Source organism: Cinclus cinclus, chromosome 10 (genome assembly GCF_963662255.1).
Source record: "Cinclus cinclus chromosome 10, bCinCin1.1, whole genome shotgun sequence".
NCBI lineage: Eukaryota > Metazoa > Chordata > Aves > Passeriformes > Cinclidae > Cinclus > Cinclus cinclus.
Window position 1 is genome coordinate 8502421 of NC_085055.1, and position 142873 is coordinate 8645293.

At 47.1% G+C, this 142873-nt stretch overlaps 1 protein-coding gene and 1 long non-coding RNA gene across 3 annotated transcripts; both read left to right on the plus strand.

Annotated features, from left to right (window-relative positions):
• The first annotated feature begins 27779 nt into the window (after positions 1-27779).
• Positions 27780-33766, plus strand: LOC134047725 (uncharacterized). Its single transcript, XR_009933468.1, has 3 exons — positions 27780-27871; positions 31278-31378; positions 33360-33766. It is a non-coding gene; the product is annotated as an uncharacterized LOC134047725 (long non-coding RNA).
• A 110-nt stretch (positions 33767-33876) lies between these two features.
• On the plus strand, positions 33877-88268 carry SENP5 (SUMO specific peptidase 5). 2 transcript variants are annotated; one of them, XM_062499090.1, is made up of 9 exons: positions 33877-34930; positions 38039-38144; positions 38292-38439; positions 39057-39104; positions 41053-41130; positions 44459-44596; positions 46232-46315; positions 47706-47756; positions 87445-88268. In XM_062499090.1, the coding sequence occupies exons 1-9, from the start codon at positions 33973-33975 to the stop codon at positions 87532-87534; spliced, it is 1701 nt and encodes a 566-aa protein (XP_062355074.1). In that variant the 5' UTR covers positions 33877-33972; the 3' UTR covers positions 87535-88268. The 2 variants fall into 2 exon arrangements, with proteins under 2 accessions (XP_062355074.1, XP_062355073.1); XM_062499089.1 differs by lacking the exon at positions 87445-88268 and adding an exon at positions 47847-51624.
• The last annotated feature ends 54605 nt before the right edge of the window (positions 88269-142873 follow it).

Consider the following 142873-nt stretch of genomic DNA (forward strand, 5'->3'; position numbering starts at 1 on the left):
CACTTTCAATGAGCTCTTGTCTCCCTGCCTTTGCTCCCATGGGATATGCCCCCATGAAAGAGGTTGGAGACACTAGGGACTCCAAGAGCATCATTACACAAGTACGATTGGAATAGGTCAGACAGAAGCCTTTTAAACTATGATCAGTGATAGAACACTTGGACAGCATCTCCCCCTCTGCTCCCCTTCCTCCAAGTGGTTGCAGAGATCCAGCCTGATATACTGGTTCAGAAAATAACAAAACCGGTGAAGAAAACAACCATTTAGGCAAACAAAGGCAGGGAGCCATCCCTGGGAGGGAGGGACTCTTTAAAAAGTTTCTTAACTGCCACAATTCTAACAATGAATCAAAGTAGATAATGAGACCTTATGGAGAGATGGCTCTTGGTGGAGCCCATAGGAGTGGCACACTCAGTATGATCTTGCCTCAGAAGTGGGGAGTTGGGAACAATCACAGGCTGTTAAGCCAAAGGGAACATTCTTCTAGTAAGGAGAAACTTCTAAACCAGCCCTCTCAAATCTTAAAAACAATAATTTTACCACCACAAAGGTAATGTGAGGTGAGCATTGTCTTTTTTTTCAGGTTGCAATGAATCTGCAGTAAGTGTTGAAACGCCTTCGCTGTTCTCCCTGCAAAGAAGAAATTTTAAGACCAGAATTATTAGAAGTGTCAGAAAACGTGAAGAGCAGCAGGGAGCTGCTATGGCTTGTAAAGTGGCATAAGGAGAATCTGAGGGATGCCAGGAGGGTGGGAAAACAGTGCAATATTTCTTCTCTGGCTTTTGAATTTCTGCATGACAGCTGAAGTTTGGGAGCATGATGGTCAGTTTTGTGACCCCTCACTGAAGCTCTGTGGTTTTGACTTTCAAGTCCTGGGCAGCTTCTGATTGAGTAGAGTCAGTTATGATGAACTACAGTCAGTAATGATAAAACTGTTATTTTCTGCAGATAGACAGTATCACTGGATAACAGCCTTGGTGAATTTCTGTTTATGACCAATCGGAGATCCTTTTATGATTTTTGTTTTTCATTTCACAATTTCTCCCCTCTTAGAAATCCTAATTTTTCAAAATTGAAATGATTCATGAACCTCCTGCCCTGCAAAAACCACATAAAATTGTGACATAGCAAAGTCATCCCTGAGCAAGAGGACTTTGGTAGCACCAACTGTGTATTCTGACATTTCCAACAATTTTGTGAAGTAGCAAGTTTTCCCTCTATTCTCTCTATTCCTACCTTTTGGAAGGAATGCCATTGAAAACAATTTATTTGCTTGAAATTAGCAAAAGGTTTTTCATAGGTGTATGAATGGATTCAGGTAGCAGCATATGTAGCATATATAATGCATATGAGAATATGAGAGAATAAGACATCAGAAAATTAGCCATTCAATCAGGTTAGTTGTTCCTTTCCAGAAACCAGCTGCTCCCAGTCCCCTCTGCCTTGCCTTTCCATAATGCTGTGTTGAGCCAGCCCCATCCTTGACCAGCCAGAATTTTCTGAGTTTCCATCTCAGCTGCAAACAAGGGCACTGCTCTTCATGGACAGAGCAGGAGGTTTTGCTCCTTTGCTTGGGTACAGCCCTGCAAGGCGAGTGCAATGCTCTAGTGCTGCTCAAACCAGCATGGGTGTACTTGCCAGCCCCAGAAAACCTGTACACAGGTAAAGTAATGCAGTTATCCACTGCTCTGGGTTATGCTGTCATTCTGTATCAAGACAAATTAGTGTACTCGGAAGCAATCAGAAGTAATTACTCTTTAAGAAACAATAGGCATCACTCTGTGGCTTCTACCTGACAGCTAAAGGACTTGGCTTCCTGTGAAAAACCTATACAGCTTAATCTTCTTGTGTCAGATCATATTTCCTTGTCCTCTCTTGGTAAATGTTTACATTGCTGCGGTAAAAGGGGCACTGCATGATCTCGGCTAACAGGGGACTGTGTGTTTAGAGATAGTAATGGGAGCCTGCATCTCTCTGCTATCACGAGATGAGTGCAGAGAAGGTTTGCAGGTACAAAATAGCACCTCTGCGGGAGCTTGAGTGGTCCCATTCTCAGGAGTAAATCCTTGTTCCACTAAGTCAGTTCCTACTGCTAGATAAGCTGACTCTGTGGTACAACAATGATGGGGAATAAAATGATAGGAAGTGAGCACAGAGACCTGGCTGTTCTTTTGCTCTTTGGGAAGGACACTAAATGACATTCCAACCAATCCATTTTAGGAGTGTAGATACACACACTGAACTCTGCTTTTTGCCACCCCTACTGCTGCATTCCGATCACCACTTACCATTTTTAAGTGTTTCTTTAAAGACTAAACCCTTCTCAAAGGTTCCGGTGGCATCTTTGAAATCTGATAGATATCTAAAGCCAACGTGTGTGCCAGTCAATGACTTCAATTTACATTCTCCAGGAGGAACTTCAGGATTCATCTCAGTGAAGATGAAGTGAAAGCATGGCAGACTGAGATCTGAGTGAGCTCCATACCTACAGGGATAAGGAAGAACGACTTTTTCTTATTTAGTAAAAAAAAAAACAATTCTAAATTTCAGATCCTGACACAGGCTGTCATCATTCCTGCTGCCCTTAGACACTTATTTCAACTTTTTGCAACTTAGCTTTGCAGTAGCTGGTGGGAACAGGAAGCTAAGTAACCCTAAAGTGATTCTGTGGTTAACTCAGTTATGCAGTGTGTAGGAAATCTGGATTCAGCTCCCAGCTTTGTTTTGGTTGTGCTGTGTAATTGAATACACAGTGTCTGTTCACCTCAGTTCTCCTTCCATCAGATAGAACTGAGGACATTTCCATACCATCAGAAAGTGATTTGAAGAATATATTCACTGGTGAGAGATTAAAATAGACATTGGCCAGTAAATACTGTTCTTTAATTGGGTTTTACTCTTTCTGTGAGAATTAGCAGTGAGATAGGACTTTTAGGGACAGTGTCTTTCTTAAGAAAAAAAATTAGTTGACCTTCATTAATCTTTTACAAGGTACTACAACACTCAGCAGACTTTCTTATACTTGATTTCTTCATCAAGCGGGTGGTGTAGCGCTGGAAGAGGTCACCAAAAGTGGTTGTGAAATTTCTGACTTTATATATTTTTAAGAGGCTGTGGGGCCAAGTCATGGTTGACCTGATCTTGTGTTGGCAGCATTCCTGCTTTGAGTGGGAGGCTGGACTGCAGATCTCCAGAGGTCTCCTCCAACCAGAATTTCTGTGACTCTGTGAATCTAATTAGCTTCATCCTACATGGAAATATCAAAGTTATTTTAGGAAATATCTGTATCTTTGAGCAGTGGAAGCAAAGAAGATACGTGTTTATTATGCTTTATTACTAGAATTGAGTGAGTATTCTACCAAAGGCAAACTCTTGAATAACCCTGCTTTCTAGCTCTCTCAAAGAAAAACTAAAGACAGATATTGGATAAAATTCGATTAGATTAGATTAGATTAGATTAGATTAGATTAGATTAGATTAGATTAGATATGTTATCCATTTTTCAAATTAATTTTTCTATTATATCCACTGGTTATGCATCTTACATAATAATTTATTTGACAACACTATCCTGGTATCATTTCTGTATCATAATACTAAACCAAAAAATTGTCAAGCATTAACTCTACAAACATATTGCAAACTGCAGTTTAAGTATGTCAGTGTCTTATGAGGATACTTGAGGCTGAAATATCTTCCCTACCTACAGACTTTTCAAACTAATACATATATGCTCTACAGAGTTAACAGCTGCTGCTATTCCACTAATGGGAAGTATTTCCTCTCTCTTATATTCTAAATAAATCATTATTCATGTCTTTCAAGGTCCAAATAGTCCCATCTCTGTAATAGAAACCAGTAGAACTTAATGAGTTCTCTCAAAACTCAGAGTGACTAGTGTGTACTCTCCTCTAGCTATTAATGCTAAAAGCTCTCACATAAAGAAGAACTGTAGTGTAGTAACAACATGAGGTTCTCATTTTATATTTTTATGTTTACTACTTATTACTACTTCACATATATGAACAGATATAAAAAAAGTGTGCATGCATATTTACAAGGATGCACAATACAATGAATTCTGCTTCATTCTATTAATGGGCTTTTGAATCCTGTTTTTTTGGTGGAGAAGAATTCTTGCATTTGAGTGTCATTTGGTCTTACACATATATGAAAAATTATGAATAACACATGCCAGGAATTAGGGAAATTAAAGATACAGAAAGTCAAGACACTGAGTGGATGTTGGCCTTGATTTCCTCCTGTCATCTTACTGGTATCTTACATCCATATTGAACACCTAAATTCTCCATCCCTGCAGAGTTTGTCCTGAGAAAAAGTGTAGTAATTTACTAAAGAATAATTATTTTCCTTCGACACACATTAATAATTTAAGTGTTCCTTTTAAGCACAAAGGTCTGGCTTGTTATTCTGTGTGTGTGTGTGTGTATGCTGGGAGAAAAGGGTAGGAAGAGAAGCAATGACAGCCCTATTTTGGCTCAGGCTTTGGGAGCTCCAGAGATGGGCTGTGCAAGCTGCCCCATCAGGAGCTGCAGCCTCATGGCTCCCAAGGTGAACTGGAGATGATCCGTTTCATTCATACTTTGGGCTGGTAATGCACTGCCCTTGGGATCGCAACATTCCACCAGCAGAACACATGGGATACAGGGAAAATACAGTGCATGCTCTGCTGTCCTGTGTAGCATCTGAAGGGAAGTGTTTTTCTGAGACTGTAGATTCCCTAGGAGGGAGAGTCACCCATGAGAAAGGTCTGTTGTGTGCTCCCTGAGGTGCAGCCAGGGGCAGTGAGTGCCACAAGTCAGGAAGGGAACACACTGTGACTGGACTGGGGGTCTCCATCTCCTACAGCCGCTGTCATTGTGGGACTGGGGAGAACACTGTTTTGCCTAAATGGCAGAAGACCAAGCAGAAGTACCAAATCAGAGTGGGGTCTGTTCTTTTGGCTTAGATTTTTTTTTTTTAGGTGTATTCAATAGACTGATCCTAGTTCCAAGAGCTAAACAGCAGTGCCTGCCAGAGATGCCTGGCCTGGCTCTGGAATGATATCTGAACACAGATACTTATGTTACTCTCTCCCTTCCTTAGGGGTCCCTGCACTGTGCTTTTTGCCATTATATCCAAAGACTGTGGATGCAGGAATGTAGCAAACAGCTGCCTTGTGTCACTCGCTGTCTTGTTCTCTGCCAGGGAGAGAATAGTGAGGGAACAGTGCAGTGTTGGAGCGGGGGATGCCTGTCTAAATCTGTACTCTGCTCTGTGTTTATGTTAGAAAAGGAAAGATCAAAGCATGTGCTTGGAGTTTAAAGTGGAGACTGTGTAATTAAGGACCTCCTCCCGTTCCAAGTCACATGTTCATGTACATGTCCTCACATACATGAGATACTCCTGCCCTCGTCACTGCCGCATCCTGGGGCAGGAGACAGCTCTGAAACAAGCTGTTCCTTGCCATGGCCATCAGAGGTCAGGGCTGCCTTTGAAGGGAAGTGGCTTAACCTTATCTGTGACTAATACGTTATCTGCAGCAAGGAGAGACCCAAAACCAGGTCCCTGTTGAATCAGAACAAGGCTCTGCCCAGCCTGGTGTCCTGTCTCAGACTGCTGTGCTGGAAATGTAAGAAAAGAGCATAAAATGGTAGTGGAGAGGACTCCTTTTTCTGATATCTTTCCAGCTTCTGGTGATCAATGTGGAGGCACTTCCTGGGCTCTAGGCTGTATCTGAATTGCAGTATGTAGTGGCTATTAGACTCCCATTAATTTATCTAATTTTTTTGAATGCACTTATTCCTTTGGACTCTACATCAATGAACATCCACTTTCAACTACCAACTGTGTAAAAATTGTTTCCTTTTTATTATAAGAAAAAGCAATTACTCCATTTGCTTTCTCCATGCCCCTCCATGCTAAATACTTCAATCACATACGAGTTCAGCTATTGTTTGTCAAGCAAAGGAATCCTTGTGCATGGAGTCTCTTCTACTACAGAAGCCATTTGGTACCTCTGGTGTTCTTGTTGCTTCTCCTCATTCTAATGTACTTTTTTGAGATTGCACAAACAGAATTTCAGGCAGTGCTCAAGACATGGGCACACTGGGGAATGACGAACTTGCAGAATAATGTTTTCCATTTTGTTGCCTCTTCCTTTCCCATTTGTCCTTAGCAGTGTGTGAGTTATCAGGTCACTCTGTTGTTAGAAGGGCCTACAGGGAGAGCCTCACAGGCTCCTTCTGGAGGAAGGATGTGGATAACAGGACATGATTTATCTGTTTAATTTATGTTGGACTGTTTGATTTTGCAAAATTAACTTCCTCCCTGAAGAAAGATGTCAGATGAAATTTTCAGTTGAAAGGTGCAAGGGGAGAGTGAGAGATTAGTGTTCAGAGCAGTGCAAAGTTGTGTGCTTTGATCCTTCTGCACATTTACTGTTCTTCTCCACTGTGTCTTGCCTATAGGACACAGTTTGGGGGCAGTACTGGGGGACTTATCCAAAAACTGCCAACCAGATTGTTTCCCTTGGATCAGACCCTATCGAGGCAGTTATATCCTTGGCTTTTCACATGCAAAAGAAGAACTTTATTAAAAGGAACAAGATACTTCCCAGAGTCTGACAGCTTGCATTTTAACTATCACCCCTAACAAGGGACCTTAAAACTGACCCCAAGACTTAATTTAACCATTACAATTCCATTAGTCTAATTTGTCATGAACCGTCTTTAACTAATTACCTGCATTTGTAAGTTAGTCCACATGTCATGAGATAAGAAGTCAAGCATAGTCATAGGTCACTGCTCTGGGCTGCCATCACATAACACAGACCCTAGATGAAAGGGAATTCAGGGTTGATAGGAGGAATCCAAATGACAGCTACTCAGCCAGTACAAGGCAGACATGGCTGCAATGTAAAAATTGGACCATTGTCTTAGAAGTGGTGTTTTGGAAAAGATGGGGCATGCCCTCATTAGCAGAGTAAGGTCCAGGAAGACTGAGCATTCCTCGTAAGCATTTGTCTTGAAGGTGGTAATTTGATAAATACAGGTCCCCACTAAAACCATTTGCTAAATTTGCCAGACAACAGTATTAAATATTTATGACTGAATTTAGAGCTGTCCCTTTTCAAAGAGACCTGATTATATCCTGAATGGCACTTTAAAAAGCTCATTTGGGAACTTTTGTTGGTTTCCTCAAACAACAAATGTTGAAACAGAGGAAAAGACCAATTAGGAGTCTGATTAAAGGTTGCTCAAGCCTTTCACTGAATAGTTTGGATTTGGCTCCCTATTACTTGTTGGAAATCTGCCCATGAATTTATAGTGGGAGCTACAGCATGCTGTGTGCCACAGACACTTCTCTCTTAGATTTAGGCAACTGTAAACTTCCCCTCATTTCTCTTGTTCCAGGGTCTGTGACATTCCCCCTGAGACTAGATGAGGAGAAGGATATGGTACGTGATTAATGCAGGATGAAGCATTCAAAAAATTTTCTCATTCTTGTTTCTGTTTCCTTCCTTACTGAGCGGAGGTGCAGAGGAAGGTCGCTGAGAGTGGCTCCCCCATCAATACAGAGTGTCACCATCACACTTTTGGCTGCTGGTGCTGGGTGTGAGGGGTAATTAAATCCCTGCCTCCACTCCAATCCCTGTCCCTTTGCTGTTCCTTACAGACAGAAAACGCCATTGAATTCTTCATCCCCATCACTCATTGGATCAATACAAAGGGCCGGCAATGACACAGTTATACTGGTCAGGCCAGCCCTACCTTTGTACTCCCTAAGTACAGGCTCTCTCCAAGCCATAAATCACAGCTACTCTAAATTATAGTGGCTGCCAACACATCAGAGGCCTGGAGTGGCAGCTCCCTGTGATCACAGCAGGGAGGGGAGGATAAGGAAGGCCCTGACCAAGCTGTCTATTCTGTACTCAGGAGCTTTATTGAAACAGCAAGGAAGAGTGCCTGGGAGCCTCTGTGCTCCTCTTGCCTGCCGCAGTGGCTCAGCAGTGTTCTGGGGCTACCTGCTGTCCTCAGGAAAAATCGAAATTCTCCTTCTAAAGGCCACAAGGCAGGCACTGGGATTAGGAAGAAACTTCCTTTGCTGGCATATTACTGCAGACTTTATACCTGCATGTACACTTTTTTGCATCCCTGTGGGGAGAGAGGACTGACCTATTGATTTACATCTTCCTCTTACCATCAGCCAGCACTGGGAGTGCTCAGTCCTCTGTGAGGGGAAGGAAGGGCAGCAGCCGCTGTCCCCAGCTCCTGCCACACAGCCCTGCATGGTCACACTGCTCACTGGTGTACACACCATGGCACTTCTTCCTTCCTATGTCCAAGTTCACCTGTTATGTTCTACCAATATTCCTCCAAATCATTCAAGATAAATGAATCTTCAGATCTCCAAATCTTTAGTCTGTCTGAAACCAGCATAAAATATCTACCAGTCTGCAGTGAAAAATCACAGACAATCCATCCTTTCGATCTCTTGCTTTTATCCTAAGCTGATAAGGGAGGCCCTCCTGTGCTTGTCAGCTTTGCATTCTTGGTGTGTGCAGCATAGCTGAGGATTGCAGATTAAAGGTGAAGAGTTGAACAGGGAAAAAATGCAGGAGCAAAGCAGCTGTTTAATGAGATAGAGGGGCTTTCCTCTTGAAAACTGCTTATCCATATCCTGTCTCTTGGTAATTGCATAGTATTTTCTTTATGAGGAATGATAGCACTGTTTTCCTGGTTTAATATATTTTACCCACTTGCATGATCATCTTTTCACTTTGGTAGGTGAAACCATTCTTTATGAAATTGTGAATGTCAAATGCATTTTTTTAAGCTGCTTAGTTCTGTCCTGTGCATCTTTTGTCTTATAGTTAGAACAAAGTTCAAGTGCACTCAGGAGTTAAAGCTCAATCCCTAACTAAGTTTGAGCCCTTGCAGTTCCAGGTTTGGAAACTCCTTTCCACCCAAGTCTCTCTCAATCTGTAACAGAACATCTGATGTTACTAATCCAGATATAGTTGATTTGACTTTCAGTGACTTTCAGTGGTAGGATGTGCTCTGCTGATAGTTACAACCAAACATTTGAAAGACAAACTCTGGCAGCTATTTTAGCCTGCACATGTCACCGTCTGTCTTTCTGCTAGAAATATTTTAATTTTTGAAAATTCCTCCCTGTGCCTTGCTCTGTTTTTCAGGTAGACCCTTCACCTCCTGGTGTCCCTAAGGATCTCAGGTGGGACAGCTTCATCAGTGCTCCTGGTGCCTTCATCATGAGTGCTGTAATTTGCTGGAATTCACCTCCTAAAAGGATCTAAGAATCCATCATTACAAAATCTGCATCAGAGCAGCTAATAAAGATCATTGGGAAATGACTAATGCATTTGTGCTGCCACTGTACCTACCACTGTCTTTGCTGGTCTCTGGAGAGGTGCTGGGACAGCACATCAGCCACTGGTAGAGAAAAACAAGAGAAGAGAAAGGATTCATCTGCCAGGAAGAAATGCAGTCATGACTCTGGCTTGGTGTGATAAGCAGCATGTGCTGTTCAGAGATCTGGCTGTGTACAGGCCATATTCCCCTGATCTCTCTCCAATTTAGAGATCCTTCTGCTGTGGTTGATGAGAACAAGTCTCCTTCTTTGTATCACCTCCATTGCAAATGAGGTTAGGAAATAGGAACATTTCAGGGTTGGAAGGAGTGATCTGGGGTTCTTCAGATACCAGAAGTTCCCGATCTTTTTTGTATAGAAAATGTCAGTGTTTATATATGCATAAATGATAACAGGGAGGTTGGAGAAATGGTGGTATTTAGAGTTGGGACTGGGGGGGGTTGCTGTGAGATGGGGGCTTCTGAAATGGCAGAGTCTTGGGATCATAGTCTGGAGAAGATGGATGCCTTGGCTTGAAGTGTATTGCCACAGTCTGGAGCAGGGATCATAGTGGGTTTGAGATATGGAACAGAAAAGAGAGAAAATCTGCCTCACAAGGGATTGAAGGAATTTATTTTAGGGACTTGAAGGATTGAAGTAACTCATTTCACATGACTTTTCCTCCTCTATCCCATGCTCATGACTACATGCAACAGTCATTTTTGCTGATGGAAATGTGGTGGCTGTATTTTCTGTCCCACTGTCATCTCCTTGTCTCTTTACTTGTCCATACAGTATCATATACCCTATGGCATCATATAATTAAAATAGATGATTATGCAGATGTAAGTGGATCCCAAAGGAAACTTAGCACATGGACAAAACACCACAGGCAACTTTTAACTGATTATGCAGAGATAAAGAAGTTTCTTCTTTTAAAATTAAAAACACTTAACTTTTTTTCCTTCTTTTTTAATGCTAACGGCTTAACATTTTCATCTTCAGATAAGCTCTGAAATGGAAGAGAGAGAGAGCAAGCAGAATACCTTATGGAAGTTAAGTTTGTAGGTTTATGGATTTAGAAATCCCTGAAAAGCACAAAAATATTTCCTCCCATTTGCAACACCCCTCCCCCTGAATGCATTTGGTTTCCAGATCTGTGATTCCCACCCTCCTTTTTATAAACTGTGATTTTTTTTCCCTTTCAAAGCACAGATTTTACCCCACTCCCATGCCCCCAGGGAAGCTTTTGTCCTGTGAGTGCCCTAGGTTTTCAAAGAATGAGGAAAGTCCTTGGTTTATTCTGTTTCTGTACTGCTACCTCCAGTTCCTGATTCCTGTTCCTCTGTGGCCTCTGCTAAACACAGTCTGTCCCGAATGGGGGATTTTCTCTGCAGTTCAGTGAAATGTGGCTGTGTGCACAGGGACTGCAGCCTTTTAGTCAGCATTCTTTTCTTTTTATTTAGTAGAGAAGAGGTATCACTTTTTCCCCCTCTCCATCATCAGCATGATTTTATTACAATCACATAATGCCAACACTGTTCATGTTTCCTCATCCCAAGACGTGGTGGATCCACTCAAACACCGTGTTAATCCCTCTCTATTCTCAGCAGCACCTTTATGATGGTATTGCCTTTCCAAACTACAGTTGATTTTGCAAGCCTTCACACTAGCTAATCCAGCCTCTTTTGGCTTCTCTCCCAAAGGTGTAGAGTTCTAAGGGGAACATTCAGCAAGGATATTTTCACTCAGTGGATCCAGAATTTCTTATTTTCTTACCTACAGGGCTGCTCACTCCTCTCCATTACCAGCAGCAATGAGGGATACATACTGCTTACAGAATGTAATCATTTTAAACTGAAATAAGACAGAAAAATAAGGAATCTAAAAGCTGTCTTAATTTTCTATCTGTAGGTGCAAGTCAGGTAGAGCTGCCCTAACATTTGTGCTGCTGAATAAGGGATAGCCTGTTACATAATAAGCAGTAAAGACCCTTATCTAGGAGCAATCTTGCAGTGAAGCAGGAGAAACCACCTGGGTGGAAGGACCAAGGATTAGCTGGTGCCTGGAGCAGAGATTGTATAGACAGCATCTCCAACAGTGTTCCTCAGAGCAGCTTGAAGAACTCTGGCAGGTCATAGCAGAACTCTTCTACTTTATTATGTGCTGAAAAGTAACTGGCTTTTACACATTAGACACTAATCAAGGTTACCCTTTCATTGCTGAATGCTCTGCATTCACTGTCCTGTTGGCAGGAGGGCTTGCTCTGCTCCTGTGTGTTCAGGAAAAAAAAAAACAAAAACAAAATAAAATAAAAGTAGAAGAAATCCTTTGGCCAACCATCTGTTGGAACAGAGGCCATGGACACAATGCAGATACAAACGCCTGGATGCATTTTGCAGGTGTGCCCTGTGACCCATCTTTCCGTGGAGAAATTCACTGGGAAAACAGATTGCACTAGACTATTCCTGCAACTGCAGTGAATCGTGCCTTTTCTGTATTACTGCTATAGGATTAACACAAACATTGCTTCTATTTTCAGGCTTATCAAAGGCAGCAGCACATCTCTCTAATCTCCTATTTCTCTTTAAAGTCTTTAAATGAATGGAGCAGTGATGAGCAGGGATGTGGTGCCAGCAGGGATGGTGTCATTTAATGCCTCGCTATTTATGCTATTTAATGCCTGTGTGGCTTTATGTGCCCTGGGTGACTTGCAAACCATCTGGCACCCTCCACCCTTTTGCAGGACAGACGGAGGTGGAGACAGCACCTTCACTTGTCTCCGGTTCAGAGAGTGACCAGCAGCAGTAAAACAGCACAGTTCTGATGTGCCTGCTCCTCCTACACTGCCTGCACCTGCTGTCACTGAAGGATGAAGCTTGGAGGCCATGGATTGGTGACCCTTGATACCAGGCAGTCTGGATCTCAGTGAGCTGTGGGCACTTACCTACATTCCTGTTGGAGTGCTTGGCATACACAACCTGGATTTTTCTTACAGCTGTAAAGAGCACAATGATATCTGATCTACCCCAGCACCTGTTTGTGCACTGTTAACTTGTCAAAAGGTTTCAGACAAGCTGGAATCAGCAGAATTGTGTGTGTCATATCAGCTCCTTGTCCTAAGAGTCCTACAGCTGGATTTGCAGTATCATTGAATCACAGCCTGAATTTTTAGCCGTATTACTTACACAAACCACAAATACTTGGGTTGTGTCCTCCAATCTGCTAGGAAGTGGGCTGAGATCCACCCTGCAGCTTTCACACCACTGTCAGCTGGCATTAACTTCCAGTCATTTTTTCCTTTGAGGCCAGATTGAAATCAGTGACCTAGAAGTAAAATACTCTGTATTTTTTTAGCAAGCAGTCCCTGGATTTGTGCAGTCTAAATTGGGATGTTTTCTCAGTGAGCTCTTTTGTATATCTTCTATGGCAATTGTGCTGTAATTACCACAATCCTCTTTGTGGTAGCAGAATTTATTAATTGCTTGCCACTTTCTCTGATGCATTTCTGCTCAGATCACAGTGAAATAAAGATTTTCTTTAGTGTGTGGAAGGGTTACGATGTCCTACTGTAACACATTAGTTTTCTATGGTGACATAATCAGAGATTATATTATGGATTCACTGATATTCTTGCAAGGAGAGCAAACTGGAAACTGTGTTGCACACTTATTGCACTGCCTGTTAGCAGTACAGCTGTGGGATCTGACCCTGAAAATGCTCATGTCTGGGAGAATATTTGATGAAGTAAGGACTAGTCATGTGTAGAAAAATTTTCACGATCAGCCTTCATGTTTATGGGATGGATCATTTGTGGACAGTGCTTGGAGTCTGCTGGGAAGTGCTGGCTGCCTTTGGCAGTGCCATTGCTGGAGATTCATTTTATTCAGCATTTTAAGGAAGTGCCTAGCTCACATTGTAACTTTACTGCAGTCTGTTCATATGAATAAATTATGTCTCCACTTTTTCTGGAGTTCAGATTCTGTGTTCAGATTCAAGGTCAGATCCAGTTGGTCACTCTGTGGTAGTATATAATGAATTGCCAGCATCCCAGAACATACAAAATTGGAGATTAGAAGCAGCTCCACCTTATTATCATGATAGTCAATTGCAAGTGGTAGTGCAGTGGATAAAGGGCAAGATAATGTAACATGTGAGTGGAATAGCTCTCAATCTGTGTATTATGAAATTGTCATTCTGTGCCACTGTTCGGCATAAATGGACTAATCTTCAGTTTGAAAATGAGGAGAGCTTGACTGTTAAAGAATAGGTCATTTGGCTTCTGGCAGCAGCAGAAGATGCTGTAATATTAGCTGTAAGAGCTTGTGCATTCTTGGTAAGGAGATAAAAATTATTAAATTGCACTGCTTGCTTCTCTATCTTTTAAAGTAATTCATATTTGGACCCGGATTCAGCTAAGCATTTGCATAATTCCTCAGGCCATTCCTATTCAGCCATGCATTTCAGTTTATGCTTAAGCTCAAGCAAGTGCTGAAGTTCTTTTCAGTTCCTGGGACTTCAGCCTTGCAGAACAAAGTCTGGGCCATTACTTTATGTTTCAGTAGCTTCTGAGGTTGCTGTGCTGTAGCAGATGGAAGCTTGCTTTGAATGTAGCAAATGGAAGTTTGTATTTGTTGTATTATGGGCTGAATACTCTTTAATGACTCAGAAAGGTTAAGGGTGAAGATGTTGGGGCCCTAGAGAGGATAATTTTTAATAGAGTCCTCTGTTGGAAATCCAAGAGCCAGAACAGGGGTCATGTCTCTGAAGAGTTTCACGGACTCTGCAAAACTGGCGGTCACACTGACTGCCTCCCTTCCGCTGGGCTTTTCCTGAAAAGGAATGAGCAGTGCCAAGGGGAAGGTTTTGTTGGGGTCTTTGGGACATGGAGCTCTTCAGGCAGAATTCTGTTCCAAATTATGCTCTGTTTTCCAGAGTAACTTCTCAACTTTGGCAGGGTTGTGCCAGGTGGTAGCCATTTGTGATGTGAATTATAGTTTAAACATATCTTTCAAAAATTGTAGTATTACCATATGTATTTGTACTGTGCAAACTGGGGAGGGAGGGTCAGAGAGGAACCTTGATATGCTGGGTTTTTTTGGTTTTTTATCTTTTGTGGGGCTGGAAAGTTCAAAACATTTTGCCTGGCATTATCAAGCTCTTGTGTGTCAGTTCAGTTTAGCAAGAGAACATGTCAGCCAACAGAGTTACACTGCTTTGTGAAGATGTGTGTGAGAACTGGAAATTTTTTAATTGGGATTGACCCCAATGTAAAATGAAATATTTGGTTATGGCTTTTTATAGAAAATACAATGAAACAATTAGCTTTATTTTTTTCCTTTGGAAAAAATAATTTCCAAACATTTGGTAGGAAACCCTTTACAGAACAGATTTATGGCCTGAAGTCTTGTTCACAGTGAAACTGGTGGGAATTTTGCTGTTGACTTTCATGTAGCCATTTTACTGAGGTTTCTCTGCAGCAGGAGGGATTGTGTGACTCTCTATCTGGAGGTATTAATGTAACTTCAAAGCTTCTTGGCCCACTTCAGAAATAAAAAAATATTTTTATATATCACATCAACTTGTTGGAGGTCTTGCTTCATTGAAGGTAACATGATTTTTGTCTCTGTCCCAGAGAACCACAAGGAACTCAATCTATATTTGTTAAAATGGAGACCAGCATGTACTTCTAATACAACAGTAGCAGAGGAAAGGGCAAATGTCCAGGTTAGTGCTCTGCTTTGCTGGGCTGTTTTCATGTCATTGCTTTAAAGCGTTTGTTATGTGGAGGAGAATCACTGCAGGTTCCAGATGTAGGTGTTTACAGGGTGATTCTGTTTCAGTGCAGTGCTGTGCATGATTCTGTCTCTGTTTGCCTGCTCCCAGTGTATGAAATGATTCACCTGTTCCTGGATTTTCCTTTCTGTATAGCAGATTTTATTAACCCCCAGAAAGCTCTATCTGAAAGCTGTTTTTCCACCCCAAACTGAGGTCTTACTATTAACAATCTTTTATGAGCATGGAGCAGTTCATTCCATTGCTGAGTCCTTTGTTACCTCTCCTTCATATGGAAGTGTCAACAACAGTGAGAGAAGGAAGAGAATGGACTGGAAGAATCAGAGGAGGGGGAATAGGAGAACTCTGTGTTCACTTTTCATGAGATACATACATATGGAAATTTGCTAAAATATGTTTGTAATGTTTTTCTTAAGAAGTATTAAATGAAAGTATAGCTAGTCCTGGACTTAACCTACCCTTTTTTCCTTGGATTTAGGGCTAGCTCAGGGCAACCTTCCAGTTTTGCACTTCAAGCTCATCTCTACCTGCTTTACTGGCAGGTTGCACCACACTGAGGACAGCTCTGTCTAGCTCTGTGTGGTAGATACAAAAAGAGAAGGACCTTCCATGAAAGAAGTGATTCCTAGGAGGGGCCTGAGAGCCGGAGTTTCAAAAGCATCGTGTTCCCAAAGAAAGGCCAAATTTTTCAGAAGGGCTGAACAACAAGCACTCCTGCTGTGACAGATGGCTGAGTATTTCAAAAGATCTTGCTATTAAAGCTGGCTGGAGATTCTCTATTCTCTTGTTTTTGACAGGAACTTGGGTATTCTGTTAAACACTATAATGGACAGATTTTCCTTCCAGCATTCTATTTTTATGTGAGAGTTTTAGTTGATTTGGTCAAGAAAACTCTCACTCCTATAATGCATTGATTTACACTCACTGAGCTGGAGAGCCATGTGACAGACACTTCCCAAAGTCTGATCCTGTGTTGTGACCCCCCAGTGGCAACGAAGCTGTTCCAAAGCTCTGGCCAAACACAAGGGTGCTCTGTGGGATGTGGTGGGCAGAGCACTGGAGTGAGCTGCTTCCAGACAGGTTTTCTTGGGTTTTCTTTTAGGTTTCCTAGAGAGGGTTGAGTTTTGAGATACTTGATTTGGGTCCTGAACACAAGATCTCCAGTGGGTGAATGTCTTCACTTGCGGCTGCTCACAGGGAGGATTTTGGGAGTGAAAGGCAAGCTGTGTTTGTATGTAACTGAACATGCAGGAAGTAGGATCTTGGAACTTAAGGCTGTTTCTCAAAACGTGTGCTTTAACATTTCCATGATTTAACTTCCCCATCCATAAATAGGAAGTAAATCTTCATCATCAGTAAAGGACTTAGAAAGTTCAGTGTTTAAACATGTAACTTTGGAGAAACAGAAATACAAAAAAAAAATCCTTTTCTTTCATCTAAATGTCTCAAAGCTCTTTTAAACTGTTAATTAATTGAGCAGTCATAATGATGTGCCAATGGGGATGATGAAGGGGGAGGAATAATTTACAGGTGGGAGAAATGAGGCGTGAATGACTTCCTAGCCTTACCTGTGCCATGCTGTTAGTCTGTGTCAGATCCAGACAGATACCTTCTGTCCTGTCTCCTTTTGCATCTGTGATGTGTGGCTGGGAGCATCAGTTCCCTCCCCCGCTTCCTCCTCTCCTTCTGTAGGGAAGCCAACTCCTTATCCCCAGGCTGTTGTTTCATGGAAGTACAAGGAGTCCATGTGGCTCACTGTTCTGAGGGAGCAGGCCTGGAAGCTGGGACCTTTGTTTCAACTCCCAAGTTCCACCTACTGCACAGGACACAGCCAGTGAGTCAACTCCACTGCAAGGGAGAAAGGAGTAAGGAACTGAAACTTCTGGGTGCTCTTAGAGCAATGCACACTCTGTCCTGCCTTCTTCCTCCTGACCTTATGCACAGCTGGATTATGTTGTGCTGTCCTCTGCACACCTTCCACAACAATTCAGTTCATACACTTCCTCAGGAATATCTGACCTGGCTCTGAAATACCAGCTCACCTCTGAGAAACAACAGAGACCCCTTTATCACCATCTCTTTCTTGTCTGAACTTCCATATCTGGGGTTAGTACACTTTTGAACAGAAAACATTGAATCTTCTGGCATATATAGAATAAATGAGCACAAAGCAAATTCAAATTGTTTAAAACTTATGGAATGGGCAGGATAAAACTACTGCTTAGGAAAATACCCTGTGCACAATTTCATCTAGAGTTTAGCTGAGAATCCCAGCTAAACTTACTTCTTAAACAAAGCTGTGAAACTCATGAAGATGTCACATCAGTAGCTCACCCAACAACCTTGAGAGCCTCCTGGGAAGGTAATCACAGAACCAATAGTGAGCAGTAATTCTAACAGGCTGCTTTGCTTCATTCCTCTGGCTACTCCTTGTTGAGCTCCAGAAACTCTAGACATGAAGTTTTTTTCTACCCAACACGGTTCTAACTGCTTCTCCCTATCAGTTATTCATATCTGAAAGGGAAAGGAAAAATACTGGCACAAATTACTGGACCTGGAATGCAAGTTTTCTTTTTTTTTTTTTTAATTTAACTGACAGGGCTTATGGTTACCTTCAGGCATAGCTTTTAAAGTAGTTTTTAGCTGGATGACAGAGATAAACCCTCCAGGAAAAAAAGAGTGATAAAGTGGTGGGTCATTATAAATATTTTGTTCTCTCTGTAGCCGTGTTTTCCATTCTTTTTCAGTTTATGTATATTGTAAAAATTTTCCAGTAAATCTGCTACCTTCTATGTGATGAATTTAAGCCTATTGATTTGTAGCTGCCCTAATTGCATTTTACAGAATCCCTGCTGCCTCTGGGACCAGAGCTTGAAAAGTCCTGTTTAGTGAAATGGATTGTCTTCCACAGGTCTTTGACACCCTATATTCTGCCTTATCTAAATTAGGCAGTCTCCAGTATTCTCTGATCTAATCCCAAAAGTAGTGGGTGTGTGTTATGTGCAGATATAATGCTTACACATAAATTTCTATTGAGCAGTCATTGGAAAAAGAGCTGAAAGAAGGTAGAGCTTGCCCTCCCAGCTCAGTGCACAGGGAGGGGGGATGCAGTGCCTGCTAACAGCTGGCTTTTCTGCAGCTCGGCAGGTGATGGAGTTCCCACCACTTCAGGAGCCCACTGCCAATGGTTAGCACATGTTGTTGTGAGAAATCTCATCAGTCAAAAACGTCTCCTAAATAATTTAGAGAAAAGCAATTAGCACACACAGCTGCGGCTGTTTGCAAAGTCACAGTTATACCTGCCAGGGCAATCTGGAAATGGAAATTTCAAAACCATTTCTTGAAGTGGCCAGAATGGTCTCGCTTGGAGCTAGGGCTGATGGGTAGTTGTTGATGATTAAGGAGCAAATTGCACTTTCATGTCTTTTTATGTGTAATGAAATCCAGGAGAGAATTTTAGTATTTTGTGCATATTGGGAAAGGGATCAAAGGGATGCATAGTTTTAAAAACTCCAGTAGTCAAGGCCTTATCCTGTCAGAGGCTCTGCAACTCATTCAGCTTCAGAGCAAGGGGGACAGATTTTAACAGAGGCTTGGACATGTATTTTGAAGGCATCAGCCAGTTAGTTTGTCTATATGTACAGGCTGCTCAGAGAAGAGAGGCAGGAGGAAAAGGAAGAAGATACTGTTTGAAGTATCTATCTGAGTATGCTTGCCTTGACAGATCGATGAGAGCAAATTGTTTGAGGACTTCTGAGTAATGATAAAAGGGAAGGGAACCTGCTCAAGCAACTACAGGGAAAGTGTGAAAACAGATTTGTTTGTGCAGGTGAGCCCTGAGAAGGGGTATCAAACATTAAATCTAGGCATGAAACAAGGCTGTGTAAATAGGGCACATGTAAATATAGTCTAGGAGAGGGTTAGAAGTCACCTACCATGACACTATATTGGGACAAGGGGACACACAACATAACATTGCAAGATCCTCTCAGCATTTCTGATAGCTCATTCAGTTATGGTATCTCTGCTAACTGAATGCCTAAAATATGTTCATCTTCACAGGATCCCCTCTTGGCTAGGGAATTATTATTCCTATGGTGCCAACTGGAAACTAAATCAGTTACCACATGAGGCAATCCCAGTCCTAAACTCTGAGATTCCTTCCTCTTTCTAAGAGGGAACACTGTATTGTGAAAAAAGCATTCAAATGTGAGTTGCTGATAGCATGAAGGCTACAAAGCATTTCAACTATGCTTAAAGACCATCTGACCTAGAAAGAACTGGAGTTAGAATTTGTAGCAGTGGCATTATTTTGTTCTGCAACTCTCCTTTGGAAAAACATGTCCCAGTTCCCACTGTTGTCTGCACCATTTGACCTGTTCTTCTAAATCCAGCTGCCATCACCTGGCCAGGAAAGCAGCAGAGAAGCCCAAGAACCTGCTTGCCACTTTCGTGTGATCAGGGCCTCCATCCAAGGAAAATTCCATGGGTGCGCCCTAGAGAGTAACCAAAAGCAGCAGCTGCTCATTGACTGTGAGCTGGATGAAAAGCCCTGCAGTCAGTCAACAGGCTGCCCCAGCTGGTCTGGCCTCCTAGAGACAAGTAAGACCTCCTGTAAGTGATATTAATTGGAGTCTATCTAGAAATCTCTTACAATAGATTTTGTTTGACTGCAATGGGAACTTTAACACATTGTTGAATACATTATGGCAGTGCACCTTCCTTGACTGCATTATGATTAGCTGTTAGTGTGTTTTGGTAAGAGGCTCAAATATTTCATTTGCTTATTCCTTTCATTTTTTATACTTACTAGCTCATAGTAGAAGTGGGGAATGTGAAGAATGTCCTTCAGAACTGCAGATGAGTAATTGCTCAACAGCCAGAATTTCAGTAACTTGGAAAATCTTCCTTGAACAGAAATTCAGCCCGGGGTGAATCACTGGTCACTGGGGTGAATCTGGAGTATTTGGTGGTTTTTTTTCTTGTGAGTTAATCCAACTTTATTCCAATTTAACATGTTAGTTAGATGGAATCATTATGTGGCTCTTCTTAAGCCAACTTAATGCATCTTATAAGATTCTAAATCACATGGTCTTCTGGACCACAAATAAGTGTTCAAGAAATGTAAGATAAAATAATTACCTAACAGGCTTTAACTGAAAATCTTTCCCCGCTATCCAGAGAAAAGTGAATGCAGAATTTGGATCACCATCCATAAAAGCATGTAGGAATATTTACAGGTATCCTTTTTGAAACAAGTTGAGCCCTTGATCTTTATAACATTATTGTAGATATATAGTAACAGCACTGCAATGCAGAAATGTGAGAAACTACTAAAAATGTCAACTAGGTCAACTAAGGATGAGTCAGGATTTTGTTCAAAACAACAGGCATAATGTTTTCATAATTCAAGAAAATATTCATTGCATAGGAGAAATTACTTCTATTTTTTTGGCTACAGGGTTTGGCTGGGATTTGCTAGTGACTGCACTGAACATGAGGGTAAACATCTGCATTAGATGGTATCTTCTGTGTCCAGAGGTTAACACCTGAAAGTGTCCTATCACATCCCCATTCTGGGAGCTCTGGAATCTGGATTGGGATGTCTCTCCATTGTCTTTGATGGTAAATTAGGGAAGAAAGGAAGAAACTATTTTTCACTAAAGGTAGATTCATCTCCCTGATCTTTAATTTGTAGGAGCTGTCTGGGTGTGTCCTTAATGAATGGAGAAGGAATGGTTTCTTCACCTGAAGATTTATCATCTAATCTAGATTTGATGACTTGACACTGGAGGAGGATATACTTTGCTGTTCATTTCAGAAGTCTTGGCAGCAAGGTCAGACTGGATGTCTCCTTTTACATAGTCAATTTTGGTTAATAACACTGTATTTCAGCACAGGAGGATCCCTGATAGTTCTTGTCCAAGAACAACTCTGGTAACATTATACAGATTTTGCTTGGGGGTTGTTTTTGTGTTGTTGGTTTTGTTTGTTTGTTCTGGAGGAGTTGTTTGGTTGTTTTATTTTTTTTTTTTGTATACTCAAAGATCACAATGAATCCTTTAATGAAACCTGTTTGCCCTTTTTAGACTCAGCCACTAACTAAAATCCATAATCTTAAACCATCAACATTTATCCGTGTGAAGTTCAAGTGCTTACAGTCACCACCCATTGGCCAGCCACACTGGATATCTTTCAAATGTAAACAGCTGATACTTCAAACTACCAAGGTTCCTTATTCACCTGGGGCTCAGCCCAGCACAGGAATCTTTCATTGGACTCTAATGTGAGAGTTTACATTAGTTGTAAAGAGACATACAGAAGAGATAAAAGAGATTCAGCTCTTTTGGCAGTGGCACCCTGGCTTTTTCTACAGCTCTTCCAAGGACTGCATGGAAACAGAAGTTGTGTGTGAATACTTTCAGATCCTTCTGTGTGGTCAGGGTAGTAGCTGCTTGGTTTTTAAAAAGTCCAAGGACACAGGATGAACTGATGTCTCTGAGGCAGAGGCTGACACTAACTGCTGTCTTCTGCTGCATCTCTTGAAATACCTAAGTCAGGCCATGCCTTTGTTTATAAGATGATAGTTCCTGTATTGGAGTGGCCCCTAGCTTGGGTTGTGGCATTCTCTTTTCACTTCTAACTTCAACTCAGAAAAAGGGCACAGGTCTGAATAACAAACTTGTAATTACAAACATTTTCTCTAAGTGCCAGGGCGCCAAATATACTGCCTAGATTTTATTTTGTTTATTTACTTTTCCCCCCCCCTTTTTTTCAGTAGAGATGAACAATCTATTTTATTTGTCAGTTCTAAATTGAAAAGCACAGTTCATTCTGTGTTAACAGCCTTAGGTATGGCAGCCCAGCTACAGATGATATTGCATAAATGTCTTCATAGGACACTGGGAAAGGCTGACATCCTTGCCTACGTCATTTTGAATGCCCCATTTGACCTTACTCTCTCCTAGTGGATTCTCCCAGGCTAAGAAAAATCCATAAACACAGCTGCCTTTTAATTGTCTGAGAACATGTAGGAAGCCCCCTCCAGCACTCTCATTTCTCTCTGAAGATGGTCTCAGCTTCTCCAGCCTCTCCTGAGACCAAAGATTTTCACCAACTGAAACATCCTGGTTTCTGTCCTACAGTGCATGTTCTGTATCCTTCTCCATCTATAGTTCTTGTGCTGCAATAATTGTAGCTATATCCTGCTTTAGAAAGAGTTTGGTAATTACAATATTAGTATCCTTTGGGGAAGCTGATAATCAAATCTCTGCTGGTTTTTACATCTTTTTCTTTCAAGTTGCAGGAATTGCAACAACAGCTTGGTCCTTCTTATAATGTATTCTTTATTGCATTTCACTTTTTTGTTTCTGATTAAACAACCCCTCACAATCTGATATTAGTGAAAGCCAGCACAGTGTCAAAAGCAAGTCCCACGTCTGGCTGCCAAGCAAAAGACAAAATGTACCAGTAGGACGCTGTGCAGCAGCAGTACTTCCAGGAGGCAGCCTTCTTCCAGATTTTGTCCCTGGTGTGTCACTGCTAGAGAGAACAAAACCAAAATGTTTTAATGAAGAGTATTGGCAGCTGACTGAAAAAGAAAAAACTGTGTTTATTCTTTCGGGGACATCATTTGGACTAGCGCCACTTATACATGTTCAGGGGAGATTTCCACCTATGCTTCCAGCCTTGACCATTTCAGATTTCAGCCCCTGCCTCTTGTGGGCCCTATGCAACTGTTCTAGGTTACAATGTAAAGATGTGTCCAAAAGTATGTATTCTATCACCATCTGTTGAAACCAGGTGGGGCAGTGATCCTTATCTCTGCAGGAGATATAATTTGTTAATGGCCCATCTGTTAAAAAACAGGTGGGGCAGTGTTCTTTGTTTCCCACATTCATCCTTCCTCCAGGAAAATATCTTCTGTTAATGGGCCACTGAGTCCCACTGAACTACTGATAAAATTATATCATCCCATTGTGAAAAGCTCCGCCCAGGGGGAGGAGCCAAATATTTCCTACCTAGAACAAATCTGAGGTTTGGAGCACCAAGGCAGCCCTTAACTACTGGTTTCCAGAGGACAAGAGCTACCAGACTTACCTAGAGGATCACTATTCCACAAGACCACTTCATCTGGACTGCAACCACCACCCTAACTAGCAGGGTGTCAGGTTGTATTCTGACTCTGTCAGTGGTTTTCTTTTGTACTATTGCATGTATTTTATTTTTTCCTCTTTTTTTTTTTCCTGTTAAATTGTATTTCTGCCTTGGAGTCTCTCACTGGTTTTGCTTGCAAACCATTACAGCAACTCTAGAGAAAAATTATTTGGTATTGCTTGCTTTTCTCTCCTCTTTTTTATTTTTTTTTCCATGTTTGTTTGAGGTTTTTTGTTTGTTTTCTTCATATGGATAAAGTCAATCATTCCATTTCCCATGATCCTCATGGATAGCTATAGTGGCATAACAGGAGACAGTGGAAGGTAACAGAGATGCAGGAGCAAAAAAAAAGAATGACAGGAAGCAAGAAATTCCTCTGCTGGCTTCACTGCTTAAATAAACACATGGGATTGTACCTAGAACTAGCTTTATATTACCTGCTCAGCAGCTGGTGAGCTACAGAGCACAGCAGTGGTTACCTGCATATTTTTTGGGTTTCAGAAGTGGGCTCTGCTGCCTGTGCTGGTACCATGACGACACTGCCTGTGGTACCTGGAATTGCTCATTTAAACATAGCCTGTAAATGGTCTCCATGAGCTTTGGTCTGTGCAGACATACAGCAAGATATAATTATGGATTTTGCAAGTCCAAAGCAAAACATTATGTTAGGGATGCCTTTCTTTCGCTTCCACAGTCCGTTTTGCAGTTATATCTCAGGCCTGTTGACTTTAATCTGTTTGTTTTCAAAACATACCTGCAGGGCAGGCAATCGGCCCTGTCCATGTCATGTCAAGTGAGATCTCAGAACACACCCAAAAGCAGCAAGGATCACTTGGAACTTTACTGTTCCACTTGTGTTAGGACAGCCATCAGTGCCACAGAAGAGCTGATGGGCCATGTGGCTCCTCATTCCTCAGCACAACACTGGGGATCTGCACTCCGCTGCTTGAGGGTGGTCCAAGCTATTCTGATTTGCACACAAAGCGGACAGGAAGCATTTGGTGCCCGAAGCCTGGGCTAGGAGGTGACTGCTGTGGGGGAAGCACTGTCCTGAAATGCCACATAGATAGGGCTTCAGTCTAGGAGTCTGTAGTGGAGCAGAATACTGGTGTCAGTGCACCACATTCTCCATCACCTAGCATCCTCTCATGAAAATTTGCCTTCCCTCTGAAATCCTTGTCAATGTTGTAATTATGAAAGTACAGATATTTTAAATGCAGCTGAGTAAATGTGCAAGTCGTGATGGTTTTGTGCTTTAAAAGCTCTGCCTGTATTTATATAATTGGGTTATAATCATAGAGAAGGAACTGAAAGCCTCAGCCTGCAGTGGTAAAAATGTCAGAGTTGCCCTCACCCCCACCTCTGCCACAAGTTGCTGTGGGTGAATTGTGCAGGCCATGGAGTAGCCCTAAACAAGCAATCAGAAGTCTACCTTTAAAATGTGGGGTGTGGGCTTTTTAACCAGGTCACTTTGTAAATCTGGTTTGGAGTTTGCTGCATACATTATATGGACAGTCCTTGCTTTGGGGTAACCCAAATATACTAAGATGTGCAGCTGGAAAATTGGCAACCCCTTAAATGAAGTTTGTGTGGATCTGCACGGCTGTAGTGATATAAGACTTTATTTAGTCCATTGAATTTGGAGGAAGAAGAAATGCCACTTTTACTTTATTGTGATATAGAAATCAGTGTTTAAATTCTAGAAGATTCACTTCTGGGATACACTGAAGTGATCTTTTTTTTCAGAAGCTGCTGTGCACTTGTCCTGGGAGGAATAAGTGAACAAGTAGGGGTGGAGGCAGCAGAATCCAGGGCAGGGTGTAAGCACATGGGGTGGCCATGGGGAGGGTCAGCAGGGGCAGAGCTTCTCCAACTGACTGAGATTCTCTTCATTAACTAGGCAGGGGCTGGAAGTACTAGACAAGATTATGTAGTGGGGCTGTTTCTTCTCTGGAGAGCTTGGGCTACCTCTGCTGTATTATTGCTTCCTTCCCACCTCTTGTACCCGTGTGCCATAGAAGGATTAACTTCATGAAATTTCTTTTGGCCTGAAAAAACTTCAGACTTCCAAAGCATGGACCAAAGAGTAGCCGCATTTCATCATTATGTACATAGTTATGTTCAGCTTAGAGTTTGCCTGCTGTGAATGTACCTTTTTCCAAGCTTTTTTACTTTGTTGTAATTTAACAACAATCCTTTCCATGTATTTAATGAAAGTATGTGCTGAGACCTAGAGATATTTCTGCCAGCATAGTCTTTACATCACAACTTGAAACTATGTGAAGGAATGTGCAAATTCTCTGGAGTGGTCCTTCATTTTATTCTGATTCAGAAGTGGAAAAACAGACAGGGACAACAAAGAGCAAATTTAATTTTCCTTCTTAAACCCTGCCAGTTCGAATAATCGCTTGCTGAGTTTCCTGATGTGGCTATTCACATTCCTTCATGAACTCAGACTGGCTGTTAGAAGCCTCCAAATAAAACATGGTTATATGGAGATTTACCTTGGCCCTATTTCTTGTTTGGCGACATGAGACACAGCGAACAGCCAACTGGTTCAGCTCATGCTACATGTCCTCTCCAGCAACTGCTTCCTGTACAAGCCCACTGCTCTCCAAATTAATGGGATTGTTGCTTTAGCTCAAGATGTAGGAGATTTAATTCTGGTGTTTGTGTCAGTGATCAATGAAGTCAGGAAACTGACTTTACAGAGCATTCAAAAGCCCTTTTTATTCTGAAAGAATCAAATCCAGGCTTCTGTTAAATGCAGTAAAGGCTGCCATCATTAAAACATTGAGGCTGCAAGTTTGGCCACAAAAATGTTACCGTAATGCAGTTGGTATTCAGTCCTTTCTGTCAGTGTTGCCAAGTCTGGCTTTTATTTATTTATTCATTTTCACAAGTCTCATGTTTTTCAGGCATTCCATAAAGCCTTGGTGTTTACAGGCAGCTTACTCATCTGAGAATCTCAGCTTCCAGTTTTTAAAGATCCGCTATTAGCCCTCACGGACAGGGAGGAAGCAGGAACGTGTGATAAGGCTGATCCTCATAGGCAAAACCAGAAGGCTCATAAAACCCCACATTTAAAAAGTCAAATACAATTTTTTAAGAGGATCCCATGAACTTGGTCTCCCATTTATGTGTCTCAAGTGCCTGGTGTAGACGCTACTAATGATCTCCTGGGTCAGGCTGTGATTTGAGTGCAGAGGTGCTGTTAGATGCAGAGAGCCCTGCAGCACTCAGATGGATTGGGGGAGGAATCCTCTTTCCATTTATTATATTCCTGTTTTAACTTCATGGCCTGAGCCTTGCCCTGTGCACCCTGTTTACTGTGTGTTTCATAAAGGCCAGAAGACTTATCCTGTTGCTCTGAAACTGTTTAGCCCTTCTTTGGCCGGATTTACTGTTCAGGAAGAACAAGCGGTTGCTTAGGAAAGCGCTGTATTTAACAAGAGAGCCAGGCTGGATGTTTTTCAAACAGATAAAAGCCAACAACTCTCATCTTGGCATGGACTTTGCTGTTTTGTTTGTTATATCACCCCATTGTCTTCTCTATCCCTTCTTTTTTAAAATTTGTTACAGCATTTCACAACCCACAGCATGAATACTCTAATTCCTGAAGGAATGCACAGCATAATGAATACTGCATGATCACAAAATAGTTCACCTCGTGCAAAGCCATAGCAGAAAACGATGCAACATGGCTGTTTCCCAATTGTCCCTGCTTCACTGGTTTCTTTTATTTGGAGAAATTCTTTCAGCTTCTTCTTACAGGGGATAGCAAGTGAGAGGAAGTGTAACCTTTCTCCACCCAGCAACAAAAATGCAATGGTTTTGGAATGCTTCCCTTTTCCATGATGTCTCTGTACAAGGCAGCACAGAAGTTAAACTGTGCCGTACCTTCCTTCTTCCCTGGCTGGAGGCACGGGAGCTGGGGTACAGAGATGCTGGATGACCCACACATGGCAGCCCATGGAGAAACAAACTTTGCCTCGTAGAAGCAGCAGCTTTGCCAGACTGCTGGGGCCAGAGTTAACAGCAGAACTTTTTAATTTGGGGATTTTTAGCAGCACTTACATATATCGAGATATTAATTAATGGCTTATTTTAAAAGGTCAGGTTGTTGAGCTTATTTTGTAAATTGGGTTTTTGAGAAGCACTTCCACAGACCGAGATATTAATTAACGGTTTATTTTAAAAGTCAGGTTGGCATTTTTAAGCGTCTCATTTCCGCGGCCGTTCCCGGGCGCAGCGGCGGCTCCGAGGTCCCGGCAGGAGCGGGGCACCGAGAAGGGCCCGGGTCACCTTCGGCACCGCAGTTCACTCAGTGCACGGCAGCCCCGCGAGGGCTTCGCCGCCAACGGGAGGGCGGACGGCTGGGCCGGGTGGGGCCGAGCCCCGGCCCTGCCCGCGGAGCCGCCCGGCCGCTCCCCGCCCGTCGCAGGGCTGACGCGGCGGCGCCGGCGCAGCTCCGGCCCGAGAGCGGCGGGGGCGGAGCGCGGCCCAGGCGGCGGCCGGGCTGAGCCGGGCGGCGCCGCGGGGAGAGGTGAGCGGGGGGCGGCGGGCGGCGGCGGCCTCGGCCCGCCCGGAGCTCGGCCCCGCGGCCGCGGAGCGCCGGGGCCCGGGCGCTGTCAGCGCGGGGCGGCGGGCGGGAGGAGGCCGCGGGGCGCCGCGTGTGGCTGCGCTGCCTTCCGGCCCTCCCTGCGCTCCGGCCTCCTGCCCTGCCCGCCCCGCGCCGTCCGGGGGCTGCCGCGGGGCGGTGACCGGGCCAGCGGGAATCGGGGGGAATCGAGGCACGCTGCGCTCTACCTACTGAGAGAGCTGGGGCGTTGATGGGCTTGGGAAGCTGTAGAAGGGAATTTTCTGGTGTTCAAAGAGCTTTGTTTCTCCAGCGTTGGGCTCTCGACCCCCCTCCTCTGCCCCCAAGTTGCCTTTTCCCTGGGACTGCCAGTCTCTGCAGTGTAAGCACAGCACTTATCTGCTCCAGTGCTGTTCGCTCTCCCTTTCCTCAGCCCTTCCAAGCTGCGCTGGCCAGGAGGGACTGGGACAGCAGCAGCTGTGGGTGCTGAGCCACGGGACAGGCGCAGCAGACATGTATTCCTCAGCTAAAGGCTGTGCTTAATTAATGTGCCTTACCATTTCCAAACTCCACTTGTAGCCCAGACTTATAGCTCTGAAGAGGGTTGGATTGCCTTTGGTAATACCTTCATCTTATCTTTTCATGTTGCTAACACAAGAAGAGAAGTAATTTTTAAAAGCTGCAGGAAAATGTGTTTAATACTTGTATAAATACACTCTCTCTTAAGGAAAGCCTTCAGAAAGCATCAAGACTATGAAACCTTTGACCTCAGATGAAATACCAGTTTGTGTTCCCTTCACAGAGCTTGTACAGCAAAGTTTGATGGACTTTGTTTCAGCTACTTCTGTGCTTCTGCCTTGCAGAGGTATTCTGGAAGGAAGGGACAAAGCTTGAATCACATTTAATTAAAATCAAACTAAAGCCTGAAGATTAAAAAGTATTTCTATCCTTATGCTCTGCTTATACAAAAGGATTGTTGGGTTCTTTAATCTAGAAAATTTCCATCTCTGATTTGTGACAGTATTTCTCTTAAAAGTTCTGTTATCTAATACATATCTCTCCATTAATCTAGTTTAGCCTAAAGGAGGATGTTTTTTTAAGTAAATTCTATCATCTTGCCAGAAATAAATCTGGTAGTTGTGTACCAGCTAGGTGAGACTGTGATTTCCCAGTAGTGCTGGTTGAGAGAAGAGTCCATGGTAACTGTAGGAGTTGAAGCCTTGCAGTGTGACCATGAGGTCACCAGCTACATGTCCCGCTGTGTTCCTCTGAGTCAGTAACTTCGGACTTTGGCTATTTCTGTATGGTCTTGTGCTAATGAGTTATGTTGTGTCAAAGTGCCTTTCCCTAGGGCTTGCTTCACCCTGGGACAAAATGTTTGCTTAACAGTCCACAGAACTGTGCTGGTCAGAAAAGGAAGAGAAGAGGGGATAGTTGCCAGTGTTGTGAGGCTGCTTTTACATGTGCTGATTGAGTTATTTCAGACTTCCTAACATTATCAGCTTAGCTCTGGCCACGTGGTGGTTTGAAGAGACACCCTTCTCCAGCTTCCTCTCTCTCTTTCCAATTTTGGATCCTGCCTGGGGGAGGGAGGGCATCTTCTTGTACAGCATATCTCAGCTGCACACGATAGTCTCAGGCCGGCTTTCCCTTTCCTCCTTACCTCCTGTCCTTGGGAGCTGCCCAGGCCTCCACTGGGAAAGGTGGAACTGTGGATCTTGTAAAAACTGCCTCCCATGGGGGCAGGTGATGCATGAATTACTCCTGCCTGCACAAGGCCATGCTCTCAAAGCTGTTCACTTTATTTACATTACTGATGTTCTTAAAAACAAGCTTCTTTAACAGAAGAATTTCCGCGTGTCTCTTGATCCACTGGGCACCCTGACATAGCCCTAGATGGTTTGTGTGATCTAAGCATGAAGGAGCAGCTCTTCTGCACTGCAGTGGGTTTGTTCTGCACTTGTGTGGACAAAAGGTTCTGTGGTCTGCCATTCTGGTAGCAGCATTTGCTGGGACCGCTTTCCGCATTATGGGCTTTTCAGTTAAAACCTGGGGTCTCTAAAACTGTCAAAAATAAATAGGACTGCCAAGGACTAATGGATGGGTAAACTAAGAGGCTTATAATGGGTGAAAGATACGAATGTAAAGTTTCTTTTTCAGTATTCAACTTCACTGAAGTAAGTTGCAAATGGAGCGGTCTGCTGATCTAAGGAAAATACCGTGTGTATGTGTGTGTACTGAATTTGTTGCTCATAAAGGATCAAGGGCTTCATGTTCCTCCATTCCTGTTCAAGTGTGCAGTGCTTCATGTCAAGTTGCTACAGTCATGTTTGCTTGTAGCTTACCAGAGCTCTTGGTATAAGCATTCTGAAAACTGAGTGGTTCCCAAACATATATATTTTTTTTAAATTAGAGTATAAAGCAAATTTATAATCAGAATCTGCCATTAATATAGACATATAACAGTCTGGGGTTGTCTTTGTCCAGTGCAAAAGAGATTGGGCCTTTTAATATGTAACCATTTGCAGATGGTATGTCAAACACAGCTAAATGAGTGAGTTGTGGTAAATTCCTTTCAGTTTTGGTCTTCAGGATGTGTACATCCTGGGGTGTTTGAGTTTGAGGTTTGCTGGTGTAGAACTGGCAGCATCCCTGTGCAGTCGCACAGCACAGAAATCTGGCTACCTCTGCTGACTAGCCAAGCAACTCTGTTAGTGGTGAAGTTCTTCAGTTCAGAGGTTTTTCATCTTTGTTAATGAATGGGGCAAGTATTTCACTTTAGATTCTTAAACTTTGGGTAGTGATTCCTTTATTTTTGATTTTTACATTGCTCACTTCAGTTCCTTTTCTAGCAGAGCACTTCTAAGCTGTCCTTTTGTCTTGCTGGTTTATGGTGCCAAGTAAACCCAGTGATACTCGTGTAGCACTGGTGGAAAGTAAGTTCTTCAAGCAGCCTCCTGAATTAAATATTTGCAAATGGATTATCTTTTGTCACTCTAAGTAACACCGCTGTTGGAAAAGGAACTGTTTCAGCTCCTAGGATTGGGATTAACTGCTCTTTGGAGGCCTTCCCTTTAAGGGGATCCAGACTCAAAACAGATCATGTTTGAAAGGGGAGAGGGGAGGGTAAGAAAACTTTGCTTGGATTAAATGTCTTACTCAAACTTTATTTACACTTTAAGGATAAACTTTTTTTTTTGTACAGAAAACTTGTATAGTATGGAGAAATTGGTGTGGGCATCACAAGCAAACATGAAATATTTTTTAATTCTGTAAGTTATAATTAAAGCTTTTTTTAAAATTATCTGAGTTAAAAATGAAACAGAAGAAAAGGTAGGGAGAGTAGCTTTTCTAACATCTTCCTTTGTTGCAGTTTTAAGAAGCTGGATTTCATGACACCAATGAGCAAATGATCTACTGCCATTGCTCTTCCAATTGTGTTGAAACTGTGACATCACCCTTGTCTCCATTCAGGTTTGCTTTGGGTCCTTTTTGTTACCAGGACTTACTTTTGCTAGAATCTGATTCAGTGCTTTTCCCGGTATGATCATGAGTTCAGTCTCCTATGGGTAGAACAGTAGCAGCTGTAGGAATTTCAGCTCCTGTGTAAATCCATGGCCATTCAGAAAGCCTTTTTCTGTGTCTGAGGCAGTGTCTGTGGAGGCTGCTGGGCTTGGCTATGGGAGAGCAAGGAGAAAGGTGATGACTCCAAACTGTTCAGAAGTGTTCTTAAAAACTGCCAGGTATGTAGTACCTATTGCAAAGCCTGAGAAGATTAAACCCTTGCCTTCATCTGCTGTGCTCTCCTTAGAGTGCTCAACACTTGCTGTGTTGGCAGAAGCCCCTTGTGTATGGGACTCTGCTGAGAATGTTGAGATTTGCCTGGGTTTGTTTGTTCTACCTGGATGAAATGTGTCTGTAATAAGCTGTCCTAGCAAGCCTGTGGTTTGGCTGGTGTTAACTGAGGCCACTCAAGGAATGTTTTGTAGGTGCTGCACACAATAGACAGACACATAGAGTTTGTAGTGGAAAAAAGCAGGCATCTGCAGTAAACTGCATCTAGGGTAGAGAAATAGGGAAGTGCTAGACAAGCAAGTACAAGAAAATTGGTGTGATGAGATGTTATGTCCTGATTTTTCTGATAACTGAGTTGTGTGGTGAGTAATAGAGGGTTACAAAAGAGCCAGGCCCTGTTGCAGTGTTTTTATACTGTTAAGCTGTGCTCTCTGAACTGTTGTGTCTAAGATGAGTAGAATGAAAAATGCAGAGGAGCTTCATAAGTCAGATTTGGAATACCTGGTTTTGCAGGTGTCATTCATACCTGCCTTGAAACTCCAGTTGTTAATGTTTTATTTTCATTTGTAGACTCTATAGACTCCTTTATTTTGAGCTACACATGCCTATGTGTAATGATTAGGACAGACATGGCTAAGGCAAAACTTGCTATAATAGTCTGTAAATCAGAAGAAATCTGATAAAGGGGCAGGACAAAGTCCTTTTCTGAGCTTGAGAAATAGGCAAACTTGTACAGGATGGGATGTACATAGTGAGTCTGGGGCAACTTCATGAAGCATCCCATGTTGTGTGTGCTGCTTTTGCCTTCTTGTGTTTCTGGATTCTTCTAACTTTTTAATTTAATATTTTAACTATGTAGTGAAGATAAGTGGATATTACTATGCATGCTTTACATGCTTGTGTAGTCTCAGATATATGTTTATTGAACACTGAGGTTTTCTAGTGGGGAAAGGAATTTTTAAGATGATTAGCTGCTGTGCTGCATTGGTACTGCTTTGTTAATGTAAAGATAAACACTGATTATAGAAGCTGATAGTGATGATGTCATACAGACCGAGGTGTTGCTGTAAATGTAGAGCAATTACTTTGGGAGTAAACTGTGTCATTCTTTATCTAGTCAGAGAATCAAAATTTCTGTGGGTGTTTGTGTTTTGCTGTTCCTTTAAAGGAAAACTGTGTGAGCTGGTGTAGTGTTTTCAGAGGCTGATCACGTTTATTGCACAAGAGTAAGGGCTCCTTTGTACAGGGTTGATGGGGTGGGGTACCTGCACATACTTGTTGATAACTTGGACTTCAAAGTTTTGTCTTTGAAAAGCCTTTGGAGGCAAGCTGGTTAACTGTGCTTGCCCTAGGCATAGGCAGTGAGAGAGGTTTAACCTCAGGCTAGAGAGTCATGAATTACATCTGGGGAGCATGGGATGGGTGGGAATTACCTGTTTATTGCTCTACCTCTAGGGAAGGTAAATGAGCAAAGCCTGTTTAAACACTGAGCCATTGCAACTATGACTTGTTTTTCCTTTTAGTGGAAGTGAAAATATCTTAAGGAATGTGGGGTTGTGATTGGAGGAGGGGTGAAAATTTAGATAGGCATGTGGCCTGAGGGATGTGCCTTAGTGTTTTGTTACAGTCCAGTCTGAATTAATTTCCCTTATTCTTTCAGCTGATTTTGAAGATCATAATGCAGCAGAAAAATGAAAAGCCATAGAAGACATTTACTTTGGCAAAGAAGTCAGCTGCTGGCCCAGTCTGGAAGATGGACCGCTGGTTTTGGGAAACTTGGGAAATACTGCTTCCAAAAGAAAGTTTTCCTAACTTAGAAGAGAAGACAGAGTGCTCAGCTATTTGTGAGCTTAAATCACAACAAACTGTGCAGAAGACTGTGGTGCAGAAGGAAGACACTTGAATTCCAAAGCAGGTGGGCTCGTGATGTTCTTCTAAATGCAGAAACCTATCCAACACCTACTGTTGAAGTAGTTACAAAAACTACTGAGAGCAAAAAGATACTGTCCCTATCACAAAGCTGAAAGCTCACCTGGAGAAGCAGTAAGGAAACTCAACAATGAATCCTTTCAGAGTGAAGATCCCTTGAATGAAGAATTTGAAACTGTTGCTGTTTTCAATAGTATCCCTGGCCATATTCATTATGTCTCATGTGGCTGGCTGGAGGGTGCTGCCTTACCTGTAAAGAAAGGTGGTTTTGTATATAGTGGGGAAGAGAGCAATAATGATGAGGGCGACACAGTCCTGGTAGTTTTAAACAACTATAAAAGGAAATGCTGTTGCAAAGGGAGTGGAATGGAACTTGTGGCCCCTTGACAGCTCTAAAGAGGTCCAAATTTAACCATCATACTGTAAAAAAGAGATTTTTATTTATGATGCATAAGAAACTTTCTATGGTTAGGTTTCGGTATAGAATCATAAAATTCCCGAAACTTCGAGCAAGAGGCAAGACTTGCAAATTAAGAAAAATCAAGCGAAGGTGGGTGCAGAAAGTTGCAAGGGACCATCAAGAAACGCTTCAGCGGGATTTTGAAAGTGGATTTTGTAATTTGTTTTCCTTCTGGAAATCGAAAAGTAAGCGTCTTTGGAAGCGGTGCAGCTTATCAGATATGAACAATAATACACCCAAGTCTCTAGGAGCGGAGAGTGAAATATGTGCACCTGAGATCTGCCACACACAGGATGTGTCTGCTGAGCCATGTTCTGAGGATCCAGCATCCAGAGGACAGGATGGCAGTGTGGATGCTGTCCCACCAGAACTGCATGTCAGATATTCTCCAGAGGCAGAAGCCTTGCATCAGGTGGAGACTAACGGGGCCGTGGCAGAGGATCATTGCTCTGACATTGTCCTCTCTGCTACAGGAAAAGAAATTGCTGTTTCAGATCAAGATGGTGCAGAATCCCAGGAGGTTGTGGGTGTGGATGGAATGACACTGTTGCAATCCTCCTTGCAGGATTCTGATGTCAGTGATAATTTTGCAAATGGACCTTTCTCTATGGAGCTGACACAGAATGAGGACAGCTCTAGCCAGATGGAAGTAGAAGGCTCCTTAAACTTGGACATTTTTAGTTCAAAATTACTAGATCACCCTTACTGTAAAAGTCCTCTTGAGGAACCTTCACCAGAAAGCACAGGAAAAAATCTGAAATCGGGAACTCGGAAGGGAGCAAAAAGGAACAGTCAGAAAACTTCCCGAGTGACTGATGAGCAGTTGGCAACGTGGCTTTGTGGTATACCTTTTAAATATCTTAGGGCATCCAGGAAAGCTGCTGCATGTATTGTGGAGTTTACATATTGTGTTAGTTCCTTTATAAAAATGGCTTCTTACTCTGAATTGTAAGGGTCACTTACCATAATATTTGATTAAATGAGGCTGTAAAGAGGAGAGCTGTGTGGAGGAGAGCTGCATGAAGGAGGGTCAAATTAATGTTTATGGGACAAGTCATCCTAAGATTTTTTTTTTTTTTTAGAGAATACAATGTAGTTTAGTTGGAATCTGCAGAAAATTGTTGGTAGAAATTTTAAATGTCTTATCATGTGGAGTCAAAAGGTTCAGGTTTTTAACCTGTTGGCAATTGTTAATCTTAATTTGGTTTTTGAAAATCCTAGGTATTCTAATGCTTCCTTCTAACCTTATACTCTCTTCCTCTTAGTCTTAAACTAAATAATTTAAACTGAGGTTTTAATAGCCAAATACTCTTCATTGTCCCTTAATTTTCTCTCCAGTTGTTCATAGAGTAAGCTTAATGAACCCTATGAGACAATATCTTTTTAGAAGACTAGTCTTAGCAAAGCAAAAGGCAGAAAGGCTTTGAGGTCTTTTTGTGCTATGCTGAGCATGCAGTATTTGATAGGCTCTAAAGAGAAGCATGATAAAAATAGGTGTCTTATTTATGTGTAGCAGCTTTCTACACACAGAGTAAGGAGCAGTAAGCTAACACGTGCCATCTTGTGCCATCAGTGTAACTTCAGAGATGTTCTGATAACTTCCTTTGTAGAAATTGGCTTTTTAGAGTCCCATAAAGTTTTAGCTGGTGTCGATGAGTGTTAAAAGACTTGTTTGAGGTTTGACTTGCTCTGACTTTTCTGCCTACCTCTTTGTCCTTCAATTTTGCAATTGATTTCTCTAAAACAAAATGTGAAGGAGACAGTGAACCTCAAGAGATGAGTTAGCTCTCCACATACCTATCTGTAAGTTAGTGTGGGATGTGTATCTCTGTGACTGGCATTATGTGATCCAACAAGGACCAGATACTGTAACCTGTGGTAACCCACTGAAGACATCACTTCTGCAATGGGGTTTTAAAGTTTGTCCATCAGAGAGATGCGGTCCTTTTATAACAGGCAAGATCCAAGGTTGTTGTATCAGGGTGGCGAAGGTTAAAATTTTGTGGTCTGATAGTACAGTACTTCTGAGTTTTCTCAGCTGAAAAGCTGTAAAGAAGAATTTAAATTGTGGTAGAACTGTGTACAGGAACTCTTGTGTGTTTAGAAGTGTTGTTACTAATTAACTGCACCCTCAAAGATAGTGCTAACCTGGCAAGAACTTCCTGGGGTAGAAACATGAAGGAGGTGCAAGTGTTAGGGCTGCTGTTAGGTTTTGAATTTTTCTGCAGCAGCTGAACTGGGATGTTAATGGCCTGCAGTGCTTGGTACATTCAGAAGTGCTATTAGGTATCAAACATCCCCATGGTATAAGTCCTGTTCCTAATGGGTGTCTGATTTTGCTCCAGGGTTGAACTTTGTATTCTCTTCCTTGAGTTACACCAGCCCAAGTGAGGTCAGTATTGCTGGAAGTCTGAAGCTCTGCTGCTCTTAGTTGCAATGACAAGAACAGTCCTTCCTCTCTGTATTAATAAGAAATCTTTAAAAGTTTTCTGTATTAAAACAGAATAATGTACACTCATAAGCCCCATGTATTGTCTAGCTAGACTTGTAGGCAGAGTGAGAAACATCTTCCCTGTCACAGTGTACTGAGATATAAGGGATAAAAGTTGTTAGGCAAACATGTGGCAGAGTTGCAAGGAAGGTTCTTTTCCCATGAAGAGTACTTCATTGTGGTTTGATCTTGCTCTTCAGTTCTTCCTCACTTCCTTCTGTCACACTTCTTGTTATATTTTCGCTGCTATTCTCAACTCATTGTGTTTGAGGTTTTTTCTTGGTCTGTCTCCTTTGGTTTTTATTCTTACTGCTGTTCTTCTGGCACTTTTTCTGTACAATGTTTCTCTCATCTTGCTTTTTCCTACCCTGATCTTGAAAGTTTCCAGGAAATGTTCTTAAAGCCTTAGTAAGCACACTCTGTCCTATCCAGTGATGCTGTGCCATCACACCCCAGCCTCAGAAGAGTCCTGGACTTTGGATTAATGCAATTTTCCTGGACTCTGATCTCAGATCCAGCTTTCTGTACACCAGCTTTCTGTACACAGAACACATGTTTTCTGCTGCATCTGAAAATTCATTTTCAGAGAGCTGGACAACTTGGTCTTTTTTTCTCTTGTTTACTAGCAAGTGTTGAAATCCTGTTCTCCATTCTCTTTCATTCTCAGACTGGTTTTGGATGCTTGTATGGAATTTATATCTCCAGTGTTCCAATCTTGTGTTTGAGAAAGAAAAAAAGTCGGTTTCCTAGGTTTTTCAATTCCTCCAGCATTCATCTCTTAATTATTTCCAAGTTAATATCTTTTTCTGGCGTGGTTGCTCAGTGTTTTCCTGGGCAATGACAGGCTGACATGGCTGTCTGTGTCACCTTAAATGCAATCCCTAGGATACAAGGGTAAAAGAGTTAAACTTGCTGGGAGCCTGTCTGGTGTCTGTTCTGTTCACTGTGGTGCGGCAGCGGAACTGAGCAGACTGCAAACACTGCCAGCTCCAGCTGCCTGCATTTGAGGAGAGTCATTCTGCCTGCCATAAGGACAGGATACTGGCTTTTCAGTGAAACCTGTTGTGGGAACTGATGGCTTTTCGCGTTGCAGTAAAATGATTTAAAATGCTAATTGAAGTAGGGAAGGGGATGGATTCTTCTCTAGCACTGGTATAATTAGTTTGCTGAAGATATGTATGTGTATTGCAAGAACAGGGGCTGATCTTTTCCTGTGAAGCTGAGTGATCAGATTAATGCATTTTTATTTTTGTCCTTCCCCTACCCCCGCATTTATTTAATGTTGCCAATTTGAGATTAGTTTTCTTAAATACATACTTGCCATGTGTGGTGCTGCATGTTGGTTGGGTTCAGGATGACTGCTGCTTGTACCTGTAAGAACTGAGAGCTTTATTGGATTGGTGAACTCTGAAGATTTTTTTAATATGTCTGCACTTTCATTTTTCTGGTATATTTAAAGGATTCCTAGATGAAGTTATGAAGAAATATGGCAGTTTAGTACCACTCTGTGAAAAAGATGTCATGGGAAGATTAAAAGAAGTCTTTAATGAAGATTTCTCCCATAGGTGTGTAGCAGTGTCACATTGTACACGTGGTAAACAACAAATCAGTTGCGTTGCTACTGCATGCTCTACATCTAACAACTAGCAGAACAGAATCCATTTGACATGACTTTGACTTGATTTTTCTCTACCTTTTCAATCCTGTTTTAGAAAACCTTTTATCACCAGGGAAATCATGAAGTATCGGGAAAAACATCCAAAAACCTCCACTTGCAATTTCCGGGTCTTCTATAATAAGCACATGCTAGATATGGATGATTTGGCTACACTGGAGGGCCAGAACTGGCTGAATGACCAGGTCAGAGATGCTTGGTATTTATGTGTTTCCCTAACCCTTTTTAGCCCATTTACATTAGAATACCAGTTGTGCACCTTCTGCTGACATTACAGGTGGACTATCCTTACTTTACACTTCACAGGTAAAAGGAGTGGTGGTCAGCTTTTACAGTGACAGATGCAGTAAATGTGGAGGCTGGGAGGTGTCACAATTAGACTGTTTCCTTTTGAAGAAATAATGTTGTACTATTTTGATAAAATAGTGGCTACCTCTATAGGCTTTAGTAACTTTCTCCATCCCCAGCTTGAGCAGATTACAAGAATGACAGAATGAAATAGCAAACTGTGGCCCACAGCCAAAAAAACAGGAAGGCTGCAGAGCCCAGGGCATGCACCAGTAGATTTAAATTGAATTAAACTACATTTAAGATTGAGGCAGACTTCAAACAGCCAGTTACAGTCTCTCTCCAGGATGACCACTATTAGTTGCAAAGTGCTTGTCCTTCAGACAACGTGGCTCTAAAGGCTCCTCTCCATACTGCTGGTGTAAGTGGTAGGAGCCTATGTTTTATGGGCACTTGTGAATTTGGGTCTTAAAATTTGTGATGTATGTATTTAACTATTTGCAAACTCTTCCAGATAATTAACATGTATGGTGAACTCGTAATGGATGCCGTCCCTGAAAAGGTGAGGGAGTTTTATTATTATTTATTATTATGCAAATGTACCTTAGGAGTGGTGGAGAGGGGAGGGTGAAACTTCGCACACTTCAGATAGAGAATCAGGATTCAACTCAACCATAGTCTGAGTAGTTCAATTATAATTTGTTACTATGTGCTGCTCAGATTTTCTACCTTTCCTTTTCCCTTTTCAGTGCTGTTGCTGTTTTTTCAGGAGCTGAGTGTATTAGCTCTGCAGGTGGTCTCTGTGGTAGCCCATTGTTACTGCTGTACCTGTAGAAGACAGGTGCTCTGTTTTTGCCCATCTGACTCTTACTTCCCTGGAGGTTTCTGTTTCCAGCTTATCTTCTTCTGAAGTGCTGTATTCATGTCTTTGCTCACCAGCCTGGTGTTTCAGCTGAAATTTCTGATGAAGATGGATTTCTGCTGAGATGACAAACCATGAGTGTTAGCATCTGAACCATGCACATGTGCTGCTTGCACTCACCCTCCCACCCACCTCGTAGCTGTGGGGGCTGTAACAGCTCAAGCTGTGTCAGCTGCCTGCCTTGTGAATGTGAATTTGTGTGGAGCTGCTTGGTTCCTTGGCAGTACAGACTCTGCAGGACTCTGTTTTGTGCATCCTCCTCAGAATGCTTACAGCTTTGCAACTGCAGTGCCTGACTGCTGGTGGCAGTTGAGAGAGAAAAAGCAAAAAAAAAAAAAAATGTAATCAAGATAACACCCCCCCCCCCTCCAATTTTGTGACTAAATTTGCAGCAGTGACAATTATAAAAACCCATCTGTTTACTAGTAGGGCAGAACAGTTTTCAGGTGAGACCACAAAGGAAGAACCAAACAAAGCCATTTTCAGATGAGCTCTACACAATGTAACTCTTAAAATCTTCAAGCTCTGAAGAAAGAGTGCTGTTGCTTTGATTGGAGGTGATGGTGATTCTTCATTAGTATTCTCCCTACCTCCTGAGTGTGCTAAGCTTGGGGTATTGGAGATTGTATCTGTTTGCTTGTGTCTGCTTTTTCTTCCTAGTGCATAATTGAAATCCTCATGGGAGATTTTGTGCTGGTACCTCAGAATGTGGTTTTGAAGTCTGTTGGCATAGCTAATGGGTGTTAGACTGTGTTCTCAGATGCTGAATTTTCTTTTTTTTTTTCACATAACAACTCAAGCCTTCTACCACCTCTACACTAGCAGAATTATTAAAAACAGATGTTGCAGATTTCTATTTGTATTAATCTGTTCTGTAATTGCAAGAAGCTAAGCGCAGGGAATAATGTTAACCTGGAACGATTTTTTTTTTTTTTTTGCATAAGCTTTTTTTTGACACTTTTTTGTCATAAATGTCAGTTTTCACTTACTAAATGGTATGGTCATACCTTAAAAATACTTCTCAACAGCAGAATGTTGTTTTTGTCGGGAGCTTATCATAAGAGCTGAATACCAAAGACAGTGTTGTTGGACTAAATCTCATAACTGTTTTGACCAATTTTCTTTTTCTGCATCTCATCTTCCAGTAACTAAAGACAGAAGTTACTCCTTTCTCCACCATCCCTGCTTTTCCAGTCCAGTCTTCTCTTCCTTGTTCCCTGTAAAGAACAACAAAAACTTAACAACTCCTTGTCCTGGTGCTTCTCTCCCAAGTCCGTCCCCAACAAAAAAGTTAAACATGATACGCCTGGAGATACAAAAATTTAAATATAAATGCTGCAGTGGCTTACATGATATATTATAGGAAAATAAAGCTTATTTTATTAGCTTGGTGAAGAACAGTAATAGTTGAGGCTTGGCAAAGCCTCTGTTTGTCCCTACTGGGGTTCTGTTTCTAAACCTGCATTAAATATTGCCTCATTACAAGTTGTTTTGTATAAATTATCCTGGGGGAAGGGGAATGACTGTGCATGAAAATGTCTGTGCTCATTTCTCCTCTCTTTCTCTCTCTCTCTCTCTCTCTTTTTAGGTTCATTTCTTTAACAGCTTTTTTCATAGACAGCTCGTAACCAAAGGATATAATGGGGTGAAACGATGGACTAAAAAGGTACTTTTAACTTGGTGTCATCAGAGCTGGGGTTCTGCTGGGCTGGGCTCAGTAACTAGCTTGAAGCTTGGTTACAGTGTGTTATTTGCAAAGAACGGCTTAGCAAAGGAGATGTACAAAGCAAGGGAGGGGCTTGATGAAAATAGTAGTGTGGCACTATTCAAGTTAGTAGGGGTATGTTGTACTTGGAATGGCTAAATCCTCAGTGGGAGGTTATCTCTTTGTGTATGTTCATGCAAGTTGTTAATTTAACTACAAGAAATGTCTCTTACTGCTCCTGACAGTGCCAGGTACGCTAATCTACAGGAGGGCAGACTTAATTCTGCTTCTTCCTTTTATCTCAAACTGGCATTCTTTGACAAAATCAAATTGTTACGCTAAGTAACACATACCAGGTACTAGAAAGCAGAAAAGAGACTCATGGTTAATAAGCCAGACTGTTGTTCTTATTACAAGAACAGAATTCACCTTGCTTTCCAGAACCCACAGTAGATCATGGGTGTGATATCTTCAGGGGAAGCTAATGCAAAAAGGAATACTCTCTTCTTTTTTTTTTTTTTTTTTTTTTTTCAATGAACATTTGTCCTTTCTAATATGGGAGATGAGGCAAGACTAATCAAAGGCCGTGTTTGAATGTATGATCTTTCTGCAGAAGTACTTAAATAGCACACATCTGTGAAATGCTAGAGATGAACTCATTATCCAAATATAAAATCTATTCATATAATTTATTAAAAATCTCTTTAAAGAGAGATGGAATATCAGTGCTTAATATTCCCACATATTATTTTTTAAACGTTCCTTTTCTCTAGCAACCCAAGTTTTGTAAAAGCCCCCAAAATTAAGGTAGATTCTGGAAGCAGGATCTGTATTGGTTTTGCTGCTGAGAGGTACTTGATGAGACAGGACAATTTTTAGGTATTCACACTTAAATTCCTGAATAATCTCTCAAGCAAAAATGAGATCTATGCAGTTTCTATGGGAAGAATTCTATAGACTCGTTCATCCTGCAGTGTGCAATTAAGGGGAATTTGTTTCTGCTCTTTAAACACACCAGAGTATTGCACCATGTTTTGTAAATGTTTTCTCCTGGGATACAGGATGTCCTGTGCTGGCTTTGGCTGTGGTTTCAGAGCTCCTGCTTGTGTCTGTCCCTTCTGATCACCCATCACACTGGCTCTCCTGATCCACTGTCATGACACAGAACTGACTCTACTCTCTTGGTGAAGTGAATCTGGGTTGCCACCACTCTTCCTGTACATCAGTTCATAACTAAAGACCCTGCTTTTGGCTGCCTGTTTCTACTCTTCTGCAGGATTGCACACGTGCAGTAATCCCACAACTAGAGCCACATGAGAACCCTTCAGTTTCATGTGTCTCTGCTGTTGCTGGACATCACAAAAGATATAGTTCATTTATCTTGCTCCAGTTTTCCTTTGTGTCTCAGCTTGCTGCTGGCTGGCATCCCTCTGCTTCTCTCCAAGAATGATGGATCTGTGTGTAGCAAGTGTGCTGTAATCTGGTCAGGAAGCAGTTTCTGCAGGTGGGAGCAGGGTCGATGCTTGTCACAATCAAAGGACTGTTGTGAGCCAGGCTCGGCTGATAACTGCTGTGAATGCCCAGACCTTTTTGTCTCTTCAACTTCCCATTGTTACTCAAGAAATAGACTTTTCTTTCCTACAAAAGACCTGCCCTTGCCAGTAGTGTTGCAATTATGTACTGTTCAAATTGCACAGTGCTTAAAAAAAACAGGAAAAAAAGCTTAGAAATCTTCCCACAGGATGAGTTCATTTAGTTCTGTATTCTATTTTTGCTTATTTTCTGGACTGTGCCACCAAAACCCCAGTAATTAGACACTTTTTTCAAGGGGAGCTAGGAAAAAGAAGATCATGAAAGGCCCTGGCTTGGCTGGCTTCCAAAAGCATAAGGGCTCATCTGCCATACAGACACTGGGGGTGTTGCATCTGATCTACTTGTTCTGTGCTTCAGGACCTTTTCCCTTGTTTGCTTGCCTGTGACCACAGTACATCTGGTACAAAGTTAGCTTTGAGAAAGGATGAATCTGCTTTACCTTCTAACCCTCCTTTCCTCTGCTCGCCAAAGTATTCTGCACTCCTCTGCATTCCTCTTCCACAGCCTGTGTTAGAGCAGAAGGCATTTGCAAACTGCAAACTTGCTGTTTTTGTGGGGTGTTTGTGATTACAGCTTCTTCATAGAATCATGGAATGGTTTGGGTTGGAAGAGACCTTACGGATCATCCAGTTCCACCCCCCAGCCATGGGCAGAGGCACCTTCCACTGTCCCAGGCTGTTCCAAGCCCTGTCCAGACTGGCCTTGAACACTTCCAGGGATCCAGGGGCAGCCACAGCTTCTCCAGGCAGCCTGTGCCTATGTCTCATCACCCCCTCAGGGAAGAATTTCTTTCTTGCATCTAATCTAAACCTGTCCTCTGTCAGTTTAAAGCCATTTCTTCTTTTCTTGTCCCTCCATGCTCTTGTCCAAAGTCCATCTCCAGTTTGTTGTAGCCTTTTAGGTACTAGAAGGTGCCATAAAGCCTCTACAGGGCCTTCTCTTCTCCAGACTGGGCAGCCCTAACTCCCTCAGTGTATCTTCATAGCAGAGGTACCCCAGGCTTCTGAACATCTTTTTGTCTTTCTCTGGACCTGCTCCAGCAGGTCCACCTCTTTCGTACGTATGGGTCCTCAGAGCTGGACACAGCACTGCAGGCGTCTCCTGTGAGAACAGCAGAAAGGCAGAATCTTCTCCCTGACTTGCTGGCCTCACTGCTTGTGATACAGCCCAGCATGCAGTTGGATTTCTGGGCTCTGAATGGGCTGTGAATGCACGTTGCTGCATTGTGTTGAGCTTCTCATCAACAGCCCCAAAGCCACCTACTCACAAAGCAGCTTTGATGGAAATGTGTGGTGCTCGCACTGGACAAGTGTCATTACTAAAGAGATGTACCTAACCTAAACTGAGCTTCAGTTGTATTGCCATCATTACCTAACAAATCCCACTTCAACACGGATGTTGCAGTGCAACATGAGCAGGATTTTGTCACAAATACAGTAGTGATTAGTTCTGATACTGTACAAGGTTCCTCAGCCACTTTCTGGACTGTAATGTATTTTTGTACCTGCTAATAAGTTGTGCATTGGTTAAACATGAAGAATGTGGTGAAAGAGTGGAGAGGGGGAAAGATTTCAGTTACGGAGTGGCAGAAAGGAAACCTGGATACAGTTAATCTCTTGCTTTGCTGTATTCTGCCTGTGGAACTCTAATATATGGGTTTTTTTTGTTTGTTTCTTTTTTTTTTTTTTTTTGCCAGGTGGACTTGTTTAAAAAGACTCTCTTGTTAATTCCTATTCACCTGGAAGTCCACTGGTCCCTCATTACTGTGAACATCCCCAGTCGAATTATTTCATTTTACGATTCCCAGGGCATTCATTTTAAGTTTTGCGTAGAGGTAAGAGTGACAGCTGTGTCTGCAAAACTGTTTTCTTAAACAAAACACTCCCCCTTTGTTTCTGTTCAGCAATAAACTTTAAATGTGGTATGTCTGTCATTGTCTTTCTGTGTATGAAATGAGAATTAGCCTGTCCTGCTGAGGAATCTGGAGCACAGAGGTTGAGGACCAATTAGCCTGACCATGTAATCAGCACAGCTTTGGTCACTCTGACTTGGCACTCCCACAAAAAGCAGGAGCTCAAAGCCCAGTGCCATGGGGAAGCAGAAGAACCCCAAGGAGAGTGGGGGCATTTCTTTCATCTGTTAAGGGACTTGTGTTTAGGTTAAATGATAAATTGTGGTCCTTTAGGGGATAGGTTGCCTGGGTGAGAGCACAGAACTGAAGATGCTGTAGTGTTGCCCAGTGGGGTTTATGTGTTACTGTGCTATTAACAGTATGTTGCCTTTTTCCTTAGCCTGCATTGAAACAGGGTGTTTGCCTCTGGTTGTAACCCAGCCACCTTTCAGGGCTGCAACCTGAACACTGGACTTAAATTATCAGTCTTCCTGATAAAGAGCAGCCAGGAAATTTTTGCTGGGCTTAGCAAATTATAATGACCCTCTTACAAAAGCTAATTTTGTCAACTTAATTGCTTGCTTGATGCAGCAGCCCTCTACTTTTAACTGTGTGTAGTTGTTGGCTTACAGAAGAGTAGTAGTTATTGTACCCAGGAGAGCTCCTAGCTAGGCCTTCTGAATGAAGATAGTATGCCTGCTGGCATTTGCTGAGGATGAAGCTAGTGTTTGTCCTGGGAACAAGAGAACTCATGCTCTCTGGCTTGTGAATGTGCAGCATGAGCCAACCACCCCTCTTGGCACCCTATGTTCTATCCTGCAGCCTTGCAATGTGATTTCTCCCATCCCATTCCAGGCAAGGCATTTGCACTTGAATGTCTCACAGACATGAGGAACTTTTATTGCTGCCTGTTCTAGGGATAGGAGGGGAGCAAAAAATACACTATATCCACACACTAAGGTGAATATTTGTATGTTATGGTGTTTAAATTGTGGTATAAATGCTCAGCCTGTTTACAGAGAAGTAGGATTTGCTTAATCCAAAACCATAGTCTCATTTATCTTGCTTCATTCTCTTTGCTTGTGCCAGCCTTTTTTTTTTTTTCCTGTATGTCACTAAAACTCTCCCTGGAGCTCTGTTGATTAGCTGCAGAGCTCAAACATTTTGCATGGAGATTCCAGAGGAAAATGCAGTTGTATTGAATGTGAGGGCCTTGTTGTCAGCCAGGTAGCCAGGAAAGAACATATGCCAGGCTACTCTTGCTTTTTTCTGAATGTCTGGGAACACTCTGACCTTGTGCCTGGGTGCCACAGCTAGTCTGGTATGAAGTAGAGCAGTGTACAGTGTGACTGAGGGGTGTTAGAGCTCCCCTTGATAGACTAACATGAACCTTGATGGTAGAAGGCACAGTTCCCACCAGATGTCATTTCTTTACCTCTAGATTTGAACTCAGCTCCTAAAATGCTCACCTGAAATTTGTGCTCATTGTCAAAAGGATACCAACCAACCAGTCAGTGTCTCTCGCCTGTTCTTTAGTGGGTGAATAATGTTGCTTTTTTTTTCCTTTCTTCTTTAAAGAACATTCGAAAGTATTTGCTGACTGAAGCAAAAGAAAAGAATCACCCCGAGTTCCTTCAGGGTTGGCAGACTGCTGTGACAAAGGTAAATGACAGCACTTTAAGCCCTGGGGTTTGACTTTGTGGGAGATTTCATGAAGCTGCTTCTAAATCCGTATATTTATTCAAGTAGTAAATGGGTTTATGCTGCCCACATGGAGGGTGGTGGGAGAGATGCAGGTAGTTACACATGGGAATTCCAGCACTGTTGCTCATGCAGCTCCCACCAGGGCTTTAGCACTTTCTGCAAGTGACTTGGTGATCTTAGCCTTTCTCTGGACAATTAAATATGTGCACAGCAAAACCTGCAGCTGGTGTCCATGTTGACAAAAGGTCAAGGACTGAATGAACTGGACACTCAGCTGTGCCACTTCTCCTTAAAGGGCTGTTCTGAATGGATGGGCTTTGGTGAGGGAGGGCACAGGCTGGTGTTGCTACTGCTGCTATTTTATGTTTGCTATGGATAGAGGGCTTTGGTCTCCAGGGCTGTTTGTGGCACATTGCGTTTGATAGCAAGTAAACAAAGTCTGGCAACAATAAATGGGAATAACTTGTGTGTAGTGTAAATGAGGGAATATGTAATTTGCGTAGCCATCCCATAATGGCTCCAAAGATATAAAACAGGTCATTGCACACTAGACATACTTCCAACAGCTCCCTCCTTGCACAGGTTTATTTATAGATGCTGATACAATGATGAAATGATTCCTCTCTGCGCTCATGCACAACCTGTGCAGTCAGTTCATCCTCCTGCATTCTGTGAGGCAGAAGATCTGGGAGTTGAGAAAAAACAATTACTTTGCTTTTTCAAGTGCCAGAGACATAATAGCACTAGTGATTGGGACTTTTTAGCTCTGCATATCAAAATCGAGCATGTTTGAGGAAATAATGAAGGTTGAAAGTTATCATTTGAGACTGCTTTGCTCAGCCCTGTTGCCTAGTGATGAGCCATTTGTCATGTTCTCTGAAACCCTTTGGTGTGGCTGGGGGAAGAAAGCCACTGCTGGTGGCATGGATGCTGCGAGTAATCTTCCTCTAGGCCTGTGTGACTTTGCTGATACAGTTTTGTCCTGTGTAAAGTAGATAATGCTGTACAAACATTTATTTAAACTAATTGAGAAGCTGTTCTATGTAGGTCACTAAAAGAAAATAAACTTGAAAGAAAGACTTATAATTTATTTTCTGTCCTACACTATATATTTTTCTAAATATTAGGTGTTATTCTAACAAGGTGTTGAGTGTCACCTTGCAAAGTTTGGGATGTGAACAAGTAATTACAACTCCAGTTTCTGCTGCTGCAGAACAGGTGGCTCTGAGCATGAGACAACTGATCCTTTTGCTAAATCTCCTTTTGGACTTTAAGCAGGAGTTACAGAAAGAAAGGATAAGTAAAAGGATAATGATGACAAGTCTCTGGTTGTTTCTTTTCCTTTCAGTGCATTCCACAACAGAAAAATGACAGTGACTGTGGGGTTTTTGTGCTCCAGGTGAGAGTATTCCTTTTTAAAAATCAGTGGCCTGTATTGTTCATGTAGTAAATGTCCTGTTTTTCAACCAAGCCTTTTCCTTTTCCCCAGTACTGCAAGTGCCTCGCCTTAGACCAGCCTTTTCAGTTCTCCCAGGAAGATATGCCCCGAGTGAGAAAAAGGATTTACAAGGAGCTGTGTGAACGCCAGCTAATAGACTAATAAAATGCAGCCAACCTAATTTCTCTGGCATTTCTGACAAGTTGCAGCTGGTGTTTGTGTACTTGAATTTCTGAAAATTTCCATGAATTTCGAGCGATTCTCAGCTGAGTGGTGTGGCCACTGTTGTTACCTCAATCTTTTGCAAAATTCTTTAATTGGCAGAACATAACAGAGCTGCCATAGACTATTCATAATGTCAGTTTGGTTCTCTTATGTTCTTTCCTGTATTTAATATTTATTACTTCAGCATGCATATAGGCAAAGCATGCAACTAAAACCATGAAATGGTAGATTGGGGGCACCTTTGAGGTGTAGCTAGAAATGACAAATACAGGTGAATTTGTCTGGAAAAATAAAGTTGCATGATATGTTTTCTGATGCAATAATGCTTTGAATGTATAAAAAAAATCAATGCCATAGAAAGAACAGCTAGAACCTATTTGATAGTTCCATTGTCCCTGTTGTGGCTGTGTAATACTGAATACCACATTTTACACATTTTTAGAGTGGCTAAATTCATGTACAGCTTTAATTTGTGAAGACCCCTTTTTCAAATAGTTAAAGATGGTAAAAAAGTTTGTTCTGTTAGCTTATCTCTGGCTGTCAGCCTGCCCCTATAGATAAAAAGCAGCCTTTGCACAAATAAAGCTTCAGCACTTGTCTGTATAATAGAAAGTACAGAAGTGTTCAGTCAGTCAGATGGATGGTAAGTTCCTAGATGCTGCAGAAGTCTCCATGATGTGTGTATTAAGGAGAATTATAAAGCTGGCCCTGAAGAGTCACAGTTTAGATAGTAAGATAAACTCCTTGGCTGTAACTGTTTACATCTCAGATGGCTTTGCATCATTTCTCAGATCCACAGTGTGCAGTGAAAATGTACCATTTCTCCCTTCAGCTCTGTCTTCAAAGCTTGTTGTCTTTAACCTCCTGTTGCCTTTTGCTTTTGTTCAAATGTAAATTAATTCATTTCTGCTGCATCTGCTGTTTGATTGTCTCCAACATCCCTGGTTTTGTCTGCATTCAGTAGCACCGATGGGTCTGGTTGGGAGTTCCAGCACTTGTGGTGGGTGCAGTGCAAACACAGCAAGGTGATGTCATCGTGCTCCAGAGGGGTGGGAGCCCTCAAGCCCAGTCCTGAGCTTTGCAGGGTTGTGCTGGCCAGGGGATGAGGGAGAGTGGTGGATCTGCTGGGCTTTCACCTTGGTTTTTAAAGCATGATGTGCTCCTTGCTGAAGGAGCTACTTCTGTTTGAAGAGACTGTTGTCTGGCACTGCTACACCGGCAAATGTCTTTGCTGTATTCTTCTGCCAGATACAGGAATGAGCCCAGAGGAAAAGTATTCTCATTGCTCATATAATCTGCTGCAGAGTTTCACGTTGTGTCCGTCCATAGCCCTGGCTTCTGATGGAGGAAAACCACTTTGACTTTCCTGTCTTGCAAATTAATCCAGACTTGAGCTAAGCCAGGTGCAAATCCCTCCTGGATGACGGGAGGGAGCAGTGAGGGAGTGCCAAGCACAGTCAGGCCAGGAAGTGGAAGCATGAGCACACTATGCTGTGCTGGAGGAGTTCCTGCAGTATCCTTGCATGTTCCCACTTCCCCTTGTTGGCAGCTGGCAAGGACTGGCTTAATTTAGCAAGATAAGGAAAGCCTTAAGCACTCGGTTAGATAATTTAAACGAGGAACTTAATGAATCAGAAAGAACCTAAAACCCAGACAGGCAAGATACATCTGCCCATTGCATAGTGCAGAGCACCCCACAGCACAGGGTTTATTTGTGTTTCCCTGAGGTGTGACTGATAGGACAGCAGCACCTTCTTGAGCTGAGTGCTTGTGAGCAGTGGAGGGTGACTTCCATGAAAATTGAAACTTGGGATGTCGTTTCTCCTGTGGGGTAGCACATATAAGCCAGTGCTGCCATTCTCTGTGCACTGGTGTCACATGAATGATTCCAATGCTTATGTGGTGGAACAACTGGTCCGGGCCACAACTAACCTAGAGAACAGTTCTTACCTCCATATAACTTGCTACTAAATGTATATCCTGGTCTGAAGGAATACACAGAATTGGGTGGCCAGGAAGAAATGTGGAGGTAGTGCCACTTTGGGTGCATGCAAGTGAGGCTTAATTTTCAATACTCCTGTCAGAAAGGGAGCGGAACAAAAAGAGAACTGCATGAGCAAATTGCATTTATTTTCAGAAGGTGAGCAATTTGGTAAGGAATCTTGAAAGGTGTCCTGTGAGACTACCAGCCTGGGAGGCTCAATGCCTCAAAGAAAAACCCTTTTGTTTCTTTGTTTTGTTTTTTTTTTGTGCAAGTTGCTTTGTTGAAGGATATTTTTCATTGCATGGGAATGTGCTGGAACATTGCACTACAGACAGTTGTTTCCTAAGGCTTGGTGCCTACTACTGGTTGGTAGGATCCATCTTGCTCTATATGAGAGGTCATGAGGAATCTTTACTCAAAATCCCCTTAGCAGCAGCATCAGCCAACAGGATTTCTGTGAACTCTGTGTTGAACATGGGTGCTTTGAAGCAAGTGCATGTGTGTCCCAGATCGTTTGAGGGGAGGGGCCTTGCATTTGAATCTGCTGCCTTGTGAACTGGGGAACAGGGTGGGGAAACATGCATGTTGGAAAGTACTTCTTATGTGCTTTCTTGTCATCTAGAGGTTTCCTGACAAGTGTTCCAGTTGGTTGTGGGGCAGCACAGAGGAGTTGCACTTGAATCTCCAGCTGTGAACACACCAGTGAGGGGCCTCTGAAAAAAAAAGGAGGGGAAATTGAAAACAGATCTAATGTAAGCAAAGTATGTTGGTGCAGTGTTGAAATTAATCACAGGCAGTCGGAATCTCGGGCTCTGTAATGGTGTATCCTGTGAAACTGGACTAATTAACTCCTCCTTGAGAATGTCTTTGATGCCTTAAAGGAGATGGACTTCATAATCTGTAGTCATTTTACTAGTTCTTAAAACATTCAGAACTATGTAGAGTGTTTTTATTATGAGAGGCACATTTATGTGGATGTAGTTATGGCTGTTAGCAATTCCATTAATGTGATCTTCAGATTTTCATAAATCATTCTGAACTGGTTTGGCAGATGCTTAAATTTCATGACTTGTTCCAAAGAGATTGTCTCGCTGTGCTGATTTATACAAATAGTCCCAGAACTGGTGAAGCCTCTGCCTCATGTGTGACAAATTTAAGCTACCTGAGTTGTAATAAACCTTAAACAGAATTGAAAATGAATTATCAGTTTCAATTTCATTTGCTTTAATCTCTAGTTTTAAATGACTGTGCCCCTGATACAAATCAATAAATGCAGAGTGTGGCCTTGATTCTGCAAGGTGAGTGGAGAGATGCCTATTGCTGAGCTGCTGGTACTTGCAGAATGGAGGCTGGATCTTTGTGCTGTCTAATATGCAGTTGTTTGGCTCTTACATGGCTCTCTTGAGTGTGAAGATGATATTTTGAATGTTTCACATGCACTGATCACCAAGCCAGACAGGCTTGCACAGAGCTGCTGGCTTGTGTTGAATCTCCAGTGTAATGCTTAAACCACCTCTACTTTCTCAGAGTTTTGATTGGCGTTATCTACTGTAGCATTTACTCAATTCAACGTGAAAATTTAAACCTTGGAAAGTGCTGCAGATTTAACTCCACTGAGCAACGACTGCACTGTGGGTGTGCTCTTGCATTGAATAAAGCCCATGTTCCTGTGAAGTAATAAAATTGAGTTTTACCATAAACCTTATTTTCTTTCAGCGGTTTGGTTTCATTTTAATTTTAAAAGCAACCGATGTGATGTTTGAGGGAATGTTTGTAGCAGCTTGTTTTGGGATGTGTTATTAGGAGAAGCCTCTCCAGTTGATTAGTTCAATAACTCTGAGCTGAGCCTAATGATGCTCTCTGTCTCACAGTGATGTAACTTACTGTGCTTTAAGTTCTGACAACGTACAAGATTGGAGATGTCACCCATTGCATAAGTAAGGGTGGAAATCTTGCATTAGACACTTTCTTCTAAGGTGGCATTTAAAAAACACAAATCTGTCAACAGAACACATAGAACTTAAATTGCTTTTCTAGATCAAACTACATTAATGCCCTTCTTGCATTGTTTGTGGATTTAGCTGTGTAACTATAGAGTTAAATCTTGTCTGTGCCACATGTTACAAAGCTATACAGCTTGTGAATTTGTGATAATGGTGAGAATGAAGGCTTAGCAAATGTCTCTTTAAGCTATTAATCATGAGACTGGCAACATCATTGTCTTTATTACATTCATAATTTAAAAATCCTATCATGGAGGAGGAAACATGGATGCTTGTTAAATATATTCTTCAGTGGAAAGTACTAAGAAATCAGATCATTAAAGCACAGAATCATAAGAGACACTAAAGCCTTGCCAGGAACAATAATTACTATTTATATGTAATAGGCACTGGGAGGGAAAAAGATGAGTCTGGTTTGCTTATGCCTGAACTTAATGGGTTTTATGAGTAACCAGCTAGAAGGATTTGGGGATTGAATTTCATTTCAGAGTATGTAATATTACAAACTATAGAGCTAAAAACTGTTGTAAATGCAGTGAAATATCTTGAGAAATCAACTGGTTTGTTTTCTCTCAACACAAGTAAGCAGAACATGTGCGAAGCAGCTCCAGCTCCTGCCTGAAATTCTGATGAGATCTTAATTCTTGGGTTTAATTTCAGCATTGCTGGTAACTCATCTCCCCATACCTGGTACTTTGAGGTTCCAGAGCCCTCAGGTTACCTGAGGCTCTTTACAGGCAACTTCGGGAAGTGGCTGAGAGGAGGAGGAGGGATCAAAAATCCTTTGGGGAATCTATTTGCACCACCATGTGATAAATGTTTTGTGGGGGGAAGGGCAGGGGAGAAACTGATCTTTAAAAAAGATGTATTTAACTAGATAATGTGGGTCAGGTCATGTTTATGGTACCTATTGAGCTTGATGCAGACAAGGAGCCATCTTGTTTATGGAAACCTTTGAGATGAGTAGGAAAGAAATGCAGAGAAGGGATGCCTTCTGCAGGGATCATTGCACTGCACAAAGGGAGACTGTCTTGCTTCAAGCCTGTGCATTTTACATGAACTTAATGCAGGCAGCAACTGCAGCAAAGGAAGAAATTCCCTCTGCAGTGTTCAGCTGAACACAGTTTGTTTAGGGCAGTTGGGACTTGACAATTCATCCTCAGCATCTCTTGACACCTCCAGCCCATTGAAGAGCTGGCAGGCATTGCTGCTTCAGGCAAACACGGGGCTGCTCCAAGGGAAGGCCTCACAAATTCAATAGATTCTAGCTCCCTTTTCAGGTCTGCCTTCCTTGGGGTTTCAGGGGTTGGTGTTTTTTGTTTTGTTTTTAAAGAATTCTGAAGGTAGAGAGTTTTAGGGTAATTTGTCAGTTAGCATATTCCCTTTTCATTCAGGAATTTTGGCCTAGGAGATCTGCTCTCAGTTTTACATACTGAAATGCTTCTGTTTCACTCTTAATGGGCAGAAAAGAGTCTTAAGGTCAGAATTTTTGGCAGAGTTTTGGGTTTTGTCCTCTGGTGAATGGCTCTTCAGGTGAATGTTTTTTTTTTTCCTTCAAAGCATGTATATAGCTAAAATATTCTTAAGCAATGAAATGTAATGCCTTGAATTAATGGCTGCTTGAGATTCTTGTAAGCCATTGGTTGTCCCCAGGTGGGATGTCCTAATCTTTAGAAGGGACTGGGAAGTATTTTGAGGGGATCAGTGCTATTTAGAAAACAGGGAGCATAAAGGTCCAGCTCCCAAATTCACTCTGATCATTTTACAGAAAGAACCATCAGAAACAGCATTTAAGTCCTGGTGCAGGTCTTAGCAGGGCTGTAGCTCATGGCCTTTCCTGGGGCTGTGGGGGGATCCCTGGATGCAACCTGAGTCAGATGGATCTTCCCAGGGTACTCTTTGGCCACCAGATGTCACGCAAGGACCACCAGAACAGTGTGTGCTGCTGTGCTCCAGCTCCCAGCTCATGGTTGACCAAGCCATGGTTGTCTCCTGGTTGCATGTCACTGCCACGTCAGTGGTTGTCTTCTCACACGTTCCTCAGCAGCGTCTGCACTGCACTTGCAGAAAAGAATGTGTGTGTTACACCAAACCCCCCACCACCACCTTCCACCCACCATCAAATCCACTGAAAATCCCTCTGTATCAAACATGTAAGTGTTTGGCTCCAGTGTGATTACTCCCGAGTCCCATCAATTTTACAAATTGGCCGAAACATTTTTTGGTAGAGAAGCCTTGCATACCAGAGGTCTTTACTCTGATCAAACTGCTGCCCTGCCATAGATCATGACTGTTATTTTTATAACTCTGTATTACCGTGGCAAATGCTTGGAGGGGGGAGAAACCACATCAGTAGCAACTTCTGTCTGATTTGTGGTCATATGCTTATAACTTGACATGGTCTTGCAAATAACTAAACAAAACCAGGAATTCATTTAGGGGGAGAAAAAAAAGCCCTACCTCAAACTCCAAAAAAAGGCTGCATCGAGTATCATCTGTAAAGCGTCTGAATTGCTCACAATTTGGATCTTTTAATGGAAAATGGCTCGGAACAGGAATGGGAACTGGTTGCCCTCTGTTAGTGAGTTGGGGCTGTGCTGTGGCTGTCCAACCACTGCCAAACACTGACAGCCTTTGGGCCATGCATTTTCTTGAATTTTTATTTAATTGCTGGTGTCTGCTGAGGCTTTATCCTAAATTTAGTAACATTCAGAGCTCACTTTTCTCTGCAATACCTTTATAAATTCCCATATAATATGATGTCTAATTTTAAAGCCATCTGTCATTTTTGAGCTGTATATTTTCCAACTTTGAAAGGTCTTGTTGAAGGAAAATTTAAATTCATGGCCTACTGAAAATGCATTTTTCTTTAAATTATTCATTGATAAAACGTCTTTGAACTTGTGTTTGTGTAGCTGGTGAGTTGGGGGCAGATGTTGGGATTCCTGGATGGTCCTTGCACAGGTGCCCTATCTAATGCACTGCTCACCCCACGGCAGCAGTGGGACTTGCTGCATCGACACCTCACCCAGGGACCAACCTTCCAAGAGGTGTCCCCTGTCTGTCACACGCCGTCCTGTTCACTAGGTGGCAATGCTTCCCAGTCTAAAAGTTTCTAAATACTTCATTAATTATGCTAATCCCCGTCGTGGATGGAAAGTGAACTGCACTGGCCTGGCTTCGTCCTTGTGTCCTTTTTATTCTGCTTTGCTGATGGGATTTCTTGAGTTGAGTGACTTGCAGCATCCTCATCCCAGTTGAAGTTCTGGGTCCAGGGAAGGCTTTAGCTGTGAAAACTTGAGCAAGCCTTTTGGGAACACTGAAGGTACTGCCCTGGCTGTTGGCAACCAGCTCTGTGGTACCAACTCCACCAAAGTCATCATTCTCCTCCTCAAGTTATTGACCTGGATTATCACTTTGAATAGAAAATGGTCAGTGTACTTGCTGGAGTAGGGGTGGTGAAACCTTGCCTGTCCTAGAGTGGGAGTAAAGTGGGAATCCTTTCTGACATCAGACCAGCCACGGGAGCAGCAGGAGAGCAGGGTGCTCTGGAGGATAGTGAGCTGCTACGCATCACTTGGGTGTTTTGAGAGAGATTTGCTTGTATCTTTTCCATGTAGCCCTGTTATTTTGTTTTATATTTTTATGTCTTTCTCCTTTCCTTACCCCAAGTCTTAATTAAGGGCTGAAACCCAGTAGATTTAAGAATCCTATCTGTTGCCAATGGGAATTAATTGCAGCCTTTTGTAGGCTTTGAAATGAGATGAATTCTGCTTTTGGAGGCTCATTTTAGTAGCAGAAGTACTTGGTTTGTCCGTGGGACACATCAGGAAGGCAAGGTGACAAGGTCTCTGTGAGGTGCAGCTCTCACCTCTGTAGGTGTCAGGTCCTGGGTGTGTGAAATCACCGGAACCTGTGAGGCTGAGAATGACCAAACCCCCTGGAGGCAACTGATGGAGCTGAGAAGAGGGTGCTGCCCCTTGAGGGAGGGGGGTCCTGTCGCTTCCCACTGAATTCCAACAGTGCTTCCCAGCCTGCAATACTGATGGCCCTTTCCTTTTGCATCCATGGAGGTGCCACATCTGAGCTGAGACCTGCAGAAGCAGCTCCGTCCCACAGGTCCCACGCTGGGCTCAAGAACATCCTTGCTTTGCTCTCATAAAAGGACAACACAAAGTAGTTTTTGAGCAAGACTTTTAATGAACAAGCAAGATAAAAATAAATGTAAATTGAAGATCCTGTTTCTCATGCGTATTTTATTAAAGACTACAGAGTTGTTCATTCTTGCTGCGTAGTATAATTGCTAAAACATGATTTGTAACCAAATATAGCTGCTTGCATTAAAAATGGCACTACTTACTAGGGAGGATGATATGGTAAAGGAATGCTCATTTAAACAATTACATAGTTCAATTTTTGTATTCAAAACCTCAGCTTTTTCACTTTTTTAAAAGTGAACATAACCTTGAGATAGTTTTTAGCTTGAATTTTGTTGGACTGCACTTGGATGAAGAATGGTATGCAATTAAGCAATATACTTTTAAAACTGGTTATATACAGAAATTAAACTTGTCAAACCATGTTTTGCGTTTTGCAGTGATTGAGTACAAGATAACTAATGTGGCAGATTCTGGTCACAACAGGACAATGCCTTTCATCGTCCAGGGCCTCTGCAGCCATGGAAAGCATTTCCAGAAGCCATTTACAAGAGAGCAAGGGCTCACATTTTCTGATTTAGTGCCTACAGCATTTTGAAATGGTTTGTGCGGCTTTCTTCCTCTGAAATTCTAGAATTTCTAACTCTCGCCCTTCCATTGTGGGTTCAGATTTGCCAGGTGAGCAAGGATGGCAAGATTGATTCCCTGTTTTCCCAGTTTCATCTGAGCTGGGCTGTGTGCAGATCCCCTTGACCTACACTTGGTAGCTGGACTGGAAACTGGTGGCATGAGGAGATGAGCTTCCTGTGTGACAAAATGTGCAGATTATTACAGAGTAGTAAATAAATCCGTCCTTTTTCCCCCATCTAAAGATTGATGTGATGTTCTAGTGTGGAACCTAGTGCACTTAAGTAACCAAAGGGTTGCCTGTCTTCTGAAGGCAGGGATGCTCCTTTCTGAGTTTGTGACTTGCTGAAACTCCCACATCCATCACCTGAAGTTGGCCTTTCTAAAATACCTGGTCTGAGAGCAGGCAGTTGAGGCTGTGCTATACAAGGCTGGGGTCCCAGGACCTCCTCATTTCTCTCTTGCTGTCAAAAGATTTAAATATTTGCTGTCTCAAGCTCAGTGTTGACTGGAAAAGGGATGTATTGTGGTGTGCAGTCCTGACATGCAGGAAAATGCCTTTTCAAACCTCCTCTCTGCTGTTTCCCAGGGAATTCAAGAGCCAGTTGTATATCCACACCTTTCACTCTTAAGTACCCCTCTTGTGACAGTCAGATGCAAGCTATTTCAGAGATGACTTTAAAAAAATCAATAGTCCTGGGCAAAAAGTAAACAATTTCCCTCTGATTTGAGATGAAGTCTCCAAGAGCCTGTGGATGTCTCTGGGGAGGATCATCAAAACCATCCTCGGCCCCACTCCTATGGCAGAGTTTTCATCTGGAGGCAAAGAACAATTACATTTGATTTTAAATGCTCTTAGGAGATGATAACATTTTATTTTTAGAATTAGAATTAAAATCAGAATTTTTTTAGACTTGATGGGAAGTTTAGGATACTTTCACCCTTATGTAAACAAAAACATTGATTTTTGGTTAGATGTCTCCAAAGCCACACTTCTGAAACCTTATTCAACAGAATGCTTAAAGGTTTTATTTCTATCCCAAAGGTGAAAGAAAACAACTTCAAAATGTCAGAAATGTTGTTACTTGATGAGCTCTGTTTTTCGTAAGGTCAAGAAAAAATGATGGATACAGTAACAAGTGTTTCTACTGTTACCTTTTAAAATATATATGTGATGCTCAAGTTCATAAGTGAAGTGTGTGCCTTTCAGAAGCTAAAAAATAGCAGTGAAAAGCCAAAGTCCTTGGTCTGTCCCTCCTTGTTTCTCCTGAAATCGATTTTTGTTTTAAGTTCTTCTGGTGTAAATAATTTTAATGAAAAGGAGAAAATTGCTAGGTGGAGTTTATCATCTGGAATATATAAGCTTAGATGGTTTCTTGAAATATAGAAGACAGGTGAGGAGAGCTCTGAATGCCTTGGAGAAATAGTGGCCAACCCTTTAAAGAGAAAATAGTAATTAAAAAAAAACAAACCACAGAGTCTTTATCCTGCAGTAGGCTGATTTGGTGCCATTCTGTGTGAATGAAAGGGTTGGGGCTGTGGGTGCAGCCCTGGCACAGTCAGGGCGTACCTGGGTGTGTGATGGAGCTGCTCCTGTGCCTTGGACACATTGCAAGGCCAGACCCCTTTCTCACAGCCCTTGAAGCAGAGGCAAGAGCGGCTGAGGAGCCTCATCCTGTGAGAACTGTGGTCCCAAGAGATGGGGGAGCACATGTTTGTGGGGGGCAGGGGGGAAAAAGGGGATTTGAGCAAGGTCATGATCCATCCCACAATGGATCCATGTGATCCATGATCACACTTGCTCTGTGCTCCTCATTTCTTCCTTTTATCCAGCTCTGATGAACACATATCAGTTTGAAGGAAAAGGAGAGAGAGGAAACACTTGAGGTAGGAAGGGACCACCTGAATCCCAGCCCATCTCCTTCCCAGGAGAGGGTTGCATGCAGGAACATGTGTCTGTAGTTTTGTGCTCTCAAAACCTCTTTGTGCCTTTTGTCTTTATTGATGGGAGATCCTCTGAGGTGGTGGTTGAAATTTCAGCTTGTGTCTCTTGCCCCACTCCCCCACACCTTTATCAGGGTCCCATAGAGCATCCTCACCCTCCTGTGCCTCCACACCAGCCCATCAGAGGCTGGTCCCAGCTCCCACCCTGGTCGTTCCCCCCAGACACCTGAATTCCCCTGCCCTTATCCTGTCCCTGGTCACCTCCGTGTGGTTTTGTCACCGGGGCTGTGCTGATGAGCCTCTTCCTGTCCCTGCCTGTGCCTCTGCCATCAGCAGTGACCGTCCCCAGGGCATCCCGGCAGGGAGCAGGAACCTGTTTGCTGACACCAGCGGGCGTTCGAGGGGTTCCGTAATGCTTTGCAGACAATTTTCTCTCTGTTATTGTTTTAAACTCCATGTTAGCCATTCCTGCTTCCCAGGTTTCCGCGTGTTTCAAATTATTTTCCCCAGGGGCATCGACAGCATTTTTCCAAATTGAATCTCATTTATTTTCTACCCAGGTTTCCAATCTCTCTGGGGCCCTTTGTATTATTTCTCAGTCCGCACTGCCATGTACAATATATCCTAATTTAGTATCATCTGTGAATTATATTACCATGCCCTTTAGTTCTTCTTCTATTTAATGAAGATATTTCCAAGAAAAAAAATCTAAACTACATTTTATTAAAATAAGAAGGTAGAGTCTTAAAAACTCTTTTGTGGGTTTCCAGTATGAATTCTAAATCATTTTCAAATGAATCTTCAGCGTTTTAAAGAGAAATTAAAATCTTCCAAATACCAAAGTTTGTAGGTGTAAAAATTAATCAGTTTTTCAATTAGCTGAGACCTCTGTCCCTGTGTAGCGAGCTCTGCATTGTGCACTTTCCCTGACATAGACACCATCTATGTACTTGCAGCAGATTTTTTTTTTTAAAACCAGCACCAAACATATGTTTCAATTCCTCAATAAATTTGTTCTCTTTCCCTTCCTGACCTTTTCAGGTTTGCTCTATGTGTCTGTTCTAGCAAACATGTACACTGTCAGGAACGGTGCTGAAGCAGCATATTTTAATGCAAACTATGCAGGCTTATTCATAGGAAGTGATTTTTAAATTCAGAATCATGAATATTTGCACTGTAAGGTTGATTCTGTTGTAGCTTTTTATTTATAAGCGAAGAAGTGCTGCCTGTTGGTGCCTGACTGGGAGAGCGCCACGCCTCTGTTGTGGGGATTGCACTGTGCTATGGGAGCTGCATGTCCTATCAACACAGCTCAGATTTCCAGCCCTGGATAGGGAAATAGCACTGGAAGCAGACAGTTTGCTGGAAATTCATATCCTCAAATATTTGCTGCATTATTTCTAGCAATGGGCAATTTCATGAAGACTATGATCTGCTTGTGAAGAGAAATAAGATGCAAATTGGATTAATAAATTGTTCTCTGCAAACGGTTTGCTGGCTCCAGAGGGCTTTTCTCTTTGAGAAGTGCTGAGGTCTTCAGTCCTCTGTGGACTGGGGGTTTGACCCTGCATGCATGCTGGGGGAGGCTTCTGAAACCCCTCAAGCTTTGGCAGGTTCTGCCTGTACTGACCCATCCCACTCTGCCCCTGGCTCCTGCTCTCTGGGGACTTTCCCCCCTCGGCTGGAGATTACCATGCTGAGCTGGGCTACGGATGCTGCTGGAAAAATTCGTGCTCTGTTTTATCCTGGAGAAGGTGTGAGTTAATTGGGGTGGGTAGTGCTGTGTCTCCCCTGCCCTAGGGAGTGAGGAGGGCTGGTGTTGGAGCTTGGGAGCGTCCGCAGTGTCAGTGCACAGGCTGAGCTGTCCGCGTGTCCCTGTCCCCTCTGGGTTGCTGTTGTTTGTTTTGGTCTTATAAAAGGAGCCTTTTGCTCTGCAGGTGTAGGGACTTTCCCAGGGATGAGGAATCCCCGATCTCCAGGGGCTGTGCCACCGACATTCCTGCCACCACCGAGGGGGATTCTCCGGGTGGAGCCGCCGGCTTGCTGCCATGCAGCAGCTGTAGGAAATTAGAAGAGCCTTGGGGCTATTCTGGGAAACACTGAGGGAGATTCCCGAGGTTTCCAGAGCAGAATACTGGCTCAGAACTGCCTGCCTCCATGCCAGGCAGGGATGATGTAGAGCTGGGCGCGGAGCCCCGCAGAGAAGGATGTTTGATTGACAAATCAATGGGATCGTGCAGGAGCAATGCAGAGTCAGGAACCACCAAGAGGGAGCTGGAGGGTCTGGCCCTGTGCTTGGGAACTGCTCACTGGGCTCTGGCTGAGATCCACATCCCCTGAATGGCACAGCAGCCTGCCTCAGGACAGCTGGCATGCCCCTCACGTAGCACTGTGTGTATGGCTGATACGGGTCAGGGAGTATAGGATATCACTTGCCTGTCCCCTGGGTCAGAGAGAAGATGCTTGTTGCATTGTCTTGAGGGTTTCAAAGACAGTAAAAGTAAAATATTACCCTGTTCATCATCCCTTTGTGGAAACTTCAGCCCTCAGGACTTTTCCATCTCTGATTCTGACTCTTGCCTGTGGAGAGGTGCCCAGCTTTATAAAATACTGCTCACCTTGTGGACAGAGACATGGTACCCTCTGATTTCACCTGAGCAGATGAGAGCACAATTGCTCACCCCTCATGCCAATCCCATGGAGAAAAAACCTTGCCAAAAGAAGGACTAAAAGCCACCTGTGCACTGTCTTCCACATGAGCACATAGAGATGTGGAAAACACTGCGTCCAGATACCTCCTTGGTAACTTCAGGTCTGGTGAAGCTGTGCTTCCTTAGCTCTACATGAAAGCCACCTTTTGTTTCCAAAGCCACCTTTCCTTTAAGTCCTGGTCATGATAGGAAGCTCCAGCTCAGTGGGCAGCGTTGTTTTACTCAAGCAAGTGTTTAGAAAGTGGCATGTCCTTGGGGACAGTGGTGCCTTTATCCCAGGGGACGCACCCAGGCCTGTGCACCCCTCCGTGCCATAGGCCAAATACCAGATTCTCTGACTGAGCACCTCTCCTCCCCTTTATCAATAATTTTAATCGTTTTAATAATGTCCCCTCGCACGGATAGGATTACTATTAGAAAATGTCAGAGCCTTGTTATCATCTAATTAGACTCACATTTCAGCAGAATAGAAAGAAAAATCTTCAAGCACTGCCTTGTGCAGTGAAATGGGAAGAAAGTGATGATTTAAACCAGCTGCAGTCCGGGCCCGGCTGCAGTCCCGGCTGGGATGCAGGGCATGGTGCAGGACATGGCAATGGGCCCTGGGCAGAGCCCTCTGTGCAATCAGTGCAAACTGCTCCCAGATCACTTTCGCAAAGCGAAAAACTCCAGCGCAGTCCAGTAAAAACAATCAGGCTGTCAAGTTTGCCGGCTAACAGCTGAGGGGGTCAGAGCAGCAACACAACACAAACCAAAATAAACACCACCTCACTCTGCCAAAAAGCCTTTATCACTCTTCTGGGAGAGAGGGAGGCACTTTCAGATGGCTTTAACTTTTCCCTTTTTTTGGTTGTTTGTTTTTGTATGCTTAAATGTGAGCTGAGAGTTAGGATCTCTTTCCGCCCTTCCCCTAATGCCATTATGGCAGGCCAAGGTACTCTTAGGAGAGCCTCTTTGTTTGCCTTTTGCAGGAGGAGTTTGGAAAGGCAGAGGGGAGAGTGGGTGTGCTTAACCCCTTGGAAGCTGCCTGGGGGTTTGCTTTGGCTCAGCTCATCCTTGGGCCTATGCAGCACAGCATCCCATTTGGGAAGGAGGTTTCATGGCTACAGTGACGGGCAGGGCTCTGCCATGATGCTGGAGCATCCATGTCTGCATGGGATTTGCAGTGGCACTGTGCCTGGTGGAGGGGAATCTTGGCTCCACCAGGCCTGCAGACCCCGAGGGCTGCAGCAATGCACGAGTGATACTGTGCAATGTTAGGGCACAAATAAGCATTCACAAGTGCCATGACTGCAGGGAAAGTGATGCATGCCCTGGCTCCTCAGACCCTCCACTGAGAGCCCCTTTGGCTGCCCAGGGAGTTCCTGTCTGGTAGCTGAGCAGGGGAGCCAGCAGGAAGCTGTAAAACCCAAACCTTCTGCAGCTGCTGGGGATTGTGGTCGTGCTGTCATCCCAATGGGATAAGCAGAACTGGCTGCACTTGGCTAGATCACAGGGTGGGGGGAGAAAAATGGAGTATTTCTGTCAAAAGAAATACCTGCTTGTGCCTCACCCCACTCTTTAGGAATAGAACCATAGATTCATAGAATTTAGGCTGGAAAAAACCTCCAAGTTCATCAAGCCAAACCAAACCCAAGGGATGCACTGCTTGCAGCCACATTAGAGTGCTCTACACTGGGGAAGCATCTGCTTGTTTCCTCCATGGGTTTAGCAACATGAATGCCTCCAAGGGTCTGGGCTTAACCACCCTCCTTAGGGCCAAAACATCTTCCCCCTGCTGAAGGAGCAGGAGGACAGTGGCCACCTGCTGTTGTGGTGCTTGCCCGAGGCTTGCACCTTACACCAGCATTTTGTGCTGGGAACACCTGCTGTGCAGAGGGGGCTGGACCCCAGCACTGACCAGCCCCACATAATAAATAACCACAGTAAAAATAGCTATCACTGAAATAGCACTTTACATCCTCAGGATGCTGTAAAACCCCAACTGCTTAATCACAAACTGCTCTCTTGATGTTTAGAGTGAACTGATATTTTTGGTCTCGGAGGAGAACGTGTTTACTGGAGCCAAGAGCTACAGTGGGCTGTGTCAGCAGCTCTGCCGGGAGCAGGACAGGGCCACAGCAGAGGCAATTAAAGCTCAGGTGTTACACCAGCACATTGGAGTGACCCAGCCCCTGGCAGGAACTGGTTCTGAGCCAGCACCCAACACTGAGCCCTGCCTCCCCCCTGCCCCTGCTCTGTGGCCGCCTACAAAACTCCTGACATTTTGGGATTTGCTATATTTAAACGGGCGGACAGTTTAGCCTTGGCCAGGAACCCATCTCAGACAGTGATGGCTATTGAGAGTGGCACTGGGCTGCCCCCGCTGTGCCGGGGGCCAGTGGTGCCATTTCTGCCAGGCAGAGCTCCCCCTTCCCAATTAGGGGTGCTGCTAATTTTAAACGAGCTGCTGCCACCAAGTAGGAGCACTTAAAATATCATCCAGCCAAAGTGCCTGTGGTGATTACCGAGGGTTGAGTGTGAAGTGGAATTTCTGGTTCCTGGTATTTCAGGGTAGGGAGAGCTGTACCCCTCTGCCTGTTGGAATGGGCAGGTTTGGGAGAGGAGGATTTTGTATGGATCGATGTTTTCCAGAACTTGGGGAGGGAGAGGGAGGTTTCTTTAATCAAAGTGAAAAACAGCTCTGATTTCATTTTAAAACTTGTGAAAACGTTTAATTTGACCTGATGTAAAGTGTTGCATTTCATTTTGCATTTTAATTAATTTTGTGATCTTCTAATTAGACTAATTTCAAGGGAAAAAAAGTGTTTCTCTCGAAACTGGAAGTTGGAAGATTTTGAAGATCATTTCTGTCTCTGAAACGCTGCTCAAAAGCGTCAGAGACTCTTTCTAGAAACCCAAGTTAATTCCTGTCTTTAAAGAGTTTATGAATGTCGTGGGAGTTAAACCTAAGGAGTGCTTTTAAAAAGGACCCTTGTTGCTCAGAAAGTAAGCATGGCTGCCTGTGATCCTGGTATGAAAGGGGAGAGGGTCTCTTCTTCGACCTTTTCTGCTCTTAAAAAAATTCAGGGCAATTGTGGGTATAGGGGGAGCTGGACCCCATCACTGGCCAAGGGCCTCATGACTTTAGGAAACCCCAGCAATGGCAGAATCTCACACTGCCTAAGTCACTTCTCATAAAGGAACACAGCAACAGGCCCAGGATGGAGCCTCTTGGGATATTTGCCACTGAAGAGGCTTTTGTTCCCCCATGTTGCTTAGCTCCTGCAGTGGGCAGTTTGAGGATGAGTCCACCTGAGAACCATTGGCTCAGTAGCCAGAGGGCTGAGTCTCCACCAGCTCCAGCTTCAAGCCCTGCTGGCACTGTGAGTATCTAAGGTCATCTGACGTTGCTCAGATCTTAGTTTTGCTTTAAGGCATCACTTTTTTCAGTCGATTTGCAAAATAGAATTGTGGATTTTAAAATACATACATGTTTACAAAGTATTATGGCCAGTAAATCCCACTCTGAGGTCCCATGGGTTTCCTCGAGCCATATGGGTACACCTAAGCTCAATGCATTCTTATGTGTATGGGCAAAAAAAATTTCTTAAGAGTAAAGTGTTAAAAATGTCAGTGGATGACTGTTAGATGCAGCATGGGCTCAGGGGACAGAAGCTCAGCTGCTGCTCTGCTGCTGGTCTTCATCACACCAGAGTTACCAGTACCTGTATGAAGGAGACCTTCAGACCACACTGAGCCTTAAATTAGGAACTTGCCTGTCCGCTGACCATCATCAAGGCTTGGGCACAGCAGGGCTTCTCCAAAAGAGTCCTCTGCCATGTAGAGCTAAGTGTGTGTCGCCCTGGAATATTGTTCCGTGCTCAGTGCTCTGCCAAGGAAGCTCGAGCCCCCTCCAGGTGCTCCTGAACTAGTGATGGGTCTCATCTCCTCAGGCTTCATGGACCAGTGGCATCAGGCTCACGTAGATGCAGCCAGATACAACCTCCAACTTCACCATAGCCATAGCTCCCATGTAAAAACCTGCAGCTGTGGGACAAAGGTGCCATCCTAGGGCAGAAGGGCCCCTGGCTAATGCTGATCCCATGAGAGGAAGGAAGCTTTGGGAAACTAAAAATCGTTTGGGAATTTAGCAACACCCTCACCCCCAGTGCCGGTTATCACAGGGCTGTTCCTTTTTCTAGAGCCCTGTTGGTGTTTCACATCTATTAACCTCATAATTGGATTGTGGGTATCCATCCAACTTTGTCCATTTCGGACACTTGGGAAGTGGACAATGGAGGAGCTGCCTGCTGTTGTACATGATATTGGAAGGACAACAGGTACCAGATACCTCACCTGCTTTTGGGAAGTTTAGGCTGTGTTTTGGAAAGTGTTAGGGCTGCGTTAGCAGGATGTAATTTTATGCAGCACGATAGGAGCACCTGAATAAACTCTGAGCCTCGGTGGGCACAGAGCAGGGCTTTACTGAACATGTCTGCCCTTGGATTGACTCGGCTGGTGGGAATGTGTTTCCCTGTACCACTGACCTGCTCCGAGCCACCCTCAGAGCCTTTTCTCCATGTTGGTATTCCTGGGTGTTTTCTCTGCTTGGTGTTTAGAAGTGAACTCTCTGAGGCTGCAGAACAAAACACTTTCCTGGAGATGGAATTTGCGTTTGAAAGGCACGATGGCTGTTCCAGGGACTTCACTACTTCACTAAGTTTTCTTCTGTACAGTCTCCTGGCTCTGTTCTCACAGTGCTTAATTTGGGGCTCCATGCCCTGATCCCAGCGACCTGCATCTGGCTCGAAGCCAGCCTTAATTGCCCTATCTCAGGGTGGTTGGGAGGGCCATCCAGCTCCAGCACAAATTACAGTGCTCTGAGGACAGCTGCAATTTCTGTCCTGCTGCCCCCAGTTCCTGGGAACTCTCCTGGCAATCTGCAAATGATGTGACTCATGTTCAAAGAAGCCAGATCCACTCCAGCCTAGCATGATATTTTGATTAGTAAGAGGCTGGCATAAGAGCTGAGAGGTTCCTGTGTGTGTGACAGGCTGTGAGCATTATTTCCCCACTGCACCAGGCTCCTGCTCGCTGCTGTAGATTTGGGGAGTGAGTAAGGATCAAGCTGGGGTGCACACTTTCACCTCACCTTCCCTGTGATGGGGTGAGGAGCTCCTGCTGGCCAGCCACCCTGGCAGGTCACTCACAGCCCTGCCCTCCCTGCAGGACTGGGTTTAGTCCCCTTGGAGCAGGTTTGGTGATGCACGCAGAGCTTTGGTGGCAAAGCTGTAACCCAGCTCTGCCTGGCCCCTCCTTTCTTTGCACGAAAATTTTACAGCTGGAAGTCAGGCTTTGTTTGCCCAGAAACTCAGGCAGTTTGCAGGAGAGTGACTTGGGTCCCCAGATGTGTAGGTGAGATGGGAAATTGCAAATGCTCACACCTATAAATGTGTGTGTGAGCTGGGACGTGCTCAGAAATGCTCACTTTTATCAGCTCTACCTAATTCTGGAGATGCCTGGTTAATTTATCTACTGAGGAGCTCCATCTCGCTAAAAGTCTCATTTCCATATTCTTTCCAGATGGTCAAGATGCCACAGAGACAGTTTCTAAGTAAATAACTTGCTTCTTCATGCAACCCACTGCCAGCCTCCCAAGTAGCTGTCCCAGATGGCTGGAGCATCCGAGACAGTAGCTGGGTTGTGAAAGGAAGTGCCGAGTCGCATGAATAATACACACGGGGTGGCTGTGACTTGTCCAGCAAATTCTCTGTTTGCAGCCCCGGATCTGGGAAGGAGAACTGCTGGGAAGTCACAATGCCCCTTTCTGTGTGGGTCCAGCACAGCTTTGGCGGCACTCGGGATGGGGATGCCCCGGGGCAGGGCTGGGATGCTGCAGTGCCGGCAGTGCCGAGCTCCTGCTCCTTACGGCTTCTCTTTGCACCGCTGTCTGATCGCAGGTTAAAAAAGAAAGGTTAAAAGCATTTAATTATGCTGATGCTTTCCCAGTGGATTAAACGAGAGGATAAATAGACTACAGCGTGTTATTTTGGATTTGATTTTGTTTTTTAAACAAGGGGAGGGAGGCGGGAGGCTGCGGCTCCTTGGCAGCTGTCACACGTTCTGCTTTTGATGGTGTCAGTTGTGTCTGTGAGGAGGTGTTTCTCTTGCCACTGTCAGCATTTTCCGGGGGAGGCTGAATTCATTGATACAGTCTGTTTGCTGTCCACATATTCACAGTTCGTGTGTTACATTTTACATAAAGTAAACTTAGCAAGGGGAAAACCTATTCTGCAATTCTTCAAAGCTAATGCACACTAAATATATTCTGACACTGACAGGTATTTCTTATTAAATAGCTCTGAACTGCAGTACCAGGTTTTGCTTAAGTGGCATTATTCTCCCTGAGCAAAGACAGTTCATTTATTAGTCATTCTGAAAACCAAATAACAAATATTATTCTCTAAGCAAACTAAACAAACCATTTAAAAGGGGCCTGTCTGAAATGATTAAAGTACAGTGTCTGAAAAGCAGCTGACATTTTAGTGCCAAAATACCATATGGAGGCTCAAGTGCTTTATTAACATCCTTTGACCTAAGCTGCAAAATCTCCCAACACCTCTGAGCGCGGCGGAGCTGCCTTCCTGCATGCAAGGGAGAGCGTGGAGGCAAATCTTCCTGCCAGTTCTTCAGATGTCATTTTGGCACACAGAAAAGCGAGGTGCAATAATTGAGGGGCTGGATGAGAGCAGGTCTTTTTTCGATTTCTGCCAGAGATACAGTGTAAAATAATTCAACAAAGCTGAAAGCACAGGCTTTTCACTTATGCCACAAAAAATAAATATATCGTGTTTTTCTTTTTTTCTTACAGCTCTCTCTTTTTCTCCTAACTAAATATTTCCTTTCTTCTAAGCATCAGACATTATTTCTAGCTTTCAGGCGTGCAAAATAAAAGAGCACGTGCACTGATATGTATTTATTTATGGTCTACGTGGAGCTGCCTTTGTGTATCCCCAGCTCTGCTCTGAAGATTTCCTTCACAAGCAGGAAAACAATTTTGTGCTGCAGGTCAGACAGAATAACTGATACCAGTGTTTACAGATCTGCACTCGCTGGAGAAGCTTATTAAGCCACAGTTGGTAAGGAAAAGCCTGTTCATCCACACTGGGATGATAAAGCTGTGGGTAAGGGCTTACGTGGCTTCTATGCCAGGTGCCAGTGGAAGGGCCCCATGAGCACCAGGGAGTCTCTGGATGCCAGAAGGAGACACTCACCAAAGGAGCTGCTCGGACAGCCTGTTGTAACATAATTCAGTTCTCAGCCTGTTCCATCCATAAAATGCTTGGGATCTGACCTACTTTTTTTTTTTTAATGTTTTCATTATTAATAAGAGTTCATCAGATAGTGAAAGGAAATAAGTTTTAGCCTGAGGTCTGCTCACAAAACATCTCCTGTGAGCACATCCTTGCTGGCTCTGAAGCTGGGCAGCTTGACTTGGCAAGGATCAAAATAATATAAAACTTACGCAAAGAGTTTAATAAAATACCTTCAGATACTGAGGTGATGTATGTTATTAACTTGCTTCTCTGGGATTAGGTAGGTCTGGGTAAATGAGGAGATATTGGTCCAGGTTTGCTTTCTGCTGGTGTTGTCCTAGTGACAGGGGATTACACGCCGCTGGGGATTAGCCTGATGACATGACATCACCAGGGCAACCATGTACATGCTGATGTCACTGAAGACATTCGGTCAGGTCCAGAGTTTCTGGCACAAGCTGATGATTCTTCCCCCATTAGCATCCCGGGAATGCCCAGCCGAGCAGCACATCCCCAGCACTCTGTTGGGTCCATCGGTCCTCTCCTCTTGCTGGCAGGGGCTGTGTGATCCCAGCAGTCGCTCCCTCCTTGCTGACAAGAGTGCACAAACAGCATTTTCATAGCTGGCACCAGCAAGAGCTGTACAATAGTGGGAGCATTCGAAGTTCCTCTGTGGACACATGATATGGTTCAATAGGATGCTTTAAATAGCTTCTCTTTGGAGACAGAGAGCGGGTCAGGAAGGCACAATGGCCGTGGCTCTGTGTAGCCATCACCGAGTAACGATACGAGCAGCAGATGCGGTTTGTGCTTTCAAAGGCACTTCTGCCGGCAGCCTGCGTTAGGGAAAATGAAAGCCAGGCAGTTCCTGCAGCTCGTGGTGGGGTGCGAGGCATCCACATGACACACGGAATAATTGGGATCTGGGGAAAAGCAGCAGAGTGAGCACTGGAGAGCAGCCTGTGCCCTGGTCGTGCTGCTGCCTTCCCACACTTGTGCCAGTTTCCTGTGGCTGGGTTCTCTTCCCACACTGGTGCCAGGCTCCCAGGCTGGTTTTTCATCCCGCAGCCGGTGGTGGCTGCAGGTGAAGCAATGGCCCGTGCTGGTGAACGGTGCTGGAACAGCTGCAGCTCCCGCCAGTGCTGTGAGGGAACAACTTCGTTAATCTGACATCCAGAGCAAATGTTGCTAATGAGGAGCCCAGGCTTTGGTAACCATGGCAATTCATGTTCCTGAAAACGCGAAACAAAGTCAGAGAAGGGGCAAATCCTGCTCCCCTCTCTGCTCCAGCGCACTTTGCTTGCTGGGGGTGCCACAGGAGCACTGGGTCCAGCAGCAGCGAGGAGTGAGGAAAGCTGGAGAGCACTGGAGCAGCCTGAGGGCCTCATCCTCCCACCACAGGAGAGGCTTACCTTGCTCTCAAAACACTGCCCTCTCACTGCCCACTGGAAGCCAGGCTGAGCCCCATCAGCCTGGCACAGGGCAGAGGTTTGGCTGGTGCCAGGATTGCTTTAGCCATGACCCCCCAGCTGGGAAAGGCAGCAGCACTGCCAGCACGTGCTGCATGGTCACCTCTGCCAAGTGGCAATTCACTGTCTGCTCCTCACACTGTGTCTCTAGGGCCAGATGGGCTCCCTATAAATTTTTATAGAAAATATAAAATGACATCTGGAAGTCTATGGCAGATAGGCTCTCATTGTTCCTCTAAGCAGGAAACAGCATTGCCCTTTCTTAATTTTTCACAAATCTTGTTGTCAAGCTCAGTGGAGAAAAAAACCTGGTAATTGGGTAATCCTGTCCTCTGTTCCAGCTGCAGAGCCATCACCAGCTCTGCACATTTTTTGAGAATAAACACAAATTCCAACCTGTGCAATGGCCACAAAGCCATTTGCAGATACAGGAGCTAAATTGCTATGCACTGAGCCTGAAGCAAAGACAGGGTTAAGACCAAAAATATCATTTCCCATGACAAGGCCAGTCTCAGTTCAATGAGCAGATGCACCCAGGGTGCATCCCTGGGTGTCAGGACTTCCCACACAGGTACCCTCAGAGGAACCCTAAATCCAGGCTTCACCCATTTCCCCTGGGCAGCCAGGGATTGCTGCGCTGCTGGTAGAGGAGGAGCAGGCAGAGAGGAGCGTTCTGGTTGATGAGGCCTTAGGGAAATCCACTGGAAAGTGAAAATCTCTAAAGCAAGGAGGGGTTTTGCCTTAATTAAACTGCAGTGGGGCCACTGGTGCAGAAACCTGACAAAGCTTGGGGGATTATTTCAGCTCAGGAATGCGTGAGATGCCACAGAATGATCTGGTTGGTGAGAGACATCTGTCCAAGGCAGCCGTGAGTGCTGGTGCCAGTGGTGGGGAGCACATGTACTGCTGGGGAGTGAGGACACCCCAGTCAGGGAACAGGGCTGTCAGACAAGGCAGAAAAATTAAAAAAAACTGGCAAATAGCAAAAAACATAGTAAAGCAACAAAAGTGACAACCCATGCAGGTTTGTAACCGGAGTAAAGCTTAGAAAGAAGATTGATTAGGAGCCAAAAACCCCAAAACCCCAAGGCTTTGGGGCAGCCAAGGTTTCCAGTGCTGCACAGGATGAGGCACAGCTGCTGTGGTCCTCGTGCCTTCCTCAGGAGCAGATTCAAAGGCACCAGGAGCAGGGAGTGGTTCATGATGCCTGCTGAGATGTGTCCCTGCTGCCTACAGGGCCAAGATCTGGCCAAAGGATGGCCCAAAGGATGGCCCCCCTTCTCTCATCTTTTTCCCTGCTTGCCCCATCTCTCTGCCAACAGCACTCCTCACTTTCTCTGCCCACCACCCTTTGCAGGACCAGGCACATGTTTCCCCATCTCTTCTGCCCCTCTAATCTCACTCATGTTTATAGGCTTCAGGAGGCCAATTGTGGTGGAACAGTTTAGGTTTTTTTAATACTCTCCTTTTTGATGAAGTTAGGGTTTGGGAAGTCCTGGAGGACTGCCTCAAAGGAAGTGTTAGGTTTATGTGCAACACAAGGCAAAAAAAAGAGAAAAAAAACCCCCTCATTTTACTCTCTTTGGAGCAAGAACTGTCTCCTTTCTCCCCTTGGCTCCCCTCCCTCCCCATGGCTGGGAAGAGATAAAAAGCTCCTCTTGCTGCCAGTATGCTATTCCAGAGCCATGGGTGTTATTCCCTGTTACTAAGCGTGGCACATCCTTGGACCTGCAGATGCTCCAGGATCTTTCAGGAACTGCTCCTAGTAAGTCAGTGCAAGTACTCCAGGAGTGGTTCTCACCCCGTGGTGGGGCCACACTGGCCCTTGCTCAGCTCCTCCCTGCAGTTGTACCTAAGGACACCCACACCACCCCTAGTAACCCCTGCTTGGTCAGGAGGTCCCTCCCACAAGTTGCTGTATTTGCTGCCGTGTGGTACCATAATTCTTCCTTTTTGGGTTCAGTTTTTGGGTTTTCTTCTTTGAAAAGGGATGATTACTTTCCTTTATTTTGACCTGTTACTAATTCCCACCCATCAGGCTGTCCTGGATCAACCACCAGCACCTCCTGCAAAGGTGGGATCTACCATTTTATTCTATCGAAGAAGGAACAGAGTAGGACAAGGGGTCCAATGTGAAGAATCCAAGTGAAGCATCAAAGCAGAGAAGGCATCAGGAAAAAACGTCAGTTAGGAGGAAGAAGGCAGGGAGGGAAAGAAAGGAGATTTGGGCTTCAGCTGCAGCTCAATAGGGCTGTTAGAGATGAAAGCTCCTTCCTGGGCTGGACACGTTCTGTCCCACTGCTTGGCCAGAAAAACAGCAAGGCTCCCAAAAACACATCAGCAGAGCACCACCCACCCTGTTCACATCTCAATGTTCTCCAACCTTCTCACACTGCTTACAGTGAGGCTGTGCAGGGACATTTCTTGCACTACCTGCAAGGACCTGATAGCCACAGTAATCAGTGCTGCCTGGGGGCTTCTGGCCATTGAGGCTGGGGTATTCCCTTGCTGTGTGTGCGAGGGAACCACCTGTGCCAGGGACAATGCCCCAGCCCGGGGCAGGGCTCCTGGGGCTGTTCTAAGTGCTCATCATGTTCTCGATACCCAAGCACACATTTTGGCAAGACATTCAGCCTCCCCATGACTCAGGGAGCTGACAGCTCTCCAAGTACATCCCAAGGATGAATAAAAAGTGACAGAACAGGTAGCAATTTCTGCAGTCAGCCAGAGTCTCTATGAAGACAGTCTCAAAACTGTCTCACTGTCTTAGTGGCCAGAGGATGCCTGTCACAGCCACTTGACCTGCAGGCAGATGGTTACTGTCTGTCTAACACTGTCTTTTGGGGCTTGATAGGCACTTCTAAAATGCAGATAGACGGTGAGCCCTCACTGGGGAAAGGGAGAGTGCTTGGCAGCTGAATGCCAGCGTTAGGATGTGCAGGGCAGGTTGTTGGGGAGCATGGCACGTGTCTGTTATCGGGGCCAACTTGATAGCCCCCACCCATATTCACCCTGAGGCTGGCAGGGAAGGGTCAGAAGGGTTTGCAGAGCCGGATGGAAGAGAAGAAGTGTCATGGGACTGATGTCACCTGCTTGTGATGTCACCACTGTCTTCTTCAGAGGAGAACTTCCAGTGATAGCAGAGCTTCTGCAGTCTGTCTGCCAGTCTGGCACTCACTCTGTACAGCGTAATTAAGCAAATATATTAATAGATTGGGAGCCGGGGCCTGGGCAATGTTCTTCTGTGACAGACAAATGCAGAGACAAAGCAGATGCTCCCTTCAGAAGTCCTGCAGGATGCTATTAGCAGGCACAAACAAGCATCCCATCCCATTAATGCTATTGCTGTTAGGCAACACCAAGTCATTTACATTTTAAACTAAGCTCCCAGTCCAGCTCTGGTCCAGGATTACCTCCAAGAAACCTGAAGACTGTGTCTGTATCCAGGGAGCCTTGGAGTGTCCAGGAATACCCTGCTAGTGAAAACAAACATTGCAAGGGCTCAGCTTTTTTGCTGATTTCAAAACCACTCCACAGAGGTGACACAGGACAGGAACAAGAGCATGGGGGATGCTGGCAGAGCTCATCTTTGCCAGGGTTTTTTCAAGGACGGTGGTGTTGGTCTAAGATGATACTCCCTCATGGCCCATTAGTGACTTAAATGTAGCCCATGGGGTGGCCAGCAGGGAAGGACTCTTCCAGCTGCATTTGCAGGGACAGCTCCTGCACGTCTGCATCACTTATAAGGAGAACATGTTGCTCATCTCTGCTGAAACAGCTCTGCAAGCCCTGAAACTGCCAGTTTCCAATCCCTGGCCTTACATGATGGTCTTAACAAACTATGGCATAAATATGCCAGGCAAGGGAAGGCAGCTTTCACAGAGGATTGGGAATGTCATAAACAGGGGATTTTTTTTTTTCATTGAAAGGGAGATCTACTCATTTGAATGGACAATGCTGCAGAAACAAACTGTTCAGAGGTGTTGGGAGGGGAGGAGAGGGGCGCTGCAGCCAAAAACCAAGGGGCTAATTGTGTAAAGCTGGTGAGGAGATGCCTTGGTCTGAGCCACCAGTGTGCTAATGGGGAGGTTGCTTAGCTACAGTGTCAATGGTACTTCAGCAGTCCCAGGTAGGGGAGGGAGAGCCCAGAGTAAACAGCCAGGAGGAAGAAGGGTCATTAAACTGTTCCCTAAAGACCCCTAACTAGTGCTGGCTGGAGGAAATAAATAAGGAGGAAAAGTTGGTGTGAGTGCCAGGGAGGAAGCCAAGCTGTTTAGGAGATGGCTTGTCTCCTGCCTGTAACCCCCTCTTGTCACTAATTTCAGTTGGAGACTTTTCCGTAGCATGGCCTCAGGCCTCAAGCTATCCTGGCTTTTTTGTCTCTCTTCCACTTTCCCATTAATTCCTTCCCCTTGGAGGTGAAGGCTGAGAGCTCTGGTGTGAGTGGGGCCGAGGTGCAGCCGGGGGAGCAGAAGGGTGCCCAGGGATGGGAGCACACACGTGTTGCCCCTTCACATGTGCCTCAGGCTTCACAGGAAGTGCAGCCAGGTGGCTTTATGTGACCTTTCCTCTGTCGGCAAACATCACCCAGGCTGACCTGAGCCTGCAGCCTGTGGTACACATTAACAGAAAATCACCAGTGAAGCTCTGCCTGTGTCCTGGTCCTGTCCGGCAGCGGATGGTGGGCAGGATGAAAATCATGGTGAGTGGCACTGACAGCACCAGCTCTAAACAACAGTTAGGAGGAGAATTATTTTAATGAATACATTTCCTTTCAATTGTATGCGAATAGCGAGATCCCATTAGAACGGGGAAGCAATTAAAGCTAATAAAGATGAACACGTAGCACTGGGCGCACGTGGAATAACAAACAGCGAACAAAGGATTCAGGAGAGAGCTGACTCTAATCCAAATAAATGAGCGGCGATGAAAGGGAAAGCAGCTCGGCTCTCCTGCCGTGAGACACGCTTCCTCCCTGCCGGCTCCCTGCCCAGCTTCTCCTCGCCATGGCAGGGAAAGTCCTGCTCGGGATCAGGATCGGGCGTGGATAGCTGGTCCATGGGATGGTCCCTGCCATGCCATGCCACTTGCCCAGGGGCTGGAGGGGTGGCCTTGCTGCTTGGGGAGCATCTTGCTGGATTTTGCATAAAGGTGGCAAAGGGCCCCAGCCGGGGCAAGAGGGCTCAGCAGCGTTTGGTGAGGCTGCAGAGGAGAGAAGGGGCTGGACTGGGAGGGTGGCAGAAGCACGTAAACTCGTGCCATTCCCTGTCTTATATGTGATTATTAGTGGTGACTGTCCACCAAAATTAACAGCCCTGAACACAACAGGCTCGTGACGAGGCCGAAACTATCAGTGCTATGGTGAGGTGGAGCATGGAGGAAATAATAGCCTCTTACAATGGTGTATTTACACAGTAGGCTCACAGGAAAATTGGGTAAACTGATAATTACCCAAGGATATTATTGGCTTTGGCAGAGTTAATAATAATTAGTACTTCTCCTTTTTCCAGGCTACTTACAGGAGAGACCTTTTATAATCAACAGAACACAAAGGACCCAAACCACCAAGAACTGCTTCCACGTGTGGCTTTGGAAAAAAAAAATACACTGACTATTTCAGCTGGCAGGCTCAAAGGGTGAAAATCACACAAAGACACTGGGGAGCCAGACTGAGAAATAATAATAACACTAGTAATAATAACAACAGCAACAATAATAATAATAAAAAACTACTTTCTGTATTTGAAACAAACCTTGTGTCAGGACTGCATTTTCCCCAGTCTATCTCATGCAGCCAAGCCAGAGATAAACCCAGTGCTGACACTTGACAGATTTGTGGGATGCTGGAAGCTGCCCTGATGTTCCTTTCCCAGCGCTGGCAGCTCCTGGTTTGCTTTCTAGCTGTTGCTTTCCATGGTAGCACAGCACTTGCTCTTCCCAGAAAGCAGATATTATCCGTCGCCTCTCCCTGCATCTCCTCCTTGCAGTATCTCGCCAGTGCCTGTGAGACAGCAGCTCTGCACCACGAAGTGCCTGGGGCTGCAGTGCCATGGCCAAGGATGCTGTCACCACTCCCTTCCTGCACCCAGCCCGCTCATCAGCACAGGGTGAGACACAGCCCTCCCTGCTGCCCCAGCCTGCTCTGCTGCTGCCCCCCAGGAACAGCTTTTTCTGGGTCAATGCCTCTTGACATTTCGGGTTAAACAGGGTGAATTTGTTTTGAGACTCACTGGAAGAGGGGTGTGCGTGTGCCCCCACCAGCCCATGGCCTTCTGGCTTGCTGCTGCCTGGGGGAGAAGAGGTGTGGGGTGAGAGGCATCAGCCGGTGATAAGTACTCAAAATTGATGTGTGTGATCAGCCATGTGAGCACACCTCCAAAGCCGAGTGCTGAGAGGGATGGCAAAGGAGGGCTCCTGATTTTGGTATGCCAGCCTCCATCCTGCTCAGAAACAAGAGGAATTGTCTCCCCCTGGGTCCCCCACCTCTGGGCTGAGCCCGAATTCCAGCAGCTCTTAAGACATCCCTGAGGCATAGCTTTGCCTGTCACTCCTGCAGCTCCGCCTCTCGTTCCCACTTTTGCCTCTCCACATTCCTCTCAGCCCTGCCCCAGTGCAGCTGCAGTGCCCTGGCAGAGACCCTCTGTGCCATTCCTGCTTCTGCCCTTGCTGCCCTCTGCCCCTGCCTGCGACAGCCACATCCCTGGCACGTAGGATATTGGCTGTCTCTCCTGCTGTGGGCAGCCTTCAAATGCTCAGAAATCACCAGTGAAATCCCCCCTGCCCCAAGCTGGCCCATAAATCACAGCATTATAAAAATAAAACTGTTTTGTGCGTGCATGCACATTTCAGGTTGCCTTTTAAACCTGAACTTGTTTCTCACACGTTGGCAGAAGAACAGAGGGGAGTTGGAGTCAAAAGGCAAGCTTGAAAAATAAACGCATACTTCTCTCTTGCTGCTCGTGAAGGGCTCCCAGAGGAAAACAGAGAAAAACAGGGCAGGAAGAGGCCCCGGAGGGGTCAGTGCACCCATTCCCCAAAGCAAGGGCAAGCTCTTCCCTGCAGGCATCAGGATGGGGTGATGGGAGTGCCAACATAGTGCCCACAGTCTCTCATTTCCATTGCCCTCTCGATTTTTCCCTTTCTCCCTTTTCCAGCCGTTTTTCCCTGCTTTCTTGTGGTCCCATGTTCATCCCCGGTGTCTGTCCCTTGTCCCTGCAGGACTGCAGCACTGCTCTGGTGCTGTGCCCTGCCCTGGCCATGCCACATGTGCTCAGCTCCTGTGTGAGCCACCCAAGGAAGAGACTGAAAGCTGTGCTGTCTTAAGCCACAGTTTAACATAATTAGACATCCTGGCTTGAGGGCAGTAATTACTTTTATAATCCTTAAACATATCTTAAAAAAAAAAGTAATTGCCTCCCAATTCAATACCTTTCAAAAAATCCTTTTAAACAGCGCTGCCTCCTTCAAACACAACTCAGTCAACAGTAATTACAATAAATTATTCTAAGTTCTGAAAAACATATAGGAATTAATCTATATGTGTAAACTGCTAACCAGTTCTTGTTTACCCTTCCCTCCCGCGAGCCAAGTGCTTCTCAGCTCCCTGGCTGCAGCCCTGCCCTCGTTGGGCTCCCATTCTTGGGATCCAGCAAAGCCTTTGCCTGCCCTCAGCAGTACCAGACCTGCACAAAGCCCACCCCATCAGGTTTGGGCTGGACACGACAGCAGCCAGCTGTAGCTGGCACTTTGCAGCCTTGGCTGCGTTTTGGAGCCCATCCACAGGCAGGCACCAAATTTACCAGCATTTTAGGCATAACTTCACTCTAACCTGCAAGGCAAAGGTGGCATGAGCGCTGGCCAACGGATTTGATCCTCAGCTGGGAAAAATAAGGCATAATTCTGCTCAAGTCAAAGGCAAAATCATGATTCACAGCAGCTGAGAATCTGGCCAACAGTGTCAGCAGCACGACAATAACGTAATGTTTTCATTATGCATTGTTTTTTTCCAAATACTTAAAAAATTATCTAGGAATTACTCACACATCCAGTAATAGTTACCAGTCTTGGGTGTTTAGGCAAAGGTTTCTTCAGACAGGGATGGGATTGAAACAGCTTTAGCTATCGCCTCTCATGCTCTGTGCACTTCTCCTATCACTTCTGCTCTCCTCCTCCTCTATGTACACAGTCCAGTAACCTCTTCCTGACAATCTCCAGATCCACAAAATTGCTCAGTTGGAATTTTGCAGTAAATAGAAAATTGCTTTGCTCCTTTCTCTCAGGACAGCACAGAAAATGAATCCAAATGAAAAAGCAAGTAGTGTGTATCTGGTAGACATAAACAGCACAAGAAAGGCAATTCTGTTTTCCAGCCCCGCTGCAGAGCAAATGACCTTGGAAATAATAAAAAGCCTGGGGCCTGAGCCTGCTGCACAGCAGCATGAGCCTTTATTTGGGGAAAGGCTGGAAAGGAAAACCTGGAGGAATGGATATGTTGATGTGCAAGTCTTTACCAGCTGAAATGTCTCTGCTTGGGTCCACAGCTCACATCAGGAGGAGGACAGAGCTCATTAGTGCTTTCAGCCTCACCTGGTGCTCCTGAGATGCTTTGCCCAAACCATCTCCCTCTCCTCTGCCAGCTGCCCACAGTGTGCCTTTCCCAGTTCGGAATGCCTTTCCCTGGTTGGGGTGGTGGGATGATGGCGCATGGCCAGGGGTGAGCAGCCCTCCCAACACCATATTCAGTCATCCCTCCAAACATTTGTAAATGATGAAAGCCTGGTGAGCAGATCAGGGTAATTCATGGCTGTGGGAGGAAGGACGGGGTAAATTTATAATTCTAATTACATGTCAAACCAGTGCACCAGAACATGACCAAGTAGGAATGTGCCTCTGGCTCAGTCGGTGGCATCACCCACATCCACCTGCAGCACTCAGCAGAAAGAGCTCCATGTGTGCTCATGGAGAGGCCAGGAGAGAACCAAGAATTGAGAATGAGAGGCTGTACCTCGGTGTAGCTTGTGTCAGAGGGAAAAGCTGCTTTTGCTTCTGGGGCTGCCAAGGGGATGGTATCGTTCAGAGCATGCCCGCAGCCTGGCTCTGACTGCTGGATCCAGCAGCACTGGCCAGGTCATTGTGTGCTGTGAGCCATGTGCTTTTTGATTCCCACATTTCTTCAGAAAGAAGGAAATAAATAAATAAATAAATATCTTTTTTAAAAAAAGTCCGTGGAGGCAGCCAGCAGAAAATATGTGTTTAAAAAAATAGACTCCTGGATAAGAGCAAAAGGGCAGCATGTACAGCTCTGCTTGGCATGGTTCGCTTGGTGCTGGGGACGCTGTGTCTGCCTGCACTGGAGCAGATCAGCAGCTCTGCAGGGAGAGCACGGGGGTCCCAGGACAGCTTCACCCCCTGCAACTCCCCCAGCACTGCTTTGCCCACCCATTTATCCAGCACAGAGGAGTGAAAGCAATTTGTAATTTCAAGAAAGGCCATTGAACGGTAATAATCCCAATATCTGCTCTGTTACTGCTGCTTTTTTAGACCCAGCTGCTCTCAGGCAGAGCAGGGTGTTGGATCTGCAGAGGTGAAGCCAAATGGAGGCCAGGCTGCCGGGACAGTTGAGCGAGTGCAGCTTGCATGGCTGTGAGCAAACGACAGGCTTAGGTTTCACTGAGGATGGAAGGGGCAAAGCAGTTACCCATGGGGTCTGGAGAGCTGAAAAATGCCCCTGTGACCTACGCGTGTATCTGCCAGAGTGGCGTCTCCCTAAATCTCAGAGCTTGTTAACTCAGATACATTTTTATTTTGTAGCAAACTATTTAATCTGAGCTTCAGAGGCGCAGCTTGCTCCAGCAGAAAGCAGTGAAATGACGAGGGGGGGAAAGGGAGAAGTAAATCCCACCTGTTTCCTGTTTTTATTTCCCCTACCCCCATCTTTCTGTATTTTCTTAGTGTTCCCTGGTTGTTTGGGAGCTCCTGCAACTTGTCCAGAAATACCTCTGCTAGTTCAGTGGCATTTTGGAGTGCAGGAATTTAAGGAGGGCGTAGAAATTCCTGATGCAACTTTGAGATGACTAAATGTGGGTGAAAGCAGCTCGCTGCTTTTTCATTTAGAATTTATCTTTCGTGTCTCCCTTCTCCTCTCCTGACCTCTCCTTTGTCCCCCTCATGCCCAGGAGTTGTGGTACCCAGCTTGTCTTCTCCTGCCCCATGTCCACAGACATTTGGTGCACATGTGTGGTGGTGGCCGTGAGATCCAAACATTCCCTCAGACAAAATCCTATGAGCAGCTCTGCAGACTTCAATATCTCTGATGGGGTTTTGGGGACAAAATTCCACTATATTTCACTGTAGAGGAGAAATCCCTGAATGTGGGACTGGTCTGAAGACGTCAGCTGGGAGATACAAGTTTCATCTGATATTTCCAGGGTTGCTTTGATGGTACTTTACTATCCATCATGTCATGAGAGCAGCACTCAGTTTGGGACAGGAATTTCCTAAGCGCTGCACGTCTCAGTCAGAAGCAGCCAAATTTCCCCGCTAGAAAGATTCCCTAAGAAAACAGTCAGGATGGAAAACCAGTCCATGAAAGCATGCATCACCTTCCCTGCACCCGCCATCTCTACCTTCGCTGCCAGGGTTAGCAACACAGACAGAAAAATGTTTGCGAGATGCTGCCTTGCTACCTAGAAACCCTTATACATCTCTGATATGATCTGTACCACTCGCCTCACAATACACCAATATATTTTAACTACAACCCGAAATGTTGCAAAAGAACCTTTTGAGTAAGTCTCTTTGGTGCAATACAGATACGTCAAGGCTGATTGTTATTGTACATGTCAGGGCTGTTGAAGTGCAGGATAAAGAAGGCCATTGTGCTCCCACAGAGGGGACAGCTGGGATGATTAATGACTGCTCCCTCAATTCTCCGAAGAAGAGATGGAAGTCGGATAAGGCCTCCACTGGCGGTAGGGGCAGAGCACCAGAAGACATACCCAGAGTGAAAAAAAGAGGCTGGGGCTCCACATGGAGGGGCAGGATCAATAGGCAGCAGGCTGCCGGAGCGCTGGCAGCTCACAGGCTTGCAGCGGGAGCGGGAAGGTGCTGCCTAACACTGGGGCTTGTGTTTGCTGCTCTCACCTCCTTTCCTAATCCAGGCTTTTTTCTCACCGCTTTTCTGCTTCCAAAAGTGGCTCTTGGGAAGGCAGATGGTTGCCCATTGAGTAAGGCAAATGGCAAAAATCAGGGAAATTGCAAATTGATCTTAGCTGAACACACACGGTGACTTTGTTACCCACTTTTTGAGCCTCGGCGCAAATACCTCCCGGGCTAATTCTAAGGCGTGCCAAAGTAAATTACATTTAGTTTGCCTTAAATAAACAATGACTCTTCCAGGAAAGGTTTGTCTCTTCTGGGCACTTGCATCATTTATCATTGCTCCACTGTTTTGAGTTGGCTGCCCTTTTAGGGTGAGATGTCTCTTGGTTTTAGTGTGTGCACAGCCATAGAGAGGACAAGGTCTTACCCCAAGAAAAATGTACTGAGAAGATGTCATTAAAGCTAATGAGAGTCCAGGCAGCTGCAGCTCATTAGAGAGTGCCTGGGGCCAATTGTAACTGAGACCTTTAAATATACATCATAGTCAAATAAACAACATCATATTCGATCTGCAAAGTCTCTATCAGTTCCTGCCCAGTCCTTATCGCCCAGCCTTACATTTTGCTGAGAAAATGTTCCCTGTTCAATAACAAACCCAGAAGCAAATGAGAACATCACACTTAGGAGTGATGTGCTCAGAAATGGGCATAGAGGAGGGGGGTCCCTTCGCCTGAAAGCTAAATTTGAAATTAATTTATTACAAGGGTAGAGGACACACAGGGCTCAAGCTCTCCACCCTGCCCATAGGACGACATGGAAAACAGGTCAAAAGAAACTGCAAAGATGCTGAAGACCAGCACATTTTAAACAGAGTGAGCTATTAGTTTTTCTCTAGTTCCTTTCTTTGGCTTCAGAGCATGACTTTACCGTAAAAGAAAATGAGAGGTTTCTGACACTACTTTATATTTGTTGTCGTTACGAAGCATTTAGTGAGGAATTACAGATTTACAAGCATGGGGATTTCCTTCTCAATCAGCAGAGCTCTCAGAGGGACTTCCCATCACCCCCCTTCCCCCACGGGCAGGAGCCCCCGGGCTGCACCATGGGCAGGCTGTGGCTTCCTCCTGTCCTCGCCCCACGTGTGATTATTAAGTTCTTATCGCAATAAGGAGTCACTGACACTGGGCTGCTTTCCAGGGAATGCTGCTCCCTTAATAGGCCATTATATCTCGGTAATAAGGGCTAAACTCTTCTGGGGGCATTTAATCATAAATTAAGTAAAATAACACCACCAATCCTGCCTTTCTCCCAGCCCTCGCTAAGGGGGGGTGATGCTGTCCATGGATCCTGGTCAGTGCTGGCTTCTCAGGCTGATGCAGGATGAGCACGGCACTGCCAAAGGGGTGCAATGCCCCTCACACTGTCAGGGCCATGTCTGGGTGCCCATAAACAATGCAGATAATGAAACAAATTGGGGACAGACTGGGGCTGGGTTCATTGACTCCAAGCCCAAGACCTAGCTCCCACATGAGGTCTCTGCACCCTCATTTGGCAAAGGGCATCTCCAGTTCCCATCGTGCTGGGGCCTGGGAACTGGCTCTCACTGTGGCATCTGCCTGCTTTAGGACAGTGTCACAGGCAGGATCATCCCTGTGACAGAGCCATGAAAGCAGCACTGACACTCATCTTGGTGGGAACTGTTCTGTTTGGGTAGCTGAATCCCATCCTCTGTAGCTACACCATGGAGTAGGTGCTGTCCTGGGTGGATTAGACCCAGAGTCCCAGGTGTTGCCTCCCTGCTGGCCACAGCTTGTCTAGAGGCTGAAGCCAAGCAGCATGAACTGTATCACTTCCAGGGTATTCAAATCTCACAGTATCCCAGATGAGGCCAAGTCCACCCTGTCATCCAGGAAGGGTCCCTGTCCCACACCACCCCAAGTCACGTTTAGCAGAGTCACGTTAGCAGAGCTGCACAATTTCCCACTCCCTGGCACTGTTTTGTTGATTACTGTGGACATGACCATAGTGACCTGCAAGAGCTCAGCTGAGCCGAGAGTTGTCACTGCCTGTGTGGGGCTGCTGTACCTTCTGCATTTGTGGGAATCAAACCACAAGCCCATCTCTGCTCCCATCCAGAGAGCTGTGGAGCCTGGGATGGGGGAACCTCCCACCATGGGGGCTTGCAATGTATTCCCCTACCATGGCTTGCAAGGTTGTCTCACAGCTGGAGGTTTGTGAGGTGGCCTCCCACTATGGGAGCCTGCAAGGACTGTGAGTTCTCACCTTCATCCTCTTGATGACACTGAAAAGCAGGAATAGGACACCAAGTGAGGGAGGGACATGAATGGCAGCCCAGGGAAGGAGGATCTCCAGCACCAACACTGCCAGGGAAGGAATATCATGTGGTGGAGCTGGGGCAGAGCAGCCCTGTCCTGCCCAGAAAAAGGAGGAGTTGCCACACGCTTGCTGTTCCCACAGGACCTGGTTTGCAATGGGTTACCCTGATCCCAGAGGGACCTTGTCCAGATGCAGTCCCTGCTGCACCCAGCCTCACATACTGCAACAGGCATCAGTAGAGCCAGGGAGCCAGGCAGGACAGCTCCTGATGCTCTGCCCTGGGGCAACGGAGCTGCCAGTGCTCCTGCAGCTGTGCCAGATGAGGCAGGCACATCTCTGTCCCCGGGGAGCACCTCCCCACACCAGGTATATTGATTTAATTTGCACCTGTGCATTTCTTGGCACAGCCCGACCTGCAGCAAGCCAGGAGTAAATTCAGTTAGGAGATTTCTGGCACAAAGCTGCCCCAGCTGAGCTAAGCCAGCATGAAACAACAGGAGTTCAGTGGGTTCAGCTTCATGTGCAGCCTAAACTTGTAGCTTCAACCCTGCCCTGAGACAGCAGGAGAGAACAGGAGGTGTTTGGGGTGAAGGGTTTTGCTGTGGGTAATTTATGTCACCTTAGACTGACACCTTTGCTGATACTGACTGCCCTGGGTGGAGGTTCTAGATTATACCTGGTTGCCCCCTATCCTCACAGCTCTACCAGCACCCTGATGTCACTTAGGGGTTCCCCCTTTCCCCCTCTTCTAAAGCATTCTGAAGTGTCCATGCCCTCGGAGCCATTCCACTGCTGACCTCTGCTCAGGCAATGGGGACCTGTGAGCAGGATACTGATGCTCATACTTGAGGTTTTTGCTCAGTTCCTTTCTAATCCGAATTTTCAAATGCTCATAACTTATGTCGTTTGGGCTGGAATTTTCCAGACGTGATCTCCCTACAAAGGTGGCTCTTTCCTTTGCCTTTTATTTTCTTTTTTTTTTCCTAACCGAGGAAAAACATTCAGCCAAATGGTCTGGCCATGTCCATTTTCTTTCTTTTTCTTTCTTTTTTTTTTTCTTTTTTTTTTTTTTTTTTTTTTTTTGGTAAACACAGACTTTTCTCATTATATATTAGAATTATAGTTATAGAGTCACCTTTCTTGCTGTGGTGTCAGTGGGGAACAGCCCTCTGGCCGACCGCCGGGGAGCTGGCGTGCGGAGGGGGATCCTGCCGTCCAACCCAGCTCAGTTTTCCTCAGCTCACCCAAACACTGACCCTCCCCTGAGCCCTTCAGGTGCCCCGGGAAACCTGAATTACGACCCTTGAAGAAGACATTTTGCCCAAGAGCAGAGCAATATATGCTCCTACTTTAGTGTTTGTTTTCCTCCAGCAAGCTGCAGGCAGGTCGAGTGGGGGCCAGGCTGCTTTCAGCAGGAGCCCTGTGTGGGCTCAAGTTCAAAACCCCTTTTCCTTCCAGATTTTCCAAAAGCACTGATTTCCAAGTAGGGCTGGGAAATACACATTTGCAGGCATTTTGGCCGTATTTATGCTGTTGCTGCCTGTCATCTCTCTGTTGTGAGGATCTGGGGGATGATTCCCACCAGAAGGTGATGGACATCCCCACTTGGCTCAGGATGGCCAGCAGTGAGGACAGGCAGCACACACATCCAACTCCATGGAAGTTTTGTGAGTTCCTCCCTTCCTTGTGGTAGCAAAGGGGTTAAAGTCGACTGGTTGGATCCCAGGGGGCTCTTGGGGGGCCGTGGCTGTGCAGAGCGGGGCGGAAGCCGCTCCCCCCTCTCTGCTGCTGCTCGCCATGATGTCACCTCCCTGCTCTCCCCAAGGAAGAGTTAAACAAGCCCGTGTGCTAATGGGGCGCTGGGGCCAGGCCGTGCAGGTGGGCAGCACCTGGCAGGGGGTGCCCATGGCTGCAGCTGACAGGGGACCTCAGCCCACGCACAGCCCTCTCCAGGGCTACGTGCCACCTCCTGGCTGCTGAAAGGTCTTGGAGAAGCTGGGGCTGAGAGGAGTCATTCTGCTCCCCATGTCCCTTCTGATGCCTGGTGGGAATCTGGAGCAGGCAAAGGCTGGAGAAAAATCCCCATTACATTTTCCAGGGATTAATAGGTCATCCAGGCTCTTTCTGGGGCGAGATTGACCACAGAGCATCCCTGCTGTGCCTCCTCCATCCCTGTCTCATGCTGACAGCAGATGCGAGTCCAGCTTGCACCCTCATGCAAGAGAAATCCCTGTCTGCAGCCCTTCTCTGCAGAGAAGAAAGGCGTGCAAAGGATGCTCCTATGTTTCTCCAATTAATGTAATTAAGAGAATTAAACTTTTGGAGAGAGTGAGTTTTTCATTTTCTTTTTATTTGATTAGGGAAATTCCCACTGCACACTCTGTGCAAATGAAACCCAGGCTCCTTTCCGTTGTTCGGCAGCCCCGGGAGGACACGTTACCTTTCAATCTCGCACACTAATGTGTTTAGAGTTAAAATCCCCCCGCCCCAGGCGAGTAAAGGAAGGATCCCAGAGCCTTGATTAAAGCACGGCTTCCTGAGCAAGGATGTGCATGTGAAGCTGCTGGGCTTGCAGTGTGCCCTGCGCAGCCAGCCGAACCTCCCCATGAACACCAAGAGATGCCACCACGTGCTGGCGCTTCCAGTTTTCTGGTGGCAAGTCCAGGGTCATGCAATAAAAGCCAAGGAAAAGCAGGACAGCCCTGGGATGGGGTGGTTGGTCCCCACATTTCACTAGAGGTCTGTCCTGGCCAGCTTGCCCACGTGAATTCCAGTGCCGTGGCCCCATCAGGTGGTTTAGCACGTAATACCGAAAAGCAATTATTTTTTGGCAGACTAAATATTAAAAGCTCTTCTGCACAAGACTGTATTTAGCTATCAAGGTTACTGAAAAATAAAACATGAGTAAAAGTCTTTGTACAATCCTGCCATGAGGCCTCAGGTACTTATATTATCCCACAAGCACTCCAAAATTACAAACCAGCTCCCCAAAATGAAATAGGCTTAAAAATCAATAAGAATAAAAATATACATTATGACTTTTAATTTTTCTTCAGCTTTCTGAGCATTTTAGGCACACAGGGGACATGTTAGACATTAATGAAAGCTGCTTTTCTCATCTAAACACAATTTCAGGTGGTCCTAACTTTGAAAACCATGGAGACATCACTGGGTCTGTGGCAGGTACCGACCTGGACAGGGAAGAGAAATAAAAAAACTGGGGCAAAATGGCACCACTTTAACACCACTGGGGTTTCCCACAGTTTCTTGTAGCTGGAAATGTGTCTACAAGGAGCCAAACCTGCTCTTTTTAAGTTTTTTTTTTTTCCCCAGCAAAAATCTGCTGACCCAAAGTCTGGCTTTCTGGTTCCTCCCATTTAGCATAATGAATTGGAGATAGAGCTCCAGGAGCGCCGTCTGGGGTGGGAGGAAACCACAGGACGGCTCGGGAGGCGGCGCAGGGCCCTCGTAGCTGCTCTGACATGAGCACAGGTGGCCCAAGAGCGGGCTGGAGGTGAGGCTTGGATTTCCCAGTGTTTGGCTCCTCTCCAGTAACAACGTTAAAGATCCATGGCAGAAGATGAACAGGGTTATCTGGATTTAGCAGGAGGCGTTACCTTCCTTTTCGCCTCCAACGGAGGAGTGGGAACAGCTCCCTGCGGTCTGGAGGAAAACTTGAAGCTTTAAAGCCCATCAGGTTTCTAGGCTCACAACGAGCTCTTCTGATTAGATTTTTTTTTTTTTTTTTGATTAGGTGAAATATTTTTTTTTCTGTTAATCTCTAATTCCTCCAGATTTCCCAAGGGTCATCCAGAGGAGAGAAGCTGGAGGAAGGAGGAGGGAAAGGCTGGGCAATGTCATATTGGGAAAACGGCACAGGGTAAGATTTATGGATGCTTTTCCACAGCCTCAACTCTGTAAATAACCATATGGGCAGTGACTTGCTTGTGACAACCCACAGGTGTCCTCAACACGTGGTTTTGGAGAAGAAAAGCACCCACAGCCATCACCCAGGGACCAGCCGCCCATCACCACAGCACTGGCAAGCCTCCACTTTGGGAGGATAATGAGCATTTTTGGCTGCAGCAGCAAGGACGCCATAAAACACCACGAAGTGCTGGTTGCAGGCTTCTCCCATCGCTGCTCCCGGCATCTGTGGAAGGGAAAACTTCCCAGTGTAACATCCACAGCCTCTTAAGTAAATAGTCTTTAATGTTGCACTAAAGGGCTGTAGTCTTAATATGTAAAATCTGTTTAGCTTTTTTAATTCTTGGATCGTGCTGTGGAAAGTCCTCCAGAAGTTGCCTGTTGGCTTTTTTCCCTTAGCCTTTGGTCTCGGAGGAGCTGCGGCCAGGAACGCCCTCCCGGAGAGCCACAGCAGCCCCGGGCGAGCGGGAGCGGGTGGGAGATGCCCTGAAGATGGCAGCAGGGCCATGGGTACCAGGGCTGCGACAGCCGCTGGGTACCACAGCGCTCCGCTGAACGCTGGGTGAAGCCAATACTTCTGCTTTTGAGAAGAAGAAGAAAAAAAAAAAAAAAGGGTGGGGAGATGTTTTGTAACAAATGCCGGAGCGCTCCCCGCAGCTGCAACTTTCTGCTACATCAGGACGGAGAAAATCACACCCGCCCGTTGCAATCTGCCGGGATGCTAAAAGGCTCATCAGTCCCTCACAGCTGGGTCCTGCCTGTTGAGTGGCAGCTGAGCCTTTTTAACGAAGCATGAAGGGTGGGATGGGTTTCCCCGACGGCTCTGGGAGCTGCCAGCTTCAGGCTGAGGGATTTATTTTGGGGTTTCTTTTTTTCTTTGTGCTTGTAGTCCTCGGAATGTAGGCTCGTCACTGGTTTGTAGCTGTTCTACTTGATGGCACGAAAGCAAATGCGAGATTGAGCCAGTGCCCATTTGGCTCCTGATGGGGCTGTGTGTGTTCTGGTGTGCTGACTGGGTCTGCTGGGTGCTGTGGAAATATGTAAATAAAAGAAAAAGAAATCTTTCCCCAGAGTTCTCCCAACCTTGAATTAGGAAGGCTGAAGTGCTGTCAGTAAATACAGGCTGTGGCTGGGAGAGGCACAAACAAGCGTAGGGGAGAGCACCAGGAGGAAGACAAGGAAGTCGGGGTGCTGTGGTTTTGTTTAGACTCGAGTGCTACAGCTGAGCTTGTCTCCTGCCTGAAGTGGGGGAGCTCGGGAGAGACCAGCCCTGCCAGGGATGGGGATGTGTGAGGGGGAGCAGCAGCCCTGGAGGGTGGGGTGAGGGAGGGGACTGGGGCAGGGTTGATGGAGCTGGGCAGGAGGACAGTGGCAGCACCTATGGGGAAAATACCCAACCTCACCCACGGGGTAGCAGGGCAGTAGGAGGGTTTAACCCACCACTGTGGAAAAGTGGATGTGGGTAGGTGGCAATGAAGGCAAGGAACATGGCGAGTCTGAGCAGTAGGGTTGAAATCATCATCCTCCGGTGCTCTGACCTTCATCTCCATTGCAGCTGAGGGATCTTCCTCATGGCCAGAAACACTCAGATGCTGTGCAGACAGAGCAGCTCTGCTTCACGCAGAGCTGGGCCAGGCAGAGTGGTAGGCTGGCCCCAGAGATGGGGTCCCCTTCTGTGTAGAAGCACTGGTCAGGAGACAAAGGAGCGTTGGGGCCCACAAATCTCAAGGTAAGGACCCTGGGTTTTGTTAATGCCCCTAGAGCTGGCTGATGGAGTGGGGGTTGTATGTAGGGGAAGGGAATGGGTCCTGGGACCTAAACATCCATGTCTCAGAGGACAGTAGCTGTACAAAGAGAGCTCTGTGCACCGACAGACAGACAGGGGGAGGAGGAGGTAGAGATCATGTAAACACTGTGAAGGTAAGAGATGTTGGACCAAGGCACGAAGCACGCACTGGGAGGCGCCCAGTGACAGCTCCGGATGTCGATGCACAGGCACAAGGGGCTTCAAAGGAGAAGGCAGTGAAGCAGCACATCTGGCAGAGGTGGGAGGTGGGCTTGAGGCAGTGCTGCTGCAGTGGAAGAACATGGAGATGGGATGTGGGAATCCATGGCTGCAAGTGAACACAAAGCCCCGGTGCCACCACACCCAGCATCGGTACATTTGAGCAGTTGTGTCCCTGGTTCAGTTCCAGCACAGGATATGTGATATCTTTCCTAACCCTGCTACAGAGGAGAGGCTTGTGAGTTGCCACTGTGCCTCCTGAACTGTGGCACATTGGCCTTATGCTTTGCAGCAAGTGCCACAGTGGGAGTACCTGAGTGCACAGGGGTCTGTGGTCCCCTCTGTGGACATTGGGCCCAGCCAGCAGTGCACCCATCTGTCCTGCCAGCATCACCCATGTTCTCCAGCCACTGACAGAGTCCAAGCAGCACCATGCTCTTGCTCAGACAAGATCTTTCTGTGCAGGTACAGAAATGATGACATCCTTGGTGCCTGCCCTAGGTGTCAGCATCCCTGGGGCCCCTGTGAGTCAGCACTCAGTCCCCTCTGCCTGGAGCACTGCCAAACCCTGAGCAATGATTTCCAGTGCATGCGGCCAGGTTGTGTGTCAGGAGGATTAATGACAGAGGCTTCTCAGGGCTCTAAGATCTGGGTCTAATTTAAAACCAAAACAAAACTTAGAATTTTGGGAGCAGGGGAGTTGCTGTCCTGGGGCAAGCCTGTGATGCAGCTCGTCACATATCCGATCTTGCAGAAACATGTGCCAGGACCTTCAGAGAAGGTACAAGCAAACACCTGGTACACAGGAAAAACCAAGCCTCCCAGGGGTGCTTTCTTCTTTGTCTTTTGCTATTAGTCATTAACTTATGCTCCGAAGCACATGGCCTTATCTTCCCTCCAGGCATCTTCCTTTTATCTACCTTGACTCATGGAGCTACAGAATCTTCTATTAGCTGCGTAAATGTCAGATCTTCTTTAAAATCTTACAAAACTCTCTGCCTTGTTGTATCTTACAGCAATGAGTTCCACATATAAATCATGTGCTGGTGTAAAAATGAGTTTCTTATCAGTTTTTAGCTTTCACTCTTTGGATTTCACCATCTGTCCCAGCAGAGCTTTCATTCTTGCATGAGGGATGGACACTCAGTGTGGAGTGAGATGGATGCCAAGACCAGCTCTGGTTTCCCTTGACTTTTTCTGGTAAAGGGCTTAAAGCTGGTGACTGGAAGAGTTTGACAGCAAACCTCCTCTGCAAAAAGTCTTCAGCAACTTTCTTGCTGGAAAGAGGGGCTGGCAGTGGAGCAGCTCTGCATGCCAGAGGGATGCGAAGTTCAGGCTGAAGATGTCTCCCAAGGCAAAGGCTTGGGGTTGTGCCAGGTTGTGGGAGGTGGAGGTTTGGGAAAGGGCTGCAGGGCTTAGCCAAGGACCAAAGGAAATGTGGAACAGGGGAACGTTTGTCTTGATTTAATTTGACACTTAAACTGAAAGAGTGTGATTTGTAGCTGTGCACATTTAAAAAGCTCCTCGAGATAGGGAAGTGGAGGCAATAGCAGGTTTGGATGCCAGATCAGATAAGACCCTGTGGGTAATGCCTCTACCTTACTCATTTTTATTCAGATTTATCTCCATGCTCCTAAAAAACCCCAATGGCTTGAAATTCTCCACAGCTGACTCTATTTCCAATATCTCCTTAACTGTGAGGCACCTGAACCCAATGTGACACTCACTGTTGTGTTACCTTAGCCTGGGACACCTCTCCCTGGCCCTGCTTTCATATGCCCAAAGGCAGTTTGGTGTCCTGGTCTCTGCTGAACACCAGGCTCTGTGTTTCGATGTATTTGAGCAGCTTGGACCAAGAGACTTGATGGGACAGAGCTCCAGAGGTGATGGAAGGGGATCCTGGAGGCCCCTACTGTGTGCAAAATCCCATTCACTGTGTGATGTCACTGTGATGATTCATATGTATCCTGATACAGAGGCTGGTCCTTGAGGAAGGTGGAGGGAACAGTGTTAGAAGGACCATTGAAGGTTTTGCTCACCAGGCCCCATTGCTTGTGCAGCAGAGACCAGAGCAGATGCCTCAGGGCTCTTTGATCTGCACAGGAGCTTTGCTGGGAAGAAGGGAAGCAGGCACAGCCTGGGCATGTGGAGGCATCACCAAGGAATGTGCCCACACCCACCACAGGGCACATCATGGGGTGCTGGCATGAGAACCCTACAGGGAGCCATTCCAGCAGCCAGGTCCTGAGATGGGGCTCTCTGCAGGTACCAGAGTAGCTGGTGGAGCACACAGAGACTCATGTAAGTGCTGGCCAGGATGAATGTGTTTGGCACTGACCCTAATCCTTTCCTGCCAATGCACTGATTGGAATTGAATTTCCAATATGAACGGTCGTGGGACTCTATCTGCAAGCTGGCGAGGAGAGCTATAGATTTTTATCATGTGTTTCACAGCTATTTCTTTAATTTAAAAAAATAATAGGAGTGACTGCTGAAAACACTTCAGCAGCCAAACAGTCGTGGTGGTGTTGGGCAGGGCAAGACGTGGCTGGATGTGAGCTGGGAAGGCAAGGGAGGAGTAGCAGCTGCCAGAGCTGCAGCCCAGCACCAAGGCAGCACCAGCTCAGCCCCTGCTGGGTTTGTGGGAGGTTTCTCAGCCCCTCTGGGATAGAGGTGATACTCACTCCTGATGGGTACTACCGCCAAAATGAGCTTGTCCTCCCTGAAGCTTCAGCCCATTGTTTCTCACTCACCACGGATGAGCCCTTCCTCCCTGCAGGATCTCCACGTGAGGGATCCCATCTCCTTCTCCAGGGGATGGCTGACCCCAGCCAGGCAACCACTCCAAGGCTTTGCAGACTTCTGGCACACCTCACTGACCTTGGCCAGCTTTCACTGTTCATTTCCCACTCCATTTCAGGGTGGCACCCAAAATAGGACATATTCACAGGGGTGACTGTGGCAGGGCTGGGGAGGGTGCTGGAGGCAAGATGTTCTTTTTGTATCTCCCAACAATACTCCTTTTTTAATCTTTTAATCTTTTTTTTTTTTTTTTGTCACAGTACAAGGCTCCTGACTTGTGTTCAGCCTGCAATCCATTACATCCCTCAGCTCTTTTCTGCAGAGCAGCTGCCTTGCCAGCTTCTCTCCGTATTTATTTAGGCTTCCTCCCCTCTGCCCTGTATTTGTTCAGTTGAACCTTGCACTTGTCTTGGTGAACACCCTTCTGTTTTTCCTGGCTCTGTCTCTGATTTATGAAGATTGTTCTGAGCTCTAATCCTGCCTAGACGAGTTGCCTGAGCATTCCTGGCTCTGGCAGGAGGCACGAGTTCTCCAGCAGGTGACAAGAGGTGATTTTTATCCATGCACAGGTTAAGGGCAATCAGTTCCTCTTCCTTTGACCCTTTCCACTCTCATATCTTTAACAAGACTGGTCCATGTCTGGCAAATACCCAAGGAATGCTCTTGCTTGGGGATTCAAAAAAAAAGAAAAAAAAATCAAGATAGGCAGCATGCCCAGGCAAACATCCTAGAGATGCTGGGGAAGGGGCACAGCATGACAATGCCCTGGAAGTGCTTCCCCTCTGCCCCTGTTGGTATTACTGCTCCCTTTTTTTGTCCTGAGCAGTTTGCAAATATTTTCAGTCCTGCAGGTTGTTTCCATTAAGAGGGAAAAATCAATGAGGCAGCCAAGAGCCTGTGGCTGAGCCTGCTCACTGCTAAAAATGGACCAAATGCCTCTTTCCTGAGTGCAATGGGGTGGGTTTGCTTTTTCCCAGCTCTGACCCCATCGCTTCCCGAAAGCTGCTCTGTGTTCCGGGCCTCCCTGCCTTGGAGCTGCTCTGGCTTCTCCTCCCTCAGCCCGAGCCCAGCCCCAGCACTCATCCTCAGCTGGGGCTCAGCAGCTCCTGCTAATGGGAAAAGCATTCCTGTCATTTCATCAAGTTGCTTAATAATTTGCCAGAAATGCCTATTGATTTCTTGCACGCTTCTGTGCAGACAGAGGTAAATAAGAGCCATTCGTCATTGCATTATGTATCGGTAATTAAAAATTACTAGGTAACTTGAACCAAAAATTGAATAATTTGAAATAAAATTAAATAATTCTAAGTAATCAGTACTAAATGAGACCATTATTTTACTTATCAGTGACTAAAAATTACCAGGCATTTTTCCTCATTTGGATGCTCTCCTTCGCCCTCCGTGTCAGTAGAGCCTTTCTAATTTGTTTTAATTGTTAATTTTAATGAGTAGTGTTTTTCTGATAACATTTTAGCGTGTTTTGTTGTTTTTAGAGAGGGTTTTTATTGCATTGCACAAAGCCTGAAGCACCTCAATGTGGGAGCAATTTGGAAGCTAAATTATTATTATTTATTTAAATCAAACCCTCCAGCCTCTTTAACCGTTTGGCTGATTCTGTAATTGCAGTACCAGTGTGATAGAAGTGCTCATGGGGCTGGCAAGGAAGTGTCTGGATGCTCTTCCCATCTCGGTGACCGTGGCATATCCCCAGCCACTGGTTCTGCTTCCTGGGAAGATCTTTTGGACCTGGAGCTGTGCTTTTACTCCAGGTTTCCCCAGCACCTCCCATTAGTGGTTTAGAGGCACCTGAAGTAGGACATGAGTAGAAACCTTGTGTTTCAGGGTTTCATCCCATCCATGGAGTAAGCAAAATTTGGGGGTAGGCAGCGAGACACCAATTTCAGCTCAGTTTTTTTCTGGTTGTGGCAGCAGGGCAGGATGTGGCTGGTGCTGAATTGCTTTTGGAAAGGGTGGTGCTTCTTTGATGTGAAGTCACTACAGTCCTTAGGTCAAAGGCATCTTTGATGCTCTTTGAAGCTCTCTCCTGTCCCATTCCTGCCGTGGCCAGTGGACTGTGTGTGTGCACCATGCCCCTGGAGCCCCTGAGACACTTCAGGGTTCCAAGAGGCCACCAAGACTCCCAGACTCTTTGTGTCTGGTCAAAAATCTCCAAATAGCTCAAGGTGAGCTGTTATTCCCAGGGGCCCCTGACCTTTATCTGCACCTATCCTCCTCCAGCTGCTTTCTAAAGGACTCCCAGTCCTTGTGCTTGTAAACTGGCAGGGGAGAGCAGGGTGGGACTGGGACAGCGCTGCTGCGTTCCTCCTGCCCTGTGAACCTTGAGGAGATACTGAGGCTGATTAGCCTGATCCCCCTTGAGCTTCCCACCCCTGCAGGGCATGCCCGGACCTCCATGGTCTTTCCATTGTGCCTGGCAATGGTTTGTCACCTCCCTGCTCCGTGGCACGATGCGTTTGTGCGTTCAGACGGAAGGATGCTGGCTCACTTCGGTCGCATTACAGTCCCCTGTCTGTGGCAATTTGCGACGCGCCATCGCCCCGGGGCACGGCAGGAGCTGCTGCTCGCTGGGAGAGCACAGATGCCTTTCACACACGGGTCAAAGCCCGGGGAAACCCTGCAGGTATTCACTCAACCTGTGTCTGTCCTGGAGGTGTTGGTGGGGCTGGGGTGTGACTGGCACAAGGCCAGGCTGGAATGCCTGGCTGGGGGGCTCTGAGCATCCTGCGCTGTGCTGCTCTGCCCCTTAATGGCTGCTAAAGGGACAAAAATCTTGTCTCTTATGTGGAGATGGAGGTTGTGAAATATCCTTGTAATGTTGCCTTAGTGGGTGCCAGCCCTCAGCCTGTGATAACCCCTGCTTTGTGTTAACCAAACAAGATAGCAGATTGAATAAGCAAATAATTTGGGGATTTTTTTTTCCTTTTTCTTTAATGAGATCTTATTCTCTTACCTTCTCTGAAGTCGTAGCAAATAACTGTTTGGAAAGCTTCGCCTGTTGCTGGTGTCATGCCTGCCTCTCTTCTTGGGGTCATGGTGCTGCCTTGGGGTGAGCCTGGGAGTCAGGGCAGGGAGTGGGCTGGAAACATTGAGAATGGACTGAGAATGGCAGCCTGGGGGTGGCTGCTGCAGCTGAGGAGCAGGGGGAACAAGAGGAGGGGAAGGGTGAATTTATTCTTGCAAGGTCTGCCTCCCTTCCATTTGCGTGAGATACCCATTCAGCTTCCCAAATCCAAATAGTCCACTGCAATCTCCACAATGGGCTGGGACTGGTGGGGAGATACTTGGACAAATCTGCTTCTGCCCTGTTGCAGGGCATGCAGGGAACCCCCAGAGTCTCATGCCCACTTGCTCAACCCAGTGGCCCCAGTCTCTGCCCCAGCAGCCAGCCTCTGCCCTCTGATGAGACACAGAAGCACCAAATTCAGACCAAGCAGCCCCAGATCTCCGGGGTGCCTGGTGGAGGGATGTACCAGGGGTCTGGACAGGGCTTTTAGTTGAGGTCTGCCTGGAGAGGCTGCTCCCTGCCTTGTACCTCTCACACCCAGGAATAGTTTTGTGGTACTTGGCATTCATCCCCCTACGCTTAATTTCATCCCATTTAGACCTAGTAAAAACTATTCCCTGCAAGCAATTTATTCAACAAATGTAGCTGGCACTTTCTGTTGCTGAGTTGTCCAGGAAGAGACCACAATTTTTAATGATTTTTTTTTTCCATTCAATGAGTGCTCTTTATGGCAGTATTTGAGCTCAGGGTTGTTCATGAATGGCAGTGTAGTAAAAAAAAATAAAAATTTCCGGTGCCCTATCTGAGCTGCAGTTTGCTATTCATGCTGTGAGGCTGGGTGCCTTATCACACTAAGTATTGTTTCTCTCCCCTGAATAGGAGCTCTCATCTCCCTCAACTACCTCCACTCCTACCCAGAACAAAATTAATTTCATCCTGCAACAAATATGGCTTCTTGATTAAATGAATCTGTTGCCAGCCCTGAAAGATATCTCAGTGAGCAAAATTTCATTTCTGGTTGAACATCTACCGAGGAAGTCACAGATACAAGTGAGTGGCTCCCAGAGGAGCTCAGGGCTGTATTTACAGTGCTAACCTGCTTCTGATCCCCCTACTCCTGTTTGTAATGCCCTGGAAGGCAGCTCCTGGTGGTGTGGAAATACCCTGGGCACCAGTGGCTCCTCATCAGGTTCTCTGAACCCCAATGCCTGTTCCTGGCTGATGCCTAGTCAAGCTTGGCAAATTAAGCTCTTTTAATTTTTCCTTAGAAACCAATCCCTCGAGCCCATTTTTTCTGTGGTAGAAGAATATCACCACCCCCCCCACACTAATTTCTCTGCAATTTCTTGGTGTACTCTGAAGCCCTGAGTGTGTTTCTGAGCCTGGGGTTGGAGGTATGATACTGCTGGCATTGCATCCTCATCCTTACCCAGCTCTATGCCTCTGTTACCCACAGACACTGACTACTCCTGTCACCATCCCACTCATTTTCCCTGCCTTGTTTCCAGGCACTGAAACCTTTTCTATTCTGTCTGATCAAGACAGAATAAAAACGTAGGGGAGTACTCACGGCCGCTTGCCCAGGGAGGGGTTTGCCAAAACTGTCCTATTCTGGAACATTTTTATAGTAACTGTGTGATGAGGAAAAGATGGTGAAGGCTCACCGTTCTAATTAGGATCGTTTCTGTCTTGCAAGAGGGATTGGTGGGTAGTATTTATGGATACGAGTAGGTTCAGAAAAATTCCTAGCACCATCTGTTTGAGAGAGAACAGGAAGAATTCCAATATGCTTTAGACCTTGAAGTGCAATGTTTGTATAACAGGCTCATAAAATCAATTTCTAATAGTTACAGGTACCCCCTCAGGAATTTAAATAGTCTGTTAACAAAGTTATTCCATCTGCCAAGCAAATATATTAAATATGGACGTTCCATGCTACATGTATGGTTACATGTACTGCATGATGTGCCCTTGGGTCCTGTGTGTCGGTTTTGCTCCTGGGTTACACTTGGTTTTTCCTGATGGCAGCTCACTGTTTAGTCCCAGCTCAGTGGGAGCTCACTCACCTGCCTTTGGCCTGATAATTCACTGTTATGGTCACCTTGTTCTTTGGGAGCTGAGTGTGCGGGTTGCTCTGTCCTGGTCCCCTTCCCGTCTTCTGCTCAGCTACCCATGGATTGTCTGGGTGCAGAGAACTGGCCACAGGGGTTGGAAGGATTGTAGGGGACAGAGGGGTTTGAATTTGCAAACTGGGAACATAAATGGGGCAGGGTAATCCCTTCACACCTATTTGGCAGACTTCTCAACTGGTGGTGCGGCCTGGATGGGCCAGTTGGGTTTTGCTCTTCTCCTTGCTCCTCCGTTGCACCTCACTTTTCCATTACCCTTTGGATCCATCAGTGCCCTGCGTAGTGCCAGAACTCCAACTGCCTTGTGTGCTTGGGAACAGGCTGACAACTCGGGGCATATGCAGGCAGACTGCAAATATGTCATCCCGTTAACTAAACAGTTTGCATTTAACGCTGCCCGTGGAGCTGAACGACACCTCGCCAATTCTGCAAAGGTTGTGTTCTCAGTGTGATCAGGAGTGATTTATGGCTAGAGTTAGGCTGTGTGTCCAGAATATCGATGGAGGCGTTTGCTGCCTATTGTGTTTAATAGCTGTTGGGGTCCCTCTTTTTACCATTGTGTCATTTGCTGCCTGCCAGCCTGTGCAGGTCTGGGAGCGCGTCTCCGTCGGGCAGAGTTATTGATTGCGGCGTGCTTGGAGTTGCTGCAGGCTGGGTGCTAGCAGTGGGTGCCTCTTCCAAACAGCTGCAGCAGGCACAGCACTCGCTGGCCACTGTCCCCAAGTCCCCTTATCCACCTGCTGCAGCACCACCTCAGGGAAGGTGCCCTGGAGGGAGGTGATCTGCCCTCCCCTCCCCACCCTGTAACAACAAGAACCAAAGTGAAACTGCTCTTTGCTGGGGAGTGGAGCTGGAAGGCGAAATCTGTACGGTTTTAATGGATTTACCCTCTCCACCCAGAAAGCAGATGAAGCACAGAAATCCCATGGGATTACCAGCAGTCAGGCAGGAGGCATCCTGGAGGGAAGAGGCAAAACCCCGCATGTCTGAGGCGTGCCAGGAGACTGGGATTTCCTTCTGATGATGATTTCTTTGTGCTAGGCCATTTATTCTTCTTTTTTTAATTTAAAAATCCACATTCCCACTTCCACATAGCTCGTTATCTCAGGGCGTGTGATGAGGTGTCCAGGGGTCTGTCCCAGCAGAGATGATGCAGAACACATTCGCGCGGGCTGTTGGATCTGACCCCCCTCTCCCTCGGGGAGCGGGTGGTTTTCATTTCAGCCTCTTCCATTAGGAGCTCTAAGGGGAACTCCATCTATTAACTGAGAACGGCAGGCCTGTAAATTTTGGCAAGAAAAAGTCCTTGGAAGCAAATCATCTGTATTTTCTCAGGGCTGTTTGTCCTCCCTCTTTGCATGTACAGCTTTTGCTGGTCGGGAGGCAGGTACTGCCACTGACTCCTTCTCCACATGTGCAGATTGATGATGTCTGCTCCAGAGCCTGCTCCCTCTTCCCTTTCTTTCCTTCTCAGTTTTGTTCCTTCCCTTCTGAGCTGTTTCTGCTTTGCTTGGGAGACTCCTTTATCTGCCAAGTCCTGATGTGTATCTGTTCATTTCCTAGGGCAAACACATTGATCTGTGATTTCTGTTACGATACTGCAGATTTCTGTTCCCTTTATTCTTTTTTTATTATTATTATTTCATACTTTATCCTGCCATCTAGGAGGTGGTTTTTGTGCTATGGAGAAGCTCAGTGTTTCTAGAAAAATGTGTGTTTCCCTGCGTCAGAGCTGTGCCTAATTGCATACAGAGCAAGCATCCATCCCTCTTAGTTCCAGTGTAATTCTTTGCGGTGTGTTCCTTTGTGATTGTGTTATTCCAGCAATAACAGCCACTCTCCTTCCAGATATTTATTCTTTTCATGAACATCACAATACTGGCAAAGGGTTGGGGTTTTTTTTTCCATCTTAATGCTCTACTTCGTAGCTCAAATCAGGGATTTATGCTTCAGGGATCTCAGAGAAGACTTTCCTCTTTTCTGATACCTCTTTCCAGAAGTGCCATCTTTCTATGCTGGGATTTGGAGTTCTTGGACATGTGTTACTGCTGCCGGGGATGCTGCTCTCTGCTTTTAGATTTGTATTTACTGCCGTGCTTTGCTCTTTAATTTTGTTGTTCTTTTTCTGGCACAGAGTCGAAGCGATGCAAATGAAGGCTGGAATATTTGGTTTGCACAAAAACCAACCCTGGCTATTCCAAGTGGAGGTTGGCACAGAGTGGGAGAGCAAAGGGCAGCATCTTTCCATGCAGCTACTGCAGCTCTGGGCACCCTGTGAGGGCTGTAATGGAGGGGGCAACAGCCTGGGCAGAAGTGGGTATCCCCAGTACCTGTCACAGCAAGGTTTGGAGAACAAAGTGCAGATAAGGCAGCAATGCCTCCCAAAAATACCACTTACTTCTATCACACCTCTCTCTGTGCTGAGGATAACGCATTACTTTTTCATCCTGGAAGACCTTATTTCTTATTATGAGTTAGTTTTACAGCACCCTGATGTGTGCTCAACACTTTACAGTGCAGGGGAAAAGATGAGGTCCATGTGACAGATTTACCCAGCGTTAAATCCTGAATGAGTTACAAAGGAAAGAAGCAGCATGTCTGTGCCCTGGCCTTCATCCTGACCTGCTGCCACAGGGGCTTTGAGACCCTTCCACATTTTTTAGTGACATGAGGGATATTTGTCTGCCCCATGGCAGCCCTACTGCCCACTGTGCTCTGCTTCTCGCCCAAGCCATCACTTTTGGCAGGTGGGAGTCCCGTGAAAGCTGCAGCAAGGAGGGCATATGGCACACAGCTTCCAAACAGGGACCAGGGAATGGTGCCGTGCCAGGACCATTTGACAGCCTGGCACAGTCCCCCTGAGCCACCTGCGAGTGGGGGAAAATGTTGGCATTCAGCAGAGGCTCATTCACTCAGGCTGGCACCTCAGCTGCAGGCTGTGCTGGAGCCAGTGGGACCTAGAGGCTGTGTCAGGGTGGGTTTGTGGCTAGGAGCCATGCTGGAGGAGGGTGGGCTGCCCCAGGGTCATGTCCCATCTCAGGCAAAATCCCTCTGCCCTTCCAGAGGGTGCCTGAGTGTAGGATCACCTCAACCCAGTCATCTGGGCAGGAGAGGTGCAGACTGCCTCCTCACAGCCCTGGGGATGCTCATGCTCCACCAGGGTCAAAATGAGAGGCAATGGGCACTCTGCTCCATGCCCATGCCTGGGTGCTGCCATTGCCCTTCCTGGCTACATGGGAATGGCTCCTGGGGCTGGAGCATGCCAAATTTCACTTTTCAAATGGGGTTTCTGGCACCTAGCCAAGCAGCATTTCGTGTTGTCAAATATTTTGGCAAACTGCATCTCAGCTTTAGTCTGAAGCGTCTTTCACTGGGGAAGCGGCGTCGAGCCGAGCTGCTGGGATGATCCCAGCGTGGAGGGGAGCACAGCACTGCCAGACACATCCTGAACAGGAGCTGCTGCTGCTGCTGCTGGGGTGCCCTGCTGCCCTGGCTGGGGGGCACTGGGACCACAGCTGGGCAGGGTGACTGATGAGCAGTGAAAGGGACAAAGAAAGGTGTTTCAAGGTGACTGTAAATGGTTTGTGAAATCAGGCTGAATGGGGAAAATCGTATTGACAAGAATAAGAGAACCTTGAAAAGTGATTTTTCAAGTCTCGATTTTGGCTTTTTGTTCTGAAATTGCCCTGCATTAAGAAGCGAATAAAAAAAATGAAAAGAAAAAAAGCAGCTCTAAGTAAACTAGAAATAGGGGGACTGTATTTTTTTTTACCAGCTCATTGGAAAAATGAAACATATTTGTTCTGGGTCAGACCAAAATGAGCAAAGCAATCAGTTATCCACAGAGCCACGCTGCAGGCTGGCTTTCCTTCTGCTCTCTCTCCTGGGCATCCTTGAAAGAATATCCAATACCTTTTTATGATGTTTGAAAGAAAATATCTCTGAGGAGAGGAAAAAAAAGCAAAGTGTGATCCCAAAAAGTCTGCTTTCACAGCTTGGACAGACCCATCTTTCCCTCCCGTGGCCGCTGCTCCTTCCTCCTGCCTGTCACGTTGTGTGGTTAGAGCACACACACTCACGGCCCCAGCACCATGATAGGTTTTGAAAGCCTGAGAAATCCTCCCAAAAGCCTGGTTTCCGGCCAAAAAAACCCGAGGTTATGCAAACATACACGGAGCTTGCAAACAGGCTGTGTGTGTTGGTTGGAGAGCAGCTTTGTGAAGCAGGTGTGAGCTGGTGCAGGAAGAGCTGCGCTGCCTGATGTCTGCACTGAAATCACTCTGTGTCAGCCTACGGACTGAAACCAGGGCTCTGGAATTAAAGAAAAAACAACCACGGGAAAAAAAAAAATCCACCCTTGCAGCAGCATCCCAAGCACAATCCCACTGGATCCCAGGCCAGTTGGCAGTGCCATCTGTGCAGGTTAGGGCTGCAGGACCCCTTTTTGAAACACCACCAGCCCACCTGGGGGCAGTGGGGTGACCCCTCCCCAACCCAGGCACCCACCTGCATCCCCCACCATGCTGACACTATGCTGGTTGTGCCCCTAGAGCCCTGCACAACTTGTTTATGCTTGCGTAGAGGTTTAAAGGTGAATGGCTCCTCAGCAAAAGCACACCTGAAATCTTGTGCACCAGTGAAACTTCCTAAAAACCCGGTTTCTGTCAGCTGCCAGGAAAAAAGCTTTTTTGGGTTTAAAATGTGTTCAGAAGAGTCATTCTCTTATGAAAAACTGTGGCTGTCAAAGCACCACAGTGGAGTTGCATTTATTACATATTAATGACTCCATATCAGTAGTGCTTGCTTTACAGTACCCAAATATTGGAAATATCAATGTATGAGCATTCCCCAGTGTGAATTGTCAGACATGCAAATCTTGGGTTCTGGAAGCCAAGCATAGCCATTGTGTTACCCACTGGAAATTACCCACTGCATTCCCTGTGCTGGTGAATGCCATTGTGGCAGGGTGAGATTTGGTCATCCTGGAGCTGTGCACTCATAACCATGTGAAAAGTGGGAAAGATGTGAGTCTGTCGTGTTCTATCCCAGAGCTGGGAGCTGCACCAACTTCCCATTTAGACACTTTTAACAAACATGGGATGAGGAGGCTCATGCCAGTGTGATAACGTGGAGGGAGGCATGTGGTGTGAAAAGCTTCCGGGAAAACAGGACAGAGGTGTTTGCACTGTGGGATTTTTGACACCTGATATTAGAGGCTGAGTAGCCTTTCCTCATTGCTTTTTTAAACCTTTTTCTCATTGGTCCCTGGAGGGACTTTTTTGGGGATTGAACCTTATCCCTTGGGTTGCTCAGTGGAGAGGGTTTGGAATTGTCCTGTACAGGGACAGCCGGTACACAGTGATCCTTGTGAGTCCTTTCCATCCCATCCCATCCCATCCCATCCCATCCCATCCCATCCCATCCCATCCCATCCCATCCCATCCCATCAAGCCCCTGGGGGTTACCAGCAGAGTGACATCTGCCCTTTCACACACACTCACCACCTTCAGGGCAGGAAGGGATGCTGCTTGGTTTGGGTGAGTGCTAAGCAGAGCTGATTGCCCTGGGGCAGAAGCAGAATTGGGACTGGGGAAGCCTTGACTGGTCAATGCTGCTTGTGTCTTTCTCCAATCTGATAAAGGAGACTGAAACATCTCACTCATTCCTTGGCCAAGAGCAGGCATGAGGAACCATCCCTCAAGATGGCTTTCTGCAGCCTCCACTGTCCCCACCAGCAGGCATTAGGTTCTGAAGGAGCACAGCCCGGGTCTCTCTCAGACTCTTTGGTCCTAGAAGGGGAACAGACATCCCAGAGTGGTTCATCTATAATGTTAATTTTCCTCACTCATCTCTCCATAAGATCTTGGTGCGTATGTACATGCTTCCCAGCCTCTCTTTTCCTCCTGTGTTCATTGGGGAAACTGAAGCACAGTGTGGAGGGAATGTGAGCACAGGCATTTCCTCCAGCACAGTGCTGCAGCAGAGCTGGGACCAAAACCCAGGGCTTTCAATGCTTCACCTTGTGCCTCTGCTGTAAATCCACCTTCTTGTACCACTCACTGTGTTCAGCATTAGCATGATATCAGCTTGAAGGAGACACTGACGCTCTGTTGGAGTTTTTGGGGTTTTTTAAAGCATGTCATGTGGCAGTTATTAAGAGAGCTGCCTACATTTTACAAATATTTCCAGGATGAAATTTGCCAGTGTCTGGGGCTGCAGAAGAGGGAATGTGAGGATGACCAGCACAAGGCTGGCTGCCAGACTGTGCTCTTTCACCATCAGTCTGTCCCCAAAACCTTCCTTCCTCCAGTGAACTGGTAACAGCAATGAGCCAGGGTGCCAAAGTCTCTGTGTGCCCTGCTTTCCCCCTCCAGCCTGGCATGGGGGGCCAGTGGCCCCCTTCCTCAGTGTACATTCAATTTGGGGCATTTGCAGCATCCCCCATCCTCAGGGACAGTGGTGCCTAGATAAGGATTGCAAAGCTGCCAGGCTCCTGCCTGTAAGCTGCCTGTTCCCTGGGGACATGGGAAGCTGAGCTTTCCTGGGGGATGCCTGTGATCAGCACTGCACTGATGGCTGCTGAATCTGGGCAATGGCTGGGGCTGGAGGGCTCCTTACAGGGCACTGCCAGTGAGAAGCAGGGAGAGAAGCTGTGCCTAGGGAAAAGAGCTTGTTAAAAAGCTGGGGGGAATCGTGGAACAACATGGTGAGTTGTCTGCAGGAGATCTCCAGGTAACACTGAAGAGTAATGGCAGCTCTTGGTGCCACTGAGAGCTTAGATTCCCCCTGGCCATAACTTACACACTCATGACTCAGTGTAAAGTGCCTCCTGCACCTGCCTGCCTCTATAACGGATAAACAATAATAATTTGTGGTTAAAATATTGCCCTCAGATGATAATCTGTGGGACATGGTTTATACAGAATAGCTGCACTGGGAGCAGGGGTAACCTCTCTGTCCTTGGTGAGAAGTGTTTGCACCCGTGCTGCTGGATCCAAGCATAGGGAGAGGGATGCTGTCAATGTAGGGATTTGCAGTCTATGTGGCTCTGCACACCCCAAAGCAGGTGAGGAGCAGGGAAGGGTCCTTTACCATTCACAATAAGAGCGGTTACTGTGCTCACAGATAGAAAGGATATCAGTGAAACCTCAGCAGAAGTCCCACCCAGAAAAACAGCAACATCAAATCCATGCAACACCATTTTCCCAGGACTGTTACATCCCTCCAGGATGGTGGCTGCTTGGGGCTGGGTGACCAGGATAACTGGAGCAGGATCTTCGCCTGGAGATCTCAGCAGGATCTCTTGAGGCTCAGAAGAGGTTTGGGGACAGACAAAAGTCTCCTGCAAGTGGGTGGCAGTGACGCAGGCAGAGCACTGGTATTGCTGGTATGTCGAGCACCTTGTTTATTGTACCTCAGACGTGTCGCAACAGTCCTGGGTTGTGTAATGGTTTCCAGGAGATTTTCCTGCTTTCCGTTTTTGGAGCTCTCATTCCCAGGGCTTAGTTTCTGCCAGAGATGGGTTGTGGTAGAGAGAATGAATTAAAATCAAACTCTGCTTAGGTGGGGTTTTGTGTTGAGATACCAAGTGTGTGATGAAGAAAGGGAGGAGATCTTCCTGAATTGTTTTTTGTTCCTTCTCAAGAGTTTACAGATATGGAGTGAAAGCTGGGTGCAGCTTCCCATCTTGGTGGTCTGATGCTACTCTGTTTCATGAAAATTGTAGGCCCTGATACGAGGAATTTCACCCACAGGGAATTAAATATTTCTTCCTAGCACAAGTAAGAGGTCGTATTTGACAACTGCCTTCCCTTCCCACCACAGGAGGCTGAGGATCCTATGATCCAGTCTGAGTATTTCTGTGGCACTTCTGGGGGACTCCTCTTGCCCCTGCCAAGTCCCAACCCTCCTCAACCAGGTTCTGGCACATTCCTCCCTTTCCCTTGGCACCTGTGCAGTTTTCCTCTCTCTTCTCTCCCTGCCTGGGGTTTGGAGAGTTTGCATCATGAAATGGGAATCACCTCAGCCTCTGCAAGGTGCAAGAGCAGAGAGAGCTCTGCACTCCCAGCATTCACAGTTTGGGGCTTGGATAAATCCTCTGAGTTGTCAGTCAGCAAAGGCGAACTCTTCATTCGGCATGGGTGACACAGGAGTTTCAGAAGCTTAAAATATTGCACAACTTGGAAGAATTATCACTGGGAAAACTGCTGTAGCACCCCAGGGAAATTCAGAGCTCCACCACAAATGCAGAGGAATTCAAGCTTCTCCTTGAAGCGGCTGCAAGAATTTCTCAATTTGGCCATCTTTGTTCTCCAGAATCTCATTTGGCACATCAGCTGAAATCTTCCTGGCCTGGGTTATGCCCCCAGCTCCAGGGGTTTTTCTTATTTTTGAAAACTAAATGCTGGCACAGTTATAAGAAATTGAAGGAAGATCTTAAAATGGAAACTGTTGGGCAAGCCTGAATAGTTTTGCAGCATGGTGAGGGGAACCTCCTTGGTGGGGAGACTGGGTCCCTCGTGCTGCTGGCTGCTGTGCTCAGCTAGACTGAGCATGGATGAGCTCTGAGCGTGGGAGGATGCTCCTGTCCCCACTCCAAAGGACTGCACTAAATACCAGGGTACAGCAACTCCAAATCTGCTTCCCACTGCATTTCTCTGAAGGGAGGTGCTGGGCAGAGGCTAAATGGGACCTCTCCAGCTCACTGCCATGTCCAAGCTCCTTCCATATCCACACTTGAGCCCTCAAAGGATGAGTTGCACCACATTGTTAAGCCCACAGTGAGGTCCCCCTCTGTGCTTCCCTTGCAAAGAATGAAATAACCTGGAAGCTGTTGGCCTCTGGAAGCAATTTAGCATGGGACGTGGTTATTAATTTAAATAGATTACAGAAATTTGAACTAAGCTGCATATAAATCTTCTGGCCCGTTCTTTAGGCTTTGGTCTCTGTTGTTTACACTTTTTTTTTTTTTGAATTGTGCTTTATTGATTCCTGAAGCTGTGATGTTTCCGTCAGAGCTCACTGCCTGGATGGCAGGCAGCTTCTCTCTTCCACACATATTACCTTTCAGAGCTACTGTGAGTAGGACACAGATGTTGTTAGGTCTCAGGTAAAGCCATCAGAGGTGGACGTTCAATCAAGTTTGACATCATCTTCAACCTGAAGGCAAAGGGGTTGGTTTTGATTAGCAGCTCGCAGGGTTGAGCCTAACCCATATCAGCGCTGCTGCTGCTGCTACTTTACCTGAATGGCAAAACCACAGATGGTAATTATAACCATAAGTGCTTACAGATTTCCTAACAACAAAGATAATTTGTTTGCTCCATGCCTTGTTAGAAGGGGAATTTTGTTCTGGTGACTGGGTGGTTTGTGAATCAGTCGCTGCCCTTTCACCCCTCCGTCCCCAGCTCGGCTGTTCCCCCCAGCTGTGGCCATTAGATGTTGATCCAACCAGAAGGGTCCCGCCGAGTCTGGTCTCTGCAGTGGCCACAGAGACGCCAGCCCAGTGCAAGGAGCAGTTCTGGCCTGGTGGGGAGTGGGACGCTGTGCTGACACCCATGGGATGCCCTGGGATGCTGGGCAAAGAAGGTCCTCCTTCCCTGCTAAAACCCCCCTTTCCTCATCCTATGCACATAACTTCTAGGGCAACTGAGGTGAAAGCTTGCTGTCAGGCTTCCCCTGACAGAGCTGAGCAGAGTAAAGCTCAGCTGCATCCCCCTGCTCACCCCACCACCCTGCTGTGTGGAATGACAAGACAGCATGTGAACAGCCAGGATTGCACCTCTATCCTGGGAACCACTGCCAAAAACCATGGCTTTCCTCCCTTCTGAAGGTGACCCAGCACCTGAAATCTTGGGAGGAAAACGGGGGGGGGGGAGTCTGTCCCTGTTGATCTCTGACAGCCAGAGGTCTCTCTCCACCCTGCGGCCTCTCCGGCGCGGGAGACGGGCTTACCTGTGAATTAAAGCAGCTGGTGCCAGCCCTGGCCCGTGTCCACAGCCATTCCTTAGCACAGAAAGCCTATGGGTTCGGCTTGGACCCCGGCTTGGCAGCAACTGAGGGCAGCGTCTCGCCTGGCAGGCAGGCAGGCAGATAACAGCTTTGATTTCTGGGTCTCACTTTAATTATAATGGAAGGACGCGGCTCGTTAAGTGCCCGCTTTGCTTTCCAGCGATCCCTCCCGGCTGCCAAGTGCGCTGGGCTAACAAAAGCATTCCTCTCCCCGCCGGGGCCGGCCGCAGCAGCCCGTATGGCGAGCAGACGGAGGGGATTAATAATGCGCGCAAGAACAGTCTGCCCGGCTCCTGCTCCCTGCACACAACCCGAGACCTCTGAGCAGCCTCTCTGGGAGGAGAAACTACCCTTGAAATGGAGACTGCCCCCAAAAAACACCGTTACGCCTTTACAGCAGCTCATCTCTGCCTCTCTGTCTAGTACCAGCAGAATACCTGCAGGGTCTTGCCCTAGAGTGTTTCTTCTCTCCCATAGCTCGGATCAGATGATTTTTTTTTTTTGTGCCAATCGTACCTGGAGTTATTCAAGACGGTGATATTGATCTTGTTCATATTTGTTGCCTTAATGAGTCACAAATTCAGTCTGTGAGCAGAGGTGGTTTGGAGGTGCCGGCTGGCTGCTGCTAACCTGCCTTTCTGGAAGGGTAGGAATTTCAGAAGATTTGGAGAACTGGTGTTTTCTTAGATTCCTAGAGGAAATTACACTAATTGCAACAACCCCCATGTGCCTGCAGCAAGCAGAAGCGATAGGATCTCCCCAAATGTCTGCTCCTGAAGCCTGTAACCTTCCTAACTGCCCTTCTCCCACCCTGCAGCACCGACAGACCTGCGGCAGGTGATCTGCCCGACCCAAACACTTACGGCTGCTTTGAGGCTAAATTGTTCCTGTGCTGGTTCATCTTTTGTTCGCAAATGGTACTCCATGCTGAGCAGAGATGTCAGCTCTCCACATGGGCAGGGAACTCGGGCTGTTGTCCACTGCCACTCTGATCTTATCTGGGGCCAAGATTTCCTTATTTTGAAATTATTTTAATATTCAGACTACACAAATATCCTCACATGAGCACGGTGCGTGCGGTTACAGCACAGTGCTAGTATGGAATTAATAAATACTCTGTGGGGTATATCTGAACAATGGACCCATATTAATCAAACTTAATATTAATCAGCTTTCTCCTCCACTCAGATCTAGCAATGCCCTCCCTCCAGACCTGGACATAGAGCTGGTTTGGAGATGCAGGCTCTTTCCGGAGCAGGACAGCATGCTTCTCGCATCTCTCAGATGCTCCTCAATAGGCTTAATTTAAACATTAACTCCCAATTCGCTTCTGGGCTCAGGGCATGGAAAAAATTAGAGCAAAAGGAGAATTTTTCAAGAAGCTCTGAGTGAGCAAAGCAGGGTTATAATAGAAATAGTTTTTGACCTTAATTATGGCTTCTAATGGAAATAGTTGTGCAACCTCAGCAGTGGGGTTTGGTATGTGCAGCAGATCTGTGCCGAGGATGGTGACGGGAGGACAGCGAGGGCTCGGCAGCCTTTGGCTTCTTTCTCCCAGGAGGCTCTCGGAGAGTTGGGCTAAGGCTGGTGAGAGAAATGTCCCTCACTTCCACCAGCTATGTCTTTGGATCGCTCCATCCAGAGCTAAGGCTTTGCCCCATTTCTGCTTCAGACAAGAATTTATGTGGCCCCAAGTCCCTCATCAATGCCAGCAGAATGTACAGGCGGCACCTAGCCTAGCACCTCCGGACAGAGGAGCGGGGAGAGAGCCTGTAATTCCCTGCTGGGATCAGCACAGCAAGTCCCAGCACAGGGGCAGCACGGTTTGTCCTGCTCAGCTTCCCCCTGGGGCAGAGGAAGCTGCCTGCCCCTCTCAGCTCCTCCAGGAAAGCGATTCTCGACTGTGAATGCCGATACAATAAACTCCAGCACTGTCCTCCGGGGATAAATGATGCCGATGAGAGCAGAGATACTCGTTTGAAGCATCCAGATTGCAAAATAATGACACAGCACTTGCAAGGGGTGGGAGCAGGATGGGTTAATTACTGAAGAGGAAGCACATCACCTTTGGTGTAGGGTCAAACCTCCTCGCTCTGGAAATGTGCTGTTATTACCCCTGCTCTAACGGGTCACTTGGCAGCGCCTGGGAGCAGTGACGTGTGGGGCTAATGTGATTTAGAAACCTCTGTTTTGGGCCATCAGTGGATGCTGGCCCTTCAAGGGGGCAGGGATTGCCTGATTCACCTCCTCTCCAGCAACAAAGGCATCCGAGATCTCGGGGCAAAAGGCTTCCTCGTGGCAAGGGAAGTCCCCACTCAGGTGGGATGAGTGGTTGATTAGCACAGCTGCAGGGGTGGAGGACGCCAGCCAAAACCCCTGCCATCAACGGGGCAGACTGGGCTGATAGAAAATTCAGAGTGACTTGAAGAAGGTGTGACCTCCTCCTGTGCCTGAACACTGCCAGGCACAGCCAGGGGAAATAATGGTGACATTTTGCAAGGGACCAGTCTCCATCTCTGCAGTGGTGTGGGGAATGGCAGCCCCCCTTCCCCAGTGTGCTGTGCAGAGCTTCCTTTCACACTGTCCCCTTGCCAGACCTCAGCCACCTTCAGGCTGTCCGCAGGGGGAGCAAAGTCACCTCCCAGAAATATCCGTATGTCTCTTCTGGATATAAATGCAGGAAATATGGGTTCATTCCCAGTAAAAAGGAATGTGTAGTGCAGCAAGCCCTATCCAGCCTCCATGGCGCATCTCTGGGAACACCTCAAGTGTGATCATGAGGAGGGACTGGGGCCCTCCCAGGCTTGGAGTCAGTGACCTCCTGTCAAAGGCAGCTCCTGTCTTATGAAGAGCAGGGGAACGATGCTCCACTCCTGCAGAGGGACCCAGGGCAAGGTCTCCCCACAAACTCAGGACCCAGCAGCCATTGACAAGGCATGTGTCCTTGCATTTTCAACTCTCAGTTCTTGAAAACTCGTGAAAACCTGACCATTTTGATCCTCCAAAAAGTGCTGGAAAACCCTGGCCTCAGTGTGGGGGTTGAGTTGTTTGGAAAATTCAGGCTTTGTGCTGAAGATGCAAACATGTTAGTTCCCCTTCATTGCCCGTGTCTCTGTGTAAGCTGCAGAAAGAAAGCAAGTGTTTAACATGCAGGCATTTAACCCTTTCAGGGTGCTGGTTTATTCATAGCATTAACTAACATAAAGAATCGTCCAGTGCATTTTGACAGCTACTGTTTTAAAGTTCTTATCATAGTTATTTTTTTCCTTTTATCGCAGTTTTTGTATTGTGTGGTGAAGATTCGTCTCTATCCTTGCCTAGTTTATCTATAATTCAGGACGTTTTTACACTTAGGTTATAATTGACTTTTCCATGCTGCAGCAACTCAAACAATAACTATTAATATTCAGCAGTCTATAGTGATAAAGATTTCCATTTACTTTCTTTTACTTAACCATGTGAATATACGACATCCTATCTCACACGGGTAATATTGAATTAATTCATATTTACTCTCCATTTTGCTGTATAACAATACTGAAAGAGTGAGCATTGCAGTTTTGGGGACATCTGACTCCCACTCTCAGTTGGCCAGCCCTGCTCCCACAGAAGGGAGCCAACACCTGCAGGTCCTGGTGAGGCTGTGATGCTGCCTGCTCAAGTCTTCCAAAGGCTGAGGAAGAAGGTGGAGCAGAGTAGGAAGCACAGGTCTTCAGCCTTCCTCCCCTCGGGAACAGGACACTGCATTTGCACCCGAGAAGCAGTAGCATTGAAAACCCAAAATGGTGTTAGAAGGCTGTGATCTGAAAATGGAGAAAATACTTCGGTACCCTGCCTCAGGTATCGCTCATGGTGTGGGGTAATGCCATAGATGGATGGGTGTGCAGGGTGGATTGATGGTGGAAGGAGATAGGAGCTGGGCTGGGAAGGCAGAAGAGTTCATGCTTTAAGGGGATTGTGCTGCAACACAGATTCAGGAGTCCTCTGCCCTGGGCTTCACAGTGTGACCTTACACAGGACAGGTGAGGGAGGCTGAGGGCACACCAGGCTGATCTCCCATCCCTTTTTTCTGCTGTAAAATGCACAGTGGCAAGTTTGGTGGGAAGGTTCTGAACACCAGCACTGCAGCCAAGGCTCTGACCCACCACTGTCACCACCAGAGGTAACAAAAGATGTCTTGGTTCTGCCTCGGGGGCTTTATCTGCTGCACAGCCTCCTCCTGTGGTGCAAAGACACTCTGTGTCTGGGTGGTGCTGGGACCAGTGCCCGGCTGGAGAAGCAGCCAGGAGGAGAACCAGTAGGAAACCCCAAACACACTCACCCTGATGCTGGGCAGCAGCAAATGAGCTGGCTCTCAGCAGAGAAGACGGAGTGGTGGGAGGGTGAGCTTGTTGCTGCGGCCTGAGGATGGAGCCGTGTGCATTTCCTTTCTGTTGCCCCTCGAAGGCTGCAAGCTTTCCTCCCAGGCGTGTGGGGCCCTGTGTGGCACCCCATGCAGGGCCTGGCACCACTCCTCTGCCCAGGCTCTTGGCACACGGCAGTCACTGCCAGCATGGGACACACTGCACGGGGAGATGCCCTCTCCTCCGTCCATCTCTCTCGATGGAAGGTGGAGCAGGGATCGGCTGCAAAGCCAGCGGCAAGCAAGGTATTAACTGCAGCTGTGTCGAGCTGTTGTGACTGAGCTCTTCCTTGTAATTATGAAAAATGTCCTGCACAGGGGAGAAGTGGCAGAGCTGCTCCCCCCTGCTTGCAGAGAATGACTTTCCCAGGCAGTTTTCTTCCAAAAACGAGGGGCTCTTCATCCTCTCCGCCCAGCCACCCACCGAGCGGGACTGTTCCCACCGGTGCTGTTGGTGAGCTGTTCCTGTGCTTCACGGCTAGTTAAGGGCTAGTGGGGTTAAACGGATAGTCCATTAATCTCGGCCCGCCGAGGTCAGAGCCGAGGGACACACATGCGGCTGGTGATTTATGACAGCCTGGGTCCGTGCCCCTTCTCCGGGCTGCTGCCAGAGCTGCCCAGCACGGTGGGCATTTTGCCAGGCCTGGCGGGAGGGCCAGCAGGCCAGCGAGCTGTTCTGGCTGCGGCCAGTGGTGCTTCCACCCTGGCTCAGACCTGGCAATAGCTTGCCTTGCAGAGACGCCTCAGGAGCAGCGCTCCCCACAACAAAGCTCACACTCCAGCCACCTCCACTGCCCTCCCTGCCTCAGTTTCCCCATCATCAGCAGAGTCACAGCCTCTCCAGCCTCGCAGGACCCAATACCCATCACACCCTGTGTAATGCCCTGCCCAGTGTGAGGGAGGGCTCTGTGTCACCAGAGTAGCTGTCCCCAGTGTGCAGCAGGTGGGATGGAGACAGGCAGCGCTCCGGGGACACCGCAGCCACTGGGGGCTGGGGGCTGCCCCTGCGGCACGTGCGGAGATGGGATTCCCTCTTCTTTCATGTTCCTCTTGGCCTCTGATCAGAAGTGCACGCTATCTGCCTGCCATTAGCCTGCCTGCTGCTCTCTGCCCCGGGAGCAATCACAGGGTGAATGAATAAACACAACAGCATTTAGTGAGATCTGAAAGGAGATGTGATGATAATTTCTTCCCTGCAAATTGTAGGCGCTCATGTTTTCAGAGTGCTGAAGGCAATTAGAGCGGAGCGGAGCTGGCAAGACGAGGGACAACGCTGGGGAAGCTGCGACTATGGAGCCGTAATAACAATTTAGATTCTATTTAGATACAAGTGGCTACAAGTCGCGTCTCAATATTGAATCAATCGACACAGACAAATGATTTAATATGGAGGTTTTCGCCGGAGAGAAAGGGAGGGACCAGCCCTTTAGAGGCACCCAGATGGGATTGGCATCAGGGACAGATCCAGAGCTTCTGGCAGCATAGAGGGGAGACAGAAAGGGGTGATCCTGTGGGGAACAAATGCCCTTTCTCGCAGCTTTTGGCACTCTGGGCTGGTTTATGCTCGGCATCGATTGAGGAGGTATTTTTAGAGGCAGTCTGGTATTTGTTAACCTTCTTGTGCAGAGTGGAACTCACTTCTCAAAAGCATGTGTGCGCGCACGCGTGCGGGAGGCAGGAGAGATCCCGCCAGAGATAAAACCTAAGTAGCCAGCCCCAGCCAAAGGCCAGGCGCAGCTGTATAAATATGAGGTGGCCCCCCCTCGCCCCCCACCCCCTCACAGTCAGTGGGGCTGGTGACACTGGAGAATGCTTTGCTGTCATTAGTTAATTGAGCTGCCGATGTTAAGAAAAGGTTATGTATTTCTCCTGGTAGTTTTTCTTTGTAAAACTCTGACAGGGATCTCTTGCAATAGCAGCAGTAATGTCCCAGCTGGGGAGTCCAAGCAAATCTTCCCTGTGGTGAGGATTTTTTTTTCTTTTCTTTCCCTTCTTTTAATATTTTCCCACCCATACGGAGCAGAGAACCCCAAGCCACCCTGTGTGCCTGCCTCCTGTTAAGTGATACCCCTCACTGCTGCTCCATGAAGGGTCTTCCCACCAGCCTGGGGACCACCGGCAGCGTGGGCCCTCCACCCCTTTACCTGCTTCAGGAAACAGCCCGGGGATCCATGCACACTGTCTGTTGCCCCCTTGCAGCCAGGCACAAAGTACTCGAGGTTGAAAGGGGATTGGATCCTGTCTCTGGTGCTGGAAGCGCTGCAGAAGCACTGCAGTTTGCTCCTATGGAATCTGAGAGGCTTCACTAAATTGGACTCACATGCATGGTGCTGTCAGAGGGGTCGCTGAGCATCCATAGCTTGGCTGATGGCATGAAACTCATTTAACTGCAAGCATTTTTAATGCACACCTCTTGAGACCAAGTGCCAGGAACCTGGGAGACAGTCTCCTTCCTCTGCCTTGGCTCCGAGTTGTTCTGCTAGGAAGTTTTCCCAGATGGAGATGAGTCTCACCTGGGACGGCTGGGAGCAGTGAGGCAAGCTGCTGTACAGGTTGGGTATGGGAGGGAAACAGGAATGCAGAGTCTTGAGAGCTGCAGCAGGTCGGGCTCAATCAGCCTGTGTTTGATGCTGCAACCTCCAGCACTTTGCTCCGGGCAGAGCAGAGCCCCTTGTGTTGCTACCGCAGCAGGAGGGGGTGAGAGTTGTCTATAGGGGCAAGGATGCGTTTGCTGGGACCTCAGCATTCGTGCTTAATGATCACTCGAACCTCCTGTGCCCGTGAAGCGCCGCCCAGGTGTTCAGCTCTTCCTGGGGACAGCAGGACCGGCTTTTGCAATGATTCACCTTCTAGCTGCCGTCCCGCAGCAGCTCCCAGGCGTTCACATCCACATGAAACAGAGGGCTGTCATTATCCGCCCCCGGAGCACCGAGGCAGAGGAGCAGGCTGGGCGAGCTCCTGGCTGGGATGCCTTCACCCACGGTGAGAGCAGCTCCAGCCGTGAAGTGCAACGCGGCCCCGGGGCCGGCTGCCATAGCATCCCCAGCTCCGCATCCGCCCCCGTCCCGCCGGGACCCACGGCTCCTCACGGAGGGGATGTGTCCTCCCACTGGGACCAAGAGGGGAATGACGGGGCATCGCCAGGCAGTGTGGAAACCCCGAGCAAGCCTGATTTCACCTGCACTTCTCCCATGGGGACCTCATACCGGTGTAGCACATCTTACTACAGCTTTTGCTCAAACGGCTGCCTTCCACCTCCTTCAGGTTTCCACTGACTCTGCCTAAGCCTCAGTGCTTTTATTTCCCAGAACACCTCCGTTCAGTACACTCAGTTCCTGAACCAGGTGATGATTTGCCTATGGATCTGCCAGTGAGACAGACCTGCACCTGCCTAGCAGCTGGCAGTGCCCACCCGTGGCAAGCTCGGCTCAACCAGTACAACCTGCCCCTGTCCTTGCAGCCACCCTGGCCAAGCAGCAGAGCCTGCTGCCACAGAGCCTTGCAAAATACTTGCCATTAACTCAGTACTGAAGTGGAGGGAAATCCGTAAGAAGTGTCCAGGTGAAACATGGGGGTGATACACTGCTGTGCTCCTGCACACCACCCTGGCATCAGATCTCCAGAGGATGAAATGTGACTCAAGCAGTCATTGGGTCAACACTGCCAGGGTCAGAGCCCGGCCCAGCGGTGGCTGTGTCTGTGGAGGAGGTCACTGACCCCAGCTTCCCACTACTGCCTCTGGTGAAGAGGTCACCAAACCCCCCCCCCCCCCCCACCCCACCAAGCACAGTGGTCGCTGGCTGATCCTTAATTAATCCCAGACAAAATTAATCAGTTTACATCCGACAGCTGAAGAGCGGATGGCAACCGCTCTGGGGCTGTGCCTCATCTGAGCAGCAGCACTGGACCCGTCTGAGCGTCTCTGGCCCCAGTTCTGGAGGATACAATCAAGATTTCCTGGAATTGTGTCTGACAGTCTTCATTCCCAGTAGAAAGATGCTTTCCCACTGCTGCAAAGCAAATCAGTCCTGGGACCACAGCAGCAGCTATTTCAGTGACAGCACTGTGTTCCCCTCATCATAGGGATGACCATGCCTTCCCATTTCCCACAACCTCACTCCCTCCTCCTTTCCCCACAGGCTCTGCCAGTTTGGATTTCTAATCACGGTCAGTGCATGCTGGAATTAATGATCTGATCCAATCGACATCCAGGAATCTGTAACGAGACTCTGCTTTAGATTAATCAGTCATTAGGCCAAAATGCCAACACAGTGCCTGAAAACTATTTGTCTTTCCTGCCGCGCTTTCTTTTTTATTTCTTTCATTTCAAATTACTCCAGAGGGCTCAGCTCTCCCCCTTTTCCTTCTCAGGAGAGGAAGCAGCTTCCCTGTCGCAAGGTCCAGCCCCAGGTCCTGACCCTCTCCTGTCCCTTGCACACAGTCTTGGATGCTCTGGCTCTGCTTCCCTGCAGATCAGCTAATTTGGCACATAAAAAGTCAATTCTGATTTTAAATGCAACAATCAGGGGTTGTTTCAGAAGCAGGCACACACCTTTCTGGTACAAGAGCTGCCAGAGGGTGCCAAGGCTCCTGCTCCAGCCCTCAGCCATGCTCTGGCAGTCTCCAAGTGCAGGGGATGCTGCACAGCCTGGGGTCTGTGGGGCTCCCACCTGCAGAGACGATGGCAGTGCCGGCTGGGCTGGGATATGGGGCACACATGGTGGGTGCTGCTTTGGAGGCAAGAGGGAGAGCAGCAGGGGTCCAGTTTTGGTGACCTGATTCCTGCAAAGGATATTGGAAAACAGTAACAAGATCAGAAACAGGCTGTGATACGTGGCAGGGCTGAGCCCCAAGACCTGCTTACCGTGAGAAATTTAAGGATCCCAATCCGTTGATCAAAGGAGAGGAGACCTGAGCTGCACCAGGGGAAGATATCTGATAGCGGAGGCTTCTCCAGCTTAGCAGGTAAAGCAGGATGCCGCAGCTGGAGGTTTCAAAGGAGGGGAAAAAATTGAATTCAGGCACAAATATTTTTTTCGGAGAGGTATTATCTGCTGCAGTAATGGAATGCTGCAGGTCCTTCAGGTACGGGGTCCTTAAATCTGTGGGTGTCACTCAAATGATAAGGTCTAATTTCCTCCACATTAAAGGAACTGATGGGATGTTTCCTTTGCCATGTGCAGTGCAGTGCTAATGCCTGTGGCCTCTGCTGGCTCTGATACATGAATAAAACAAAAGCAGTTCCTAGCTCCTTCATGCGCACGTCTTTGGAGATGGAGGGGGCAGGAGCAGGGTTTGCAGTGCATTTCTGTGGCTCATTGTATCCTCATCCCAGCACCCTCCTGACAGAGAGCTGGGTAAATCTGAGTACCAGGGGTAGGCTTTATTCCATTTGAGTAACTTTGGAAACATGACATTTTTATCCAGACCTGCACCTTTCCCTGGGGAGCTGCAAATGAACCTCACTTAGCTTACAGGGAATATGTGCTGATATGTCAAGGAGATCAATGTCACCAGGAGTGCTGTGGTGGGCTGGGAGGGTGCAGGGGTCACATTAGGGAGAAAGCCTGGCTGTGCCCAGCATCCTGGGAGAGCGGCAGGAAAGCAGAGGGAATGTGCAGCCTGTTCTGGGCCGCTGTCACCAGCTTAATTGCCTGATGCTGAGCATGGCTTAGCACTGCTTCTCCTCAGCTGCTTTAAAAAACAGAATTCCCTGCTCTGTAAGATGTAAGCATCCTTTGGGACTGGGGCCGCAGGCAGGGATGTGGGTGGGCACTCTCTCCCCAGGAGCCCTGGTGCTTCCCAAGGTGTTCTGTGTTCAGCACCAGGGCGAAGCATTGCCAGGACAGAGCTTTTGCCCCGGGCCTGGCAGCTGAAGGTGTCAGACAGCCTCGAGGGCAGCACTGTGCAGCATGGCCATGGGGCTGGACTCCCTCCAGAAGCAGCAGACATCCCGTGGCCATCCATAATGATGTGGGGAGGGGAGAAGGGGATGTGACAGGTAGAAACAGCATCCCCTCTGCAGGGCCCATCTCCCACTCCATACTTGTTCCATTGAATACCCCCTCCCATCACCCTGGGAGCCAACCAGGCTGAAGAGAGGTAACCCCCAGAGCTTCCCTATGCCCTTCAACAAGCAAAGTCTGCCTTTGCAGCATCAGCCCTGGCTCCCAGCCTGTATTTCCAGTCTCAGCAGTGAAGGCTGGGAGCAGGGGATGCCCCACTGCATTGGTCACCCTGGGGGCCAGCCCCTTCGCTCTGGCTTCTCCAAGGGGAATGAGGGAATGAAAGGTGCCTGGAGCTTATTCAGTCTTCTCATTGGAGGAGGGGAGTTTATTGGAAAACACCTGGAATCTATTAGGCCTGGAATATGGAGTCAAGGTTTTGCTGCCTGCAGGCAGCCCAAGTATAAATAGCGGCAAAGGGTTTGTTTTGACTACTTTAAATTGTGCAGATTTCGTGCCCTGAGAATTGGGAGTTTGAAGCTGCTCCTAACGTAATAATCCACCCGCTTCCCCCTCCTACCCCAGTGGCCAGGAATCTGCACCTTGTTCTCTTCTCCTTCTCATTCCTCTCTTTGTTTGACTATTTTCCCTATTTCCCATCTGTTTATCACGAACCTCCCTCTTCCTGGAGCCTTCGTGGGTCTCCAAGGAGGGGAGAGTTGGAAATGTTGTTGGACGCAGGGAAGTGGAGGGGAAAGTTTGCAGCTTTACAATGAAAACCAGAGATGGGGGCAAAAAAAAAAAAAAAGGAAACAAAGCCAAGTGCCAAAACACTGGGACAAACCCTGTGTGACAAGGTGACCCACTCGTGATGGGGGACAGATTTCCCCCCAGGTGATGACATGAGCATTGCCACTGCAGTCTGGCTGGGAACAGAGCAGGAAGGTTTGGTGAGGAGCCACTGCCCCATCACAGCCAACATCCTCTTTCATTCCCAGGGCTGCAGCAGAGTTGTTCCTGCTAATGCCATAGTAATAGAGTGGTATGAGGCTCCTAATGGAAATGCTACATCACTGCCAGCACAGAGTCCTCAGTCCCAGTGCTAATGATTATTGCTACTCTTTCGTGCCGATGCCACCACGCTGATGTGTCTGGCAGTTCCAGGCAGAGACTGATGCCGCCTCCACTTAAAGGAGTTGTTGTTCCAAAGTAGACCATATATCTGTGAGGAAAAGGAGAAAGGGAGCTCTGAGGGCTGCAGGCTCATGGAAGAGAGGATGGCTGTCATCACTACTGCGTGGAGTAAAGGGCAAGCATGGCCACCAAGGCTTCCCAGCCTGCTCCAGTCTTCTCCTGGCACAATGTCCCCTTAGCAACACCATGCTCCCTGCCCAAAGTCAGCCCTTACATCCTGCTCATGGCGTGGTGCCTGGCTGAATTGTTCTCAAAATGTTGTGGCATTACCTGGTGCAAACAGAACAGCACACCAGGGCATTGTCACAGCATCACCCATCCAGTGCGACAGTCACGTGAATGGGTCCTCTTCTGAGCACACCATGGTGGACTTACAAGACCCTGGTGCTGAACTGCAGACCCTGACCTCCGAGGAGAAGCACCCGGAGGGCTGAGGGCTGCCGCACACGACGGGTAGCAGCTCTTCCCCTGGCTTCAGAGCCATCTGTGCTGTAGACCTGAAAGTCAAACCCTGCTGAGAAGCCATCTGGGGTGTCCAAACAACTGCACATGGTGCAATTTATTTTCCTACTTTTCCTTTTAATAATTGGTTTATTTCATTCATCTGGTGCAAAAGCAGCCAAGGGTTTATGTCCAGGAAAGAGCTTACAGTGGCCAGGGTGACTGGGTGCACCATAGGCGCAGGTGTTGACTTCTCAGCACCTTGTCACATGTGGCCAGTGGCTAAAGTCACACCTGGGGGCTTCGGGGACCAGGAGCCCCAGCTGAGAGCCCAGCGTGGGGACTGGGGTCAGGCTGCCTGCAGACAATAACAAAATGCTAATTCCACAGGAATAACAGTGACCACAAACCACCCGGAAGCATTGTGGTGACGTGCACGCCTATGCAGGGGAACAGGGAGCACCACCAGATCAACCAGTGTTGCCGTGGAGATGGAAATTGGGGACTGTCACTTCAAAACATCCTGCCAGGAGGCCCGGGATTGCTGGGGGATTTTCCCAGGCTTGGTTTACCCCTTGTATACATTTCTGCTCTTCACGCTCTTTGTCATAATCTCATTTAAGAAACAAATTTGGAAGAATGAGGTTGGATGTGAGCCGGCAGCTGGAAGATGCTCATGTTCCTGCTCAGTCTGTGAGCATCCATGCCCATCACTGGGGACATGACTGTGCCCCGGGCACAGCATGTCCTGCTACTGGGGTTCTCTCAGCTGGTGTTTGCCTGCAGCCATCCCATGGGTTGGCCTTGAGGTATCAGCACACGGCTTCAGTGATAGGCAAGGCTTTACAGCATCCTTCCCTTAGGCGCTGTGATCAAGAAGAGCGCTGTATCTTTGTACCAGGAATGCCCACGGAGCACAGACAAACTCAAGCCATGGGCTATCCCTTCCACACTGCCAGAACTCTGGCTTCTACAGCTTCCCAGCATCCAGCCCCTTGCACGGACCCTCATGGCATGCACCCACGGTTGCAGTGGTGGCTGCACCACCCATCCGTGTGCACCCCACGGTGCCCAGGAGCCGCGGAACCTCCTGCGCAGGACAGCTCTGCCGTTCACTCCCTTATCCCTGGAGCAGTCTCTGCCACTCACACCCGGCCTGGACATCGTGAGGCAGCCCGTCTGTGACCGGGCCATCGTGGGGAGGGGGACATTGCAGGCTGGGGTCCTGCACCTACCGTGACTGCGCACATGCTCAATCTTGTCTACATTTTCGTGGAATTAGCGCGACACAATTAAAGCATGTCGTTAGACGGCATTATTTACTCCAAAGGAAGCGTGGGGCCGGCCACGGGGAGCTGGCAGCTCGGCGTTTCGCACATCATTATGTTCCCCTCGCAGCTTTGAAGTCGGAGAGCCGAGGCAGCTCTGATTCCCTCGGCGGACTCCCGCCCGCCGGGGCGGAGGCGGTGGCAGGAGGGCCCCAGGGAAGTCGTGTGGCACCCGCGAGTTTCTTCTTGTCCCGGGTCCTCATCCTGCGAGCACCTTCCGGAGCCATCACCGCATGGCTTGGCACCCCAGCGGGGCGGCTTTTGACCGCTCCCCAGGGCTGCAGGAGTGAAGACATCTCCGCCCACTCCTCAAACGCGTCCCTTTTCCAGGCACCTGGATACCCCCCCTTGGCATGCCACCAGCTTGTGCAGAAGGTAAACAAGCCTCCAAAAGCCCTGATGCCGCCCTGTGCTTCATCCCTGGGAGCACTGGGGTGCTCTCCCGGCAGTGGCGGGCAGGGATGGGTGCACAGGGAGACCAGAGCTCCTTTGATGCCGCGGGATTATTTACAAATGACGTGCGATATCCTGTTCCTCTTGGCGCAGTGGGAATTGAGCAGCGAAGGCTGTGGGTTTGCTCAGCCTGCCAGGCCTCCCCAGGCAGCACTGAACCCAAGTGCTCCTTCACCTTTCCTTCTCAGGATTTATTCCACCTCTTTTTCGATCTTCCTCTGCCTTTGCTGCTTCTCCTTTTCTTTTTTCAGTGTGACTTACTGCTCTGTGCTGGCAGCATGAATCCTTTTATCCCTCCGTGCCCACGCAGCAGGGCTGGAGGAGCTGCCTGGGCAGATGGGTCATCTCCAAGGTTAAGCAGCATCTCGGCGTCGCTCCCAGTCACCACTTGCCTCCATCCTCTCTCTAAAGTTGGAGGATCTGCCAGCGTGGCTGGCTCTGTCCCGGCTGCAGGGATTTCACCAATCTTTTCTTTTAATAGGACTAGGGGAAAAAACAAACCGAACTAAAACAAAATGTTATTTTCACACCTCTTTAACCAGCCTGCTCATCCTTTCTGCTAGGCACTGGCTGCGGGTTGCCTTCCCTGCGGCATTCCTGCCTGGCGTGGGTCCCAGCCAAGGCTGGGCTCCCGTGCGCCCGCGGTGACCGGCGGAGCTGCCAGCGGCAGGCGGGAGGGTCAGAGCCAGGAGGCAGCAGCACACCACGGGAACAGAGCATAGCAGGGCGGGCACCCTGTCCTGGGGTGCCCCGAGGGTCCCACCCCTCCACAGGGACCCTCAGCAGGTTCCTTGGAGAGGCTCCAGCTCCGGCGGACCCTTGTGGGTTTCCACCAGCCACCGCGCCTGAGCCGCCGCTGCCAAATTTTTGGAGGAGAGGAGCCAAGTCAGGCAGTCGAGAGATAAATCTGAGCTCTCTGGCTGCACTGGGACTTTGCTCAGGATTAATTGGAGGCAGCGGTTCTCCTCCTGCTCCTCTCCCCCCCACAGGGCCGGGGCAGCCGAGCTGGCAGCCCGGGCTGGCCCAGCTCCTCGCGGGAAGCTGCTGACATGTTTTCAGCATGAGCAAGGTGAGTGTGTGTCTGAGCTCAGGCGCAATCACTTGTGGAGGTGGGAGGAGGCGAGGGATCTGCTAAACTATGAATGAGAGCACATCGGAGACGTTCCCTGCAACCCTGACAGACTCTGTCCCTGAAATATTTAGAGGTGCTTGCAAAATGTTTTAGATCTGGCTGCTCAAGGGATTGTTTTGTTTTGTTTTTTTTTTTCTGAACAAAAGCCTGATGTCCACCCCAAGTTAAAGCTAATCTAAACAATAGGGGAAAATAAACACCGGGATGTAAAAGATGGACAACAGCTCCAGCAATAAAAAAGCTGGAGTGGAAAAGGAGAGTGGGATTTGCCAGCGGCTTGTTTATTAGCCACACCACACCAAAAACATCTGACGTATGATACAAGATGCAAAACACAGTGCATCAGGATGAGGCATGGGGAGATGTCAATGCTTGTCATTTCAAAGCACTGCAACCCCTCTCCTCGCAGCCTGAATTAATCAGTCTGCCAGGAGCAGCCTTGCTTTGACCTCCACTCTGCCCTTTGCCCTGCCCAGCAGCCGAGAGTCTGGGAGTTAAACACAATTTAAGCACTACCTCTTCCCAAATGCAAAGCCTGGGCTGGCTGCAACCATCCTGAGCCTCTGACAATGCCCCCCTGCAAATGCTGACCGAGGGCTTTAGTACTGTGGGTGCCAGCATGGATCCAGCAGTGGTCGCAGCCTGCGGCTGCCCGGCATCCTCCTCCGGCATGTTATAGTGAGGATGTAATTTCTAAAATAACACGTTACTCTTGTTTAATTATCCCACTTTATAGAAGTCACTTCCGGCGCCAAGCTCGAGTTATGAGATACATTTCTGAGCCATTGTCTGGGTGCCAGGAAAGAAGAAAAAGAGAGAGTCAGAATTATGATTGTTATTGGAGTGTTTTATTTTGGTTTTTAGATGTCTGGATTTCTGTTATAAAATGTATGAACTGCAAAGGAACTGAAATCTTTATGCTTGCAATATTAGTTTCTCATTTCTAGACTGAAATGCTTATGGCTCTTCTTAATTCTCTCAGAAATATTCTGTGTGTTTATTTTTTTTCCCCTCAGTATGTTTATGTAACTTCCTCTGTAAGCTCAATTTTTAGTTAATTAACTTTTTTGTCCAGAAATTCCTTAGCTTGGTTTCTTTATTAATAAAACTGGCATTTCCAGTTAAGACCATAGGTGCGCCACTGCTAAGTTCCCTTGCTTTCCACCAGCTCAAGCAGATTTCTTGAAGGGCTTTGGCATTCCTCTGAGCAGACCCAGCCCAGATACAGCTTCAAATATGCTCAAGCAGCCACAGGAGGTGCAAGTCCTCAATGCTCAATGCTCCCGTGTGATTGGAGTTAGAACAGCCACAGGGGCAGCAGGCAGGAGGAGTGGGTGCCATTCCATGGTGATGATTTTGGCAGCACGAAAACCTGCTCAGACAGGAATCTGGGGGTCAGAGGATGCTGGGGATAGAGCCAGCAGGCTGAGGTTTCTCCCACATTCATCTCTGTGGATGCAGCATGAGGCAGAGGGGGAAAAGGGAGAATGCAGCTTGCCCCAGGTCCTCCTCCTGAACGGCATGACTGAGTCAGCCGGCCTCTCTCCACCTCCTTCTACTTTGCAACTCCCTGTAAGTGTCTAACACCTTTTCACTGTAATGTCATTTGAAGATTTAATTAAGGTGCTGTTTGTTCCCTCTCCCAGATAATTAATTGAAGGTGTTAGATAAAACCAGGCCTTACACCAATCCTTGCTGGGTCTGAACAGCACCTTCCAGCTCAAGATATTATTGTTCCCTTTTGTTTCAGATCCTTCTGCTTGTTCTCAGCCCTGTGAAAAGGCTTATATCCAAACCAATTTGAATTAATTTTTCAAGCAAGATACCACAAGACCAAGATACTATTAAAGGCTTTGCTAGAAATCAGGGTTCATTAGAACACACCCAGCTGCCGTTCCCTCCCCTGTGCATTCTGCCCTTCAATAAAAAGACAAAAGACAAAAAGGGTTTTACCTGCCAGGGCTTTGGTGTTTAAGCCAAAGGACATGCGTGGCTGTAGGGAAACTGATCCCACACATGCCACAGCAATGAGAAGGCTTTTGGTGGTGACCTTGTATGTCCTCAGGAGTGCTGAGCCTGGCACAGCCCAGGGCTGGTCCTGGCAGAGGGGGCTCCCTGGGGGGATGTTTGGTGATGTGGGGATGTGGGGATGCCGACACTGCCTTGGGCAGTGGAAACCCAGCCTCAGTGTGTGCTGGCCCATTCCCATCACCCATGGCTTCAGTCAAAGCTGGGACCTAAATTTTGACATTTTTCAACCTTGTTGAGCAAACTGCATAGGCTCCTCCAAGGTGACACATAAATCACATGTAATCACCAGCAGTCCCCTGGCCCCCCTATTTATCTCCTTTCTTTTCACCAGCTATTCCCAGGGATCAGGGCCAACCAAACCTGACCAGTTACAGCAGCAATGCTGGGCTCTGGGAACATGTCTGTGATGGCAGGCAGTGCTCTGTGCATGGCCGTGGGATTTCTCCTTGGAGATGGGAGGAGAGCCCAGTGCAGCCACCCCACTGAGCATTTCCCTCAGCTCAGCACCGTTCCATTTTTCTTCAAGTCAATGTCTCTCTTCCACACGGGAAAGGACCCTCAAAATGATCAAAGGAGCCAGAAAGCTTTTGCAATTTCTCCTTTAAATGGAATTTTATAAAGCAAGAAGAATCACACACTTATTGTTTAAAAAGAGAGCCCTATCAGCAATGGGGATTTTGCAATGAGTCAATTTGAGCATGTTCTTGCTGACCGCATGGGTGCCCTCACCCTCATCTCAGTGTGAGATTTTTAGTGCAATTAGTAGAAAGTGTCCAACAGAAAATATACTTGCAGCACAAGGCCCCCTGGTTTGCTGCAACCCTTGCAACTTGCAGCCCACACAGGAAGATAGATGACGTCTGAAGCGGTTCAGTCCCTATTTCTTGCCCTTCTCCACCAAGATGAGGTTCACAGCATCAGCACAGTGCTGGACTGTGCTGCTCCAGCACTTGCAAAGAGTGGCAGCATGCAGGGCAGAGTGGGGCTGAGAGGAGGTGCCTGGTCTGTCCTGATAACCAGGAGGGAGCAGCTTAGAAGACCCATGTCTGAGGTCACTCTCAATTCAAACACCTGGCAGAGCTGACAGCAAAATGACAAAAATCCCTATTTTCAGTGCTGGTATATTCCAGCCATGCCCACAGCCTGCCTGTGCTGTCAGAGAAAATGCAAACCACCCTTCCCAGGTCCCCAAACCACTGCCAGGAGGCCCGGGATATTCTCCCATCCCAGATTATGTCACTCACACATTGCATTTAAATGGGACGCCTTCTGTCTCCTTAACAAGAATGGCATGGCTTTGCTTATTGCCTATTAACTTGAGAGGTGAACACATCGGCTGGCAGAATCAGAAACATTTACCATGAAAAAGAAAAGCTGAAATCCCATTTTCTTCCCGCGGCTCAGTGGGAAACAGCCTGTCAGAGCCAGGCAGAGCTGTGAGAAGCTGCGTTCCTCAGGTGTCTCCCCCACTGACAGCACTTCTCAGCCATACTGGAGGCCCCCACTGGAGGCTCCCCAGGAAGGACAAGCACCTCAGAGTGCCAGAGCTGAGGGACAAAGGGGTAAACTGCTCCTTATCTTCCCAGGTTCCACACCCAGTGTTCCTTTCCATCCACTGGTACCCGCACTCATGAATACCCCCTCTTCTGAGGACAATGGCACCACTCAGTCAAAGCCAGAGAAGGTCACACAACTGTCCAGGGACAATGACACAGGAGACTTCTGTTCCCTTCCCTCTTCTCCAATCACAGCCCGTTAGTTCTGGGGATTTGGGTTTCCATTAGTGCCTGTTTGGTGGCCTTTCTCCTTTACACTGGCATTTCCACGGCTGCTTAACTTCAGTGCATTTCATTAGCACAGAGGTTTCTGTCGATATTAGAAAGTCACTGTAATCATCAGGGGGATTTGCATGGCTGTTAGCCCAGGAGCTTCACTGTTTGCAAGTGTTTTCAGCAGCATTTTTGCAGAAAAAGGTGCCTTTGACATGCTCCCTACGGGCGGAGACCCAATACCCCTGTCTCCCACTCTGCACAAGTGTGCTGCACTCTTACCCAGCAGTGGTGAGGATGCCAACCCCAGCCAGGAGCTGCAAATGCTCACCAGGATGCCCATTCATACTGGGACATCTTTGCCCCCCGTATTCTTCCGGGATGCCCAGCAGGATGCCCATGCCCATAGGGGTAACCATTCCCATGGAGATGCCCATGCCCACCAGTGCACCTGCACACACCATGCCAATGATACCCGCATCACCAAGCACTGTTGCTCCTTTCCTTGGAGCATACAACCGGGTCATCCTCCCTCTGATCCGTCGGTGTCACCCATCTCATTCCCCCAGCACCCTTTTGTTTCCTCATCCCAGATCACAAAATACCAGACCTTTGGCTGGTATTTTGTGAGCTGCAGGGGTGGAAGGACAGATGCAGGGTGGTGGGGACATGGCAGGGGAAGAGCACTGGGACAGTGGAGATGGCCTCCCCTTCCTTTCCACTTCCCTGTGCACTTTGGGGCCGGCAGCCTTTGGCGGACAGTGCAGTTCTGTTTTGCATCACTGCTTTGAAAAGCCCTTGGAGAGAGCGGTGATTTATGAGAGGTTTCTTGTACAAGGGGAAATAAACCTCTGACCAGACCCAACTGAAATCCACACTGCTTCATTTTCTGTGGAATCAGGATTTTACCCCTATCTGAGGATTTTGCTTCTTTCCAAGAAAAACAACCAGTGACTTTCTCATGAACAGCCATGCTCTCTCCCTTTTCAAAAGCCAGGCTGGCTGGGATGGGCTCCTTTCCCTGCCGGCCTGCATGTCCCGGTCCTCACTCCTCCACACCGGAGCCCTGCGGTTCACAAATCACCGCGTTTCCGACCAGTGCCGAAGCGAGAACATCTGCTGGGAAAGTCAACAGTAATTAATTGGCCTTTAACTGGGAGATAGAGAAGCAGGAGAGAAGCACAGCCCCCTTTAATGAGAATAAAAGGTGTTTAAGTTTAGAGGAGTGCAGAGGCGCCCCGGTAACTTTGTAATGTGATAAGGGGCTGGGAATTTAAACCAGAAATGGAAGGGCTGGGGGCGGGGGGGTTGCGGGTGCTCCGGCAAACTAATGGAGCCTGGAAGGGAGATGGTGCCGAAGAGCTGCGGTTCCTGGAGCAAAGGGGTTCCAGGTGGGAGCAAGAGCAGTTCAGCCCCTGCCTTGCCCCCAGCTGTTGCACAAGGGGCGCTGAGGGTGCGGGGCTCAGGGGCTGCCGGCAGCCAGGAGATGCTGGAGCAGGACCGAAGGTGCAAAAGGGCAGAGAGGGCAAGACTGGGGGAAGGATGCTAGAGGTGGCGGCAGCAGTGTCAGCATTTTCTGAGGGGCTTGTTTGTGTGAGACCAAGTTTTGCTGGGACTGTGTGGCTGGGCTGGGGGTGGCTCTGCAGAAACCCCTCACTGGCTTGGGGAGTTGAGTGTGGGTGCAAGGAATGTGCCTGGAATTTGACTTGGCTGAGCTGGAGAAGAGTCTCTATGAGCTGCTGGAAGCAGAGACCCTAGCACCCTGGTAAAAATAGCACAGGGAGGGATGGAAGAGAATGCAGCAAGGGGAAGGGAGGAGAAAGAGGTGATGCTGGGGGGGATGGGGCTTTTGGGGGTGAAGGTGGAAAAAGCCATAGGGGCCTGGGAGGAAGAGGCAGAAACTGCATCCAGGGATTGCTCTGCTTGCTCTGCATGGGCTGAGGCTCAAATAATGGTGAGAAAAGAGTGCTGAGGCAGTAGCAATTTTGGAGAAAAGGGGGACAGCTCTTTCTGGGAGAAAAAAAATACCAAAAGCAGCTGCAGGTGTATAATTGCAATTATGATATATAAGTGCTAGTGCAATATACCCTCTGCAAATGGATGGCACTGAAGCTGTGAGGAACAGGCTAGTGTAGGAAGAAACTCAGTTAATTAGTTAAGCAGAACTCTTTAGGAAGTGTTTCCTCAATTGCTTTTTTCACCCCTTTATTTCCGTAACTACCAAATGGTTTGTTGCTCATCCTTATGGTGAAATCTTCCCTGAGCCTGCCAAGGGAGGCTGCTCTGTGTGGAGCAAAAGGAGGAAAACCAGAGCTCTGCTGTGGATAGGAATATTCATGCAAAATATTTTTAATTTCTTTGAAAAGCCTGATTCTATTTTTTTTTTTCTGATACTGAACCTTGGAGACTCCTATGTATTTAAATCACCTCACCATCACCCCATCTCACTTTTCCTCCTGGGGTCTGTCTCTATATGCCCCATGAGCTGTCCCTGAACAGGGGGGTGTGAGCTTCTGGCACCCTCAAACCAGCCCTGAGCCCCCAGCACTGCCTGCACTCAGGGCTGCCGTAGCCCTGCCAGGGAAGCAGAGGGAGAGCATTACCCAGCTTCGCACAGGGGAAATGATATAATTGGAGCTGTTTGGATTTAGAAATTAAAATAATTTGAGTTTGCTCGGAAAGGTTCATGCAACGTCAGCTTCCATCAGGCAGATGAGAAGCAGAGGTGCCCCAGGAGTAAGCACTCTGACAGCTCTCCCAAATAACACCCGCTCTGCTGGGACTCCTTTTATTTGCCCTGCCCTGTTCGGGGTGGTGACAGGAGGGAGCTTCCTCCCAAGCTGGGGAAATCTTTGTGCCCTTTCCCAAAGTGGAGATGCCATCTCTCTTCTGTGCCCATTTAGCCCTGGCCATGCCACAGGGGAGATCTGCCATCCCAGCTCCTTGGAGCCAAGGGATTATCTTTCTCCTGGCCCCCAGAACCACCCTTTCTGCCCCAAAATCTCCAGGCAAGGCAGCAATCAGTGTCCTCCTTGTGCTGCAAAAGGCCTGGCTAAACCCTGCCATGCCACTCATGATTTTGAGGTACCCTGACAACTGTCAGAGCACTGAGAGTCCAGGACAGATTCATTGAGAAATCCCATCTAAACTCCTGTTTCCAGCCTCCTCCTGCTCCAGGATTGTCTCCCAGCTCTTCCCCTCCACCTACATTGAGGACGCCTTCTCCCTGAGGTCCCTGCATCCTTCCAGGTTTGTCACTCGCCCGGTTCCACCTGTGTTTCAAACCTTCCCAGTTCCTGTTGTGTTACTGCTGTTCGCAGTGTGACCTAATTAAGCACCATCTGCAAATGCAATTACTTTGCCATTTATCTTCTCGATCGTTAATGTTCATCCCAAGCAAGACCAAACCTAGTTCTGGCTCCTCCACTGGCTGATGTGCCATGTGGGCTCCTAAGCCAGTCTTGCTTTGGAACCAGGTAATTCCTCCAGGAATTGTCTACGAGACACAGGATGAAATTCTGTGTGTCCTGCCAGGCTTTATCCACCAGTGCCTGCCTCCAGAGAGGGTGCAAAGCCCTGACAAATTCTAACTGGCTTTGACCGCCCTAGTTTGTCCTTTAATAAATTCATCCTTGGCATTGCTTGTGGCTTTGCTCTCCTTCAAGAGCATCAAATGCCTTTTCCTTAATCCCCAATTTTTTTGGCATTCCTCGTCTGGCAGATGAAACAAATTTCCTGGCTACTAATTGTCAGTCTCCTTTTCCAGTCTCTTCCTTTTATTTTTCTTTTAGATTTTATTTGTGTTTGTTTCCTTCTCTGGCAGTTCCCACCATTCCCTCCCAGCCCCCCCCCCCCAGGTTCTTCACTAATTTGTTATGCCAGCTCAGAATTTGGCCAGCTGCAATTTTATTTTCAATGCTGGTGGTGGGTTTTAAAGTGGTGGAGGCTCACTAAGTCCGTTAGTGAACTCCCTTAATAATTCAGAATGCATGTTGTTCACCCTGGCTGATTTGTGCACATTAGGCTTGTCAGGGCTTCCCTTACGTGCTTTTTATCAGTAAGTGTATTTACAAGGTCTTCATTAGTTCCTAATTGACCATGCCTCTTCTCTTTAGTTATCACCTTAAAGAGCAATTTAAAAAAGCAATTCAACAACAGCCATTTTAAAGTTCTTCATTCCTTCCAGTCCCTTTCTCATTTATTATTATCCTTCTGTCTCTCCAGTGCTTCTTTTCCCCAGTGTCTTTAAAAACCCTTCATATTCCCTGGAACATTTTGTAAATTCCAACTTACTCTACTGATCAGCAGCTATCCGTGTGGTTTCACTTGCTTCATGCTCCAGCTTTTGGTGCTTCCCAATTCCTCACTGACCATGTTTATTCTGGGATTTCTCAGCCCGAACCCACACCAGAATGAGGTATTTGGCAGTGGGGTTTTTTAGTCCGTCTATGGGCATTAGGGAATGGGGACTTTTCCAGTGTACTGTGCTCCCATCTTGCATCTCCTCCTGGTCCCACTGGCCATGGGGCTGATGCTGGCCCAAGGCATATATTCCCTCCTGCCTCAGCAACTGCTGCTGCTTCCCAGCTGTCTTCTCACTTCTGGAATTCACTGCAGCAAATCTTTCTGTCCACCAGCTCCAAGGTCAGTCACACATTGTGCAAAACCTAGTATCTTCATCTGTGGGTTTTGGCTTTTTCCAGTGCTGCACTCCCTGAACCTCCCTCATCCCCTTGCTCATGCCAGTGCCGGGTCCACTACCCATCTCTAATTTCCCTCCCCTCCTGCTGCACCATAATTTTGCAGGCTGGGGGACTGGAACTAAACAAGTATTCCTCTGATTTATTCATACATTCATAGGCTTTAAGGCCAGGAGAAACTATTAGCTCACTTAGCCTGACCTCCTGCCTATTACAGGCCATTAAACCTCATCCAGTTATCCCTGTACCGAGCTCCATCATTTGTTTGGCTGAAGTGTATCTTTTTGGAAAGGCCCCCAGTCTGGATGTGAAGACAGCTTTATATAATAGTATTTTCTATCCCACTCTTTATATATTCTATTATATATTCTATAATGTTTTATTTGGGTTTTGAATGCTGCTGCATTATGCATAGACACATTTGGGGGAATATCTGCAGTGATATTCAGGCATTTTCTTTTCCACCTCAGCTGTGTTCAAACCATTTGCTGTGCACATGAATAGTCCAGGACATCCCCATGCCAGGCACTGGGAAAGCAGAGCTGTCCCCTGCAGCGGTACCCAACTGTGACAAGGGCCTCATTGTGCCCTGCACCATGTTCACTGCCCTACATTAACCCACCCCAAAGAGTTTGCAAGTTTTCATCACTTTAACTCTGACTTCCCAGCCCTGGTAAAGAGGAAGACAAGGCTGGTTCTGGTAGAGATCTCCAGGCACCCCATGGTTTAATGTTTTCTTTCTCTTCTCTCTTTGAAAACTGGTATTTTTCTTTTTTTTTTTTCCCCCTGTGTTTTGTCTTCTGTGGCTTATGTTCCTTGACATGTTGGCTGGTTTTGATCTTTCTTCTCTTTCTGCATTGCAAAATTGTCAGCTGTGTAACCTAGAAACAGGGCTGGCTGAATGATGCGTTTGCAAATAATGTTTGTTAGAAGTTTATCTCTATTTTGTGAATCATGCCTGCCCCAAACGTGGTTTCAGGGGAAGTGCTTGTAAGTTGCCACCAGCCAGCTGAGGAAAACAGGGGTTGCTCCCAGTTCCCACATCAATTTCCTCCAGGACTTGGTGTGAATCTCATCATCCTCCTTCTCCGCAGCACTCCTGCCTTTCCAAGCCAAACACAGATGTCTCACATTCCGTTTTTCTTTGGTTTCTTTAGCAGGAGAGCCACAGACTGGCATGGCTCTCCGCATTGCACCTCTGGGGTCTGAAGGCACAAATTCACATGGGCACTACTCTTCTGCAGGTCACTAGTGCCCAGCTCTCCTCATCATGCTGCAGCATCAGCCACTTACAGCACATGCCAGTGCTCCGAGCCCCTATCTTAAAATGATCCTTGGGAGCTCAGCATAGAGCCAGGCACTTTTTTCATTCCCACTACTGATGTTTGGGGTAGGAGACACTCCTTTTAGCTTTTCCTTTGGATTTTCCTTCTGTATTTCCTTCTCAGCTTTTCCCTTGACTCCTTTACAAGGATTTTCAAAGCCTCCAGCTTTGCCATTGCAAGGCTGGTGTGTGCTCTGCATCCTGCCCAGTGCTTGCAGGCACTTCCCACCCATCTCTCTCCTCATGGTAGTATCTTGCTGCAAAGCTTCTTCTAGATTTGGGCTGCTGCCCTTGCCCCAGCTGTCCTTCTTCCCTCCCCTCATCCACAGGGGCGATGGTATTCTTGTAGGCAGTTCCTCTCCTCTTGCAGCACACACTATCATCAGCCTCTGCCTTGTGCTAGGCATGCAGTCCCAGGTGTTTCTGCCAAAGCCAGAGTACCTCTGTGTCCATCCTCATTTAATTTAAACACCAACAAATTCTCCTGGCCATGGTGTTCATTTATCTCATAAGCTGTCCAATTCCTGCAGCCACCCCACAGCTCTCCCTGACTGTGCACTTAATACGTCCCTGGGTTGGCTGAGCATTGGAGCTGGCTGGCTGTATTTATTTTTGTTGCACCTGGCTCTGGTTTTCCAGAGCAGGCATCCACCTGCGCCCCACTGTCTGCTTGCTCCTGGTGGCTCAAGCCTCTCTGGTTAGGTCACGAGTTTCTAATTGCAAATATCATTCCTACACCTTTCTTGGGATGTAATGGTGAGGACATGCTATGGGTAACAGTCAGTGGCACCCTGGCAGTGCTGCTGCCTGTCCTCAACCCCACCTCTAAAAAATTCCAATATGCAAACCCCTGGGTGGAGGAACATGCTTTCCTTTCCTCTGTTTCCTCACATCTGCCCACCAAAGCCATGCTCCCTGCTATGGGTAAGGGGCAATAGGCCATTCAGTCCCTCTGGGGTTGTGTAGCCCCCTCACCACTCAAAAATAGCTCTGCCCTCTCCACATCATCCCCACTTGGCTCTGTGGGTAACACTTGCATCTCAGTCGACACTTCATACTTCAAGTGCTCACCCTTCACTTGTTGGAGCCTGTTAATCTTGGCAATTAGCTGTTGCTCTGATGCAATTTTCATGCACACTGTCCCTCTCCCAAATCCCTCTAAGACCCCCTCGGAGCGTGTTCCTGTGCTGCTGCAGCTGCCTGCTTGGCTCCACACCAGCCTTCCCCAGCAGAGCCTGAGCACCATGGGGAAGCCAGGCATTTATTTAGGTGTTATGTGCACTTAGACGCCTGCTCCCTGACATTGCATTCTGCAAATCTGACAAGAGCAGTATGTTGCCCTTCTACCTTTGCCCTCTCATCCTGCTGGGAAGAGGGGAGAGCCGAATGTCTCCTTTCAGTCTGCGCAGCCCGAAGGCCTGATAAAGATTCAGGGTGAGCTATCACTGGAATGAGGAGCAGGAAGAAATCCGAGCTGCATAATTAGGTACTTTGGGAACTGTATCAAAATGCAGTTGACTATAGATTTCTGTACAGTACGTGCTCTTCTGCATTGACTCCTGCTCCTTCTTCCACTAATGCACCAGGAGGGGGTGAGAAGCCCCTTGCCCAGGCCCCTGGAGATGGAGCTCAGCATGATCCCATGAAAAAGCTGAGCAAGAAGTTGGAGGTGAAGGGCAGGTTGAATGTGGCTTGGAGCCTGGAGTGAGGAAACTTCATATGCTTACTTCCTAGCATGCTGTGGGCTGTGACTTTGAACCCCCTCTGTAAATAACTGGGGTTCATGGAGGGACTGTCCAGTGCCACCATCAATGTCTATTCCTGGCAGGAAGAGCCCACAGGACCTAACTAATGGCTTAGGTTAAAAATATGTAATTGCTTAAACTGGTTAAAAATTGCAGTGTGTTTTCCCTCTCAAATCAAGATGAAGTTGAAATATCAAAAATGTTCACCGAATGGGAACAAAAAAGAGATTAGGAAATGTCAGATTTCACCACCGACATTTTTGATGGAAATACTTTGACATTTGCAAACTCAAATGTTTAGTTTGTCAAACCAGATGGAAATGTCAAACCGAGACAAGTTGAAACATTAATCTGTCTGCTCATGGTAGGCTGTGATCTCCCATGGGACCCCCTTCCCAGCTGCCCCCTGGGCTCCCAGGGGGCTTCTGTGCCCTCCAGCAGAGCGGGGCTGGGGTACGTCCGTCGATATTGAAAGCTCCAGTGTGGCTGGGCAGGCAAAAACATACAAAACCTTAGTGGAGGAAGGCCATCCATGGGGACAGGAAGGAAACAGCATATTTGATATTAAGATGCTAATCCAAGAGACAGAAAACCACATCCCTCTCACCTGCTTCGATACAGATTTCACCACGGATTTGGGCAAGCCAACCCTGCTGTGTCGTGGTTTCCCCTCTGTAAACTGGAGTAATAACTCTTCCCTGATTCAGCTGGAGGTTAAATCCATTGCTGTTGGTGAAGTGCTCAGGTGTCAGTAATGGAGTCCTGTGAGCACTGCAGAGAGCTGTGCTGCTGGTTTGGAGGTGGCATTATGAGATACACGCTGGAGGGCGGCTACAAGCCTGGCAGCACTAAATCCTCACTGTGGGAGCAGCATTTGAAGTGCAGAAGTGAAACGTGAAGTGAAAGCACACGGCGTAGCGGGGACTTAGGAGCAGGACTGGACTTGGAGCTCAGGACTGGGTCTGTCTGGGAGAAGGGAGTTCAGGAACCCTGGCCACCTGCATCCCATGGCCATCAGGGTGCTGGTGTGCCCCAGTTGTGATGTTGGCTGTCATCCTGGTGAGAGATGGGGTTTGCCCATCCCACCCACCACCATCTGAGTACTTAGTTTTATTTATTTTTTTTTAACCTTCCCTTCTGCTGCTTGCAGGAAGGGTTTGAGGAGAAAAGGCAAAAGATGTGTTTGAATTAAGAAAAACTTCCTGGAAAAGCAATTCACAGAAGCAGCTTTTATTGTATTTTTCTATTGTCTGGCAAAAAAAAAATTGCCAGTATTTTTTATCTGCTCTTACATTAACGTGCTAGGCTGAAGGCTGTAGGTGAAACACGACTCATTGTGTGGACAATCCTCTTATCTTCTATTGCTTTGTGGACCAAAACTACAGGGTAAACCAGCAAAACTGTCGCTGCTCTCCTACCCACAGACACACCTCAGGCACTGGTCTCTGTTAGTGATGCCTTCCTGCTGTTGAGTTTTCTTACCTATAATTATCAAAAACCTTTGAACTATTTAAGCCTCCAATTGCTCTTTTGGGCTGGTGACCCCCAGAGCCGCCCTCACCTTGTGAAAGGGCAGCAAAGGCTGTGGCAGAGGCTGTGGGGTGAAGGCAGCCTGCAGTGCTCTGTCCCTGCTGCTGTGTGGGCTGTCTTGTGGTGGTTATTAATGCCTCTGCTTTGCTTACCCAAGTGCTTAGATGGTTCAATACATTTTCAGACCTGTCCTTACACTATTGTTGGGAAAGATTCATTAGGACTTTGGCTGGAAATTATAGTGACAGAGCTGGGTAATTTATGGCTTTTCTTGAGGGTTGTGCAATTATTCAATAAGTGTCTTTCCTTCCTCTACCTCCCACCAGCCACTTGTTGAAAATAAATATTGAATTTATTTGCGGAAAAGTAACCATTGACAAAGCTGTGAATGGATGGGAAAAACCCGGCAAGGCTCTTTGGGTCTCTGCTTATTTTCCCCTGTGGGGATGAATGCTCCCTCCCCTGCTCCTGGCTGCATTTGCGTTGCTCCCTCGGCACTGTTGCCACCATGTCTTTCCCATCTGCTCCTCACAGGATCCCTGCTCCCCCCCAAACTGCCAAGTTTGGTGTATTTATTGCTTTCTCCCCTCCTCAGCCTGTGATGGGAAGCTCCCCAAAGCCAGTGCTGGGGCTGGAGTGCCCAGCTCTCAAAACCACCAAAAGCCCACCAAAGCCTGGTGTCTCCCAAGTGTCAAAACCACTTGCCAGGGCCCTGCTGGCATCTGAACCCCAGCCCTGGAGCCACCCCCTGCCCCCACAGTGCTCCCCTGTTCAGTGATCATGTCTCTCAACATCTGCATCTCTTTCAAAGGCACCTTAGATCTTTTTCATTTCCAAGTACCCGCTGATGGGACCTGTTAACCCAGGTGAAGTCCAGCCCCATCTCCACAGCTCCTCTTGGCTGGTCTGGGCAGCACTAGAGAGAGGGAGAAGCGGGAAGCTGGGGCCATCCCCAGCTGAGCAAAGCAGCAGTTCACCCAGTCCCAGGGGAGTGACAGCATTGGGGTCAGGCACCATGTGGACCTCACCAGACTGGCTAATCCCGTTGGACCTGGGCTCCTCGTGGGACTCCCACCTTCCCAGTCTGCTACAGAGCAGCCATCCTCTGGGATGGCTGATCCCTGCGGGGGGATCAACATGCTATTTCACCTTACCTCGCTGTCAGGTTATTCAGCTGGATAAACTCCTGGGAGGCCTCATTGGGCTCTTCCCCTGGGAGATGAGGAGAGTCCCTCTGAGGGCAACCCCAGCCTGCAAATCCAGGCTCTTGCTCCGCAGTTCCTGTCAGAGGAGATGCTTAGTCTCACCTGGCAGACCTGATCTGTACTGATCCCCGTGCCTAACCATGGGCAGGGTTCTTCTGTGCCTGTGCAGTCCCTGGGCTCCCTCAGGGGAAAGTGAGGCTGAAAAGTGCCTGTACCAAAGTGAAGCATCCAGGGCTGAGCATGGCACCCTCTAATCCCACTGCAAGAGGGATTTCTATGCAGGGGTGCCATCGATGGAGGTATTGGCACTAGAGCGTTTCCCCTGTTATCTCTCCTGTTCCTTTGTGCTTTAACATTCTGTTTGAATTAGTGGGGCCTGTTCCTCGCAGCGTGCATGACTATGCATTTGTCTACTTTGGATTTCATCCGCCATTGACTGGCCCATCCATCAAGCTCTTTTCAGGCCTTTTGAAGTTCCCTGTAGCCTTCGCTTGTTCTGAGCACTCTGTGCAGTTTGGGTCCTCTGCCAGGTTTTTCTTATGACATTTTTCATTCTCCTTTTCCAGATCATTAAGGCATCTCTTTAACACCCGTGGTATTGACACAAAAACTTGGGGAGCCTCCCCATGGGTATCATAGCCTTCTGGAAGGTAGCCCTCGTTAATATATGCTGTTTTGCCTCTTTGCTTCCAACCATTAGTGTTACTTTTTCCATTTGCTTTGCAAATGTTTAATTCCCTTAATAGTCTCTCGTAAGGGACCCTTGTCAAAGAGCTTTGAAACCCCAAACATATGAAGTCAAGTAGTTCTCCATAGTATGCCCTCCTGACAATGGAAGAAACCATCCCAGCAGATAAAGGCACGAACTCCTTTCAGGAAGCCAGGATTGCTTGCTACTTTCTTACTTACTTAATTTACAGGTTTTAAAATTCAGCTTCTTATGAGCACCTTCATCTCTAACCAGCAATTCAGTTCTCACAGCCCTAAAGAGAGTCGTGTCTCCATGCCTGCCAGAGAGCAAGCTATTTCCCTCACTGGCTCTTTTGTTAGCAGCCAGGTCACTTGGCAAGTGAGAGCCATCAGAGCCTTCGGGTATTTCGCTTTCAACTTCAGAAGCTTTGTGCTGGCCAGACTTATACAATTTCTGCTCCTTTGGCATGGCTCTTTGTAGAAATATTTCATTGTTATCACCTGAAAATAATGGGCATCTCTCTGCTATCCCTGCTAGGCATCAGCTGGTCTAAAAGAAAACCCTCCTTGGCTCTCCTACAACACTTTGGCCTGCCCTAGCTCTTCCCATCACACCCCAGTGATGTCGATGCCGGCAAGTCAAGTCACGCAGCAGTGCCGAGGGAGCAGGATGGGGCTGATAAGATCCCTGCTGAAGCTGGGCTGGCTCTGAATTACAGGTACAGGGTAAAAACCTGTTTCACCCACCTCGGGTGATTCATGCCTCTCCACTCCCGTGAATCATCCTGGCTGTTGTGTAAGGCTTATGCTGCTCGTGTGGCAGGGATGTATTTTCTGTGGCTTTTATAAAGTTCTGCACAATTTATACATGCTGCTTCTGCCTTAAAACATTTACACTCTTTATCCAAGGCTTTAGGATTTATGGTGCCTTTACCTGGGACCCTGGGAATGGTATCAACTGGTGGGATGATCCTTGGGCCAAGACACTGTTTATTGCTATCAAAAATAATCCTGCTCTGCAGATATTCCTGACCACAAGGAAGGGAAAACTGCTGTTTTCTCTCCAACACCTATGCCCATGAATCTTTAAACAGGAGGAATTATTTTCCCGAATACTGTGCATTGAAGACATTTAACTCTAAGAATATGTGACAGCTCATCAGACGAGGAAGCGAGATGGTTTTGGGGCTGTGGAGGGAACACCAAGTGCCTTTTCTGGGAACAACCCCTCTGCTGGGAATTCCTGCAGCTGCCAGGCAGGAAAACCAACGCTGTTTAGTAATGGGGTAACCCCCCTCTTACCCGGGGTATCCTGTGCCCAAGCAGCTGGGGGAATTCCCTGGTGCAACCGCTCGCACTGGCCAGGGCTTGAGGTTTTGTGTTTTTTAAACAGTGTGTGGCGACTTTTGCCTAAACTTCTCCAGACAGACCTTTTGTGCCAGATTACCTGTCTAGCTGGGCTCTTATCGACATGTTTATCACTGCCGCCTCTCGCTGTCAGCACTGTTTATAGGCAGGGGAACCGAAACCCTATGCTAAGAAATTTCCTCCTCCTCTTTTCTTTCAAATCTGCATCTGTTCCAGACTCCCTTTCATTAGAGACCACATGAAAGACAAAATAATCCCAGGCTATCAGGCACAGAAACCTTCGCAAGGTAAACTCTCTGCTGGTAAATAAGGCACACCCTGGCTGGGGCTCTGCCCTGGCACCCAGGCAGGTGTTGTCCAGCCCCTGTCACCTGCATCTCTGTTCCTGGATACCTGCAAGGCCTTCAACACCCACCGGGGAATTTGCAGACCCGCGGTGAAAATTCACAGTGCAAAGTAATGTTAGACCCCAGGGATTTCTTCCTGCACTTGCATCCCTGTTGTTGTAGTGGTGCACAGTGAATGCCCCCGGGGAGGCTTGGGTGGGGGGGGGAATGCGATCCGTGCCTTTTTTACCTGTTGTAAAAATATTTGTAGAGTTGCAGCAGGCTGTAAAGAGCAATTTCTGGGGAGGGAGGAGCAGGGCTGATACCGATTAGGCAGGAAATGGCTCAGTGTGGATGGCATCCATATGGGAGAGCTGATAGATTTGGCGTCTTGAAGGCATCCCTTGATGGATCCACTGATAACCTGGCAGCAAAACAGACCTGGGCTCTCTGATTCCCTGCCAGCAGCTGAGCCGCAGCTTGCTTGCTTGGCCTTCCTTAACACCTTTCTGCCAGGAGAACTTGTTGCCCTGCCCTGAGGACCAGTGGCCTCATGAAATCCCTGAGGGGCTCAGCTGGCCAGTCCTTGCTGTGCTGCCTGCCGGGGATGCTGCTCCAGCTCCTACCCTTTGAAGGCTCGGTGTGAAATCTGGTCGGAGTTTAGGGAGGCAGAAGGGCAGCTTGCAGAGCAGCCTGCGTCCTTGGGATGAAAAAGCTTCATTTTGCAGCTCTGGAAAGAATCAGCGCATTTCCAGGCTGGGCTCCTGCCTTCCATTGGAGACAGATGGAAAGTGCAAAACATGGGGAAGGTGTCCAGCTGCTCTCGAGGACCAGCTCTCAGGCATGGGTCCCACTCCTTGTCTTTCTCTGGGCAGTGTAATTTCATGGCCCACCTTTTGTGCACATCCAAAAAGTTCAAGGCCAGCATGGAGGTGGTGGGAAGCCAATGGCCCAGATGTCTTACTGGAGACCCTCATGGTGACTGGGAACCCAGTGAGGCTTTCTTATGCCAAGGAATGGTGGTGCATCCTACTCTGTGGTGGTTTTCCCCCTCTGGAAATTTGCAGCAAAAACAAGAGGATTTCAGAGAAAAATCAAGATGTAGCAGGATGATGACTGGAAAGGAAGCAAGATGGAGAGAATGGTCATGTAGCAGAGGGCAGTGGTCCTTTGCAGAGATGAACTGGAGACTCGGGAGGCAGAAGCCATTTTGTGTGTCTGCTGGTGCTTAGTGCTGCTGAGGGTCTACATCCTCCTTCAGAAGCCCCTACCGGGTTGATCAAATACAAAAGATGAGACTGAACCCTGGTATAGTTTGGCAGGAAAGTTTTTTACATGCCTCCTGCATGACTCACTGGGTAATACTTTTGGGGGAAAAAAACCTGTCAGCGAAGTTGTGCTTCCTTCCATGCTTCCAAACAGGTCAAGATCAGTGGATTGACACCCACCTCCTTGAACTTCCCATCCCTCCCTCCCTCAAGAACCCATGCAGATCCCAGGTGAAGTGTGACTGGGCTCTCCTGTGCTGTTGAAAAATTTGTGCCCAGATTAAAATGAAGCTCCTGTAGCAGAAGGTGAGCTGTGTGATGACTGCCTTAAAGATGCCCCGGGTTAAAGCAAACCTGATGGCTAAAATAGATCCCCCAAAAGTGGAGGCAGCCCTCCCACTCACTGGCTGCATCAGCCACAGCAAGAGCTGCTTGCTCCTGCTTCAGGGTCATGGCCTCCTCAGCTGCGAGTTGGGACAGTAGCTTCCCTGTGGTTATTTCTGCGATAACTTATTTCAGGTTTTTATGATGCTTACAAATTGGACAACATCTTAAAACATAATTCAGGCCTTAACTGGCTTTAAATGTGTGTGATTTTACAGGGATGTGTAAAATACTTTTAAGTGTTGGTAAATTCCAGGGACTGGAGCTGTGGGCAGATGGGGAGGAATGGAGGGTCCAGTCCCAAAATGGTTTTGAAGACACAGGCAGGGAAGCAGCAGTTGGGAGTTGTTTACAACCATGAGGAGCTATGTGGTTTGAGCAGGTTGTAGACCACACAGCAAAATGTTTATGGGGAGTGAATCCGTGCCTCCTCTTCCCCTTAAAATTGGTTTAATTTGTACAAATTAGCTGTGTAGCCAAGCACTTGATGCTGATACACAAGAACTGCTGTGGCAGGGAGATGGCTCCCAGGTGCTGGAAATAAAAGGGAGCAGATGAACTGGACTGAAGTTGTGTTCCTCAGGAACATTAATCAGCATGGCAGGAGCTGGCCATGTGAACTGTCTTGTGCCTTTGAACAATCCTGCAGCAACTCCTTTCTACTGGGAAGGTGGCTGCTCCACTCCTGCTGCCCCATTCAAGCAGCAGGTGTGGGTGGGAGGCAAACCCGACCCTGAGGATTGTTGGGTAGGGGATGGGTGTGCAGCAGTGAAATAGGGCTGCAGCCACCCCACCTCTTGCCTGGGGCAGGCACAGGATCTGGCAGAGCTGAGGTGGCTCCGATCTCTCAGGCAAGACTGTGGCCACACAGGGGATGGGTTTGCTGCCACATGTGTTACACAGCAGTTGAGTGAGGACAGCGTCCCAAGGGTGGCTTGCAGAGGTGGGTAGGGAGGGTTCTGTCAGGTACTACTCCCTTCCTTAATGAGCGGGAGGCACCGCTCTGGCTGGGATTGGATTTGCCAATACTGACAGAACCAGGGCTGCTAACACAGTGCATGGTCCTGGAGCAGAGGCACCCAGGCGGATCACACTGCTGAGATCGAGCTGGGATTCGGTTCTTGCCCTTCACAAGCAAGAAGGTGCTTTGGGTAAGCAAACATGATCCCATGGCAAGGAGCTGGAGCTGATCAGCAGGCAGTGCTCCAGGAAAGGTGCTGCTTCCAAGGAGGGAGGCAGGAGGACTGTCCCAGGCAAACTGGCTGTTTCAGGTAAAGTCTTGGTGAGCAGAGCTTGGGGAGGTGGGAGCCGCACAGACATGGCACTAGCCTGTGTGCCTTCGTCTCCAGCAGGCAAAGAGCAATGTGGGTGTTTGTGTTTGCAGAAATAACAGTCCTGTCTTGCTCTTTCCCTTTGTGAGGGTGTAGGCACTTGACTGAAATGCAATCCTAGGAAGGGCCATGGATTTTGGCTGTTGTTGCAGGCACATAAGGAAGATGTTATTGTCAAGTGCTCCCCTCCATCCTGGCGAGAGGTGTTGCAGAGGTGGCTGGAGCCTGCAGGGAGATGGGGGGCGACAGGGAAACCCCTGCACAAGGCAGGGTGGCAGCAGAGAATCCGGGGGAGCTCTTTGGCAGGTAATCTGCCATCACAACAGCACCCATGGCCAGGCTGGCCTGGCCGCCAACATCTTCTGCCAGGCTTGGATGACTGCAGCCGCCAGTCTCATCACAGAGCCCACGTGAGATTTCCTGCCTGCATCGCTTCCAAAAAAAGCAACTTCTAGCCCACAGGAGAAAACCGAGCGTAATGGTAGAGACGCTGTGATGATGCATCGTCTCACTGACACCTACCCATATCTGCAGGAGGAGGGACCCGCCTGGGCAGCCCTGGACCCTGCTGCAGGGATGGGGTGGGGGGGGGCAGCTGTGGCCACCTGGTTTATTGATACTGTGAGCTTTCAGAATCCCATCGGTGGAGCAGGAGTGTGTGATTGACATCCCTCCAAAGGAGATTGCTCCAAGAGACACCCCAAGAAAGCTTTGTATGAAGCTCCTTGGGGACAGGCAGCGTTGTGGGATCCCATACT

Bases quoted from the DNA above. Each gene is read 5' to 3' on its own strand.
- SENP5 (XM_062499089.1), top strand. From the start codon at position 33,973: ATGCTGTTGCAAAGGGAGTGGAATGGAACTTGTGGCCCCTTGACAGCT. The intron at 38,440-39,056 runs GTCAGAGATGCT...AAACTCTTCCAG, and splicing joins AGAACTGGCTGAATGACCAG to ATAATTAACATGTATGGTGA. The intron at 41,131-44,458 runs GTACTTTTAACT...TTTTTTTGCCAG, and splicing joins TGAAACGATGGACTAAAAAG to GTGGACTTGTTTAAAAAGAC.